The sequence below is a fragment of the Arvicanthis niloticus genome, chromosome 6, assembly GCF_011762505.2.
Source record: "Arvicanthis niloticus isolate mArvNil1 chromosome 6, mArvNil1.pat.X, whole genome shotgun sequence".
NCBI lineage: Eukaryota > Metazoa > Chordata > Mammalia > Rodentia > Muridae > Arvicanthis > Arvicanthis niloticus.
In genome coordinates, this window is record NC_047663.1 from 71312168 (window position 1) to 71421816 (window position 109649).

At 46.9% G+C, this 109649-nt stretch overlaps 3 protein-coding genes and 2 pseudogenes across 4 annotated transcripts; 2 read left to right on the forward strand and 3 right to left on the reverse strand.

Annotated features, from left to right (window-relative positions):
• Positions 1-10710: 10710 nt before the first annotated feature.
• Scgb3a1 (secretoglobin family 3A member 1) lies at positions 10711-12171 on the reverse strand. The gene is made up of 3 exons (XM_034507646.2): positions 12005-12171; positions 11204-11439; positions 10711-10843 (listed from the first exon to the last, which is right to left on the reverse strand). Exons 1-3 carry the CDS (start codon positions 12057-12059, stop codon positions 10820-10822), a joined length of 315 nt encoding a protein of 104 aa, XP_034363537.1. The 5' UTR covers positions 12060-12171; the 3' UTR covers positions 10711-10819.
• Positions 12172-23638: 11467 nt separating this feature from the next.
• On the reverse strand, positions 23639-66073 carry Flt4 (fms related receptor tyrosine kinase 4). Of its 2 annotated transcripts, XM_034506296.2 has the most exons (30): positions 65913-66072; positions 51047-51143; positions 50318-50562; positions 49954-50066; positions 49701-49863; positions 49372-49511; positions 48929-49097; positions 48530-48647; positions 45161-45315; positions 44905-45067; positions 43627-43753; positions 42465-42573; positions 41329-41691; positions 40876-41022; positions 40650-40781; positions 40391-40497; positions 39956-40091; positions 39359-39463; positions 38908-39021; positions 38609-38697; positions 38325-38475; positions 37795-37889; positions 37372-37494; positions 36102-36213; positions 33589-33688; positions 32407-32512; positions 31513-31661; positions 30080-30200; positions 28120-28205; positions 23639-25534 (listed from the first exon to the last, which is right to left on the reverse strand). In XM_034506296.2, exons 1-30 carry the CDS (start codon positions 65968-65970, stop codon positions 25336-25338), a joined length of 4092 nt encoding a protein of 1363 aa, XP_034362187.1. In that variant the 5' UTR covers positions 65971-66072; the 3' UTR covers positions 23639-25335. The 2 variants fall into 2 exon arrangements, with proteins under 2 accessions (XP_034362187.1, XP_076793043.1); XM_076936928.1 differs by lacking the exon at positions 28120-28205 and having other exon boundaries at positions 25397-25534; positions 65913-66073.
• A 13494-nt stretch (positions 66074-79567) lies between these two features.
• Positions 79568-79837, forward strand: LOC117710330 (small ribosomal subunit protein eS28 pseudogene; annotated as a pseudogene).
• Positions 79838-85417: 5580 nt separating this feature from the next.
• Positions 85418-87196, forward strand: LOC117710331 (uncharacterized). The gene has a single exon (XM_034505064.1). It carries the CDS (start codon positions 85418-85420, stop codon positions 87194-87196), a length of 1779 nt encoding a protein of 592 aa, XP_034360955.1.
• Positions 87197-94337: 7141 nt separating this feature from the next.
• Positions 94338-95453, reverse strand: LOC117711435 (peptidyl-prolyl cis-trans isomerase D pseudogene; annotated as a pseudogene).
• Positions 95454-109649: the final 14196 nt, after the last annotated feature.

The following is a 109649-nucleotide window of genomic DNA, read 5'->3' on the forward strand; positions in this document are numbered from 1 at the left end:
AGTAACAATATTAATCTCACTTTTATATCAATAAGAAGCTCATACCAATGAAAACCTTACATTTGAAATCAAAGTAAATTTTGTACCATTTAAAAAATTATAACTTCATCTTAATAATAATTATACATGTTTCTACCAATAGGTGATGGCTATGCAATAAATCCTAGCTATTTCTCCCTGTTCCAACAAAATCACTACTTTTCCCTAGAAAGACAGCCCAATATTAACCACATTAGTCCCCAAGCCCAGGGAATAGGGGCGCCGACTCTTTATTAACTTCTTCAAGCTGATAATGGGCATTGAGATATTAGAAGAGGGGCGGGGGGGGAGAGTAAATTGATAAGCCTCTGACACTGTGTCTTCACTGCATCCAGCTGGAATTCCAGGACATCAGAGGTGTGAGCTGGTCTGCTCAGCTTGCTTGATGAGTAGATACACCAAGGCTGTGTATTCTGCAATATACAGTTCTCAAAACAAATTTTAGTATCAAGATAATTTTTTGTTTGAATTCTGGAATCTAGACTTCTGGCAGCCTGCCTCTGTCATGTCTAATATAATTCTGGGAGTTTCTATGAGAGTGTGCTCCCACCATCCTCCCATTCCCGCCTCCCTGCTCTCGAATTCCCCAACACTAGGGAATCCAAACTTTCAGGCACCAAGGCCATCCACTTTCACTGATGCCTGGCAAGGCCACCCTCAGCTACCTATACAGGTGAAGCCATGAGTCCCTCCCTTTGTGTTCTCGGGCTGGAGATTTTAGAATGGCTACTCCAGCTTGTTTCTTAGGACCATTTGCTTGAAAAATTGTTTTCCAGCCTTTTACTCTAAGGTAAAGTCTGTCTTTGTCACTGAGGTGGGTTTCCTGTATGCAGCAGAATGCTGGGTTCTGTTTACGTATCCAGTCATTTAGCCTATGTCTTTTAATTGGGGAATTGAGTTCATTGATGTTAAGAGATATTAAGGAACAGTGATCATTGCTTCCTGTTATTTTTGTTATTAGAGGTGAAGTTATCTTTGTATGGCTATCTTCTTTTGGATTTGTTGGAAGAGGGTTACTTTCTTGTTCTTTCTAGGGTATAATTTCCCTCCTTGTATTGGAGCTTTCCTGCTATTATCTTTTGTAATGCTGGGTTTGTGGAAAGTATTGTGTAAATTTGGTTTTGTCGGGGAATATCTTGGTTTCTTCATCTATGGTAATTGAGAGTTTTGCTGGGTATAGTCGTCTGGGCTGGCGTTTGTGTTCTCTTAGGGTCTGTATGACATCCGTCCAGCATCTTCTAGCTTTTATAGTATCTGGTGAGAAGTCTGGTGTAATTCTGATAGATCTGCCTTTATATGTTACTTGGCCTTTTTCCTTACTGCATTTAATATTCTTTGTTTTGTGCACTTGGTGTTTTGATTATTATGTGATGGGAGGTATTTCTTTTCTGGTCTAGTTTATGTAGCTTCTTGTATGTTTATGGGCATCTTGTTTTTTAGATTAGGGAAGTTTTCTTCTATAATTTTGTTGAACTTATTTATTGGCCCTTTAAGTTGGGAAATTTCACTCTCATCTATACCTCTTATCCTTAGGTTTGGTCTTCTCATTGTGTCCTGGATTTTCTGGATGTTTTACGTTAAGAACTTTTTGCATTTTGCGTTTTCTTTGGCAGTTGTGTCAATATTTTCTATGGTATCTTCTGCACCTGAGATTCTCTCTTCTATCTTTTGTATTCTGTTGGTGATGTTTGTGTCTATGACTCCTGATTTCTTTCCTAGGTTTTCTATCTCCAGGGTAGTCTCCCTTTGTGATTTCTTTATTGTTTCTACTTCCATTTTTATGTCCTGGATGGTTTTGTTCAATTCCTTCACCTGTTTGGTTGTGTTCTCTTGTAATTCTTTAAGGGGTTTTTGTGTTTTCTCTTTAAGGGCTTCTACCTGTTTACCTGTGTTCTCCTCAAATGCTTTGAGAGTGTTATTTATGTCCTTCTTAAAGTCCTCTATCATCATCATTAGAAGTGATTTTAAATCTGAATCTTGCTTCCCTAGTGATATGGGGAATTCAGGACTTTCTTGTGTGGGAGAACTAGGTTCTAATGATGCCAAGTACCCCGGGTTGCTGATGCTTACGTTCTTGCACTTGCCTTTCACCATCTGGATCTCCTTAGTGCTACCTGCCCTGTCTCTGACTGAAGCCTGTCTTTCCTATTATCTTGGTTTTATCAGAACTGTGTAGGGTGGGTGTTGCTGCTGGGATTAAAGCTGGGGTCCAAGATCTGCTCAGTGCTCAGGCCCAGACTGGAAGGAACCAGTGCTCTTCCTGGGTCCTAGTAGGTCCCAGTTACTCCCTGTTTGGGGCGGGTATTGCTGTCTCCTTACCTAAGATATTGCCTCGGTTAGAGCTCCTGGGAGGCCTGCTTCTTCTGGATTCTGTGAGATTGGGGGCAGAGCTGCCGCCCAGGATCTGCTTCATTCATGGGCTTTGTATGCATGCTGAAAAAAATGTTTAAAATCAGAAGACTAGAATGATGTTAGTTTCTTAGAGTAAACATACATCATATAAACCTGAATCTAATTTTTGCTAAAAGCAAGTAAGTATAAAAGCTAAGTATAGTTTGTGAATTCTAACTAGTTTTTGAGGGAATAGTTATCTAAAATATGAGCTGAAAATATATTTAGTATAACATTTTCAGCTTTTAGGTAGCAGTGTTAATGTATATCAAAAATCCCCATTTTGGGCTGGAGAGATGGCTCACTGACTGCTCTTTCAGAGGCCCTGAGTTCAATTCCCAGCAACCACATGGTGGCTCACAACCATATGTAATAGGATCTGATACTCTCTCCTGGTGTGTCTGAAGACAGCTACAGTGTATTCACATACATAAAATAAATAATAATTAGAAAAAATGAGAGAGTCAGTATTATTTTAAAAATCCCCTTTTTGAGTTCAAATTGATTTTGATAAGCTGTTATGCTATAGAGATTTAAGAGATCCTGTGGTCTGCGTCTGCCTCTCCTCCCAAGTGCTGGGATTAAACGTGTTCTCTACCACTCCTGGCTTTACAGAGACCATTGTAATCTAACATATATTAGAAGAAAGTATGTTGTAAAGGGCAGCTCTTACTAGAATTTCTGGCAGATTTGGGGGCCTGTTTGTAAGTACATTGGTCCCCAATCAGGTTCCAAGTTCTCAGACTGTGTGTAACCTGCAAGTCTATGTCTGGGAAATGGGGAGACTGCTGGGTAATGGCGCTGTCAAGCCCTTTCTCCAGACTCTTGACCACATTTAACAAGATGTTCTTTGGTTGTTTTTTTTTGTTTGTTTTTTGTTTTTTTAATTGCAAACTTCAAGCACTATAATCTACCCCATAATTATTAAATTTATGTTGGATATGTCAGGACAAACTTTTTTCTGTCAACTATGACCTAAGGCAGACTGTAGTAACTATTATTGTCACTATTCTCCAGCCTGCTAGCAAAGTAAGTCCAAGCCTCTGGGCTCAGACTCAGTGGACAGGAGTGGGGAGAACTCTTGGGGTGTTGATACATCTTGGTGAATGGGGGTTAAGCCAATTTTTGGTTGCATTGATAAACAGTCATTTTGAATTGCTGTATTATGCTTAGGAGATAGATTTACAGGATTAATCTCTTAACTAGTATGTCAGCATAATTTAATGCAGTAAATGTCAGACACATACCAAGGACCAGCTGCTTGCATGGGTCAAGAGGTGACCTTGTGGCTGTATTTTAATGGACTGCGAACTCATTTCCCAGTAGAACAAAAATGTTTGTATTAAAAGCCTCTGTGGACTATCTGTGACTGTTGGATGGATTTGGCATATGACTCGTGGAATGTGCTTGAGCCACACGGGAAGGTTGAACTTTGTTTTAGGAGTGGTCTGAATGGGGAATCGTGGACTACCATACACACCTGGACTTAAGCCTTTCTCTGGTTCCCTTTCACCAGAGGGAAGCTTAGTTGGGGCACCACTCCCTTAATTCCATTTAATATCTTTAATCTTGTTATCTCCTTGAACACAGTATTTAGCTGCATTCCACTTCCTGGTGCCCCTTTAATCCTTGAACCATACTTTAAAAAAAAAAAATCTGGAAACATAACTGAAAGCAACATTATGGGTGAGAGATGAAAATAATGAGACTAATTAAGCAACTGCGAGCTTCAGTATGGTTCACTTGAAAGACGATGAGCAATAAATGCCCTTAGCGCATGTGTACACAGAGAAAGGGAGGTGGGGAGAGAAACCTTTAAACATACAGAGGAACCCTTTGACGATGAAAGCAATCCAAGAATTTTAAATGATTTCCTTCTGAGAGGAATCAGCTCTGTGCCTCAGCCACCCACAGCTTTTAATGACTTGAAGCCTGACTGTAACAGAGAACCTTGAAATAGCTTTTGTTATTTATGAAGCTTGACTTTAAAAAAAGGTGTTTTTTTCATTTAAAGGTTTTGTTTTGTGTATATGAGTACACAGTACGCTTGACTTTTAAAAAAATAATTCTTTTCTGTTAAAGGTTTTATTTTATATATATGAGTACACTGTAGCTGTCTTCACACACACCAGAAGATCCCAATACAGATGGTTGTAAGCCACCGTGTGGTTGCTGGGAATTGAACTCAGGACCTCTGGAAGAGCAGTCAGTGCTCTAAACTGCTGAGCCATCTCTTCAGCCCCTCTAAAAGATTTCTCAATTTAAAAAGTTGTGCATGTTTACGTGAGAGCTTCCTGACAGGGGTGCTGGGATTCAAACAATCTCAATTCTGAAGGAGGAGCAAGTGCTCCGAACTGCTGAGCCATTTGTCTCTCTGGCCCCTTGGCTCATCTTTACAGCACTCAGCATTGTGCAAGGAAGGGAACTGCCATGTTGCTTTTCTGTATTATATGCAAACATCTCATTAGTCAGTGTCAAAGATTTGAATTCTAGTCATGTATTGATACTAGCCAAAGCAGTATAAAGTTGATTTGAGTATTTGGTGCAGATGGCAAGGGAACTGTCTAGTACAAAGAAAGTATATAGTACAGTAGTTCCTGTGTATGTTTGTGTTGTCCCCTTTAAATTTACAAGTGTGGGGAAATTAGAATCAGTTCTAATACAGAATTTGGATGTGCAGAGCTATTATCACATCAAGAATAGTGAAAAGTGGGTGTGTCACAAAAGTGCATGAATGACAGTTTGCTATAGCAAAGGGGGAAAAACGCCTTTGTTGTATAAAAGGGTAGAACTAAAGACAGTAACATGAATAGTATCAATATTTCCCAAAATGCATATTATACCATTTCAATGGTCAAGAAATAGTGCCAGGCAGTGGTGGGACATGCCTTTAATCCCAGCACTTCCTGGGAATTCAAGGCCAGCCTGGTCTACAGAGTGAGTTCTAGGACAGCCAGGACTATACAGAGAACCACTGTCATGGAAAAACAAAAGAAGTAGACCATTATATGAGTTCAGGATGTTGAACAAAAAGCTTTAAAAAAAATACATCCACAAGATGAGGTCTCCTGGGTCAGCCAGCTTTTATAAAGGGCTCATATTGCACTAGGGGGAAATGGCATGTTGGGTGGAAAGTGATTTGGTAGGGAAATCTTAGTGACAAAGTTATGAAAAGACTGGGTGAACGTCTTATGAAAGTGCAAGCTTTGCAGTTAGCCCAACAGTTACTTAGCACAGGACTTTCCTGGTGCCACAGAAGGTCAATTGATTGAAGCACTGGAGAGAGAGCTCAACAATTAAGGATCCTTGCAGAGGACCTGGGTTTCATTCCCAGCATCCACATGGCAGTTTTCAACTGTAATTCCAGTTACAGGGAGACCTAAGCTCTCCAAGGACATTTATGCCCACGATAACCATATTGCCTAATTTACACTTTGTCTTTAGATAATTTCCAGATTTAAAAAAAAATTTTTTTAATTTGCCTGGGCCAATAGCTGAGGGAGTAAAGCACTTGCTACTAAAGGTTGAGGACCCGAGTTATCCACAGCACCCACATAAATATATGCCGTCTGCAGGACCTGTTTTAGGAATAAAGATACAGTAGGTTGACAATAAGCAGATGAAAAGTGTCACAAACAACTAGTTGTAAGTGGTTATGCCAGTCAGACAACAAAGGCTTAAATCCTTACTAGAAACGAAGGGGTTGCTGGTGATGATGATCACATCAGACCACAGAGCTCCAAACAAGTGGACTAAAGTCAACAGTGAGGAATTGGGTAACAGCAATCATAGTGGAACACCCAAGTGCTTGGCTGCCAATGGCCAGCACCACCAGTTAATTGCATGGCATAGGAAGACTTGTCAAAACCAAAACTTAGCAGGGTATAAGGAAGTAGAAAACCAAACAGTGCTGTCACTCAGCTAGATCTAATGAATGAATGAGATGGGCTGCTTGTCTTCTCAGCTACACATGGGATAGTTTAAATTCATACAAAATTGAGTCTAGCTAGTGACATGAAGTTGGAGAATTCAAGAATAAGTGGAAGTTAACATCGGGAAAGCCAGTGGGTCAAAGAAAAGGCAAAGCAAAATCCTCTGAAATGAAGGAAAAAAAATAACATCAAAGTAGGGAACACAGAACAATGCACAGAGGGAAGTTACAGTGCAAAGACATTAAAGAGGAAAATGATCTAATATCAGGGCAGGCCAAAGCAAGTAGGAAGAAATGAGTAAAACACAAGTGTGGAAGGAAGAATAGAAATCAGGAAGTTAAAAATTATCTGTGCTGGGTCTTTAGAAAGATGAGCAAAATTCATGAATGTTCACATTGGCAGAAGAGAAAAAAATGCCAAGTGATTAAATTTAGATACTAAAAGGGCATTACTGCCAACCTCAGAAAAACAGGAATATTGAAGAATGGTGCATGCCATCTCAAAAAAGGGACAGAGAAACTTAAAATCTGAGTAGATACATAACAAGGAATGACTGAACTAGTAGTGGGAAATGAAAAAAACAAAAACCTCTATAAAGAGCTCAGGCCTGGATGGTTTCATGGTAAATTCCAACAATTTTAAGTATTTTCATTCTTTAATTCTTGTATTTTGAAAATCTCGATTCTTCAAGTATTTTTTAAAGGGGGTGTGTGTGAAAACATCTTGCCTTACGAATTCAGTATTATCACTCTAACATCAAGTGAGCCACCTGTAACTCTAGGGGCGTTCAACACTTCTGGCATTGGAGAACACCTGCACTCATCTGGGTGTGTACACTAACAGTGCAGTTAAAAATACAGACAGCTCAATGGTTAAGAGCACTGGCTGCTGTTGCAGAAGACCTGGACTCTGTCCCCAACTTGGTAGCTCACAGCTGGCTGTAACTCCAGTTCTACCAGGAGATCCAACACTTGTCCCCTCAAGGCACCAGGCACCACACGTGTGGTCCAGTCAACGCTTACATAAAATAGAAACCAAAAGAAAAACATACTGATACACTTCAAAAACAAAAGTTATAGAGTTTCAGCTTCTGCTAAATGTATTGTCTTTTTGTGATATTAATAGCCATTGATCACAATCCTACAATTAGCTAGGCAATGGTACAACAGCCTTTAATCCCAGCATTTGGGAAGCAAGGCAGGTGGGTCTCTGAGTTCACAGCCAGCATGGTCTAAATAAAGAGATCTAGGCCAGCCAAGGCTACATAGTGAGGTCTAGTCTCAAATCCTACATCTAGCTTTTGTTTAAAACAAACAGATAAAACCCTAATCTGTAGTATTCCTTTGCTTAGTGTTTTGTGAAAACATATCCCTCATCAAACAGTTGCCCTGTGTTGGATCAGAAAGGCAAGGCACAATCTTGATTATTTCTTTCATGCATTTTCAGAATAATAAGTTGGTTTCCCTGCCTTCTTTGATGAAAGGTATCTAATAAGCCATTTATTGCTCAAGATCAAGAATATGGATTTATATACACACTGGATAAGGTTTGTTTCAGCTATTACTGTTAACATTCAAAAATAACCTGATCTATGGCCCGTGTATCTTTGAAGCGGTCCTGGTAGTCATTGATAATTTCCTATCAGGTATGAAAAATTGTTAACTTTTATGTTTCCTACATAAGGGCTGTACTTACTATTCATTCAGAGATTTCTGCTTCTTAAAATAGGAAGTTGCATATGGAGACCCAAACTGTATACTACAGGAAGGGATGCTTTTAGCCACTTTCCTTTCCAAGTTCTGGGTCATTTCAGAGGACAGAAGTGAGAATTTCGCCCCAAGATAAAATATGTCCATGGTGTTTTGAAAGGAAAATGTTTCCTGTGGTCTTGGGCATTTGAGTGCTTGGCCCCCAGTTTGTGGAGCTGTTTGGGAAGGCTTAGAAGGGATGGCCTTGTTGGAGGAGGTGTGTCATTGGGAACCAGCTTTGATATTTCAAAGACCCACGCTATTCCCACTTCACAGTCTCTGCTTGTGCTGCCCTTTAAGATGTGAGCTCATAGCTTCTTCAGTGGTCATGTTGGCTGCTTGCTACCTCACTGCTCCGTCACTTAAGCCCCCGGAACTGTAAGCCAAATGAGTAAACCCTTCTCTAGGTCTTGGCGTTTTATCACAGCGATGGAAAAAGTACTAATATGTTAAGTGTTGCTAGTTCTGCTTTATTTGAACCATAAGGTTTGTAGTTACAATTAATAGTCTTAAGTCAGTACCTCCCTTAATTCTGGCCAAAAAATTTGGGTTTTAATGACACTAAACTGACATTTTAAAAATTAATTAATTAATTAAGATCTCTTCATCCCTAGTACTGGGACTGGGATCCGAAGTCTTATGCATGCTGGGTCAGTCCTCTACCAGTGAACTATATTCCCAGCTCATAGTTACTCATCTATCTTAGAATGTGCCATGGACGGCCTCAGGACAGCAATGCCATCACTAAGAAAAATGTCTTGTTATTTAGGCAGTTCTTGTCCTTAGGGTGCACCCTCTTCTACAGCCATCTTTTTCTGTAATATGGATTGCTTCTGTTGTGGCTATCCCCAGAAACAAAATTAAGATTTACTTCTTACTGTCAAGTTTTAGAAGATTGTCTTTTTAAAAAAAGTATTTATTTGGCTTTGGTAGTAGTCTCAGTGGTGACAATGGAAAATTAACAAAGTAAGATTTATTAAAGGAAATAAAGCTTTTTATTAGTTCTTTCTCCCTGCCATTGATTTAAAAAAACAAAAAAAAAACCAAAAAACTGAGACAGCCTTCTTAACAAATAGAACCTGTCTCATGGTGCATTCTCTGAGACACAGGTTTATGTGCAGGGATTCTGTTGGAAAAGATGGAGAGATGGTGTGGCCTTTGAAAGATGAAAATTGGAAGTGGGAAGAGAGATGGTTCAGAGTGCTTGCTGTTCTTACAGAGGACCAGAGTTCAGTCCCAGCACCCAAGTCAGGCAGCTTGTAAACACCAGTAACTCCCGCTCTAAGAGATCAGACGCCTTCAGTAGACACTCTAACACGTGTGCGGATACATACACACATATAAACAAAAGAAAAAAATTTAAGGAAAAGGAAAGGCGAAATTCAGGTATCAGATTGGAGATGACACCGGTGTGAATGAGGGAGGGGCCATCCTCTAGAACTCTGCACACACCCTGGAGTTAACAATTCTGTGGTAGTGTGGGGAAAATTAAGGAATTAGTATTGGGCAGAGGGGAAGCCGAGTGGTAATGGAATCACCAAGTCCTTATAAAGGAGTGTGAAGACCCTGGTGCTGTGAAGACCCTTTAGATTTGTTCCCTCTTGAAGCTAAGAGTCCAGGTCATACATGACCTACCCCAGAAAGCTGCTAACATAGAAGTAAACCCACATCAACCAGAACGCAGACTTCCTCTGGCTCAGAGTTGTGACCTTGTAGTTCTCTGAGGGTGGTTCCTAGAAGGCAACTCAGCTAGGTGCTATCAGTTGCCAAAATGCTCAAGAACTATGGAAAGGACCCCTATGTACATCCAGTACGGTCACCCCTTTGCACTCTCCTCACTTCTCAAACAACAGGTTTGGGCATCAGCCTCCTAATCAGACCAGGATTAGGTCTCATTTCCTCTGGAATCTACAAGAGCTGGTCTTGGGCTTCAGCTGAATCCTAAGGTCTCTTCTAAGCATTTCTTTCTCACTGTCCTGAGGGAGAGTTGCCAGTTTAAGGATAGCAGAGCTGGTTCAGACTGGGCTCTTTTATTCAGTACAAGCCCACTGCCAGGTCTAGTGAGCTGCTGTAGTGTACAGTGTTTCTGTGGCAACTTGGGGTATGTTACCAGGCAATCTACAGAGTCTAGGCATGTTGTTATTAACAAGAAGTTACCCAGGGACATTTCAGGGTGCCCCCACCCGTTTCACCAGAGTTGGAAAACAAGTCATCTGTATGTGTTTGTGACTATTCAGACGAGAGTCTTCCACAAAGAGCCATACCTCTTGGTGATCGTAGGGGCCGTGTATTGAAAATGAAACTCAAACCTCACCTGAATCCAGGTGGCTTTTTCCTCTACTCTAGTTTTTTATTTCATCACCTCCCAAAACAGTCAAGTTCAAATCTCTAGTTATTTTAATAATAGGAGTAGAAAAATCCCAGCCCTGTGTTTAAGTGGAAAATATTTAAGTAATCCAGTTTCTCCATCTCCCTCTTCTCTCCCCCCCCTCTCTCTACACACACACACACACACACACACACACACACACACACACACACACACACAGGTATGATGCTTTATGGCTTCCTATAGGGATTTGAGGCAGGAAGACATCAACTGCAGAGCTGCTCTGTTTATTAAGGTAGAGAGGACAGGCATGAGAAGCAGAGCTTCCAGCTTTTGTTGAAGAATAACATCTTGTCAGGCAGAATTTTTCCAGGGTCACCTCAACCGAACATTGTCAGGGCCCCCTGGAAAAAAGAAGCCAAGCTTGAGAGAGCCCTTCACTGCTACCAAGGATTGCTGAGGAGAGGACCTGGGCACCTTAGGTTACTCAAGACAGGAAGGCTGGTTCTGGGGAGAGTCCCTGTAAAGTCTATGGGGAGGGGACCCTAGGACAAGTGTCCTGGCCTGCTGGCAGCCACTTGTGCAAGGTAAACCCTGAAGAACTCCCTGGACTCTTCCCAGTTTAGTTAGGATATAGCTTGCTGGAGCATATCAGGAAGCAAGGGCTCTCTCTTTACAATGTTGAAGATGTCTGGGGAGGGCTACCCATCCAGGAAGGAATAGCTATGCAAGGAAGGAATAGCCAGGAAGGATGCCCATGTTACCAGCAGTGACTTCACAGCTCCTACAGCCTCGGGGCCCAGCTCGGTGACACACTTTTGGGAACCCTCTATGAGAGGATCCAGTGGGATGCCCAGGCTGTTCAGGATGAACTTCAGGATGGCCAAGTGGCTTAATGGTAGGCTAGGCATAGCCCCTGCCACAGCCTCTGCAGCTGGAGCAAGGGCAGGCACGGGTTCCACCACAGGCTTGGCCAATGAATTCACAAAGAAAGCAATACCTGCCAACAGAAACAGAGAACCTAGCGCCTTCTCGATTCTGAAGATCCAGCTCCTCCAGGGAGGGCACCCAAGGGAGATGTCACAGCTACCCACCTACTTCTTGATTGATGGCTGCCCTGTGTCAAGGGTGATGCCAACGGAAGTTAGGAAAGGTGGCCACATAGAGGGCCCAGGGAGGAGATGGGTAAGGTTTTTAGAGTTGAGGACATCCATACTTGTGCCTTGATGATTGAGGGGACATTAACCAGGTTGAGAACAAATGGGATGGGTGGTGTCAATCCAGGGCTGGCCCTTGAATAAGCCCTCAGGCTGGTAGGTGAAGAGAAGAAGCTAGAGGTAGGTAGGTATATGAGAGGCAGCTCGAAGGCTCAGGTGGACCTGATGGCAGGAAGCTTTAAAGACTATAGGAAATACAGAGGAAAGCGTCTAAAGTATAAGCAAGAGGATCGTCTGGGTTCTCCTGTAGACAGCTCTGTTAGAAAAGCCAGAAGAGCAACGGCCAGGAAAGAGCAGGTACCAATGGCAGGTCCTCCATAGGAGATGCTAAGCCCCAAAAGAACTCACCAGAGTCACTGAGCAGAGCCACACAGAACACTAGGAAGGTGATGGTAAGCTTCATGGTGGGACGAGACTCAGAAGATGCTCCTGGGTCCTAAGACACTTTTCCTGAAGTCTGGCCCCGATGGTTTCATATATCCAGGAGTGGAACCTCACCCTCCTGGGGAATGTGTTGTTTGTTCAGCTAATAGGCAGAACTGCAGCCAACTTCCTCCTCTGGTCAGTGGACCCTGGGAGGATTGCACATCCCACCTCAGTCCTGGGGATTTCCTCTTGGCAGGGTCTCCTAAACTCAAGTGCTAGGTCTTTCTTCCAGGAACCACGGATTTCTTTTGTCCCCATGGGCCCACCCAGGACTACACCTTGATACTGTGGTCTGACCCCACCTCAACATCACCATGGTATAGGCCAGGGGCCCATGGGTCAGTGGGAACAGGCTCCTCATGGGTGATTATGCAGGTTCTGGGGCTGGAAGCCTGAAGAGTACAGTGTGAATCAACAGGTCCCAGGGACCTCAAATCTCTCAATGAGCTATTGGTCCCATGACTGTCTTCCTAGCTCCTGCTGGTCTGGGAGCACCAATGTGTTTGAGCCAGAAAAGAATGCCTGATAGCCTGGCTGGGCAACCAGGCCTTATTCTTGACTGTACCATTAGTTGGGCCACAGGTAACTGCTGATGAGAGAGAGAGAGAGAGAGAGAGAGAGAGAGAGAGAGAGAGAGAGAGAGAGAGAGAGAGAGAGAGAGAGAGAGAGAGAGCTGTCTTTGAAATCACTCTCAAAGGCAGCAGATGAGCTTGGTCTATTTCAGTTTCTCTAAAAACCTTTTCTTGTCTACCACCTGCAGAAATGTAGCAGAGAACGAAGCATGGATACCCTAACGTTGGGCTCATTAGTGGGGAGCTCTGACTTCCAGCATTTTCCCCCAGCAGATGAGCATGCCTTGATTTTTGTAGCTGGGCGGAAAGGGTCTCCAGCGCCCCTCTGGGATGCGGTGAAGGCTTACAGTAAGCAGATCCCGCCTGTTTCCAGCCTGTGGCTTATGAGCGTATTGACGTTGCCTCTGCCCGTTCCTCACATCTTTTCCTTGTTGCTTTATCTGGGAAGCATTTGTTAGTCACCATGGAATTAATTTCAGCGGGAATTGGGTTTTCAGCTTGTGAGGTTGCACACCTCCTTTCAATGGTTTTCTGGAAGGAACGCTGCTTGTAAGGCAGCATTGAGACCATTTGTGTGGGTGTAGAGGGTGCCGTCGTCACACCCAGAATACCCCGAGCCTCTTCCTCAGAAGGGCACATCATTGAAGTGGTCATTACTTTGACCAACCACCTTCCTGAAAAACCAAGCCCAGCTGGCCTAACAGCGGTGTCCCCAAAAGCATCGTTTCACTTTTTGTGGCAACTTTAGTCGGAGAACATTAAACAGAAAAATCCCACAACTAACAATTCTCAACTCTTCCAAAATTTTCTTCCTCTTCTCCTCCTTCTCCTCTTCTTCCTCCTCTTTCTCTCCTCCCCTCCTCCTCCTGTCTTTAAATTTATAATTATGAATACGGATGGTTATATGTGGGTTTCACTGTGACATTTCCATACAGCACGAACGATGCGTTGACCATAACTCACTCTCCCCATGCTTTCTTGCCTTCCGTCTTCCTCCTCTTCCTAGTCCCTGGCACCACCATGTTATTGCCTCTTCTGCTTTCAAAATGTGTGCGTGTGCGTGCACGTGTGCAGGTACGCATGCATTTGTGTGTGTGTGTGTGAGTTATAATTCTGGCTTCCATATCTGAGAGAAAACACGGAAATATTCATGAAAAGCATATTATGTGTATGTATTTGTATATTTTATGATATTTCTTTCTGTTGATTTTTTATTTTATTAAGATCTGATCAGATGCAAGAGAGTAATTAAATTGTTGTGTATTTGTTAACACTTGCTTTAGATTGTAAAATATGAACTATTTTGGAAAAGGTTTAAGGAGCTGAAAAAAAGCAAAGTGCATGCTTCTACTTCTATAATGTCTGTTAAATCCAGGTAATCTAAGGCAGAGTCTCTCAACCTGTGGATCACAACCCCACTGAGAGTCAAACAACCCTTTTACACAGGTCATATATCAAATATCCCACATACCAGATATATATTGTAATTCATAACAATAGCAAAATTACAGTTATGAAGTAGCAACAAAAATAATTTTATGGTTGGGGGTCACCACAACATGGGGAACTGTATTTAGGGGTGTGGTGGCATACACCTTTAGTCCCAGCACTCGGGAGCTAAACAAATAAGTAAACAAACAAACAAACAAATAAATAAATTCTGAACTCATTCTTTGCCCAGCATTTCATCCATTTTTGGTATCTTTGGAGTCTCAGTTACTGAAAAGCTATGACTTTTTGGAGGAGTCATGTTATGCCCCACCCCCCACACCATGTTTCTTATGTTTCTGTGTTGAGACTTGCTCAGATGTCTCAATGGATAATGTCCATTTTTTGTGAGGGTCTGTTGGGGCCTAGGCTGTCCCACTTTGGGCGGCCTAAAATGTTGAGGCCCTCTCCACTCCGAGCATGGCGGCCACTGTATCCTGGCCCAAGCTGCCGCTCCGGTCCACGGATCGAGGTCCAGAAAGAGAGAGAGAGTGAGGATGGACTTAGGTCTTGTCTCTAAATCTGATCTCTAAGTCACACTCTTAAGTCACACACCTTTAATCTCACACACCTTTAATCTCACACACCCTGGGTATCCAAAGCAAGATGTTATCAGAGTGTGCTCAGCTGTTGTAGGCTATTGTAATACAAGTCTCATGTCAGGGTATATGGCTCAAGATGGCTGCAAAGCTGATAGCCGCTTTCTGCTAAAAGTCGGCTCCCAACAAGGGTCTCAATGATTAGCTTCTCTGGAGAACTCCATGCTCAGTACTGTCCAAAGAGGAAGCACTAGTAACAGTAACCATAGCAAGAACAGACCAGACACAGTAATGCATGTCACAAAATTACAAATGTTACCATTGGCAGTATCAAAGAAAGGGACCAAAATGTAGACTAAATGAAAGTTAATGAAAAGTTGTTACTAATAAAGAAAATGTTAGTGGAGGAAAGAAAATAAGGAAGAAGTAAAATTGTAAAAATAGGAAGAAAAATGAGAAAAAGAGTTAAAGAAAAAGAAAAGTAAAAGATCTTTTTAATTTTATGTAGCCATAGCGGTGAAAGCACATTTTCAGGGAATGGATGCAGCTGGAAATTCCTGTGTTAAGGGAAATAAGCATACAAATAATAGCCATGCTTTCTCTCATATGCAAATCCTAGATGTAGACCGATGTTCTGGTGCGTAAACGTGAGCGTGCATATGTGAGTGTGTATGGGTGTGTGTGTTAGTTTTCAAAAAACTACAAAAGCAATCATGGCGGGGGAGGTATCTTTAGAGAGGTGGGGCGTGGAGTAACAGAGCACAATACAGCAGAGGGGAACATGACTGGGCAAAAGGGAAGCAGCTGCAGCGGCAGAAGGTGGGGGCTCAGCACGGGAGGGAGGCGCCATGCATACTGACTCGTATGTATAGAGATACCGAGAAGAAAGTAACTACCCAGGATGCTAATCTAAAAACTAACTTTAAAAACTACCATAGTTCTAAAATTCTGTATCGCACGGCTATCTAAAATGCCCTTCCATGCCTTTTGAAGGTGTGCGTCCACATTGCCCCTACCTGTCTCTAGAACTCTTCATCTTATAAAGCCCGAAACCTGTGCCCATTAAATACAACCTCCTTTTCCTTTCTTCCTTATGGCCCTTGAACATCACCTTATCCTAGCCTCTTAGATGACTCTAGAGTCTGCCGTAATATCATGGATCAAGACTTCGGGTGAACACTGGCTGCTGAAACTACAGGTGGGGTTGTTGGGCCATGCCGTTTGTCAATGTAATTCCCATTGTCTTCCACAACCCCTTCCCGTTTGCAGGGCCACAAACACTGCGCATGCGTCCTCCTCAGCACTCCGTATTCTCTTCAGGCAGGATTCCAGTGACCCAACTGATCGCATTGGGCATCTAGGAGCTGAACTTTTCACCATGCTGTCTGAGAAACAGAGACAGCCAAGTTTAGGCAAAATCAGAAACGACAAAGGTGGAGACTTGCGGTTCGCGGGGTCCCAGTGGCTTGTGAACTCTCCTGGTGTCTGTCCAGTGGCCTCCCTGCACACCCTTCCTGGGATTCTTTGTCTTTTAAAACACCCTTCCAGCAGGATGTGGTGTTGCATGCCTGGGCTTCATTACAGTACCCTGTGTAAAAAATAAAATAAAGTAAAAATAAAATAATAATAATAATAATAATAGTAATGACAATAATAATAGTAATGACAATAATAATAATAATAATAATAATAATAATAATAATAATAATAAAACAGAACAAAGAAAAAACAAAACCAGCCTTCCTCGGCTGAACAGTAGAGCTCACCGGTAGAGTACTTGTCTCAAAAAAGGAAGGCCCTGGATGTGATCGCCAAGGATGAAAAATGGCAAAAACAAAACAAAAATTCCCAGCAACAACTGCCCCCGTCCCCTACACTTCCTGATTGAATAGTTTGTGTGACCGTTTCCTGGCTTCCCATGAGCCCGTGGTGTGACCACAGGCCTTCACAGGATTGCCAGAATACATCCTCACAGAAATGCAAGTCATCACCACACTTTTTCCTGTGTGAGAGTCACTCAAATCTCGACTTATGCCCATCAGGCCCAATCCTTTACCACACACTGGCCTTTAGAACTGGCCTTGTGGTCATCCTCAGTGACAGTCATGGGGATAGCTGGAATCTGCTTACACTGAGGAGCCAGACGGTGCCTCTGAGCTAGCTTCTGGAGGCTGCTCTCAGCACCTGCCTGGTGGCTGAAGACAGTACACAGTTACTTGTTTTCTCTTCTGGAGGCCACAAGTCCAGTATCACTGGGTTGAAAGCCAAGTGTTGGCTCACTCCCTCAGGAGCCCGTGAGAAGGTTCAATCCTGGCTTCTTCTAGCTTCTGACATTCCTTGGCTCTGGATACATCCTTCTCTGCCATCAGATTGTGTGTGTGTGTGTGTGTGTGTGTGTGTGTGTGTTTATTCTCTTTGCCTATTATATGACCATATGTGATTGCATGTAGAATAACCTTGTCTCAAAAATAATGAACTTAATTATATTGTCAACTTTGCATAAAAAGTGACATTCAAAAGACATGACAATTAGTTTTACCACGTATCTTATCCTTCAATATCTGTGTTGCTTTGTCACTAACAGTGGAGTGTCTTCGGTGGGTGTCAAGGCCTACCTGGCATGTGGGAAGGAGGGGGATGGACCAGGGGTAGTCGGCATCCACTCTGGACTTTCCCACCCAGTTCCTGTATGCCTGTCCCCTGGGGACCCAGGACTGGCTTTGATACTGAGAAAGTGCTTGGCACTTCTTCAGATAAGAGGGTCAGCTTGTCCCAGGACATGTTTGCAGGACATCCTATGGGGGCCAAAACAAACACCCACGCCTTGCCTGTCCTCTGGGAATGCAGGAAGTACTGGATGTAAACAGTGGCTTTGAAGGCTCTGAGCATGGGACAGATATCAACTTTGGAACCTTGGAAGGATCATGAGGACCTCAAAGCTGGGTGCTCCACCGATGGGATCCTTCAGCAGATGGAGCCATGAAGGGAACTTCTTGGGTCTTCATCATGGTTCCTGGTTTCAAGAAGCATGAGGGGGAGGTTGTGCTGGCATGATGCTCAGTGCTGTGCCCCACAGCAGGTTGTTGCCAACATCAGAGGCTGACACCATCAACAGGCCCTCTGTTGAAAGACCAGGAGGCCTGATCATGCTTTCCCCATTCTGAGACTTCTGTCCCAGGGCCCAACTCAACTCTCAGCTTGGCTCCAGAGTCTCCTTGGTCCATGCTTGGTGCCCTTCAGTCATGTGTACATACCTGGGCCAAAGTGTGGCTGTCATGAACATGTAGAGATGGAACTTAGGCATGTAGGCTCAGCCAGCCAGTGAGGCAGCTCCCTGGGTTAGGGAGGGACCCAGAAGGTCTCTTCTTATTTTTTCTCCTTTCGTATCTATCACGAAGACTGCCATGCTGGATATCTCTCTCTCTCTCTTTCTCTCTCTCTCTCTCTCTCTCTCTCTCTCTCTCTCTCTCTCTCTCTCTGATACCCAGGCTAAGTTCATTATTAATCAAACTAGGGAGCCCCCAATTCCATCTCTCAGTGAGAATATGCTTGCCCTGCCGGAGCAGGTAGACCAGCTTCTCTGCCCTTCAGACCAGGCATCTTGATTGTCACTCATTGTGGGGGTTGTGTGGGGTTGGGGGGGTGAGACTTCCATGATGTCTCCACGAGTTTTACCGTGACTCATTGCCGTGTCGCCTTGCTGTGGACTAGTAAGGTTAGACCCTCCTTTGTGATTATTTTGTGCTGTAGGATGGGTCTTGTATACATGACTCCCATCTCTGTGTAAAGCACATGAAGGCTGAAGCTTACAAGTGAACTGTGTTGAGTTTCTTTCCATTCCTTCTCCATTCGTTTCCCACCAGGAGGTGGGGAAGATAGACAGCCTCTGGGGGAAGTCAGTACCCAGCTTCTTCCCAAGATCCCGGCTTCTTGTTCCTTTAAAAACGCTTTTTTTTTTTTTTTTTTTTTTTTTTTTTACTGATTTTTTTTGTGTGAATTTCACATCCTGCATCCCAATCCCACCCATCTCCCCTTTCTTCCATATCTGCCCTCCAACCTTGCAAGCTTCCTCCACAAAAGAAAACAAAAATTAAAAATAAGAAAAATAAGAAAAAACAACCCACCTTGCTGTGGAAGCCATAGTGTGTCATGGTGTGTCACATAGTTTATCCTTTCCCCCAAACAGCTTTATGTGCAAATGTCCATTGCACTGAGTCATTGGTCTGGCTTGAGGCCTCTGGCTTCTGCTACACTATCAATATTAGATTGTCACCAGGACTCTTCTTGGATAGCCTCTTGTTGCCCTGTGTCATGGAGATCCTGCAGCTATGGATCTGCAGGACCGGCCCCTTCACATGCTCCATCAGTTCATAGATGAGGTAGATGTTGGGGTGGGCCAACTCAAGGCCCTGGATCTGAGCCTGGATGGTAGCTGACTTAGACAACACACCTGCTCTGCTCGGCCTGTGCCCCAGGGCCAACTCTACTGGCCTGCCCAGGCAAAGGGCAGAGCCAGCTCTCCTGCAGCCACTTCACTGGGACCAGCTCCCCTGTGAACCAGCTCTACCGAGCTGTCTGGGCCCTTCTTAAGGGTCCCATGGAGACTTCTGGTCTCAGATCCTCTTTCTTCCCACCAATATGGCTTCCTTCCTAGGGATGCCATAATCCCATGCCATGACAATTGCATGGGCAAAGGATGTATCCTTCAATCTCTTTCTTGCTTAAATAGTCACCTCAAGGTCAGGTAGGCAGATCCAGGCTCTACTGGCAGCTAAGATGAGAGGCCATGGCAACAGGGCCCTGGACTTTGTTTAACACCAGGTGTAAGTGGCTTGGGGAAGAAGCCAGAATCTATCTGTAAGTCTGGGGCCACTAATGGGGGAGGGCGGAGCAGAGAGGACCGATGAGCTCTCCCGGAATCCCTGGCTCAGCCACCAAGTACACAGATTTGCTGCGCCCTCCTCAGCAGCCTCCTTCCTCCTTCCTCATAGCTCAGCCATCTGGGCCCTGGGGTTCTCGGCAGAGTCTCCAATGTGTCTTGTTAGCACTTGTGTGAAGGCCTTCACTTTGGTCAATATTGATCTGGTTCTCTCAAGCACTTCATGTTCCCTCTCTCCCAAGGCTTTCTACAAAGGGCCCTACAGTGGAGAAGGTGACACAATACGGTCAGCATGATTCTTGCTGGGGAGCACGGGGCATTGCTGAAGGAGGCAGAATGCTGACCCCATGGTAAAAGCAGTGACTGAAGTCCGTGGAAGGTCCTTCCTTTAGTCAAAACTCGATCCAAGCTCCACTGGTGTCAACAGGACCTCGCCTTTTCCAGCTCTCTTGCTGGTCCTGTTTTTCACACTTGTCTTTTGTCTCATGCTCATTACCCTCATAAGGCAGCAAGGTCCCCCATCAACTAGTACCCTCTGCTGCCTCCACACACTAGGACGCAGGGTCAGATAACCTGATGGGTTAGATAACTGGGGAGATCCCACCCTAAACTCCAGCCCAGTGTCTTGGTCACATCAAAGATAGAGTCATTGCTGTCCCAAAGTGAGACTCATGCAATGGTTAAAGTGTAATAGCTTAGTAGCAGCCTTTTGGTTACCCTTATCTCCTATGGGACCCAGAAGGAGTGGAATGCGTGAATGAGTTTCAGCTCCCTGGAAGATGCTATATCATTTTAGGGGCAGGAAGTGCCCAGGTGTCCTACTGCACATGAGAGGCTCTCAGAAGATTCCCAACACTGCCTCAGCAGCCAGACAGGATCGCAAAAACCACATGTACCTAGCCACCTGACCCCTTGTTTGCAAAGGATTGGTCAAGGTTTTCAAGGATGCTATCCCCAGACACATTCTAAAATCTCCATTTTCTCCCTCTGCAGTCTCTCTGAGTTTTCCTCTGCCCTACTTTAGCCATCCATTCCTATATCCTCCTGACTCCTGCCTGGCAGTGGCAAACTTGTCCAGCTCTAACTGAAAAGCAGAGGGTCCTGTATCCCCCTGCATCTGTGCCTCTGATGGCAAGGTGGTGTAGATCATTCAGTCCAGGATAGGGAAGCAAGTCACCTCCCCTGCTTTGGTGGCAGCAATCACTTAACTCTAGGTATCTCTGGGTCAGAGACACTGACAGCCCCCTTAGCTACAGGGGCCTCCTGGTTTTATGTAACAGGAGGACCACAGGTCCTGCTGACGTCTATTTCAGCCCCAAGCTTCAAAGTCAGGCTTCCCACCACTCTCTGCAAGGCCCTCTGTTCCTCTCAATGGCTGCAGCCCCCAGAGGTCTCTCTGTGATTGCTTGAAGGGTTGTTGTAGGGAGATGAGAACCTCACTTACTCTGGTGCAGATGGATGGATAAGAGGGTGGTTGTAGCAGCATGTTTTCCCCTCAAGTTGGGAGGAGCTAAGGTGGGAGGAGTAAGGAGAGGAAGAGGAGAAGGAAGAGGAGGAGCAAGAGAGGGAGAGATGACCAGAGAGAGGGGAAAATGGCAGTGGATGTGCGTGTGTCTCTAGCAGTCAAAGGTAGTTGATATATCTAGGTTGGGTATTGGGTTACACCTCTAATTGTGTGGGCATCTTGTTATTGAACATTACCAAACATATAAAACCTTTGGATAATCTAAGCTTTAGAGTCTCATTTCTATTGGGTACCATGTGGATGGTGGGATGGTCTGGGCTCAGCTTAGCCTTGTGGAGACAGCATGGAAGATTGGCAGAGCCATCTATGACTCTGGTGTCTCATGGGTGGCAGGGCTGGTGTCTCTGGCTGCATGAGCTGGCGGCCTGAGCCGAGCGGTTGCATATTCTCAGGCCTAGGCTAGTCAGGAAGATGGCAGCTGATTAAGAAAAAGCAAGATCGGGAGCCTCCATTTTAAATATCTCCCTCAACAGGTGGTGACTCAGTGGGATTTTCTGTAACAAATGGCCATGGGCTTGGCTTAAACGCTACATTCATTCACTACTTGCAGTTCTGCAAGTTGAAAAGTTCAAGGTCAGGAAGCAGGGACGATTTTGTGTCTGATGAGGGCTCACTGTCTGATTTGTGGACATGTTGTCACATGGTGGGAAGGTAAAGGAACTCCCTCTTGGTGTGTGTGATCTAACTTTTTATACCTTGGTGTGGCTGGCTCTTATATTTGGATGTTTGGTCTACAGTCAGTGGAACTGTTTGGGAAGGATTAGGGGGTGTGGCTTTGTTGGAGGAGGTGTGTCACTGGGGCAGGCTTTGAGGTTTCAAAGGCTCATACAATTTCTGGTCATTCCCCACCCCTCAGCCTCTCTATTTGTGCATCAGATGTAAGCTCTAAGCTGCTGCTCCACTGCCATGCCTGCCTGTCCCTTCTTCCCATGATGGGCATGGACTCTAATGCTCTAAAACCATGAGCTTCAAAGTAAATGCTTCTTTTATAAGTGGCCTTAGTCATCGTGCCTTTCCACGGTGAAAGGAACTAAGACGCTTGGTTCTTCTAATAAGGGAAAAACCACGTTTTCAAGGGCACCACTCCCTTTGGCCCTATTTCTTCCCAAAGGCCCTGCCCCTTATACTATTCCCTTGTGGTAAGGATCTTGAGGGGCCACATGGTTCGGCCTGTAGCAGGTATCTCAGAGATAAATGTGTATGTGGTGGATAATTTTATCAACTTGAATGGACTGAAAAATGCCTACGTCATGACTTTAGTAAAACACACTTCTGTAGGCTCTACAAAGGTTTTCCCCAACAGATCTAATATTGAATGTGGGTGGCATTCTCCAGCAGACTGGGATCAAGATATAACAAAAGAGAAAAGTCAGGGGGTGACCTGCCAGTACCACTATAGACAGGATTTTGCGAGGACAGGAGCATCTTCCGTGGTCATTTCCAGCACCACGGTTCTCTCCAGTGCTCTCAAGGCAGCAAGTCATGGGGAGATGCTGAGGGTCTGGTGGACATTGATCCATTCAGGCTCACCCAGCTTCAGGGAACGTCATCTGGTCACCTGCCTTCTGCTGTCAGCCTTGCACAACTCACAGTCCAGCCTGGTCTTGGCTCTTTTGTTAGTGAGAGGGAAGATCCAGGGCCCAGGGCCAGGTTTCTGCCACTGATTCTGTGGTCAAATGCAACTGATTCTAACACAATGTTAAGTGTCAAGATATTTGTATTCCCTGTGAATTTTTTCTATTCACATTTAGATTTATAGAAGTCAAGACAAAATGAAACCCTCAACCACTGGCAGCTGTCTCCGCGGGAAATGGCTCTTCCCACCAGAATGTCAAAAACTTAAGGGGACAACAGGTATCACGGGGCAGGCCCAAAATGTACAGCTGGCCCAACAAGGTGGTGACCTCTCAGGCCTTTGTTGGGGTCTTTTCTGTTCTCTTAGGGAGAATGGTCCATCGACTATGCTGGCTGACTGTTCGTGGGCGCTTAAGTCCACTTGTAGCCTGTCCAGGTGACAGGGCTGCTGTTTTCTAGTGGCTATCGCGGCTTTCCCTCATGGCCCCCTGGGACAGTCTGACCTGGAGACAACCTCAGGGGTATACCAGCCCTACTTCTTCGATGTTATTGGAAGAGGACTTGCCTGGTACAGAGGACTTGCCTGGAGCTGAGCTCCTATGTCTACCACCGCTGGTGATCGGGGCAACGTGTGGCTTTTGTGGGCGCCGAGAAAGCGCCACTTTACTTTATAGATGCAGTAAGTAATAGGAGAACACGTTTGGAATAAGCTGGGAGAACACGTGGAGAACACGTTTGGAATAAGGAGAACACGTCTGGAATAACAGACTGGGTGGAAGATTAACAAGCATCCCGATGTCTCTTCTCCGCCCTCTGCTGGCAGTTTTGGGGATTGTGCGCTGAGTTAGGGACTATGGGGATCTGGGCTCTGCAATACGGCCTAGGGGACCACACCATGTTTCCTTTGAGCCTAGAGACCTTTGTGAGCTGTAAGGTTAAGGTCAGAATTTGGCAGACAGCTTACTTAGAATCCATTCATTATAACTCAAAGACTGGCATCGGATTTATTATTATCTTTCGTTAAATATCTTAGCTCATTTCAGAGAACACTGCCAAAAAGGGCAGAGCCGTTTTCTTCCCCAGTACATTTCGTATGTGTGTAGTTACAAGTCAGGAGAGGTGACACAGACAGGTGATACATAAGGGAGGGTTGAGGAGGGGTCTGCAGCCCCATTTGCAGCCTTTGGTCCTCTGAGAGAACAGTGTCTGCTTCCACTCGGTGAGCTTGAGACTCAATTCCACAGACAGGTTAGATGTGGAGGAATGGGGTGGGGGGGGGGGCTCCACAGGGACAAAGGAGACTACAGTCATACATGCATTCAACATATCATAGGAGAACAATACACTCAGTGGGGAGGGTCTCTTGAGCAAGCCCCTGCTTGCTGTACGGTCGCCTGTCCTGCAAGCGTTCTTGTTGGGGTGGGGCTAAGGATCAACAGGACTCATCTTCATGAAGCTTTCTTCTGGTAGTGATGGGTAGGCAATGTGACCTGGGCTGAAGGGGTTCTTGGCAGGGAGGCCCCTACTTCCATGAAGGGGTCTCTCAGGACAGAGGTTTGATTTGTTTAGGTGTCAATGTCAGATAAAAGGGTAAGCGGAAGGCAGGGGCCTCCTAGGGGCCTGGGGACACAGGGTAATGGCTGAGTGGATCGCAGCCACGTGGTCCTCTGTGCTAGCCCCTGAAGCTTTCCTTGACAGGATCCACAGATAATCAGATCCAGGCTCTAGAGGAAAGACCCCAAGCAAGAGAGGTTCAGAACTGTAGCTGGTTTCTTAGGTTCTAGGCCAGGCAGGTAGAGCCTGGGAGCCTTCAAGAGCCAGGGGGAGAGAGCTGTGGTAACTGGCATGCTATGCCCGCCCTACAGTTGTTGGGAGATAAGATTCAGAAGGGCAGTCCTTGGGTTTCTTTTCCAGGTGACTTTTTGACGAGTAGATTCTTTACAGCAGCTCCCAATCTCCTGATAAAAAAAACCCAACCCCCCCAAAAAGCCCCCCCCCCCAAAAAAAACAATGGTTCTTCTCAACATTCAGGGGCAGAGGTGTTGCCTCATTGTGATTAGTCACTGTGTACGAACAGCTCCTGTGAGCTAGACAGATGCTCAGAGGATTCCTCCTCTACTCCTCCTTTGTGGCTTTGAGACAGAAATATCTTTCTTCAGCACTCCAGGGCCAGGAGAAGAGAGCAAGAAGACAGTTGGAAATGTGGGATTGTGTGTGGAGGGGATCGTGCTGGGCCAGGACATGGTTGCTGTGGTCTAACTCTTCCTTGATTCCTTGTGTGACTCTCAGACATATGCATTCCTTATGAGAACCCCACCACCCACCAGGGTGATGGAAATAGGTGCTGGAGAAGGAGTCTATGCCAGAGTGCTTATTCCAGGGCCAGCATCTGTGAAGGCTGAGCTACAACGCAATTGAATGTGAGGGTGAGGGTGACTGCCCAGTGAAGGGCATGGGAGTGGTACAGAGTTCAAGGGAGCCCTTGTGTCTGAGTTTGACTCTTCCTGGATAGGGAGGCTGTAGAGGGGGCGGGACACAAAACACCTCCAGGGCTGGAGCCAGAGGAGTTGAATTCCCAACCAGGGCCTCCAGCCTTGTCCTGCTAGGGATGTCCCTCCAGCCCAGCTGTCAGAGCCGTGGTGCAGCAAGGGGCAGGAGGACTAGCCACACGTTCCTTAGTAGCTGCTGTCTGCGAAGAAGGTGGAGCCAGCAGATGGGCAGCAGTCTCCTTCTGTACATGGCTGGGACACCTCCCCATACTCGTTGTTGTAAAACACCTTGCCTCCTTGTGCCCCTTGGGTGGGCCGTCGCCGCCTCCCCTGGGGGTCAGGGTGTCCTCTGGGAATATCCATGTGCTGGCCAGGACCTTTACAGCTGCCAAGACAGGGAGCATGGTGTTAATGAGTAAAGTTAATGACCCTGGATCAGGGTCTGATTGGAATCACCAAACGCAAGCAGAGCATGATGCAAGTACAGAGGCTTTGAGACTAACAGATTTGATGTCAGGCACACAGCAGACCAATCTGATGTCACAGGGGCAATTTTCCTCCTTAAAGCCTGGACCCAGGGCTATGAAAATGGCCAACTTTATCCCTTCAATTCTGCTTCTTTAGGCCAAGAGAACCTGCTTGCCCCTGGGGGCAGATGAATCTGATGCATCTCCTGATGGGTTTTAGGAAAACCAGTGCAGAGAATAGCGCCCTCTGCTGCCACTTACTTGGAGGTGCAGGGTCCTTAATGAAAAGTTCTGTTTGTCTTTGAAATTTGGATACTTGCTTCCTTAGGATTCTTACTTTCCCGCCCCTTTCTTCTTACACAAAAGCACCTAAGGTGTAGCACAGCCTTTCTGCTCACTGCCCATCCGGAAGTAGCTGGCTCCCAAGACAGCTACCTGTGTCTTGCCCATCTCAACAAATGGCATCTGTGTTCTCTCTGTAGCTTAAACCAAAGATGTGTCTGTGGTCCCTGATTGTTCTCAGCCTTAATATCCAGCCCATGCAGAGGTCCTCCATTCTAACTGAAAAATGTCCCCACTGACGCCTGTCTACCCCCAGGGCCCTCCTCCAGGGTAAGGCTGGCATGTCTGTCTCTACATCTACTCTCATTTTTCTCTCTGGATGGTGTTCCGAGAGCTCCTTTAGTTAGACGTGACATCAAGGTCTCCTCTTCCCTCCCTCCAAGGGTCTTCCATCACTCTTGTGATGAAAATCTATAGATAAAATGCTTACTGTGCAAGTATGAGGACCAGCGTTTGGATCCCCAGCACAAACATAAAAGCAAAAGCCAGGTAGCTTCGGTGGCCAGCCTGCAATTTCAGTGCTCATAAAGGCGGAGGCGGGGTGCCTGGGGCCAGCTAGGTAGCTGGACTGACTGAACTGGCAAACTCTGGAGTCAGCAAGAAACACTGCTTCAGTAAATAAAGTGGAGAGAGAGATCAAGTATGAAACCTCATGTCAACTCTGGCTCTCATATGCATGCACACATGTGTGCACCTGCACATACACACACGACACATATGCATGTACACCTTATATATTAAAAAAAAAAACCTAGCTTCTTACTAGAGACTATAAGGGCTTGCAGGCTCCAGCCCTTGCCTGCCCCTGGTCATCTACCCTTATCTCTAATTTTCTTGGAGGTTTTTATAAAATGGTGATTTATTGCTTTTCATAGCATGGCACTATCAAGAAAATCCTGATACTGTTTTTCTCATCACTAGTAACTTTGTCTTTCTTTTTCACACTTATATATTTGTTTGTTTGTTTAGCGTGTGTGTATGAGACAGAAGGGGGTGGAGGGTTTCAGAGGACAGCCTGTGGTTCTCTCCTCTCATGTGTGTCTTGAGGACAGAACTCAGGTCCTCAGGCCTGGCAGCAAGTGCTTTTATCTACTAAGCCATCTCCTGTCCCCAGAATATTTATTTTTAAAACCAAATTGTTCTAATGAAAAATATCCCAAAGTTTAATTCTTCTAGGTCAATCTACTTAGGCACACTTAATTTTTTTAATTAAAAACTTTGTGTGTGTGTGTGTTTAACGTATGCTATGTGTGTCTCTGCCTTCAGAGGTCAGAAGAGGTCAGAGCCCCTGGAGCTGGAGTTACCAGAAGTTATGAGCTGCCAGATGTGGGTGTGGGAAGAGAGCTCAGGTCTTCTGGAAAAACAGTACATACTATGAACGGCTGAGCCATCTGCCCAGCCTCTAGGCATACTTCTAATATGTATATTCATGTCTCCTTTTATTTATTTTTGAAGAATAAAAGCTCATTTTAGGCTTATATGCTTAAGACAAATATGACTTGACTCACACTGCCCACATTTTCTTTAGGGGGCTCCAATATTCTGCACACACCAGACTTCTCCTCTTTTGCACCTATTCCCCACCCCACCCCGATCCTGGATCCTTTTATGTCTTTATTCGGATCAATTTCATTTTCTTGGTTCTTTTCATTTCTTCAGTAGATTGTTCCTGGACTGCCCTGGCCTTCATTTTAGTAGAAGAGGATTTATCTTCTACTTTCTCTCAATTCTTATCATTTTATATCTTCACACTGCCCGCTTGTATTCTGAGCTGGTGAATTTCTGATTCTTGGTGCAGTGCTTGTTTCTTTACATATTTAATTCTCATTGGCATACTGTGCTTAATGTCACCTCTTAAGATGTATTTACTTTTTCTGAACGCATATGAGTGTGTTGCTTGTGTGTATGTATGTATCATGTGTGTGAAGTGGTGTCCATAGAGGTCAGAAGAGGGCATCTGATTCTCTGGACCTAGAGTTACACATGGGTGGAGCACTGATCTGAGTCCCAGAGACACTCCTCACTTTGACCACACAGAGAAAATAGGAAGGCACAAAATCTTTTGAGTAGAGTGCCAGAGCACCGCGAGGCCCCAGCTGTTTCAGTGGCTCCCGCTCAGGATCCTCCTTAGGATGCCATGCCCACTGTTGGAGGCCCTTACCTGAAGCTGCCTTCTTGTCTATGCCTGCTTTCTATCTCCTCAAACTCTTCTGAGGCCAGCACCATCCCGCTGTCTGTCTGGTTATCCTGTGGGGAGAGAACCAGCCAAGCCTGTGGACCACATACGAGGCTTTCCTGCAGGGGAGCTGCGTCCCAGCCTGGTCAGGTGTCAGGGAACCTGAGCCTTGCTGGCCTTATACCTGTGCCCATGGGGACTGAGTTAGAGGAGTGGTTTCTAGTCCATCAGAATGTGCAGAGAGGGCCACATGTCTGACACGAAGGGAAAACCTATGGCCTGAGTGGTGGGGGCCGGAGGGGACAGGAGTGCAATGGACATGTACTCATTCCGAGTCCCCTAGGAGGCAGAGCTGGAATCTCAGTGCTGTTCCGAAAAGTCTTCAGTGGGTCCTGGAGACATAAGCTTAGGTATCTGTGGTTGCTCAAGGGTCCCTTCCCGATGACCTCATCAGCCATTCTCCTTGGGCTCACTGACTGGGTCCAGGATCCATGACCCCTTCTGGATGGACTTAGGTCTGAAGCTATAGCCATTGGTCATCAAAGCTCAGGCCTAGGGGCTCAGTCTCTTCACTTACAAACGGACACACTTGCTGAGCCTCCCTGAGCTTCACGCCACCCTCAGATGAGTGGATCCCTGCAAGCTTCCTGTTCTCCATACCCCAACCGCTTTCAGTAACACTTGTATGCTATGGGTTGATGGTGCCAATCACCACCCCTGGGGGCATCTATGGGTCAGGCTGACTGATGCAGTGTGAGTGCTCTCTCTCTGCCTCTCTCTCTCTCCCCCCTTAACGCTCATATATATGTATATTTTCAAATATACACGCATGTCACAGTGTGTGTCGGGAGGTCAGAGAACAACTTGAGGGAGTCAGTTATCTCCTTCCACCATGTGGGTTCTGAGGAATGAACTAAGGTTGCAAGCTTATCTACGGAGTGCTCTCCCTGGCTCCAAGTACCCCGCCTCCTTTAAAAAGCATGGTATCAGCCAGGTGTTAGTGGCAGCAGTGGGCTCATGCCTTCAATCCCAGTGCTTGGGAGGCAGAAGACAGGTGGATCTCTGTGAGTTCTAAGACAGCCAGGGCTACACAGAGAAACCCTGTCTCAAACAACAACAACAACAACAACAACAACAACAACAACAACAACAACAGCAACAGCAACAGCAGCAGCAGCAGCAGCAGCAGCAGCAGCAGCAGCAGCAGCAGCAGCAGCAGCAACAACAATAACCCAACAAAACAAAAGAACAAGAACAACAACAAAAACTAAAAAATCACCACCACCACCACCATCAAAACCATGGTCTCTATACAACTGGGCTAAAATGCTCAGGGAAGCCAGCAGCTGAGAGAGGATAGTTTTGAGTGACCACCAAGATGCAAAAGTACTTGAGATGCTCCCTGGATTCAATATTGTCAAGGATTTCCCCCAGGAGAGGCCTTTGTGCCCATGTATCATGGTGTGGCTCACAATAGGCAAGCGACTGCCAGCCTAGGTGCCATCAGCAGAGGACAGACCAGGAGAATGTGGCGTGGGGTTTTATTCCGCCCCAGAGAAGAACGAAACACTGTTAGCAGGGGATGGAAGGAATTGGAGAATTGCTACATTAGCTGAAACGATGAGCAGAAAGATGAGTATGACATGTTCTCTCACGAGGGAGCTAAAAAGTGGCTGACCTGGCAGGAGAACAGCCATTGATCGAGGTTGGCTGGGAAGAGGGAGAGGAGGCGACAGATGAAGTGAGGCTGGATTAGTGTACCCTAGATGAATGCCTTGAAATATTGCATCCATCAATATGCGTGATCTGCACAGTAATAAAAATTAAATAGAGTGCTTCAGAAGTCTTGTTTGCTTCTCTGTTACTTGCATTGGGAATACCTGATACTGTCCCCCACCTTGGCCCCATCTCAGCTACACCTCCCTCCTCTCTCTCCTTCCCTTACCACAGAGGCTTTGTAGGTTGTAGGGGTCATGGGCAATTCTTCAAACGTCTTCATCCTGGAGGAACCTGGAGTCTTGGTGCCTCTGGCCAGTCGCCCAGGAAAGGACACACAGTTATAATATCTGTGGGGAGAACACAGAAGGTTCCAATGAATTCAGAATCTTTCCTACCTCCCAGACTGTTTCTCTCCTCGCTGAGAAAGGCCTTCTGGTGAGAGGCAGAGTGTGGGTGGGACTTGGGTCCGAGGTCTGGACTGGTCCTCAGATCCCACCTTGGTGTCCATCACACAGCTCAGCTGACCTCAGCATGCCCCTCCCTGCCCTTCCCTGTCTCTCCTGTATAAGAGAACTCTGAGGTGGAAGGACAGTGGGGCAGTCACCCCCAGGCTGAGTGCGGCATGGAGCTGAGGCAGGTATGGCTTTCTTTTCAGGGTGACCATCTTCCTGCTATTAACCACTGACTGGCCTGCCCACGTATGCATGTGTGTGCGCAAGTGTTAGTGTGCATGCTTTGTGCACAGGTTGTTGGGTGCGTGGTAGAAGCAGCCGGGAAAGCACCAGCTCGCTGTTCTGACCCAGGCATGTCCCTGCCCTGAGCACATAGGACAGGAGCCCCAGAGCCCCAGCCTCTCTGTCATGCTTGTGAGAACACAGACGGCACAACATAGTAAAGGTATAAGCTACCAAGGGTAAGAGAGCTTGGGTTCAAAGTGCTACAAACAGGCCATTTCACTCCTGAATATGGTGACTGTGTATGTGGTGTGCACTGCTCTTAGACCTTTGCATGGTCCTGGGGACATGCTGTGGAGTTGAAACAACAATTGCATTCTGGGAGCGTTCTTGGCCTAAATAGTCTACTTTGTATCTCCAAAGAGAGAGAGTCCAAGGTGGGTGCTCTCTTGATAGTGGGAAGCACAGAGAGTTGGAGGAGTCTGGTTGTTGTGGTTTAGATTTGGCTAGAGTGTGTCTCCAAGGTCCATGTGCTGGAAGCTTTAACCCCCATGTGGGGCACTGAGGTGGGGCCTAGTGCGTGGGAACATCACTTCAGAAAGGACTAATGGCGGTCTCTTGGGACCCTGAGATGTTATAAGAAGAGTGGTAAGGGCCTCTGGCTTCCTCTGCCTCTGTTCTCACCACATGCTTTATTCTTCATGTACTTCTGTTATCATGATGCCATCTGCCAGGAAACTCTTGCCAGAGATAAGCAAATGATGGTACCATGCTTTTGAATCTCCACTGATGTGAACTTAATGGACCTTTTTTCTTGGTAAAGTACTCAGTCCTGGGCCTTTTGTTACAGCAATGGACTAAAATGTTCACGGGAAGAGATCTCTCAAGTCACTGTAAGTTGCTTTCCCTTAAGGGCTCATAATTCCATCTCCAAGCTGCTGTCACCATCAGACCCATTCCCAGACCTGGGGAGAGGGAGACTGACCTGGCTGCCAGGCTATGGCAGTGTGTGCTGGGTGGACTACCCTCAGCATCAGCTTCGGTGATATGGAGAGCTGTGGTGGATGCCTGCATGAAGCCATCTTCCTCTGAGCTCTGAGAGCTGTGCAAGGCCATGCATTCCTCTTCCTCCTCCTGGCAGGAATGGGAGACGTTTCCAGGGTCAGAGGCCACCACAAGCCAAGTCAGGAGTCTTAATGCTGTACCCAAGAGTATTGTGGTCCTGACCTCTGCTATAGGGTCAGGGTGGGTTGTGTGTGTGATTGTGTGCTCTGAGGAATAAGTGGGACCATGCTGGGCCCTAGCACTTCAATGCTCACAGCAGGCCAAGGATGGAGTTTGCTAAATGCCTGATGGGCTGGCCTTGTTCAGTTTCCCCAACAGCCCTTCCAGGTCCAGGCAAGTGGGACAGGATGGACCTCAGTTGGGCATCCTCAATTCAGGTTCTAGAGCATGAGATGCCAGCCCCAAGCTGCTACCCTTAGGATAATAATAAGACACAGAGGATATACAAGTTTGTGTTTGGGTGCTCAGCGGGTGCTAGGAGGTAAAGGGATGTACTATCATCATGTTTGGGAAAGCATTGCCTTGCAGGCTCAGTGTGAACCAGCCTAGGGCTCCTTGTGGACAAAGATGACCTCTGACTATCAGTATTGCAGCTTGAACAGATGCTGGTACTATTTGCCCAGCCTCATGCTGACTGAGTTGGAGCTGTGGGCAGTGGGAGGATAGACCCATGGGCCTGAGGCTCAGAGATGTGTGACCTTTCCTTGGTAGCTGACAGGTGACCAGGGCTCAGGGGAGTTTAGAAAGACAGACAAGGCAGGGACCCAGGATAAGGCCATGGGTTGTATCAGGATAGGACAGAGATGAGACTCACCTGCCAGCCTCCACCCTGAAGCAGGTCCCCCAAGATCTCCACAAGGTCAGAGAAAGCAGGCCTTGCTTTAGGGTCTCCAGACCAGCAACTCTGCATGATGTGGCGTCTGTGGGATGCAGATGGCTATTGATCTGTGATCCTTCCACCAGCTGACCCCATTACTCCTGTATCCCCTGGATCACTATGGCAGTTGGGATAGTCAGTGTGTCCCCCCTAAGGTTCATGTGATGGGAGCTTGGTCAACCCAGAGTGGTTGACCGCTATTGAGCTGATAGACCTTTCAGAGATGGTACCCACTGCAGGGTCAAAGGGGCTTATGAATGGATTAATGCTGGTCTCTAGGAATGGGGTCTCCAGAGAGCAGGCTGTTGTGTATAATTCCCTTGTTTCCTGTTTTCTATGTGATCTGTTCCTCTCATGGGCTCCCAGCATGATGCCATCTGCCATACTACAGTGGAGATAGGAGGCCTTCACCAGAGCTGAGTGACGGAGAGGGATGTCTGCTCTCGAACTCTCAGAACTGAGCTAAACAAAATTCCTTTTCCTTATAAAGTGTTCTGTGTCCAGTATGTTATAGGAATGCAAAACTACTCAGACTTCTGTCCTTCACACATGTTCTGCCGTCTCCACTTCAGATTTAACACTGGCTGTCCCCCTGCCTGTCCTCCATCATCCTTGAGCTGTCTTCAGTCCCTCAATTGTCACCTCAATGTCCTCTCTTCCCATGATCACCTGACTTTCTAGTGCTTATCAGGTGTCCCCAGGGTGCCTATATCCCATCTCATTATGTGACTACCATCTGTGTGTCCCCTCCAGAGCAGAGGCTTGGCCTGCTTTATGGGCTCTGGACTTCCAGCAGATGGTACAGTAGTAAGGTCCAGGGTTGGGGGCATATTAGTGGATGAATGAATGGATCAGTGTTGGAATGAGACAGTGTCTACTATATATGTTATACCCATGTGCTATCCCCTGGGCTTGAATTCTACCCCCTGCCCCACAACTTCATGACCCTCTTCCACTGAGTGTCCCCATGCCTGCCCTGAGGCCCTCCTCCCTGCATGTAGGCTTCTCTTTCTGCCTTCTGTCTCATGATCTGCACCAACCCTCCCCATTACCCATTACTGCACAGTTCTTTCTCGGTGTCTGGCTGCCAACAACTGAGTGGCCAGCCATGAGACTCACATGGCAGGAGTGGCCAGCTCCGGGGCCCTCATTCGTGTGCCATCCTTCAGCCGCTGGCAGAACTCCTCATTGATCTGTACCCCAGGGTATGGAGAGGCCCCTGATGGAAGAAAGGTGGTGGGGTTGGTGGGAAGCAGTCTGTCCTTTGTTCAGCCCAGCCTGTCTTGTCCCTTCCTTTCTTGTACATTGCTACTGGAGTTAGTATGATGTCTAACCCAGGGGACATTCCAATTCTTCATCTAATTAAAAGAGGCTGGATGAGGCTGGAGAGATAGCTCAGCAGTTAAGAACACTTGCTGTGCAATCATGAGGACCAGACTTCTGATGCCCACACCTATGTAGCATTTGTCTGTAACCCCAGATTCAAGCAGAGCAGAGATAGGAGAATCACTGGGGATTGTTGGCTTCTAGAACAGCCAAGAAGGAGAGGAAGAGATGGCTCAGTGGTTAAGAGCACTCACTGCTCTTCTGAAGGTCCTGAGTTCAATTCCCAGCACCCACATGGCAGCTCACACCTGTCTGATGCCATCGTCTGGTGCGCAGATGTACATGCAAAGAACCCATACAGATAGAATATTTAAATAAACTGATCTTAGAATAGCCAAGAAAATGCCAGGCCCAGGTTCTGGTAGGGTACCACACACATCCATAGAATCAGAGTGCATTTGTGAGACTAGTTTCTGAGATGGGCGTGCAGCCTCACAGAACCTGTTCAACAAAGTCCTTCTGCATCTCCTGATCATCTTGTTTACAATTGTCCACTTCCAACTTCTTGTTCTTCCTGGGCCACCTGCTCTACCCACCTCTCTATTATTTATTTGTGGATTGTTGCCAGGGATTGAATGCCCTGATGCATGCTAAGCCCACTGAGCTGCACTCTAACCCCTCTTCCTATGGCCCAGCTCCTTCCCGGTCCCTGTGGCTCTGCCAGCAGACCAGGGCCCCCTGTACTATCCAGAATGTTTCTGCTCCTGTTTTTAGTAACTGTTTATCAGGGCTGCTGTTTGGTGACATTTATGTTTTGTTCATTGTCTTCTATCCTTCATGGGGTCAGTTTACATGTGGGGTTTGTGTAAGTAGGTGTGACTGAATGAGAATGCCCCTCCCCAAAGGCTCAAATGTTGTGAATTGCTGTTTGTATTTTCTACTCCCTCAAGAGGGGCGCACATACTCAGGGGAGGTCAGGTGAAATCTTAATTGGTTGGATAAGGCTAGAGCCTGTGATTAGGCAGTGGAAGGGAAAGTAGGTAGAAAAGGGAGAGAGAGAGAGAGAGAGAGAGAGAGAGAGAGAGAGAGAGAGAGAGAGAGGAGGCGTCTAGGTGTGCAGCTTGGATTAGATCAATTGAGTGTTGTGTTCTTTGCATGGGCATTTTGGGGTTGGAGATTTACCATTATAATCTGGCTGGTATATTACAAGTCTCTAGTGTTATCATTTTATGGGGCTAAGGGGATCTGAGTGAGCAGGCTTTCTGCAGGCTAGCCACAGGGGGTGGGTGGTCTGGGGAAACAGATACGGTGGCACTATGTAAATGGCAACTGTAATGATCAAAGCAATAGAGAAAGTAGCTTGGATAACTGTAGCATGTAGTTTTTTAAAAAAAACAAACCACGCTAAACCGGCTATGTACCACCAATGGTGGTCTCGCCAACCCCCATGGCCAGCTCCAAGTGGTGGTCTTACCCTGGTTCCTTTACTAGCTGCTGCCAAGCGGCTCCAGTCTTCCCAGACCATCCACTCCATGTGGCTAGCCTGGGGTCTCACAAGCTTGGCAGCTGGCCAAGGGAACCAGGGCAAGACTGCTGCTTGGGGCTAACCATGGTGTGTGTGTGTGTGTGTGTGTGTGTGTGTGTGTGTGTGTGGTAAGACTGCCAATGCTGGAGCTAGCTGGATTCAGTGTGGATTGTTTTTTTTAAACTACATGCTACACTCATGTATTGGACTGCTTGGTGACCAGGGAGGTCCTTTCTATTTGAGAAAGTGTGCTACTGAGGGTAGCCTTTGATGTTTCAAAAACCTACACCAGGTTCCAGTCTCTTTCTCTGTCTGGGGCCTGTGGATCAGTATGTAGCTCTTGGCTACTTCTCCAGGGCCATGCCTACCTTTGTATGCCATGACAATAACAGACTGACTAAAACTGTAAGAGCCCTGAATCACGTGCTTTTCTTTAGAAGTGTTGCCTTGGCTCGGTGTCTCTTCATGGCAATAGAACAGTGACTAAGACACTGAATGAGCACTGGACTTCCTTTGGGACCCATGGTGAGTGACGAGGCTGCCCTGCTCAGAATCAAAGTGTTGCCAAGAGAGCAGGGGGCTTTGGGAGGCAGGGTTCTCTGGCTAGCTGGGCCAGGCTGGGCAGAGACAGGGGAGTGGGTGGGCTCTGTGACCCATCACTTGCCTCAGAAGGCCCTGGGCTAATAGATCCATGTACAGATACAGTTGTGTGATCAACCTCTGGAGACAAATGACCCCCCACCCCCTTCTCTCATGGATGAACACCTCGCTCTTTACTCACCCAGCGAGAAAATCTCCCACAGCAGCACGCCGAAGGACCACACGTCACTCTGCGTGGTGTAAACCTTATCAAAGATGCTCTCAGGGGCCATCCATTTCAGAGGCAGTCGGGCCTGGGTGGGCAGAAAGAGATATGTCCCATGGTGGAGGAGAGAGGGCTAAGGTCAGGCACCAGGATACCCACAACCCTAGGTTCCTTCTGTGAAGATTGAACATGTCTTCTCTGTAGTTGTCCTGGGTGTCCAGATCTCTCTTCCTACCCTGCTCTCTCTCTCTTCCTCTCGCCCCTCATTCCTTTTCTTTACCTTTCTCCCTCCCTCCCTCCCTCCCACCTCTCTCTCTCTCTCTCTCTCTCTCTCTCTCTCTCCTCTCCAACAGGTATCCTTTGTTCCCAGTTAATCTTCATTTCCTCTCCCCTCTCCCTCCTTTCTCCCTAACCTCTTTTCTTTTTTCTCTGTCCCCTCTTTTCTGTCTCTCTCCCCATTCTTCCTCCCTTCTCTTCTCCCTTCTCTCTCTTCTTCCCTTCTCTTCCTCCCTCAAGCTCTTAATAATGCCTCCCTACCCGCATTTGCCTTCTGCGCTATGAGTCAACACGAAGGACAAAAGCCTTCCATGGGGTGGGTACTCTGGGCCAGGCGGTCACCACACTGCCCTGGACTCACTCTGATCATCTTCTCTCTCCAGCCGTCTTCCTTCCTCCCCCTGGCACAAGCTCTTACTCAGCTCTGATCAGTCATGCACACTCCCTTCTACGAGCCCCATCAAAACAGCCCTGACACTGTCTGCGGACCTGTCTGTGAAGGATTGTCTAGAATAGGCTAATTGATGCGGGAAGACCCAGCCGAAATGTGGGCTATCCTATTTCATGTATCCCAAGCTGAACTGAAGGAGATAAAGAAGAGAGAGAAGCCAGGCAGACATTGAGAAATGGAAGCCAAGCTTCCTCAGCTGAGCTGAGGAGAAGCATTCATTCATCACTGTCTCCTTCCTGACTGGTGCCATAGGAGCCGTCCCTTCTTCCAGACACTATGCTATCTATGCTATGGTGTACTGTATGTTGATTTGGTTAGGTGTTTCATCACAGTGATAAGACATGTAACCAGCACATCTGCTGAGCTCTTAAGAACAGTGGGCCCCCAGCAGCTGGTCATGTATCCTGCCAGACCAAAGGTTCCTGTCACCTCGAGCCAGTGCTGCCCAGAGGACAGTTGGCCTGTCGTCTCACTGTCCCGTCCACCCTGAGTCCCCTGCATCACATAGCCTGCACTCACACTGCCCTTCCGGACATAGTCAGGGTCTTTGTAGATGTCCCGAGCAAGACCAAAGTCGCAGATCTTCACTATGTCACTTTCGGACAGTAAGATGTTCCGAGCAGCCAGGTCTCTGTGAATGCACTAAGGGCGGAGAGAGGGTGGTAGCAATGAGTTTACTTCAACCTCCAGGGTGACATCTTAGCCTAGAGCTCTGAGGTCCCCTAGGTATACCCCTCCCTGCCTGCATCTTGCTCATTTGGAGAGAGATGAGTGGAGAAGGACATAGGAAATTGAGGACAGTGCAGTGAGTTAGGGACTCAGCCAGACTGATTCGATGGTCACTGCTTTGGAGATGTGGAGAAATTACAACTGGGCATATCTATGGCAAGGGAGGTGTACCCTTTTCCTCTGAAAAGAACCTGGTAGTGTCAAGGGACCTACCTTTCGGGAAGCCAGGAACTCCATTCCCCGGGCCACCTGGAAGCTGTAGCAGACAAGGTCTTCCATGGTCAGAGGGCTCAACCATAGGTCCTCAGCTGCACAGAGGGAGGGGAGCTCTGGAGGCGTCTCTGCCAGAGTTCATCTTCCAGCTCAGCTCCAAATTTTAACTTTTGTGAACCCAACCCTGATCACAGCTTTCCTGCCCAGGATCCTGAAACTCCAGACACTATGTGCCCTTGTTATACCTGTTGCCTCCATGCTCTCTGGGACACCTGCTTTTGCACCCGCTCTCTGGCTCTGTATTCCTCCCTGGCCCTATCTGCAATACATCACTGTTTATCCTGTGATACCCAAGATAAATTTCATTTCCTGACCCTGCAGTGTCTTCCTCTCCTGAAGCAGAGTGCATTACGATTCTCCCATAAAAGCCCTGGCACCGACTACCTCAGACTAGGTTATCCCTGGGTAAAGCTAATGGAGAGACTTTACTGGGCCAGACATCCACTAGCAAGCGAAAGCCAGGTTTTTACCTTCTTGGACAAGTGGGGTTCGCCGTGCACTTCCTTTGCCCATCAGGAGCCTTGTGAACAGGGCCCTGTCGCTGCTTCCAGATCTCCTCCTATCAGCCTTGGCGCCTTCCACCATCGCGCGGAAGCGCCTGCGTTGCTCGGGAGACTTCTCCTGCCAAAGCGAAGTGAAGAGCTGTCCCAAGGTGACCACCCTAGCGGCAACCTTGGATCTCCATCTCAGCCAACCTGGTGCCCAACCATTCTCTCTAACTGGGCTCCTGCAACAGGCTGGGGTACCCACTTACCGCGTAGGGGTTGAACGCCTCCCGCTTGACGCGCAAGAAGTTGGAGAGGTTGCCGTATTTGCAAAACTCCACGATCACCATGAGAGGGCCTAGGGCACCACAAAGCAGAAGTCAAGCACTCATTCGGTGATACTGGCTGCGCATAGGCAAGGCGCCTCTACCTCTGTAGTCTATCCTTCCTGCTCTCCACTAGGCTCCAATGTTAGCACACCCCAGGATCCGCATGGCTCCTCCCATTCGTAGTGAGAGTGCCAACGCCCATTGCCCAGTCCTTTCCCCAGGACATCTCATTTCCATACCATTGGGCTTGGTGCACGCTCCTAGGAGGTTGACCACATTGAGGTGGTTGCCGATGTGAATTAGAATCTTGAGCTCGGACATCAGGGCACGGTGCTCGCTGGCAGTAGCGCCCTCTGGAGGAGAGACAGAGGCATATCACAATGCCAAAACGGCCCTGGTGTTTTCCCCAATCTGCTCAATCCTCCTGAGACACTCAACTGATTTAGCAAAGGCATGCTCAGCGCTGGCGCTGGGGGTGCAGGCTACACTGAGTCCCTAGTACGTGCTGCTAACCCTAAGGCAGAGGGTTTGGGTAGAGGTTTGAGTCTGATTCCTAATGCCTTTCCGTTCAACTGTGGCGGGGATTGTAGCGCTGAGGGTTTCCCTTCTTGCTCTTGCATTAGTCTTCCCCAGAGCTCATGACCCTCCCCTAGCTGCACAGACAGAGCTTTCTACATGTGAGCCCCATACCTTTCAGCATCTTCACGGCCACGGTGTCGCAGCTGCTGCCTTTATTGATGCCAAAAGCCGAGGCTTCCACCACCTTCCCAAAAGCCCCATGGCCTAGGACTCTCCCTGTGGAAGCAGGGGGCCAGTTCCAGGTGAGCTGTACGGGGCTGGGGGCTGGGGAGTGAGGATGGAGAAGGGTGGACAGCAGGGGTGACCTGTCCCCAGAGCTTGGGGCAGGAGGAAAATGGAAGCCTCTTCTGCCAAACAGGAAGGGGATAGGGAGTGGAGTCTTAGAGAAGGAAAGCTGGAGAACTGGAGAGGAGAGACAGACAGGAAGGCCCCAGCATCCTCTCCAGGCAGGTGGGACAGGTCCACCCTGCTCAGAGCAGCAGGAAATGACCTCGGGGGGCCTGGGAACTGGGAGCCCTGGCTGTGGTTCTGGGGATTCTGGCCCAGCTAGAACTGGTCAGTCCAGGTGGGGACCAGGAGGGCCATCCTGGCACAAGTTCTGAGAAGGGAAGGGTCTCTGTTACTTCAGCCTGCCTGACCCCGTGGCAGCTGAAGCCGTCTCTGCCAGGCAGTGAGGACTGGGTGGGGCAAGCTGGGAGCTGGCCTCACCGAGGTGCAACCTTTCCCTGGGGAACTCCCACTGGCTGGCGTCATAGGACAGGTATTCACACTGCTCCTCCAAAGGCACCTCCCCGGGGTCCATGATGATGGACAGGTAGCCCGTCTTGATGTCTGCATGGGCAGGCTGGGGGTGGGGGTGGAGACAACTCATTGATTTGGACATTTCACTGTGGCTTGGATTTATTTTGCCTAGGACAAATGGCTCTTGCTTCTGGGTTCTCAGTCAAGAAGGGGGACAGGCCAACAGACAACTTCTGCTCCAAACATGGGAGAGAGTGTGTGTGTGTGTGGATTCCTAGGGCAGGAAATTGATAGGCGAACCAGGATGGGAATCTTAAGGGTTTGCTGGATTGCGAATGGAATAGGGACACAGGAAGCCCGATTTGGCACTGGAGAGAATGTCTGCAGGGGGAGCACCCTCACCCTTTTCATGTTACAGAAGATGAGCAGGAGGAGGACCCAGAAGAAGACTGCGATGACTCCAGTGCCAACGAGTATCACAATCTCCATGCTGCCTTTATCTTCAGAGCCTGGGCAGGTAGATAGTGGGTACATGAGAGGGAAAAAAATGTCTGCAATAGGAAGTGCCCCTCGTGCTCCGGAACTACTTTACAAAATGGCCACAGGAAAGCACCAATGGGGTGTTCTGTGGTGGGTTAAATAGAGCCATGCAGGGACGCACCTTCCACTGCCACGCTGGCAGAGGAGTTTACGCAGCCCTTGGCATTGCACACACTGCACAGGTAACGACCGGCGTCCTCCTCGCGCACGCGCTGGATACTCAGCCTCTGATTGGAGTCTGCCAAGTCGATTCCTGCAAGAGGTAGGATGAAAGCTCCAGCACAGGTTGGTATAGGGACATTGGCCTTGCAGACCTCCGCTCTATCACCTGAGGCAATCTTCCTTACCTGACTCTTTCTCCAGGAGCCTTTCATCTTTGTACCACACAATACTGGGCACGTGTGCTCCGGCCACCGGGCAGCGCATCTCCAGTGAGTCGCTCACGTTCACCAGGAGGTCGGTCAAGTTCTGCGTGAGTCGAGGAGCTTCCAGGGCTGGGGCAGGGGTAGAGAAGGAACTAAATGAAGGCGCAGAAACCAAGAGGGTGCCTAGGGATGGGGCTTGAAGTAGGGATAGGTGTAGTGATGGATGCAAGGGTGAGATGGGTGGCATGGCGCTGAAGGATCAGGGACTGAGCATGCGAAGGACTTCTACGGCTAGGCTGGGCCTCAGGGGTGCTTCTGAAGACCCAGGCTTGGGATCTGACCACCCAGGGCTGTGCTGGACTGGGTGCAAAGGTAGAAGTTACAAAGGCTGAGAAACGTGGCCCCACCTTCTCCGGCTTGCCACGCCCACCTCACCCTGCACGGACAGGTACTTCTTGTGGCAGTGCTTGTCTTGGCTGCGCCTATCCTGTACTTCACACACGTAGTCACCCTCGTCCTCAGGCGCCACTCGGGGGATATTCAGGCTGAGAGTGGCGTGGCGGGCCCCAGGCTCCGCCTCCTCTAGGTTGGCCTCTAGGGGCGTGGCAAACAGGTGCACATTCTTGCAGTCGAGCAGTAAGGGGTTCCCTTGAGCATCGTGCAGCGTGGAGAGGTTAAGCCGGTACCAGCGCAGATGCTCGTACGTGTAGTTGTCTGCCTGGCAGCTGAGGCGCACGGACTGGCCTTCTAAGGGATCCTCAGAAGGCTCTGATTCGATACTGAAGCCGTCCGGGATGGCTGAGAAGGGGAGAGGAACCCGAGTGACACTGTCTCCATGTTTACTGCCACAGTGTGGCACTTCACCACTCAGTTCTCAATCAAGGGTGTACATAGCGTGTTGCCAGGTTTTCACGTTGTCTATAACCCACCCCCTCTCCTGTTTCTTCTTCTCCCTGATACAAGGAGCCACCACATCGTGGAAGCTAGTCTCATCCCTGGGCTTTAGGCTCCTCCTGTACTGCTACCTTTCCCACACTCCTAGCCACGCCACAAGCAGGGAGCAGTCCACACACTTCCTGCAGCCCAGGTCCTGGAGCTCTATCACCAGACCCGGGTGGTTGGGGCGGGGGTGTCCTCGTTCTCTTTTGCTACCGCCCACACCCTGACCCTGGCTTTTCCTTGGAATGATTTAATTAGCGTTTGCCAGTGCCATTCTCTCGGTTTCCACCAGCCCTTTCAGGTGACTTCATCCATAGTCCTGGACCCAGTAAGTGTCCCCTCCTGTGACCCCTGGCTTTCTAGAGGTCACTAACCCATTTTAAAATCGGAGTAAATGATGGGAATTTCTCTCTACTGCAACACGCACACACGAACCCTGGGACTCTAAATTGAGAACAGGTGCCAGGATATAGGCTGAAAATCCCTAAATTTATCTTCCATTCTATGCCGAGGTGGTGTGGTGGTGGTTGTTCCATGGGCTGGGTCCTCCCACGGTCACCAGAAAGTTCATTCCTGGCACCCAGGCCTGCCTAGGTGAAGTGGTACTCCCTGGGGACAGTCTGGTTACTCACTGGTCACATAGAAGTAGATGAACCGCTCATCCTGGCCCACTTTGTTGAAGACCACACACTTGTACATGGCTGACACATTGGCATCCTGGATCACCAGCTTGCTCACCGTCTACCCAGAACAGAGGCATAAGACTCCATTGTATACCTGGACCCTCCTCCTCTTCAAAGAGGCTATTGTGCTCCCTAGTAATGGGGGAAACTGAGGTTTGTGCTGGCAATGACCAAAGTCTAAAGACTGTCCGGAACAATGAGGCAAGGTCTTTGGCAGTAGAGAGGCAGTGCCCCGGAAAAGCCAAGAAACAACGTATAGACAGCTGGCTTAGGTTGTAGCTGAGGCTGGAAAGTGCCAAAGGCAAGACCAGGGGTACTTATCTGTGCCATGTTTCAGACTGTAGCCATGTTGAAGGGTCAGAAACCAGTTTGGCAACTGGGCCTGTCTCAGCAAGGGTTAAAAGTCAGACTGCGATGAGTCACATCAGGGATAGCTACTTCTGAATTGCTGCTTAAGGTCAGTAGCTGGTCACTGTTCAACGTCTTTGTGATGTGCCCACGTTAATCTGAAGGCATACACCACTTCTCCAGGGTCCAGGATAGTGGAGAAGGTGTGTATATGTATGTGTATGGGGGTATCCCAAGATTCTAGAAAATTCTGCTCTCAGGGACTAAGAAATTTGAAAAATAGGGGAGGAGAGAGGTACACAAGCCCTGCCTATCATCCAAAGACCCCCCCACCCCCATCCCAAGCCGGGCACTTCCTGGCCGGGCCTGGAACAGGAAGAGGCTCTGGAGGTGTGTAGGAAAACAGGAAGTGACTGTAGGAAGTGGGTGCCTTTGTTCAATCCCCCTCCCCCTCCTGGTCAGCAGCTCACCAGCCTTCTATGGAGACCTTGTCAGCCCCCATCCCCATCCCCTCCCAGCCTTGGGACTTATGGGCAGCTGGATTCTCCTGGATCTCAGCTTCCTTGTCTGGGAAGGCCTGGCTCACACGCAGGCAGGGGAGCTGAGGTCCAGAGTTGGCAGGGAAGTCACCTGCCTGTCAGCTGCAGTTCCCAGAGCTCTGCAGGCCAGGTGGAAACCCAACACAAGCAAGAGGCAGCTCTTTTTCTCCTCTCATTGACACAACTTGTCTGGATCTGTGTCTTTCTCTCCATATGGCCTGTACCTTATTCTTCCCCTCCACAAACTCAGTCCAGCTGTCCAGGCTCTCGATGGGGTTCACAGCATCCTGAATGGTCACCTCCTTCCAGTCCCGGCACTGTGGCATGCCGTCCCGCTGCTGCCGCCTCCGGCTGCCAGGGGTGAGGAGGGACATGGGCAGGTCAGGAATAAGGAAGGGAAGACCTAAGCGGGGCTAGGGGTCACACCTTTGTTATCCTCAGACATTGTCTCACACTACAGTGGGTAAGAGACACCCCTCAGGCCTGGGAACAAGGACAATGAGGGGCTAGAATATTGTTGCAGCTTCACACAGACACTGTTCTGTCCTATGTCAGCCATGTCTACTTCCTGCAGAGTCCACCTTGGATATGCTCACCTAGCTTCCAGGAGGACCATAAGTTACCACTCTGCCCCATGAACCCCGTCTCAGATGCTTCTCCCTCTCTTTTCTCCTAGGCATGCTCAGTGCTTCAGTCTTCTACTAGCATGGGGCTAGACAAGATCTTGTCTGCCCTTATCTGAAGAGTGGAGAGGGGTCATCCCAGGACTCAGTCATTTGGCCCAGAGCATAATGGTAGACCACTGGAAGAGGCAAACTTGGAGATACCAGTGTGAGCTGCAGTTTCACAAGAGTCCCCTAAGAGCCTTGAATGTGTCAGGCTGTCTCAGGCTCACAGGCTGCTTCTCCTGAGCCTTCCCACTGATTGCTCTGGAGCCACAGCCCCTGGGCCAGCAGGTGGGGCTAGACACCTTTCTTTCCTGTGTTCCTGGCTTCTGTTCATCCCCTAGCATGCAACCACAGAATCTTTCACTATCTGTCATTGTGCTGCTTGAATGCCCTTCCCCAGGTTCCCTAAGGCCTTCAAAGTTTCTGCTCACGTGACCCCCTCCTCCTTCTCTGTTCCTTGTGTGTCTAATTTATCTCTATCTAGAATATCCTTCTAGGCTCTTCTGTCCTTTTTCTTATTTTTTATTTTTTATTCTGGCTTTGAGTTCATTATGTAGCCAAGGACGACCTTCAGTTCCTGATGCCTTTGCCTCTACCTCCCAAGTGTTAGCGCATGCCACCACACCTACCCAGCTCTAGCCACCTACTAGCCCTTTTGAAATTGAACTGGGTGCAGGGAACATGTCTCATCTGGGCAGGTTTTGTTGCTTATAGCTTTGAGCTTGGGAAATTTGTCTCCCTTCCCTGGTCCTGTTTCCTCAACTACAAAGGGATGCTGTGATCGAGCTAAGATCTTGTGTGTAGAGAATGGGGTGTGGTGGGGGACATACTCACAGGCTGCGCTGGGCATATGTCTTGCAGGGTGTCCAGGGCCTCCAGTGCCACTGAACATTGAGAGGTTGGGGTACCCCATAGGCGGTGCAGGTGAGGGTCTGGCGACTGTGGCGGGAGTAGATGCTGGGTGAGGAGGCTTCCTTCTCATAGATGTGGGGAGGCACTGTGGCATAAGGCAAACAGCCAGTCAGCTGGCTCTTATCGCCACCCACCAGCCCCCGAGACTCATGCCTTTTCCCATTCTTCCAGGTTGTACCATTCACCACCAGCTCCAGACTGATGTTTTGCCTCAGACCAGCTGCAGAGTTCCACAGAGCAAGAGTGTAGATGCCTGCACTGGCTTCAGTCACCTCTTTGAGCACCAGAGCATGAGGATTGTGACGCCCGGTCACTGCCTTTCTGTCCTTGTACCTGGCAGAGCAAGGGAATTCAGATGCTGTGGGGACCAAATGCTAGCTCTGTGCTTGCATTTACAGGACCTCCAATGAGAGGGAAGAGCTGAGCACATGGAGTGTTTAATTGCCTGGTTCTTGGTTTCCTGTTGGTCACCAGAATCTTTAATGATCAATCTACAATACCTGATGGCATCAACAAGAACAAATTTTGTTTGAGAATGCCATAATAAATCCTATTCTTTGTATGCTAATTAAAGATAAAGAAAGCAAGACAAGCTAAAACCCCAAATACCCAATGCTCAAGTCCCTTCTACAAAGTGGCACAGACTTTTCACATAAGCTATAGACACTTCTCTATACACTGTAAATCATCTTGAGATGACATCTGCATACATTAGGTTTCATAAAAGGTTGAGATCTTCACGTGCTCAGGTACTATGATAAAAACAAAAGGTTCAGATACATTTTAGAGAATATTTTCCATCCAAGGTTCATTGACCCTATGGCTGCAGAATACACTAATATGAAGGGCCACACATACTGCTGGAGGTGGGACGAGAAGGCCATGTGGACACTCTTGATACATCAGGCTAGAGCAAGAAGGGCAGCAGGAGTGTGGGATGGACAGAGTCCCTGGTCTGAGGAAAGGCAGACAAAAGCTCTAGACTGGGCTGCCTTGTGTGGCCAGCTCAGCAACGTCACTGACCTTCAGGTCCATCATGAGATCCGCGGTGGCACTTCTGGACTCACCTCTAAATCCTTTGAAACCCCCCCCCCCCCCCCAGTTTCTGCTTAGGGAAGCCACCCTCTCTTCAGTGAACTTGGTCTAGGGACTAGGAAGGCAGTTTCCCAGTTCCTCCATGGAATTCTTCCGCACCTGATGGTGGGCTTCAGCATAAGAAACTGACTCCTTTCTCACAGTGCATACTGATGAGGGAAGGAACAGAACAGCTGAGCACATGAGTGTTAATTGCCTGGTTCTCTGACACCTGCCTCTGGAAGCTTCTGTGAGTTCACCAGACCTGGAGCCTTCACAGGGCTTCTGTATTACTGCAACCCTAGTTTGGATGCTCTTTCTGTAGATGACAATTTGCATAGCCCTCTCCTTCCTGCACTGGGGCTGCAGTATTGGCTCTTCAAAGAAGGTTGTCATCTGGTCCTGCCTGCCATGTTCCCCTGCCTACCCAATACCCACCCTCCTTCCCTCCCTCCCTCCCTCTCTCCCTCTCTTCCTTCCTCTCTCCCTCCCTTCCTTCCTCCCTTCCTTCCTTCCTTCCTTCCTTCCTTCCTTCCTTCCTTCCTTCCTTCTGATCTGATCAAACCCCAGGACCTACACTCTTATCTGGCACACTGGGTTTTATACAAGTATCTGTTGGTTGACTATTCTCTCACTGAGCTGTGAGCTTCAGTAAGGACAGGGACAACTCACTGCTGTATCCTGTTTACATAATGCCCCACTGGGCATGTGTGGTCACTCTAGTTCTCTTCTGCAAGTGTAAGCAAATGCCTTATACCCTAGACTTTCTGCATCCCGAGTCCTGATTTCGAGGCCCTTCCCCTCGGATAGGCTAAGCTATGACTCCATGACCCCGAAAAGGCACATATCTTAGGTAGATTTGGGAATCCCACTCTCAACTGTGGCTTAGAGAGGGCTTAGAGAGGAATGTGTCTTGCCTGGGATCACAGAGCAGGGCAAGGAGGACAGGGGTAGACCCAAGGCTGTGCTAGCTGCCTGGCTGTGGTGCAGAAGGCTTGTCAAACCCCAGCTTGTTACTTTGCCAGGTATGTGACCCTGGAAAGATACCTAAACTCTCCCAAGCCTCAGTGTCTTTATTTGACAACTGGAACAGTGTACTTGCAGGAAATGCAAAGGCTCACTGAAATAGTGCCTGCACCTTGCTGGACACACTGGTCAAAGACACAGCCTGGCTGTATGTCCGCTAGACCATCCATTCGATGACTTAGAGTAATCCCAACCTGGTGCCTCTTAAACAGTGGTCACCTGTGAGACTGTGATGAACACATGTGCTCTGGGACAGCTGCACACTTCTGAGAGGAAGATGTTAGCTAAGTGGGAAGAGAAGAGTCAGAGAAGGTAGATATGTTCCTGTGGAAAACTGCTGAGAGCAGGCTTAGTCCTGGTGGCCTCAGAGGTCAGAGGACTCATTTATGCTTCACCAGTGTCTCTAGGACTTCCCCTTTAGGACTCTGATACTATGCCATGTGGTGCTATATGGCTCAAAGCTATGGCCTTAGATGGAGGATTTGAAGAGCCACAGGCTTATAACCGGGACAGCCTGAGCCTTCCCAGAAGCTAGCTTCCAGCCTATGGCCTAAGGTCCTGGCTGAGAACCTTTGGTGCCTCTGTTTGTCCTGGCACCAGAACTTTTTACCAAGTGTGAGGTGCCTCAAGCTTGGAAGGGCAGGGCTACTCTGGCTTGACAGGAAGAGACAAAACAGGAGTTCCTGCCAGGAGACCTGGGGCTCAGGTGGGAATACTTGTCCCTCTTCTGGCCCATTTCCTTACCTGTTCAATATAGGGGGGGTGGGGCTACAGTAAGATCTATCATGATTGAATCTCTGAGTGTAAGGGAGGCTTGAGGCTCTGTACTCTCTTGGGAGGACATAGAAGATACATCACTGAGGGTCCCCTCTGTGTGTCCTGGGCATACCCTATAGGGAAAGCCCAACTCTCAGTTCTCCTACAGGCCTCTCGCTACCATATAGCGCAGAGCCAGGCTCCATAACAATTTATTGATCTTATGATAGCTTAGATTTGTGAGTCAGAAGGTCCTCAGAGAAGAACGCTTATAAGAAGGGAGCCCAGAGAGGTAGCCACTGCAGAGCAGGCCCTGAGTTTGCTCCCTGTGTGAAGATCCAGCTGGCAGAGCCTTGAGGAGTCTGAGGGGATGTAAGAAGCAGGTATATAAAATCCCACACTGCTCATCACACCCCACATATCAGACCTGGGGTTTAAAACATTTTGAGGTTTGGCTGCTCCTGGGCTAAGCTTCTTGTAGCTGAATATGTATACTCATTCCCCCTAGGGGCTGTTTAGTGAGGGTCCCACCTGCGTTTCAGGATATATAGGCCCTGATGGTCAGAGACAGATCCTCTTTCGAGAGTCAGGGCTACTGATCTGATGGGGAAGGACATCGTCCTTTTCATTCTTTGGCCATTCCTTGTGTTAAGCCTGGCAGGGCAGCAAGGGGAGGGGCCCAGACTGTTACCATTGGAACTCTGGTGGGGGATAAGCTGCCAGCTTCACAGGCAGCTTCACCAGCTCGTCACCGGCAGTGGCCTCCAGGACAGGTCCTTTGAGCCACTCGACACTGATGAAGGGCTTTTCTGCCAAACAAGAGGCATGAGTGTTAACTTGGGGCTGACCGTCCACCAGGCTTTCCCAGCCTCTCCCCCTGCAGACTGGGGCTTGCCTTGCTGTCCAGCTGGTAGGAGCTGGGCAGGGCTTCCCCTCAGAGCCCTTCCTTCCTTTTGGCTGGCCCCTGCTGCTCAGGTGCATCATGACCTCTGACCCACAATGCATAAAGACCCTTGTTCTCCAGGTTCCATGATACTGGACCCATCCCATCCCATGCCGGGCACAATAACCTCAGCCTCCCAGGTCATACCGTGCACAATGACCTCCGTGCTTTCCCGGAACCGCTGAATCCCATTGTTGGCCTCACACACATAGGGGCCCAGGTCGTTCTGGCTGACATTGTGGATGGTCAGGATGCTGGAGAGTTCTGTGTGGGTCTGCTGGGAACGCCGCTCAGGTACCCACTTAGCCCGCTCTGCCTGCCGCACCCAGAGGAAGCTCAGGATCAGCAGGCAGGCAAGGGTAGACTTAACCCAGCAAAGGCACACCCCCCTGCCCAAACACAAGTAGCCCTGGATGCCCAGCTTCAGAGTTTTACTTTGGGATAGAAAACTTTCCCATCAATCACTTGGGTTCCTGAGTCTGTGTCTCCTCCACACAGAGGCACAGGTAGCATGGACATGATGAGTCCTAGGGGTGACACTGAGGACAGGGCTATGGAAATAAGGAACCTGGCAGAGCTGCCAACCTTACCTGCTTCCCTGGATAGTCCCAGTCGAAGGTGACACCCGAGTTGAACTCAGCCCATACTGTACAGTTCAAAACCAGCTTCTCTCCAACCAACAGCTCCAGTGACTTCTTGGGGTACAGCTGGATGTCATAGAGCTCATTGCCTGGTGACACACACAGTGTCACCTCCCACATTCCTCATAGGATAGTACATGCAGAGCAGTGGGTGATAAGACCGTCCATGACACTAGCAGCCCCATGACTGGGAACTAGTAAGACGGGGTTCTATGTCTGCCCTCTTCTTGGGGGTACAGAGAGTAGTGACTAGGTGAGATAGAACTAGCGCCCCCTACCTGTGACGTGCACGAGGAAGGGATTGGAAAGGAAGTCCTGGTCGCCCCAGGTGGTCTCGCACTGCAGGTACCAGGCATCATGCAACACTGAAGTGGGCACCTGCATGCCCCGGCGGTCATCCCACAATACCTCCTGCCCATCGGGGCGCAGCACTGAACCTTGCTGGAAGAACATAGGGATGGTCAGCTGCCGTTCCCAAGGATGGCACAGGAGGGTGGGGTCTTGGAGTCAGGCTGGGGAAGGGAATAGTACCAAGCGCAGCGTGATGTTGAGGCCGGGAATGGACACCAAGCAGGGCACCCACATCGAGTCCTTCCTGTTGACCAGGAGCGTGTCAGGTTTGTTGATGAAAGGCTGTTCAAAGTCTGAGGAGATGGAATAGAAGCTGGGTAAGGCAACAATAAAGCTCAGGGAGTCTCTGGCTAGGGCAGGGGGCGGGGCGTGGCGGAAGTACAAAGGAGCCCTGTGGGTCAGAGTGGTAAAGTTCTAGCCTGCTGCTTCTGTGTGGAACAGAGAAAGCCCCGTATGCACTCCTGCTAGCCTGGTGTCAGCGGGCTGGAAGTGGAGTGAAGGTCCCAAGTACTCCCTCCAGGACTCTGCCCAAGACAGGTCTCACCTCTTACAAACACATAGGTGCTGGCGGCTGTGGTGCCCTCAATCCGGGCCTTGATGTACTTGTAGTAGCAGTGGTAGCTGCCCGTGTTGTTGGCATGAGTCTGGGCCAGCAGCAGCACCTTGCAGTAGGGCCTAGCTTCTGTGCCTTCACAGTCTTGCACAACCCGTGTGTCTTCACTGTCCTTCCCACCTGAGGTCAGTACCTCCTGGGCCCCTGGCCAGGCCCACTCTAGAGGGTGCTGCCCCCTAGCAGAGAATAGGAGAAGTAAAGATCTCTCCTACCCAGATTTTACATAAGCCACCAAGGAGCCTCCCTCAGGGGCTAAGAGCTTCACCATCCTTATCTCTTTCCAAGGAAGAGTAATCCAGGATTGGGGAATATTCCCCAGATCCACCCGCTGAGCCTTTGACTCTCTGCCTGGTTCTTGGGGCTATGAATGGGCAGGCTGATCATATTGGCCTTGGCTAATAGCTGGTACTGTGAGGAGGCCTGGGGCTAGTGACAGGTGACTGGGAATGGACGGAGGTGACTAGTGGAAGAGAAGGGAAGGCTAGGTGAGTGCAGGGTGTCTATCTGCAACTCTTCTGGGGGACCATGCCCTAGGACTCCCACTCAACCTCTGGGACTCTCTGTCCTGGGAAGGAGTGGCCTTCTGGTTCTTTAGCCAGCCACCTCTTGTCCTAGCCTTGGGCAGCCATCATGAACTACCATGTGGGGAGGAGCCAGTACCTGCAGGATATGGATAGGCTGTCCCCGGTATCAATCACATATGAATCCTCGGTGATGTTCAGGGTTGGAGGGGTCATGGAGTAGCCATTTGCCAGGCCTGGGTTGAAAGACATGGTTATTAAGGAGCTACATCATAGGGCCATGTGAAAGCTCCTTCACTGTCTAGGCACAGGTGGGCCTTCTGGGAGGCTGACGCAAGGCAGGGCCAGCCTAGTATCTTTCAGTCTGCATAGCCTTGTCTCCCCAAGTGCATTTTGACGACAGCATCAATCTGAAGGACCCATAACAAATACTAATCTCCACCACAAATTGTACCTTGCTCTGGCCAAGGCCACCAGTCCCCTACCACCACACTAATGCCGCCAATCCCAGCTAACCGTGGCTGCTTCCCTGACCTCTGACCCTAAGTGATCTGAGCTGCCAGCAGGAAGCAGGAAGAGGAGGAGCCCCTAGGTTTATTCCTATGGGATGGGGGTTGTGGGGGGCTGGGGGAAAGATTCGGGGTGTGGAGTCTCCAGAGCTCTGCCTGAGATCCCGTCTACCCCTTGAATCTCACATTTATACCCACCGCTTATGACAGGTTCATATATCCTACCTATACCTACACTCTACCTTGCCCTCTCCTAGGTCCCTGACAGTTCCTTTCTTCATAGTTTCTAGGCTCTGCAAGCTTCTCTCTGCCCGACTGCCTGAGCCTCCTTTGGGTTCTGCCTGCTTAGGTCTCTTCCACACCCTCAGGCCTTCTCATGGTGCTTCTCCCCAGATGCACGAATGAACCTGCTTTAGCTGGTGAACTCACCTTCAGCCTCCCGTGACTAGGCTGATTAGGCGAGGCCTCTCTGCTCTACAGAGCTCTGTGGGTCACATAGTTCTGTACCCACCATTCATCTCCCCAGTAGGGTGTGAATGTACACATGCATATACGTGTGTCTGCATGTGTGTGCAAGTGTAAACGCATCTATTTGTATCTGTGTGCAGATATGCATGTCTTTGTTGAGTCATGTGTGCCGCTTTAGCTGCGTGTGCAAATATGCCTGATTGCGTATCTCTGACATGTTCTCAGTTGCATATATATGCACTTGACAGGGTGGAATCCTGATGGGGGGTAACGGGGAGCATGGCCTGGGGGAGGTCTGGGCCTGGAACTTCGGCAGATGCATCCTGCCAGGATCATCCTGAGACAACAGGAAGGGAGGACTGTGTGGCTGGAGGCCCAGGGCTGTGTCCTGTCCCTCCCCCCTAGTCCCTGTCCTCCTGGGGTGGTTGTCACAGACCACTCTCCTGCTCCCAGCCTCGTTCAGTCCTTTAGGCCCTTGGAGTTTGGAGCAGTAACTCAGACTGTTTGTTCATCAGCCAGTTCTGTGGTACTAGGTCCTCGCCTTATAATTAATTAGTGGGGGTAGAAGTGCAGAGCCAAGAGTACCCCACTATGCGTGGTTCTATGTACCCTGATCACAAGCCACCTGACCAAGTGGTATGGTGATAGAAAAACACGCTCCACACACCATGGTCTCATTTTAGCATCACGCAGACAACAGTCAATACCCACTGATCTCTCTCTTCTGGTTACAATTTGTAATTATTTCCCCTCTTCTGCCCCTATCATCTCCCAGACAAAATTTCCTGGGACCTTATTAAGTATCTAGTCCCATGGTTCAGTCTGCGAAACTGAGGCCTCAGCTGGACTGAGGTACTGGCCTTCATAGGTAGTTGCTTGTCTGGATAGCCACTGTGACTGCTGCCAAGGTCTCCCTTTTGTGCTTAGGCCTTGATACCCATGTCAGCTGCCCTAGCCATGGGACACGGCTTGCTCTGAGGTTTTGAGGTGAGACGTGTCTGGACTCTGCAGACTGCTTTCTAAACCAGTGGGTACCTGACCTCCTGGGCATGTCTGAGGAGACTTCGACTCTTGGTGCAGAGAGCTTGCAGAAGGCTCAGCTTCAGGGAAATTAGGAAAAAAGGACTCCCAAGAGGGTCTCTGTGAAGCCAGGCTTTGGTTTTTCTAAGGCAGAGTTTCTCTGTGTAGCCCTGGCTGTCCTGGAACTTGCTCTGTAGTCCAGGCTGCCCTCAAACTCAGAGATCCGTCTGATTCTGATTCCTGAGTGCTGGGACTAAAGGAGTGTGCCACCACTGCCAAGCAGCTACTTTGAAGTAAAAGTAGGGTCCTCCCCTGGCTAAACACTGAAGAAATGAATGAGGCTATCCTAGGTAGACAGCTGGGCAAACACATAGGTGACTGAGTGGACGGTGGACTATAATCTGAGCTACAGAAGGAGGGGGTATGATGGGCATGGGTCATGACCTGTGGGAGATGAGGTCAGGGTGAAGGCGGCATGTGGCATATGAGGAGAGCTACAATGGTCAGTGCCCTTCTACCTTGGTCCCATCTAGAAGAGAGGGCAGTCTCCCAGAGATGTTAGGAATGCACATCTGTGTGTACTCCTGGCAACTGTCAGCTGCAGAGCTGTGGCAATTGCAAGCCCAGCTTTCTTTGGGGACTCCTTTGCTTCTACATTACAGCAGAGGGGCAGCCCACTTTCTGGCTGCTCCTTGTCTCTCTGGCTTTAGCCTAAGAGGCACAGGGCATCACAGCTAGTCTGTCCTGTAGTCTGGGACATTCCCATTTCCTTCCCTTCTGGGGATATCCCTCTTTAGTTCAATATTTCCCTTCCCTAGGGAGCAGTCACCATCATGCAGGCTTCCGCCTTGTCCCTCTCAGGGTTCCTGCTCTTAGAACACTAATTAGCTTTAATTGTGGCTTTCATTTTTTTTTCTAAACTCAGAATAGGAGATGCACAACAAAGATCCAGAAGATGGTTGCCTGAGTGGCTGGTGGAGAATAGATGGAAAGAGGATGAGACAGGTGATGGACCATCCGATGAAAAAATGGGATGGATGGAAGATTGAGCTGATAGACAGGTGGAGTATGTGGATTGATGAATGGGTGGGTAAATGGGAGAGAGTGGGAAGACAGATGGATGGAAGCAAATGATCCCGTAGGAGCCTCTTCCCCATCCATATTGTATCCCCCAGAGTAGGAATTTATCCTAATTAAGAAGACTATTCATCCTGTTTCCTCTTGCTTATATGAAACCTGACTGAGGACATGGCTTCCTCTGCTGGGTTCTCCTTCCCATTCCATATCCCAGATGGAGAATGCCTTCTGGTCACTTCCCTTCCCTATAATAACCCCTGGAGGCTCATGCTGTTGATGGCACCACATTCTCCCCACTGAAGCTGTCATCAGCTTCTCGCATGCTCACTTCCTTTCATTCTCTGCTGACTTTAGCTCCTGGCTCACCATCCTCCCTCCCCACCCCAACTCATGCCATTCTCCATGACTTCAACACCCACAGGATGACTCCCCCTCCCTCAGCTCTGAATCCTCTCCTCCTCTCCCCCTCAGCCACTGGCTTCCAAGGGCACACCCTGGATGTGGTCACCACTCGAAATCGCACCATCCCCGGATGCCTGTTACTCTGTTTCCTTCCTTTTCCTTCTTCCTTTCCTTCTTGCTCAGGTGTCCTTATCCACCACTGATAAATTTGTCACCTTCATTAAAAATATCCTTCACTCTGGGTTTTCTCCTGGCTCTGCCCTTGTCCAGGTACAGAGGAGACCCACAGCCTATCGCCTGGATTGTCCTTTTGCCAATAATTCTCAGTTTCAGGATACCACATTCCAGAGAAGCTCAGTCTTGCTACATGAAGCCCTTTATACTGGCCATGTCCCATTGGATATACTCCTTTCAGACTGAGCGGTCCTTATTAATGTGGTCCAGAATGTTCTTTCCTTCTTCCTCAACTCTCAGCATTCACAAGTAAGACATGAGTGGGATGCTTTACTCTCCTTCATCTGAAGCCCATGCCAGCCCCTCTCTCACCACACCCGCTCTCATACCAAGCTCACGGCTGTGCCCCAAACACTGATGCCCTAAACACAAATCTTACACAATTCAATCTTTTCTGATTGCCATCTACATACAAGAAACCCAGGAAAGCAATTCTCCACTTACTTCTGGCTTCTGTTTCTTTTTATATTCCCTCTGTGGCCCAAGTACCACCTCAGACCCTTTTGTGCACCTCTAGAGTGTAGCCCACCATTAGTGACTCCCACACCACTGATACAATGGCACCCAGGGTGCTTGCCGGCTCCTGTGACCTCACTCTTTCCTTGTCTTCTTTATTCTCTTCTGCCTACTGCTGCCCGTTCCTTTTACTCTCCCTTCCCTATGCTCTTTCTGCTAAAGGTCCAGATAATTAAAAAAAAAAAAATCTGTATCTGCAGTTCAGACCACTTCTCTCAACTCAGCGAAATGAGTCCAGATGCACAGAGGATTTAGCCCTGCAAATACTCCAACTTTCATGTCCCTCATCTAAAGCCAGACTTAGATTCCTTTATCCCCATCAAAGGCTTCTTCATCTAGAGTCTCAGTGTCTCCAAATGGGGACACCATGGGACACCATGAATGGCTGCTTCTCTTTATGACGTATACCATAATGCCTGGTAGGTTCCATGCATTGTTTGGTCGGTGCTCACCTCTGGGGTCCTACTAGTCATATTTGCCCCCCAAATGGCAATGGCATCCTGGGTAGACTCTTGTATTCAAGATTTCCTCCTTGCATTTGTTAGTAATATTAACACACACACACACACACACACACACACACACACACACACACACGAGTGAGAAGATGGAGAAATGGCTCAGTGACTAAGAGAACACTGGCTACTCTTCCAGAGGACTAGGTTTGATTCCTAGCGTCCACACGGAGGCTCACAACCATCCACAACTCCGATTCCAGGAGATCTGATACGTTTTGGCTTCTGTGGGCATCAGACATGCAAGTGGTGCACAGGCGAAACACGCAAAGACATAAAAGCCATACATATAAATACAATATAAAATATACTTTAGAATATATACTTACATTGCATATCTGTGATATATACATGTGTGTCTCACAACGAAGTCATATCACACGTATACTTGAATCTTTTTCTGTGACTCTGTACTGTCTTTCCGGGAAAGCTCCTGCCAGAGACCTGGTGTCTGCTCACCTTTGCAGCCACTCATGGCCCATTCCCACCTCACATCCATGTCCTCCTGCCACCGCACTGTCCAGCAGCATGCCACACTCATCCCCACTTTACAGCCATATCTGTCATCTACGCAAGTTTTCTCTTCATGATCCATGTCTCTCCAGGCCATAACTTAGATGTGACCCCCTCACTCTTACTAAACCCAAGTTCTTTCTTCAGGCTCCATTTCACACCCATGCTTGCCATGAGTCATTGCAAACATTTGTTTGTCCCTGCCTTCCATTGTCCTGATCCATTATCCATAGGTTTCAGTGGGTAAGGACCAAGTGAATTCTGTTTTCTATTCTACCCGATGCCTAGTTCAGTACCTGGTAAAATAGATACACTGCTGAATGACTAAATAGACGGGTGAGTGGAAGGATGTATGAATAACTGAACAGATGGATGAACAGATAGGCTGAGGTGAGGAGAGATAAATGATTGGATGGTGGTAGATAGGTGAAAGGACACAGTTTGTTGTGGAAATAGATGTGTGGGTAAACTGGCGAATGGAAGGATAGACCGATGGATTGAAAGGCATAGTTGGAAGGATGAATGGATGGGTGTGTGGGTGGATGGATGGGTGGATGCATGAAAAGATGGCTAAACAGATCACATTGTATTCATTTAGCCTAGAACTAAGTAAGACCTTGGTCCATTGCAAAAGGTGCTTCTCGGTTGGAAGGGTTAGAAGAACCTTGAGATTATTCAGTATCTGGACCCATTTGGGCCTGACGGCTGCTGTGTTTAGAGGCTCCACTGACTGCCCAACCCCCACGTGCAACCCTGCAAAGGGTGCATCCTTCCTGCCTGGCTGTTGTCTGTCTCTGCTGTCCTTCCTTTCCCGAAGCAGGAAGCACTGTCATCCTGGCCTCTGCTGCGCTCCCCCTGCCTTCCTGTTCCTGACTCTGGAATTGACTTCTTCCTCCCCGGGGCCAGCAGAGCCCTGGCCTCCAAGGTTGCAGCAGAACAGTAGAGGCAGGCGCCAGGCCGGGGTCAGCAAGGCCAGAGCCCACACCTCCTCTTCTCTGTACTGTCAGCAGTCCTGGGGGCACCTCTCAGCCCTGAGTCACGGAGACCCCGGTGTCAGGCTCAAGAGACTGGGGTACAGCCACTCCCAGGGCAAAGCAGTCATCTAGCTGCCGGCCAAGCAGGTGGCGTGGAAGACTTCTGGCAGATTAAGGGCTGGGCACTGGCCAGGTCAGCAGCATCTCGAGAGCCTCAGAGGGAGGGGAGGATGAGTCCAGTCAGTAATGGGAAAATTGAGGCAGCAGGTAGCAGTTTTAGGGCAGTCCAAGTCTATCTGAGTCTAGATCCATCCCTGCTTGGGAGCCTAAGACACTGGGCAAAGATAATCAGGCCAGAAACTGCATTTCCCCCTCCTCTGAATCCCCCATCCTGCCCCTGCGCCTCAGATAGAAAAGCCTATGCAGGAAGCCATGTGGTCCTGAGCTGCAAGTTTCATCCCTCATCCGTCTTCTGCTTCCTGTTCATCATCTATTTAGTTCGATGGCCCAGTTTACAGCCAACAAATCCCTTTAAAGCTCCAACCATCCCCCTCCTTTCCTTTTCAGACAGGGTTTCATGTAGCCAAGCCTAGCCTTAAATTCTCTATCCTCCTGCCTCAGCCTCCCAGGTGCTGGGATCACAGGCGTGTACCACTATACCCAGCTAAGACACACTTTCAAAAACATCTTCCCGGAGAAACATGGAAAACGCAACCTAACATAAGAACATCTGAGAGACAGTGAGGATTCTTTCTCTACGGTGGATATCCCTGGTCTGGGTGTGCTCCTCAGTCCTACCTAGGTGGTCCCAGAGAGAGGATGGAAAGAAAAGAGGAAGGAAGTCTATAGGAAGAGATTAAGACAAAGAAGTCTGGAACCAAGGGAAGGGATGGCCATCTCCTTGATAAATGTGCTGAGGAGGGTAAAAACGTCTCGGTCTTCTTTTCAGGGTAGGCTGGAGGTGTTTTGGGGAGCTGCTACACAGGTTCTGGGGTGGGCCAAAGCATGACGAAGTGAGGTGCCAACCAACAGGCACACCTTTGATGCTCTTCCTCACTCCCATCCTAATGTCTCTCTGTCCCTTTCTGTCACTATGGGTACTTGTCTTACTCCTCAATGCCCAGCAGCCTCTGTGGCCTTTAGCCCACTTCTAAGCACAGAGGAACATTGCTGCTTCAGGGCCCCGTCCCTGGCTCCCATAGGCCATCTGGAGCTGTGAATGTCCCTCAGTCTGGCTCTATTTCCTGAAACGTTGCATTTCTTTACAGTCTGGCTGAGCACATCAGGGTGGCTCATTCCTTGCTTGGCCTTAGGCACTGTCCTCTGTCTGCCTTGTCTACACCTGGAGAATTACTGCCGCTCCAACGCCTGTGCAGAGTCCCTGAAAGTGAGGCTTAAGGGAACACCTGCAGCCCAGACCTGACCTCCAGCATAAGGATGGCGTGTGTCATGTGATGGTGCCTAGACCTGCGATGTTAACAGCTCACATCTAGGTCCCCAGGTCCAGCATGACGGACATGGAATGCTGTCAGTAGGTCTGCCCCTGGGCTGACTTGGAAAACAGGATTGTCTGTATCAGAGGGACATGAACTCTCTAGGCAGCTATGCCCAGGGGGACAATGATGGCCAGGCTGCAGACTACAGACAAGCTGTGGTGGAATGTAAGGGGGACATAGCTGGCTGGGTTGAGCTCTGGTTCTAGGGCATTGCTTTCAGGATGCCCTTGGGCACCCCTGGCCACTGGGCCTATGCAGACACTTGGCAGGGAGATGGCAGGAGTGTTCTATCCTGGAGTCCTGAGTTGGCCGACATTCTGTGCTTCTGAGCTCAAGGGTCAAGTTTCCAACAGTGTTCCATTTCCCACCTGTAGGACAGGAGCTACCAGGGGTAGAAGGTGCTGCCCTTGGGGGTATGCTTGGAGATGGCTAGTTCTTCACCACAATGACCTGGACCAGATTTCAGTTCTCTCTAAACTCCATATTGTCCCCTTGTGAGGTGCAGATTCCTCCCAAGATTACATGAGTGGCAGACCACAAATACCATAATGCATTCCCTGAACCACAGGTTTAGAATACACAGTGACTGACTCATGGCTACCCTAGACCCGCTGAGTACTTGGCTGGGGCCGCTTGGCCTGCCAGTCATTTGTGTTGGGTCAGAGCATGCAGGGAGGGAGTTAGGGACAACCTTGCTCCCTGGGGACCAGGGAGAGTGTTTTTGTGAGCTGATCTGGGGTTTGTAAGACCTATTGGGAAATGATTGACCCACACGTAACTTTGAAAATCAGAAATAGAGAGAGAGAGTGATGTGGGTGGTGAAGTCATAGAAAAGGCCCGGGTCACATCTCCTCTAGACAATGGCATACCTTGGGACTTCAACCCTCTTTTGTGCTCCACAATCCTCCTCAACCGCCCTCCTGCATTTCTGTCCTGGTGGTAACCTCAGCTCTCAGACCCAGACCCACATCTAACATCAACAGGACAAACACAAGCCTGGGAACACATAAACGTCCACTCATCCGATGAACAAGAATTGAAAACACGCACTTCCTCGGATTGGCAAGGATGTGGAGAAGCAGCAGCTCACACAGCAATAATAAAAAATGCTCACACACTTTGACCCCCCAAATTCTGCTTATACTGATACATCCTGTTACAACAATAAAAGCAAATGCGTATTTAGCACTTTCTGAGCACCCGTGAGGCACCATGCTGCTCACACACCCTATTCCCATTCATATGCTCGCCCTGCCAGTTAGGTACTGTTACTACCATTGTAGAGAGGAGAAACTGAGGCACTTGCCTGAAATTTCATAGCTAGTAACAGATCGCCTTTGTGGTCAGGGTTATGTCAACCTTTACAGATATCAGTATTATTTGCACTTCTGCAATTTATGAAAGAAAACCAGCTTTCTCCTATCATTGGCATTACTGCTCATCCTTCCTCAGCTTAAGCTGGTGGCCCAATGACACTCATTTCACCAGATGATGGTAACCACGCTCATCTCCCACAGCTAATGGGTCTCTATTACACCTATTCTCATAGCTGAAATAGGCTTTGTAGACTGGAGCTTGCTCGCCCAGGAAGAAGGCAACAAGGATAGAGTGGCAGGAACTCTGGGTCCAGTCCCTCCTCTCCTTGTCATGTTGACACTGAATTTTGTACCCAGAGTTCAGATATCTTATAGATCTGACCTCTCTCGATTCTCCCTTCTGTCCACTAGGTTGTCTGGACTAGCTCAGGGCACCAGTGCTGGACCAGCATTTTCCCATCTGCCCAGGGACCAGGGGATCTTGCTGGAACACAGCTCCCTCTTTGAATGAAATGACCTTGTGCTCCTTTCTGCTTGGGTGCAAAGTGGCTGATCTTGGCTTCCTGGTCACCCACACTATCCCTCTCTAGCCCTGAAGATGGTGTCTTCCCTGTGTTATCTTTGTGTGACAGTCTTTTCCTCTACTTTGAGGTATTAGCCCAGTGCCTCCTCACTTCTGAGGCTTTCTTCCCAGGATTCCCAGTACTCCCCATGTTTGCAGCTTCTTGGAAAGTTTGGTTTCTCAGTCTTAAAATTCTTAAGTTTAAGATTGGGAACTTTCAATTTTTTTTTCTTCATTGTGGCAGCCTCAGAGTGTTCCTGTGAGACAAACTGGACTTTTCAAATGATTAACCCCTGGCTGGCTTTGGGGAACAATAAATATTATATAGGCCTCTGCAGAGGACAGGGAAGTGACACCTGGCAAAGTTAAGATGCTGTTCACTGAGGTGTGCACTTTATGTCAGAGCTAGACCTGGGGGAAATAAAATGCCCACCACTGTTTGGGACACGCTGGGGACATCAAGGTGACAATGTCCTAACTTAGAGGTCCTAACTACCCCACTTGTCTTTTATCTCTTTGGTCTCCATGTCATCTTGGAACAGACACCTGTTATTTTCTTGTTATAACCAGATCACTCTGACATCTAGCAGCTAGTGAGCCTTAATTTCCAAATCTCCAAAATGGGCACAATGATGCTCTCCATATGTTCTAACGTGAAGCAATTTGATGAATCATTTTATATGGAGGTGTATAGCTCATTCCTAGATACACCAAGTGTGTGTGTGTGTGTGTGTGTGTGTGTGTGTGTGTGTGTGTGTGTATTTGTGTGTGTGTATACTTTTGGGGATGTGACTTCATACATATGAGCCTCACATAGGGAAGCTTTGAACCTGGTACTCTGGGCTCTTCCTAAGCTCTCCTGGAAGCCTGGAATCTGTACTCCTGGGCACACAGAGGATGGGAATGAGACCACCCACCCTGGTGGACCCTTGTAATACTCCAGCGGCCTATCTGAAGCAGGAAAGGGTCAGTACTGGGTTAGGAATACAATGGGTGTAGGCTGGGTGACTGCAGGGTTAGGGGGTGCCTGTGAGACTTAAGTGGATGCAAGCTGGGACTCGTGGGGATAGGTGGGTGCAGGCTGGGTGTCTCAGGCTAGGATGCTCTTGGAATCTAGAAGGAAGGGTCTGCTCCACAAGCTTATGTTGGGGAGTTTCTGGGAGATTCAGATCTGTGCTTCAGAGATGTTCCTTGAGGAAGCATCATGGCAAACGTCTGGAAGGTGCTGGCCATCAAGAGTCAGGGATGAGATCGGGAGTACAGGCTGCCTCTATACTCTGTTGGGGTGCTGGAGAGGATGAAGGGGACTCTAGCATGCACGAAGTTCCCAGCACTGGGATGGCTGTGGTTTCCCCATCTGTGCCATCCAGTGGCCCTGGACACCCCTGGGGCCAGGGCCCTGCTCATTGATTGGCAGGACAAGCCACTTTATCATACAATTCAGCTGGCTCAGAGGTGGCCCCCCAGTGCTGCTAAATCGGGGCCACCAGCTCCTGCCTCAGGAAGAGGGAAATGCAGGCAGGATGTCCTCTTTTGTGGCCGACAAGTCCTTTCCCATGAACCCCTGCTGACCTTGCCGTCCACGTGGCAAGGGGCTCCCCCACTTGCCACCAGGACCTGTGGCTGCCCAGGGACCGGGTGGCAGGCAGAGGAGCAAGGGCAGGGGGCGTGACTGCTGTTGGCACCGCCCAGTGGGGCAGGGCATGAGCTCTGAGCCTCTGAGCCTCCTCCAGAAACGAATGCCCCGCACCTTCCTGCTCCCAGACATGTCTCCTCAGTGTGACCGGAAAACTGAGATCCCAGAGGAAGCCAGTGTCTGAAAAGGACCGAAACTCAGCAATCCCTGGCTCCGGCTGGGACACGCTGGCTGCTTCTCTATCAGAGAAGCAAGGACAGAGTGCAAGAGGATCTTTGGGGACATCTCCTGGAGCTTCCCAAAAGCTGTGGGGGTGAAAGCTAGGCGCTGGCAGAGAGACAACTGAGCGGTAGAGGAAAACACCAAACCTTAAACTAGACACAGAGAACTTTCTTTCTTCCCTCCTCTATGGTTGCCCTCTGCTTCTCCCAACTTCGTTCCTTCCTTATCTGACCTGATTTCATGAAATGGAATCTTCCAGAAAGTCCCCTTGATACGTAACATCTGGAGACCATACTTCTCCACACTAGTTCTTCTTCCTGGGGTCCTCCCAGGAAGATCATCCACCTGTTTGCTTAAGCCAGAGTCCTGGAGCACAACCTCCCATTCCTACTTCCTAATGTCCAATTCACCTGTAGGTCCCTGCTTCACCTGGACAGTCACTCCTGCCAGCTCTTCTGTCACCCCCTAACCAACCACCCCCAAGATCTAGCTAGCCTAGCTGACCATTCACTTGTCTCCATCTGGGCATTCCTGTCTCTGAGCCTCATGTGAGTTGCTCCTCACCCTGCTTGGAATACCCTTCACTGACAGTCTTCAGACCCCTCCTAGAAGCCCCTAGGTCAGTGGTTCTCAACCTATGGGTTGTGACCCCTTTGGGGGGCTCAAATGACTGGCAGAGGTCACCTAAGACAGTCTGTATATCAGATATTTACATTACGATTCACAACAGTAGCAAATTACAGTTATGAAATAGCAACTAAACTAATTTTATGGTTGGAGGCCCACCACAACATGAAACTGCAGTAAAGGATCACACTGTTAGGAAGGTTGAGAACCACTGCCCTAGGTGGAGGTGACAACTGGCTTCCTGTGCAGCCCTCAGGTAGTAGCTGGGTGTCTCTGAGCACATCCACCCCCATGCTACAGAAAGCCAATGCCACATCGGTCTGGCACTTGGAAAACCCCTGCAGGATGGGGTCGTGCCCCTGTCCTTCCTGCCATCCTGAGCAGGTGATGTATGTGTGGCTGTAGCTATGCAGAGCTATAGTCTCTTTCCCTGACACGCTGGGAAGTTTGCCAGACTGTTCACCACACTGTCCCAGGTCTGGCTTTGATGAGGGATCAGGGCCCCTTTTGCTACACTGCTTCTGAGAGACACATTCCAGTCCCTAGAGCTCTGAGCTAGGACCAGAAGGCCACAGAGACCTGTAGACCCTACTGTCCTGGACCTGGATCATACCTAAGAGCAGGAATATCAGAGAGATAGGAGGTCATGTTTGATGTAGACCATCCTTAGGTGAAGCTAGCAGTCCCCTCTGTGTCACCTGCTAGCTTCCCTCCAGACTAAAGTCCTGAGACAGAGTTTCTTGAAGCTGTCATCTGCCCTTCTCTACAGGGACCTTGCTGGGGTCAGATTATAGAACTAGATCAGGACACCAAGTGACATCCAGCTCAACTCCAAGAGGCCCCTCCGTGCCTACCTCCCTGCCCACTGAACACATGCAGGAACACTGGTGCTTAATGGGGAAAGAAGATCTCAGGACATACCTTGAGGACAAGGACGTCGGGGCACAGATAAGACTAAAGTGTGAGTCTGTTGCCTTTGAGGGCTTCATTTTAGGGTTCTCAGGATTCACACAGGTCTCCTACTCCGGTTTGCCTGCTCTTAGGTGGTTTTCTATCTATACCCTTCCACGGATCTATACATCCTGTCCTCTGCACTTAGGGGTTCATGTTCCGGTGGTAGCATCCCCCACCGCGCTGGGAGCTCCTGGATCCTCTTTCACCCGGGAGTGAGTCGGACCGGAGCAGGGTTCAGGGAGGCTTGGTTTCTATTTACATTGGCAGCCCCCGCTCCCTACACCCCCACCCACGCTAGGGCAATCCTATCACACTGTCTCCTCTCCTTCCCTTTACAGCCCATGTAGTCATGGGTGTTTACTTTAGGGAACACTTCCACCTCCCTTCATTTCTACGGACCTCTCTGCTGCTCCTCACATTTCTGCAATGTACCTGTCTTCCTTTCAGACCGCTTACCCCAGGATTCTAGCAATGGGGAGAGGGGGGAAGAATTCGTACAGCTTACATTCCAGCCAATGTAACCTCCTGGAGCCTCAGATACCTTTCTCGGCTGAACGTGGGAGGTCTCCTGGCACAGGGAAGTCTCATTCCTCATCCATCTTGTCCAGCTAAGGCCCTGTTTACTTCTCCCACACATTCAGTCGCTTAACAAACATCCTGAACACTGACGAAAAGTGTCACCCAGGGTTGGGGGCAGTGGAGCAAGAAACTGCCAAAGTTCCAGTCATCCTTCAGTGTCTACAACACAGATTCATTCACATCTCGCTCAGCTTCCCCGTCTGATAGGGTGGGAGCTGAAAGCGAGGCTCCAATACCAAAACTTGCGTTAATTAGTTCCCTTCCTGCCGGCTCCTGAGGACCTTGGGAGGTTACACGTTTCTCCCTTATGTAAAAAAATGTCTCATTATTCTGCGGGAATAAAAGATGAAACATGCAAAGTCAGTTTCTACGGCATGCAAACATGCAGGTTTCTCTCTCTGAGGTCTTTCAGCACGTCTCCGTCAAGCATCAGGGGCTCTGCGATGACCCCATCACCCTGGATTTCCAGGGACAGCGGATCCTGAGCGGATGCCCGTCTCATCCCCTGCCTTATCCCCAGGGCTTCCTTCCTGGCCCCTCCACGCAGCCCCTCTGCTTCTAGAGACTATTGAGCACCGCAGAGCCAAGCTCTCAACATAATCTTGAACCTGCCTTTCCCATGCCCAAGGCTCTCCTTGCAGCTTCTGCTTTAAGATTCAAATCTTCTATCCTTTCTAATCCAGAGATCCCCTCAAATCCCAGGACTCCCTGGCTCTTCACCTCGACGTGGATCCGGCTGAAACTAGGGACTCAAGATTCGGTTTAATTTTCAACTTGAATCTAGGATCACTTGGGATAGCGTTAGTGTCGGGTTCCTGCAGTGGAGTGCAGGGGTGGGGGTGGGGTGGGGTGTCCCAAGTCCTCAGTCCTAGGCCTGGAGAAGGTAGACGCCCGTCCGGAGCGCCCTCTGGGGGACCTCGGGGTACCGATCTTCAGTGTAGACGCAAGGCGTCGGGAAGTGCGCACCCAAGTGCGGGGTCGGGTGTGGATCAATGGGGAAATGATTCACGCTGGAAGATCGGGACCTAGAGGCGGTGAGCCCTGGACTTCCTGGAGACTGAGTAAGGACCTGAAGGATCCAGGCTAAGGATGCATTTCACTCCGGACCGTAGACTTAAGACTGGGACCTGGTCATAGCCCCGCCACCCTGTTCGTGACCCGGCTGCAGTCCCCACCCGTTCTTTCCTGCTCCCCGCGGTCCCGGTTCCTAACCCCTGGCTCCCTCGACTTCCCTGGCTCCAGCGGGAGTCCGCATACCCAGGTTCCCAAATTGCCCCGTCCCTTCGCCCGCCCCGTCGGTGCGGTCTCACCACTGGCCCCTGGTGCGCAGCGGGCCCCGGTTGGTTAAGCGGGGCCGAGGGTTGGGCTGTGGCCCGGGCGCTCACCTTGGAGGAGTCCGAGGCAGAGCCACAGGCGCAGGTTCAGCGTAGCGCCCGGCTGCATCTCCGGCCCCTGGGCACGGGTGGGACCTGCGCGGCCGCAGCTCTGGGCTGGGAGTGAGAGCGCGCGCCGAGGCGCCGGCGGGGCGCGGACCGGTCAGCGGCCCGGGGGCGGGGCCGAGGCGGCACGGGGCGGGGCTCCGGGGGAGGAGGGTCAGCCCGCCCTTAGCCCCTCTCTGTCCCTTCCAGCCTGCCCCAGGAGAATCCAGCCCGTGTAGGGAGAACTCCCACTTTGCGTACGTCCAGGGTGCCCGGTTCCAAAGCAGCCGCCACCAAGCACAAACTCCAGGGCCACTGCGGGTGGGCGGGGAGCGCAGGTGACTGCCCTGTCCCCAGTGTGCCTTGTGGCGCCGGGGAATGGACAAAACCGAGTAGAGGCGTTTCCTGCATTTCCCTCCCATCAATAAGCAAAGTGACAACGAATAGTACGTTGAGACAGCTGTACTGTAAGTCTTAGCAAGCACCCCGCAGAAGCCTCTCTTCACAGTGTGAAGGGAGCTGGCACGTGGGTAACAGTTTCCCACCGTCCTCAGGCCATGAAGGACAGCCTTTCGTTTTAGCTTCCCCACCAAATACTTTTGCTCTGAGCTCATTCACAAGTCTTTTTTATCAGGTGACACTTCACTTTCTGTTTTGGCAACCGCTCTCGCACAGACTTCCTTTCTCTTTGTGGTTTCTTTGCTAGAATTTTCCTATTTCAAAATATATCCCAAATGACAATGACGATTTCACCTTTCTCTGCTTTTAATGTACTCCGTTCACACTGTTCCCACGATCCCCACCTACCAGCCCAGGCTCATCCTTGCCAAAAGTCAAGGCCAGACTGTTGTTGATGATGACCTTTTTAAAAAGTCGCCGACTCTCTCAACCACAGAACAGAAATGAAACTTCTAGGTATGTGTGTCTTTATCATCGGTGGACAGCGCTAACTGGTTTTTCATTTTAGCTTGTACTGAAATCACATTACGGTGTTAATCGGCTTTTTCCTAACTGCCACTGAGACTAAGCATATTTATTTATTTATTTATTTATTTATCCATTCACTTTTCATCCCAATAACAGCCCCCCTCCCTTCTTCCCAGTTCCATCTTCCAAATCACTCCATTGTCCTCTCCCCTTCTCCTCAAAGAAGGGGGAGTTCCCCCCCCCCCACCTTGGGTACCACCCACCCTGGGACATCTAATTCTAGCAGGACTAGGCACATCCTCATCCACTGAGGCCCAACCAGGCAGTCCAGGTAGGGGGAAGGAAATCCAATGGCAGGGAACAGAGACCAAGACAAGACACTGCTCTGCTTGTTAGGGGACCCACATGAAGACCAAGCTGCACATTTGCTACAAGTGTGTAGAGGGAGTTTCTGCATGCTCCCTGGTTGGTGTCCCAGGCTCTGTGAGCTCCCATGGTCCCTTGACTCTATGGATCTTCTTGTGGTGTCCTTGACCCCTCTGACTTGTTCATTTCTATCCCCAAACTCTTCCGTAAGACTCCCTGGGCTACACCTGGTGTTTGGCTGTGGGTCCCTGGACCTGCCTCCAGCCAAAGCTGAATGAAGCCTCTCAGGAGACAGTTATGCTGGGTTCCTGTCTGCAAGCATAACAGAGTACCATTAATAGTGTCAGTGGTTGGCTCTCTCACATGAGATGGGGCTCAAGTTAGAGCAGCCATTGGTTGGCTGTTCCCCCAGTCTCTGCTCTGTTTTTATTTCTGTACATCTTGTAGGCAAGACAAAATTTGGGTTGAAGGTTTTGTGGGTGAATTGATGTCTCCTTTCCTCCTCTAGCTGTCCTGTCTGGCTACAGGAGGTAGTCATTTCAATCTCTATATCCTCCTCTGGTAGGAATTTCAGCAAGGGTCACCTGTATCTCCCATCCCTGGTCTCCAGCTAGTCACCAGAGATGTCCCTTTCTCTGTCACTCCCAGCCTTCTCAGACCAGCCCTCTCCCCACCTTTACCCACACCTGGATAACATTTCCATTCCCTTCTTCACCTCCTCTCCTACCCAGCTCCTGCTCTCCATCCACCTCTGATGACTAGTTTTCCCTTTTGAGTGAGATTTGTTATTACCCAGTAATAACCTCCCTATTCCCCAGTTTCTTTGGGTTTGTAGCATGGTTGTTCTGACTTTATGTCTAATGCCCATTTATAAGTGCTTACACAGCATGCATGTCTGTCTCTGGGCTACCTCACTCAGGATGATATTCTCTAGTTCCATATATTTGCCTGCAAAATTAATGATGTCTTTGATTTTAATAGCTGAATAGTATTCCATTGTGTAGGTGTACTATATTTTATCTATCTTTAGTTGAGTGACATCTAGGTTGTTTCCAGTTTCTAGCTATTATTGAGCAAGTGTCCCTGTGGTACAGTGGGGCATCTTTTGGGTATATGCCCAGGAAGTTCTTGAGGTAGAACTATTCTCAGTTTTCTGAGGAACTGATTTGATTGATTTCCAGAGTGGTTGTACAAGTTTGCACTCCCACCAGCAATGGAGGAGTGTCCCCTTGCTCCACATCCTCTCCAGCATGTGCTGTCATTGGCGTCTGTGATCTTGGCCCTTCTGATGGCTGTATTGAGCACATTTTTATAACTGGCCATTTGGATTTCAAGTCTTTTGCTCTACTGCCTGTTGTTTTTCTTATCCATCTGCAAGGAGGTTCTTTCTGGGAGTTCAGCTGAGGCTGTCAGCTGTCACATCAACCCAGAACCTTTCCCCTGTGACAATCCAGTTCAATGGCTTCTCCTAAGTGAATTACATGGCCCCAAACAAATAAAGCCTGTGCAAGGAAGCTCCCCCTATTTCTTGGTAGGGCAAGGCAAAAAGTATAGGGTGGGAGGTATCATGGGAGTCATCTTTGGGACACACACTTGGCCACTGAGGTAGCAAGTACCCTCTCCCATTCGTTCTCTCTTTTTGAGACAGAATCTTTCTCTGTTGCCTAGGCTCTCCTCAAACTCTTAGGCTCAAACAGTCCTCCTACCCTGTCTTCTGGGTAGAGTAGCTGGGACTACAGGTACGTGCCATGCCCCCACCTGCACTCTCTTAACAGTGTCTTTGTACTGGGGAGGGAAAGATGGTATTGGTTTAAAAGAGTGAGTCACTTTCCTTCTGGACAGCGTCATTTATATTCATTCAAAGAAATATTTTTGGTCTTGATATCACAAAGACATCTGCTAACTTTGCCATTGGCATTTTTTTTTTTTTTTTGTACGTTTGGACCCCAGGCACCTGTATTGGTGAAGGAGAGAAGAGTCCAGGTTACCTTCTTTTTCTCCATAATTATCTGTGAAAAGATAATCTTTCTTCACTGTTTTTATTCCCCTGTGGCTGTCAATGAAGCACCTGTTGTGAACAGACTGCTTTCTGGGTTTTGTCTCATTATTATCCAGTTTTGTGCTGATCTCCCATGTTGAGCGTTGGCTTCCTATCTGGAAGTGTATAATCCTTCTAACTTACTCTTCAAAAGTGACTGCTGGTCTCCACAAGTTACATCTCCATTTACATCTCAGACTCATTTCTATCAATTTCTAGATACTTTTGATATCCTGGGACTCTGATTTGAGTTTATCACTAATTTGGAAAATCTTATTTTCTTTCAACCCACAAACATTGAATATTGCTCTATTTTAGGATTTAAAGTTCTCCCAGTCACTTTTCATAGTTTTCTATGTTAGGCTCTTAAACATAAACAAGCTTGGCCCCAGATCGTTAATATTCCTGTGCAGTTGCAAAGACAACCACATATAGGCATTTCATTTCCTAATTGTTTTCTACTCTTATATAAAAAAGCATTTGCTGTTTTTAAAAGTGGTTTTTCTTGCTAAGGATATTTTAGAGCTCTTTAGATAGTTAGACCAGAAACATAACTTATCATAAATATGATTTGTAAATGTTATCTGCACTTTGTCTTGCCAGTCTCTTAAGAGTTTCTGGGAAGCCGGAGCCATGGCTCAGTGGTTAAGAGTACTTGCTGCTCTTGCAGAGGACCAGGGTTCAATGCTCAGCACCCACATTAGCTCACAAGCACATCTGATTCCAGTCCCAGGAGATCCGACACCATCTTCTGGCCTCCTCAGCCCTGCATACTGTGATGCACACATATGCATACATACCTAACCCAAACCTCATACATATAAAGTGAAAATAAATAAACATTAAACTTTTAAAATCTTTGTTTTTATTTTATGTAAATGAATGTTTTGCCTCCACGTATGTCTGTGAACCATCTGCATGAAGTTCAGGGGAGGCTAGGTGTTAGATGCCCTGGGAATAGAGTTAGACTGTTGTGAGCTGCCATGTGAGTGCTGGGAACTGAATCTGGGTCTTCTAGAAGAGTAACCAGTGCTCTTAACCACTGAGAAATCTCTCTCAAATATAAATAATAATTAAAAAAAGGAATGCAATTTGCATAGAAGAAGGGTGTTTTTTTTGTTTTGTTTTGTTTTGTAGTTTGCATTTTGGCTTTGATGAAGTTCAATTTATTGATTTGTTATGTTCTGGACCATAACTTCACATAGATTTCATTTTCTTGACCCAGATAGTACCCTTATGCAGAAAGCTGAAATACCTCTAGGCCTTAACTGATTTGCTTCCCAACATGTAGAAGGGCTTGCTTTTTAGTTGTTCATGACAGAAAGGAAAGTGTATTCTGGTCAAGGTGAGTATCATCTCACTTTGCTTTAATTTGTATTGACAATATGCTAGTTATTGGGTGTACTCTGCTTTGAGGTGTCTGCTTGATTCTTCTGCCCGATTTCTACTGACTTGTGGCTCTGTTGTGAATCCTCATGCAGTGATGCACCACTCAGTGATGAAGGGCGTTCCCAGCAGCACGCTGTCAGGTGACTTGTTCAGATATCATAGCGTAGACTGACACAAACCTGCACATCTAGGATTTAGGATGTATACAGAACACAGTATTTCTTCTTTGGTCACAATACCCAAACAATAAAAGATTAAATCAATCACAAGAAATCCATGCAAGAAATATGAAATTATGTGGCTGCTGGTTTAACATGGCCCACTCACTGTTTCACAGTAAATGCCTTTAGAGATTTTAGGGTTTCTGTTGCTATGATGAAACACTATAACTAAAGCAACTTGGGGGTGGGGGAAGGATTTATTTGGCTTACACTTCCATATCACAGTTCTTCATCAAAGGAAGTCAGGACAATTCAAGCAAGGTAGAAACTCAGAGGCAGGAGATTATGCAGAAGCCATGGAGGGGTGCTTCTTAGTGGCTTGTTCTCCATAGCTTGTTCAGTCTACTGTCTTATACAACCCAGGACCACCAGCCCAAGGATGGAACAATCCACAATGGACTGGGTCTTTCCCCATAAGTCCCTAATTAAGAAAATGCCTTACAGCCAGATCTTATACAGGCATTTTCTTAATTGAGGGTCCCTTCTTTCAGATAATTGGTTTGCATGTCAAGTTGGTATAAGACTAGTCAGCACACAGGTGTGTAGTGACTTATCTTGCTTGTTAGCTTGTCAGAGCTGGGAAGAAGGACCCTCCATTGAAGAATTGCTTCTATTGAATTGGCCTGGAGGCATGTCTGTGGGAACATTTTCTTTATTTTTAACTTGACATGGGAGGACCCAGAATATTGTGGGTAGTACCATTCCTAGGTATATAGACCTGGGCTGTATAAAAAAGGTAGCTGATCAAGCCAGGGAGAGCAAGCCATAAGCACATTCCTTTGTGTTTTCTGCTTCCAGTTCCTGCCTTGAGTTCCTGCTTTGATTTCCCAGGATGATGGATTGTAATCTGCAAAATAAAATAAACCCTTTTCTCACATAGTTGCTTTTGGTCATGGTGTTTGTCACAGCAACAGAGAAGTGAACTAAGATTAGTAAGGAACACATTACAGTGATGAGAAGCTCACAGTCCTTTATCATCACTATTGAGCATCATTTACTGCTCAGAAGTGTGAATGCTATATCTCTGCACTTGTGGTTGTGAAGTATGTGTGTATGGTGACTTTCTTTTTTTTGTTTTTGTTTTGTTTATTTTTCAAGGCAAGGTTTTTTTTTGGGGGGTATCCCTGGCTATCCTGGAATTCTCTCTGTAGACCAGGCTAGCCTCAAACTCAGAGATCTGCCTGCCTTTGCCTCTTAAGTGCTGGGATTAAAGGTGTTCATCACCACAAAGCCAGCATTGTACGGTGGCTTTCTAATTTTGTCCTTATAATCAATTGCTTTTGGATGTTCTAGTCTTTAACAACTGGCTTAAAAAAGACGAAAATAAGAAAAATATAACTTTAATTTTTTTGAAGCCTATTATTTAAGCATGGTTCTTAAATGATTTAACCTCCCTTTTAGGCCACCACCCACCAGAGGTAGTGAAAAAGAAAGGATACAGAGAAAGTAGATCTGTTCAGAAATTGTTCTTTGGAGTACATCCCATCTGTGTCCTCAGGAAATCAGCGGTTCGGTTTACAGGCCAGCAATGGCAGCCCCATCCACTCACAAACACTTTATGGATACACCAGCAGTCCAGTTTGGTAGTGTAGGGATAGCAGCAGTGGTGACATGACCTAGCAGGAACAACCAGAATCTGCAGGAGTCAGTAGGAGGGACCAGTTGTTCTTAGCTGTGCCTCTCTCAGCAAAATGGAGATCAGGGAAGACTCCAGACCAGCAAGCATTGCACAGCTAGCTCTACCACCAAGCTCAGCCTCCAGCACTGTTCCTTGAGTTCCGTTTATACTCCCTCCCTCCAAATATCATGTGTCCTCCATGGATCTTGCCTCACCATGTGACTTGCCTCAGCACATGCTTCTGTCTCAGCTGACATCACTCTGACAACTGGCCTGAGTCCATGGAAGTAGCAAGAAGCCTCAGCATGCCACCAGAATTTTTTTGGTCTGTTTTCTCTCTATGGAGTTCAGACAAAAGGAGCTCAACTATGCCATATAAGAAGGACCAATACATGCACATTGATAGCGAAGAATCCTTCATCACATGTCCTTTCACATGCTTGCTTTAGCAGAACATCCTTTCACCAATGTCTGCTTCAGCAAAATATTTCTTTACTAGTTTGCACCTTTCACTACTTCAGTGAAATCTCCCTGTACATGTTTGCCTGAGAAAAGCACTTTCTAACACAACTGACTTTCCAAAGAACCCTTAAGTTTTCACTTCAGGAAAATGAAGGAGGGAACATGTCATCTGCCTTTAAACACCCTAGAAGTCGATTCAGCGAGGGCTGGGGTTTGCAACCATGGATGGAGGAGCAAAGACAACTGCCACTGCTCTGTCTGATTTTCTGATCAGATGGTATTCTGAGCAGTCGCTTGGACACTTCATATAGATTTGTGCCCACCTTGGATCTGAGAACTGCTGGTAAGCTGCTGCTTCACGAATGTGTGCATAGCTGCCTACCTCATGGCTGAGCTAGGAACTGAATAGCCTGCAGTTTGCCTTTCAGACCTTCTGTTGGGTGTTGCCATCAGTAGACTCTCAAGTTCCATAATGGTGACATTAGCTGAGCTCTGCCAGTGGAGTCATCTAGGCAGCTGAACAGATTTCTGGTGCTTCTCTATTACCTGTCTCCCTAAAACTATGTCCTGACTCAATTAACTTTTTGACAAGACTTCCAAGGTCCTTAACTGGGGGGAAGAAATAGCCTCTTCAATAAATGGGATTGGTGCCAATGGATTATCAATTGGACCTTCATCTCACACGATCTACAAGTATTAATTGAAAATGGGTCAATCAGCTTTCTCTAAAAGAACAGAGTTGATAAAATGAATATATTAATTAAATATATCAATTAAATTAATTAAATATAATTAATAACTATATTCATATAAATGAATATTTGAATTAAATGAAAATATGTATACTAAAAGGGGATTTACTATGCTTTTTCTCTTCTGTTCATTGGGTAAGTTTCAAAGATGACCTCTATCATCACTCTTTATTTCTCCCATGTTTACTCATTGATATGATGTGATTTTTACAGTGTCTCCTGTCAAATGTGTAAGGTGATTTCCCTTCTCTCAGAATGAGAAGGACTGCTGCCTCATTTTAGCTGAGCCGCCAATTCAGCACAAGTGGCATCAAGAACACTTTCCCCTGTCACCCTTGCAACTCAGCAGCCACCATGAGAGACATACACCTGCAGTGTGTTGGAAGTTTGGCTTGGGGATGCTGATCTCCAAGAAGTCATCATCCAGCCAGGAACTTCAGATCAAGTGTTCTAGAACATAGATGAAAAGAAAGAAAGAAAGAAAGAAAGAAAGAAAGAAAGAAAGAAAGAAAGAAAGGAAGAAAAAGAAAGAAAGAAATATCCTAAGTGCTAGAAGCATTTTGATTAGAGCTTGCTAGGGGGTGCTATATGGTTTTGGTTTGAACTTTGGGAAAAGCCAAGCTTGACAGGACTAGACCACAGGGTTTATAAAACGAAGCCACAAAAGTAGGTAGGGAAGGAAGCAGCTACTACCTAAGAGCTCCTGCCTTCCCTGCCTCCCCTGCTGAAAGCTGTGTGTGTCACAGGCAAGAAGGAGGAAGAGAATGAGGCAAGACCTGGAGGCTTACGTCTCAGAGAGACTGGGAATCCCCAGTGCTCAGACCCTGGCTCATGAAGAGACAGACCAGGAGTGGTTGTGGGAGGATACCCCAAGGTCTGGAGGCAGCACCTTGCTTCTGAGGGAGCTGCCAGAAATGATGTGGACCTTGTAGAAGAGATCACAGGACCAGCTGTGGAATGGGCTCAGAGAGATAATCAGAGTGACAGGCTCAGAACAGCTCTGCAGAGAGGGCTCTGCTCAGTACAAGTTAGGAAGGCTGAGGAGAAGTCCCTGGACCAGTTCCCACAGTATTCCCAGCAGATATGGCTTGGAGGAGCTACAGTCATGATGCGAGGCTTCAGCAGAGCATAGCTCCAATCAGCCAGGCACATACCAGTGGTCAAAAATAGAGGAGAGCCCAGGCTGTGGGGTACTGTTGAGGTTGGAAGGGGAACTTTGTGTAGTCTTTACAATACCCACATGGGATGGATGTGGGGGGTGGTATTTGGAAGACCCAGCACTTACCAAAGGGAGCCAGGGTCAGCCAGGGAGGTCCAGATTTAACCTATAAAGGGCTGAAACATCAGTCTTCACAGATGGGAGAATGGTTCTTGGCTGTAATTTCATTCAGTTATAAATAAAACAATGCAATTCTGTGCCTGTGAGTTGTAGTGTGTGGATATTAAAATCTCCACATTTGCACGTGAGAGAAGGACTTATTTGTATAACAAATATCATAAAGCTCCTGCAATGGCTAGTCCTCATTGTCAACTTGACAAATGAGGACTGTCTGCAGTAGGTTGGCCAGTGAGCATGTCTGTGAGGAATTGCTTTGATCACCTTAAGTGGGGTGGAAAGACCCAGCCTGAGAGTGAGAAGCACCATATTATGGTTTGGGGCCCTTGGACTGTGTAAGAGTAGAGAAATCTAGCTGAATAACAAGCATGCACACATTCACCTTTCTCTGCTTTTAGACTGTGGATATGATTAGCTGTTTTAGGTTCCAGTTGCCTTGACTTCCTGTTATGATGAACTTTAACCTAGAATGGTAAGCTGAATAAGGAGTTTCTTTCCTTTGTTGATTTCTATTGGGGGGACTTTTATTACAGCAACAGAAAGGGAGTTAAAACAGCCATCCAGAGTGGAATATCAGAGAGTCAGGTAATAGGATTAGACTTTTATGTACTAATGACATGAGACGTTTGTGAAAACAGGCAAATGGAAGTGTTCAGTGTAATTTATTTTAGGTGAAGAGAAAACAGGCATCTTTTAGTCTATTTTCTATTACTAACCCCCACTCCTAAGACTGGGTAATTTATAAAGAAGAGATGTTTATTGGCCTAGCAAGTCCAGGGACTTGGTAAGGGTTTTTTTTTGTTTGTTTGTTTGTTTTGTTTTTGTTTTTTTTTGTTTTTTGTTTTTTTGTTTTTTTGGTTTTTTTTGCTGTTTTATATCATGGTACAGGGCACTATCCTGTGATACAGAGGAGTAAGTGTGCTGGTTTGTGCATTTTGTCTTCTAGAGACAACAGACCTGGGCGGAGGCTCCACCTTGAAGATGTTGTCTGATCCTCCCACACTTTAAATTATCACATTAATTTGGGGATTACATTGTATATACAGTATATACACACATATGTATATATACATACACATACACACATATATGTATAAGTACATGCACATATACATATATACACACATATGAGGCAGGGTCTGTCATGTAGTTCAGGATGGACTTGAACTCACTATTTAGCCAAGGATGACCTTAGGAGCGAAAGATCATACCTGGTTTAGGTAGTGCTGGGGATGATATCTAGGGCTTCATGCATGCTCTACCAACTGATATGCATCTCCAGCCCCTCAATATGTGAACATTTGAAAGATAAACTCAAACTACAACTAGAGGAAAGAAGAAAGGGAGATAGGTAGGCAGGTAGGAGCTTTTCTCCACAAAGAAGGGAGAAGCCTTTCTCCCGGGGCATCCAGCCTCCCGATCCCCTGACCAGGCCACTTCCCTGTTCATGATCATTCACTATGCACAGTGTGGAGGCAGATTTGTCATAGGGAACCTCAGACTTGGCTCAGGACCCCTAAGACCAAGTTCTCAGCACAATGAGATTTATTTGCTCCAGAGGGACAGAAATCAGGGAATAAGAGACAAAGACAGGAGGTAGAGGATGCGGGAGAAGGGGCAAAGGAGAGGGAGTGGGCATTTATTTGTCCCTGTGGGGACAAAGGACTGCTTCTGGATTGAGAGGAGACCAATGTGGCCTATAGGAAAACGGTGGTTTGTGGAGGTAAAGGGAGAAACCCTGTGTTAGGAGGAGGCGCTTAATTTTAATTGGGCATGTTAATTAGGTGAGCCAAAGGGGGCTTTTCATGGCTAGACTTCAGTTCTTTGAGAGCTGAACCTTGTAGTCAGCCTCAGGAGAAAGTGGCCAAATAAGGGACTAGACCTTGATGGTTAGCTTTAGCAATGTAATCTAACAGTTTTTAGCAAGGCAGAGGGAATGGGGGAGAAGAGAAAGGCCTGCCAGAGCCATGTTTACTATGTTTGGCCTGGCTAGAGTCCCTTCACCTGTGATTGGGCTGGCATTGACGTTGTCCCACAGGAAGGCAGCACTCCATCTCTAAATATTTAAAAGGAGGTTGGGAAATGGGACTTGATTCCTTCCACTGGGCTCGGAGAGATAGGTCTAAATTTTTGAGAGTGATGCCTCAAAAATTTAGAGGCTATATTTTAGTTGAAGTAATATATTTCTAAAGAGTACGTATATGTCAGAACAGACTAGTCTCTATTCTCTTCTATCTCCTGTCTGTCTGTCTGTCTGTCTGTCTGTCTGTCTGTCTGTCTCTGTCTCTCTCTGTGTACCTGTATGCAGATAAAGTAGGAAGAAAGTCTTATTATGTGTGTGTATGTACTCTATTTTTTTTCTTTTTTTTGAGACAGGGTCTTGCTCTGTAACCTAGGCTGGCATAAAACCTACTATGAAGTCTAATTTGGCCCCCAAACTCACAGAAATCCTTTGCCTCAGCCTTCCAAGTGTTGGGATCACAAACACATGCTGTCATGCCTGGCTATGTGTCTGTGTTGGTGCCCATATATTTATGGCTGTTGGTCTTGTGTATCTACGACTTGTGTCTTCTACCTCATAGACTCTCACATATCAACTTTCCTGTATCTCTCAGCTCTGGACCCTAGTGAAGAACTGTCTCCGTGATGAGAACTTTAAAACAGGGCATTCACAGGCTGAGAATATTCACATTCAAGGCTGAGATGCTGTTATGTAACCGTCTGGCTTATAAGACACTAAAGCAATGATGGCAACAATCTGTTGCCAGCTTACATGGTGCCACCATGTGGCCACATTCTGTCATGGGGTACCATGTGCCTTAGATGGATCATCTTTAAAATTACTCCTCCAATTTATTTTTTTCCAAGAAATTGGAATGATTCATGTTATATTTCCACACTGCACTTAGTGAGGCTTTAGTACTAGTATTTAGCATTCATCATTTGTCCTGTTGAGACCACGGTGCACGGGTACAGTGGAGCTGACGAATCGGCAAGACAAGCTATTCAGACACCTGTGAGATTTGAAGACCAATCTCTTCCTTCCTTCCATCTGGGCTGGGATGCCAGTAGGCCCACTGAGGTATTCATACTTGTCAGACGGTTACATAACAGCATCTCAGCCTTGAATGTGTATCTATAGCATAGGCACTTGTTTCTCCACTCAGCTGTCAACCACGTTCATTATGGTATGTGGCAGGCACCCAGGATATAGATATGAGCAAGCAGGAGGTTCTCAACTGGTCATATGTGATATGTCACTCACAGGCTCGTGTATCTGAACACTTGGGTCCCAGTTGTGGACACTGCTTGGAAGACATTTTAGGAGGTAGATCCTTTTTGGAGGAAGTAAGTCCCTGGAGGCAGGTTTCGAGAGCGCATAGGGTCAACCTATTTCTAATTCACTCTGTTTCTTGTTTGCGATGAAGATGAGATCTCTCAACTTCCTGCTCCTGCTGCTTTCTGCCATGCTGACCCCATGACTATGGAGCTGTGAGCCAAAATAAAGTCTTTCTTCCCTAATTGTATTTGGTCATGGCTTTTTATCACCGCGACAAAATAATACACAAAACCGCCACCATGTACTCAGAATGTCTATCTTAATCTGTGTGTCTTAGTTAGGGTTTCACTGCTGTGAACAGACACCATGACCAAGGCAACTCTTATAAGAACAATATTTAATTGGGGCTGGCTTACAGGTTCAGAGGTTCAGTCCATTATCAACAAGGTGGGAACATGGCAGCATCCAGGTAGGCAGGGTGTAGGAGGAGCTGAGAGTTCTACATCTTCATCTGAAGACTGCTAATGGAAGACTGACTTCCAGGCAGTTAGGATGAGGGTCTTAGTCCACACCCACAGTGACACACCTACTCCAACAGAGCCATATCTTCAAATAGTGCCACTCCCTGGGCCAAGCATATACAAACCATGACACTGTGAATTAAGAAATTTAAGTACATAGAGACCAGCACAGTTGTCCTTAGCGCAGGACTCCAGGAAGATTCCAGGGTTTATGGTTTGGAGGTGTTTATGCCACCAGTGGTTCCCAGCTGAGAGCATCTCTGGGGGTGATGGACCATATACCCAGAAGGATCATATATGAATAACATTGCAAAAATGTGTTTTAGATTTGTCTATGAGCTAAACCTGTGTCTGGGTTCTCTGGTCTAGTCCAAGGTTTAGCCACCTGTCTTCGTGTCAATGCCGAGCCACCTTAAGAGCATACGGCTGTGGAACAAATCCTTCATTTGCTCCAGCAAACCATGTATCTTTATTCTCTCTTGAGGTGTTCTGATGATTCTAAATAAATTGTGTGCCAGTTTAAATATGGGTTTTATTATTCACGGTGGCTGTCACTGGAAGTCAAAGACTGTCACTTGCAGATCCAAGGAGGGGAACATGTAACTTGGTGGGGGGGGGGGAGGTGCAGAGAGGATGCAAGGAAAATCTCCAGGGCTAGTCAGAAGGATACTGTGTGTAAGAACTGTTAGCTCTCCGCCAGGTTGCTGCCATCATGGACACGAGTCACTTGCAGCCCATCAAGTTGGCTAGGGAAACCAAAGTGCTGAGCAGGACAGGTCCACAGGGTCAGTGCACACAGGTGAGGGTGGAATTTATGGATGACACCAGCTGCTCTGTCATCTGAAACATCAAAGGCCCCGTCCGAGAAGGTGATGTGCTCACCCTAGTGGAGTCAGAAGGAGAAGCTAAGAGGTTGCGCTCACCTTGCTGCTGGGTCCTGGATAGTCACCACTTAGCTCATGGGATGTCCTGCACCTGTTAAATAAAGCATTTGTATTAAAAAGCTGTCAGTTATTATGGTCTTTGTCTCCATATAGACGTATGAATGAGACACAGTAAACAGTCTTGGGATTGGCCAGTTTGAATGATTTTAGGTGAGCTCTTGGGTACTAGTCTATCCCCACTTGTCTGATAGCTGGTGTTAGAGTGCTTAAATAAGGGCAATAGTGGTCTAGGGGAGGAGAGTCTGATAGATGAAGGAGGTGACTGCAGGATCCGCTGGTTTATATTTACTCTTCTATTTTCTCCCCTGGTGCTAAAGATAGAGTTCAATGGGCATCTTTCTCTTGAATGAATTGCTTATTCTCTAGGCTTTGGCTAGCTCTGGGAGAGCCAGTCTATCTAGGGTTAGCTAGACCTTAGATAATGAATTAGTTACTGTTCTCTTGCTGTGAGGAGACATCATGACCAAAGAAAGTTAGAAAAAACGCCTTTGGTTTACAGTTTCAGTGGGTCGGTTTCATTATCATCACGTGTGGCAGCTGGGGGAGTGTTGGAGAAGTAGCCGAGAGCTTAAAAGTTGTGGGGGGGGGGTGAAGGGGGGGAGAGACAGAGAGAGACAAAAAGAGACAGAGAAAGAGACAGACACACACACACACACACACACACACAGAGAGAGAGAGAGAGAGAGAGAGAGAGAGAGAGAGAGAGAGAGAGAGAGAGAGAGAGAGAGAGAGAACCTGACCTGGGCTTTTACAAACCTCAAAGCCCACCCCTAGTGACACACCTCTTCCAACAAGACCACACACACTCCACACACACACCTTCCAATTCCGCCCAAACTGGTGACTAAGCATTCAAACATACAAGCCTGTTGGGGAGAATTCTCACTCAAACCATCACATTAAAAGGGAATGGTTCTCCTTTGTCTGTCATGGTGTACCACCTGAAGGGTATGCTAGGGCAGTGGTGGACAGAGCCTGTAGGAGTAACCAACCAATACCTGATCAGACTTAAGGTCCACTTCTCAAGATGGAACCCATTACTAACACTACTTGGGTAAGACTAGATAACCTGGGGACCTAGAGCAAATAATACTGATCTTAAAAAAAATGTAGTAATCAAATGACTCCTAATGACATTTTGCTACACTCATAGATCTGTGCCTTGCTAAACCATCATCAGAAAAGCTTCGTCCTGCTGCAAATGAGAGGCAATATAAAGACCTACAGCCTGGCATTACACATAGAGTGAAGGTTCTTGAAACACTCAGCCCTAAATGGGATCTATCAAATGCCTTCCTCAGAGCTCAGGGAACTAACTCCACAGAAAAGGAGGCAGAAAGAACGTAAGAGCCAGAGGGGATGTGGAACACCAAGAAAACAAGGCCCTCTACCAACATGAGCACAGCTTTTATGAATTCACAGAGACTGAAGTGGCATGCGCAGGGCCTTCATGGGTCTGCACCAGGTCCATATATTATGGCTTCTAGTTTAGTGTTTTTATGTGATTCTTGAGCACATGAACAAGTGGGTCCCTGACTCTTGTGCCCTTTCTTGGGCTCTTTTTCTTCTGTTGACCTGTCTTTGATGTGATAGTTTTTGTTTTATCTTATTTTATTAAAATGGAATGAATGAATGGGTGAATGAATGAATGTAAACCTAGGGTAAAGGTTAACAATGGAACTGTCATTTATATCTTCTGGGAGATGGAAAAATCAGTTTTCTCCAGTGGAATGACAATGGGTATATCAACCACTCCAGGACTGACCTCATGTTCAGGAATAGCTGACTAACATGCAACAGACTATGCAATTTGTGTGTGTGTGTGTGTGTGTGTGTGTGTGTGTGTGCACATGTGTTCTAATTTGGTTAGTTTTCTTTCTTTCTTTTGGGGTGATGTATTTTTCTAAGTTTTGGGTATTTTGTTGTTGTACTGGATTTTGGTTTGTTTTTTGAGAAGTACTTAAAATTGGGAGGGTAAGGAGGAGGAGAGGATCTGGGTAAATTTGGGGGAGAGGAAGAATATGATAAAATATATTTAATATATTATATATATATTTAATATATTTAAATTAAAAATTTTAAATAAGATAGTATGTATATATTTATTTATATATATAATATATAATAATATATAATAATATATTATATATATATATGCATGAATGGTTCCACTACAAAAATTTTTGCTTCCTGTTCATGTGACCTTATCTATGTTCTGCTGGCCTAGAGATTTTGGTTCCAGACAGGGAAGCACTCCTTCCTGGAGATTCAGTAAATATTTCTTCTCCCTGGCTCCCAGCTAAGAAGGGAATGACAGTGTTAGAAGGAGTGATTGATCCAAATTGCCCAAGGAAAAGAGGGTTGCCTTTCCATAATGGAGGTAAGGATTATGTCTGGAATACAGGAGGAGATCCTTTAGGGAGGCTCTTGGTGTTATAAAGTCCTGTGATTAAGGTCAATGAGACAGGACATCAACCTAATCCAGGCAAATGGATCATTTGAGGTAGGAAGACCGACCTTTAATCTGGGCCACACCTTATCATGGTGGCCTCTATAAAACGAGCAGAAGAAAAAGGCTTTCACACTGTGCCCACCTCGCCTCATTCCCACACACACATTTACAGATCTTGCTGCTGAGCCTTCCCTCGTGGGCACTAGAGACAACTTCTCTGGGATTCAATGTATACTGAAGACATCCTGCTTCATGGTCCAAACAACTCCATTTCCAGACAGCCATCGTTGGACTTAGCTGGACCACAGGCTGTACTATATCAGTTTTGCTCATTATGATGAAGAAATTATAAAGCTGTTAGTGAGGTTTTAGAGCTAATATTCTGACTCAGGGAGTCCCAAGGGATTAGGCTGGGCAGTCCATTTATTTACTATTTATTTATTTTTTATTGATTGATGGATTGATTTTATGTGAGTACACTGTCGCTCTTCTCAGACACACCAGAAGAGGGCATCTGATCCCTTTACAGATAGTTGTGAGCCACTATGTGGTTGCTGGGAATTGAACTCAGGACCTCTGGAGGAACAGTCAGTGCTCTTAACCACTGAACCATCTCTCCAGCCCAGGGCAGTCCATTCGAATATGTTAGAGAGTCAAGAGACAATGAAAAGCAGAGGAAGATTTAATATATGTGGCACACTAGGAAGAAGAATAGAATCTGGACACTGACAGAAACTTCAGATTTAAACAGAGGAAGAGTTGAAGCAGTGAGTGAGGTATGAGGTCCTGGTCAGAGTGCTGTATGGCTTTTTATGATCTCAGGTCTGGTTCTGCAAGGCGTTCAGAAGAAACCAGAAGAACCATCTTGTTATGAGATGACTGCTTCTGTCTGATGGCATTCTCATGATGGGATGATGGTCTGTCATCTGTTATATCATAATGTGTCTTACTTTTCAGTATCATCTGTATGAGCCATATAGATTAAATAGCATCTTTAAGAATCAAGTGTACAAAACAGGGTAAGGTGTGTGTGTATGTGTGTGTGTGTGTGTGTGTGTGTGTGTGTGTCTGTGCACACATGCACTATTCCTGGAATTCAAGGGGTCTGAAGCTTTAGAACAATGGCTTTTGGGTGTCTGGAGCAGGACATTGTAAAAGCAGGTAGGAAGATAATTTAGTTACCTTTTTTGGGTAGGAAGATAATCTAGTTCTTATCTTTTTTGGGTAGGGAAATAATTTAGTTCTTATCTTTTTTGCCTCCAGCCATGAAGAGAGATGAGATTGGTCAGACATTTTAGACCTTGGCTTTTTAGACAGACATTTCTGGAGTTATGAACATGCTTATGTGCAGAGTTAGCAGGTGAGTGAGCCAAAATAAAGGAGACATGCAAAATAAAGGTAGATTCTAGGCTTTCATTCATCTTGCCTTGGCTACCAAAATGAAGACCAATGCCTTTAAAAAGTATTTATAGCCAGGCAGTGGAGGCACATGCTTGTGATTTTAACACTTGGGAGGCAGAGGCAGGCAGATCTCTGCATTTGGCCAGCCTGTTCTACAGAGTGAGTTCCAGGACAGTCAGGGCTTCACAGAGAAACCCTGTCTTGAGAAACAAACAAACAAAAAAGTATTTTTATTTAGTCATGTATGGTGGTGCACAACTTTAATTTCAGGACTGGGGCGGTAGAGGCAGGTGAATCCCTTGGGAATGGGAGGCCAGACTGGTCTATATATAGTGAGTTTCAGGACAGACAGAGCTACATAAAAGAGAGTGTCTGTCTCATTTTTCAAAAGAAAAATACTGGTTCTAAGTGCTGGTTATCAAGTCATGGTTAATAAAGGTTAAGAAAGTGTTAAATACTTATTTTTAAAGTAATCTATAGTAAAGGTCTGTGTGATGTATCATAAATATTGTCAAATGTGTAGATTGTGGCACCAGCTGCTATCATCATCTCAGCATATGCTGTGATCTCAGCATCTCTGATGACCTCTACCCCCGTTTCCTCCATGCTATATTTTGTATTCAATTCTCCCTCCAGCTCTACCTCCTGGGAACCACTGATTTATTCTCCATCCCCGAGAACTCATCTCTCCAAAAAAAAAAAAATGTCATATATATGGAGTCACATCCACATAACTTTGTGGATGTGGTTCATTGATCTAGCACAATGCTTATTTTTATATTTATCTAAGCTATGGTATCTATCAATAACCAGATTTTTTTTAATTAAAAAATTTTATTTTATTTACTTATTCACTTTACATCCTGCTCACTGCCCCCCTTCCAATCACCCCTCCCACAATTGTTCCCCCAAAACCCCCTTCATCTCTGAGTGGGTGGGGCCTCCCTGGGTATTTCCCTACGCTGGCACATCAAGTTTCTGTGACTTCCTCTAAGGCCAGACAAGGCAGCACAGCTAGAAGCTCATATCCCACGAACAGGCAACACCTTTTGGGATAGTCCCTGCTCTGATTCTTCTGGACCCACATGAAGACCAAGCTGCACATGTGCTACACAGGGGTGGGGCGGCAGGCCTAGGTCTAGACCGCGTTTGTTCTTTGGAACAACCAGATTTTGATGTAGAAGTTGTTTAACCTTGAACTTTAAATGATGGAACTCTCTTTGAACATTTCATGAAGTACAATCTTTTCTGGCTGTTGATTGATGGGAGGCTGTGGCAGCGCCCACCTAGACTCCTGTATCTGCCCACTTCTATTAGCTACCTGGAGCTCGCTCCAGCCTTGCTAACTCTCTCCAGGTCTGGATGGCACAGGTGTGCTTTGCTTCTGAGAAGTTGTTCCACTATTTCAGAGAAAGTATGCTGCGGACTCCAGGCAACGTTGCTGAGCTCGGGGTCCCTTAGCCCCATAGTTCTCTAGTTAGGGGACCTCAGTGTCGCCCAGTTTCAACAGTGGGGGCGGGGTTGTTTACTGGCCTCTAGACAAGAGAGCGGTTCATCCTAGTGTCAGCAGCAGAAGGTCCTGGTGCGTGCCCTCCCCTCTCATGGCTGTTGCTCTGGTGTCCATTCTTCGCTCACGCGTTCTACTGCCGCGTCATAGGCGATACACCCCACAGTGCGTGCCTTGCTGTGGGGTCCCTTGATGCTAGAGAAGCAACTCTGAACCGTTGACTTCATTTGAAGGCGCCAATTGTGCAGAGCTGTCTGGATGGGTGGTTACCTGGGCCGGGCTCGCCCTCTCCTTCACCCTCCGCCCCTGACTGTGTCCACGAGGGACCTGCAACAGAGGCCTTCACCACCGCTCCGTCTTTCCCAGTCTCTCCGGGTTAACTCTATGGACGGGTGTCTGGACATGATTGATAGTCTGCCTTTTGACGATGGTGCAGCTTTAGCTCATCCTCAGCAGCACCCTGAGCGCGTTGTGGTCGTCCACACGCAGCAATACCCAGTAGAGTTTCCCCCTATATTCTTAGGTAGCCAGCACAAGTCAGTGCCGGCACTTTCTAGTTCCAGGATGTCCCGAAGCTCGGTGATCCTGAATGTGTTCTCTACTAAGGGCAGAGACACACTCCGTTTTGTTCTGGGGCAGCCGATCCTGATTATATGGTCTTTTCTTACTAGCCACCTCTTGACTCAATCTAGGAAGGAGACACAGATTAGTGCTCTCCAGGAGAGCACTCAAGTTCAAATCAAGAAACAGAAAGATCTCACTTCCTTGGGAGAAGGTGGAGAAGGATTTGTCCATCAGGAGGAAGGCTCCCCAGTCACTGAGAGGCCTTGTGATCAGGGAAAGGACTCTGGTCGCAGTGTGTGTGCCTCGTCAGCTTTTACACGTCTGTTTGTCAACGGTGTGCTCTCTTCTTTTATACCCAAGCCAGGTCCTCTGGGTAGAGGTATCTGTTCCAAGAACTCAGCAAAGAGCTGTATTACGGAATACCAGATCGCCTTCAAGAGCTCATGCAAACGGAATGCCATTGCCAGCTCCTACAGTTCCTCTCTAGCTCAGTGGCCACCAGAGAGAATTTGTGTGCGTGCTACCCAAAGGGCTGCGCCAGGTGCTCCTTCAGGAGCCCAAGGTGCTTCCAAGGACACCGCTGCACCCGGTACCCGAGGTGCTGTCCCAGGTGCTGCTCCAGGCACTGCTTCTGGGGCTGCCGCACTTGCGTCCACAGATGATGCTTCAGGGGCTGCCACAGGGGGTGCTGCACCTGCCACCACAGATGCTGCCCCAGAAGCTACTTCTGATGATGCTGCAAGTGATGCCTCAGGTGATGCTGCTCGTGATTCCCAAGGAGCGGTTCCTGATGCTAAGGCAGGCATTATTCTAGGTGCTGCTTTTGGTGATGCTGCATGTTCTGCCCCAGGTGCTGCTCCAGGTGCTATTGCAAATGTTACCTCAGGGGCTGCTGTATGGGCTGACCCAGGTGATGGTTCAGGGGCTGCTGCAGGTACCGACGCACATGCTACCCGAGATGCTTCAAGGGGCGCTGCTGCACGGGCCACCCGAGGTGCTTCCAGGGGCGCTGCGGCACGTGCCACCCGAGGTGCTTCCAGGGGCGCTTCGGCACGTGCCACCCGAGATGCTGCCAAAGATGCTCCTGCGCATGCTGTGCCACTCCCAGGTTCGGATTTATCCCAGTTGCAGGTGTCTACCAAGAAATGCAGGGAAAAAAGCCATGAACGTAGCTCTTCAGGTAGTCGGAAGAAAAGGAAAAACAAACACAGGGAAGCAGAGCAGGCAACTGTCACAGATGCTCCTCAAGTTCAGCAAGAAGAACCATGGAATGGCCTCCCCACACCTGATATTCCAAGGCCAGTGAGACGCAAGATCCCTCTGTTGCTGCCTCACCGTCGAGGTGTTCCACTGATTCTGCCCCAATTCTCAGAACTATATTTTGATATCACTGTAGATGACCTTGACCTAGAGAAAAACTCTGGAGTGCAGTGGATCGACAAGACCTTGAAGGGTAAGTGGAAGGCTGTGTAGACAGCAATACCACACAGCTTTCCTGTCTTCTGCTGTGTCTGCTGCAGGAACCGTCTCCAGCATCTTTCCCTTCTGTCCTGTCACTCATTCAGAGGAGAGAGAGCACTAGGAGGATTCAGAGCCCTAAGCCTGGTTCTCATAATATGCTCCAATGGCTGCGTCTGGGTACCATTTTTCTTGGTTCGCCCTAAATCCCACTTTGCTTTGTCCGAATATAAAGAAACAGATTTCTGTCCCCCAAGTACCTGCCTGCTTGGCTTTTTGCTAATAGTCTACTCTAGCTTTGTTCTTCAGTCAGCTGAAGAAACTCATCTGGCCTATGGAAACTGTGGTAGACCCACTAAGCTTACTAACTCTACCCAGAGAGATACTATTCTAATCTCACCCACTTCACACTGCAAGGCAAAACTGAGTGATTGGTGAATGTTGGTCTAACCCTGTGGATCCTGGAAAAGAGGCACTTCAGGTTGATTTCTCTCTAGGTGTCAGTCAGAGCAGCTACTGCTGATGGAGACACAACTTCTGCCCCATCATCCCTTGCTTATTTGCACACACACACACAGAGAGACACACAGACACACAGACACACAGAGACACATACACACAAACACACAGAGACACACACAGAGACACACACAGAGACACATACACAGAGACACACAGACACACACAGAAATACATACACACAAACACACACAGAGACATACACAGAGACACACACACAGACACACACAGAGACCCACAGACACACACAGAGACACATACACACAAACACACACAGACACACACAGAGACACACAGACACACACAGAAATACATACACACAAACACACACAGAGACATACACAGAGACACACACACAGACACGCACACAGAGACATACAGACACACACACAAACACACAGACACACACACAGACACATACACACAAACACACACAGACACACACAGAGACACACACAGACACACACAGAGACACATACACAAACACACACACAGACATACACAGAGACACAGAGACACATACACACAAACACACACACAGACACAGACACAGACACACACACACTGCTTGATGTAAAAAAAATGAGTTGTCTGTCCTCATGAAACACACAAACCAAGATGGTCCAGATCAGTGGTTCTCAACCTTCCCAATGCCATACCTTTTAATATAGTTCTTCACTTGGTGGTGACTCCAGCCATAAAATTATTTTCATTGTTACTTCATAACTGTAGTTTTGCTACTGTCATGAATTGTGATGTAAATATCTGATATTTCCAATGGTCTTAGGTGACCCCTGTGAAAGGGTTGTTTGCTCCCCAGAGGGGTCATGACCCACAGGTTGAGAACTGCTAGTCTAATCTTCACATGGCCTCTATGCTATCAAACACTTTGTAGTTATTAACTCCCCTTTATTTCTCTTCACACACTTACTCTTACTTGTGTCTTTTACAGGTGATGGTGTCAAGGCCGGGCATAATTAAATGACCTGCGGAGAGCCACATGTCACTGAGCGCTTAATGCTAATCTTCAATTCCGAGCATCCAGTTTTTGTATTCTATAAATGTAGTGTAATACCACAGTCTATGTTAGAGCCATTTTGATACTTAAATAAGATTGCTACCCAGTATGCTTGTTGCAGTTTCTGATTTATACTAGTGTGTGTGATACATGTAATATTATGTCCCTTTTGTTGGTCACAGCTGTGACACCCTGCCTCCCTGAAGCCTAGGAAGTCTTCCCATACTGAGGATGGCCATTTGTTGCTGAGGGTTCTGACTCAGGACATTCTTTGTTCCTTCAGTCCTTGGGACACTGCAGTGGTACCCATTTCTATTCAGAGCCTTGGTAAAGGTTACTCAGTCTTCTTGGAACTACCTTGTATTATGTATACTTCTCCTGCTATGATAAAATACTCTGACAAAAAGCAAGCTAAGGAAGACAGGGTTTATTCGGGATACAAGTTTAGGTTATAGTCCACCACTGCAGGAAAGTCAAGGTAGGAACTTGAAGCAGCTGGTCACTTTTCCAGTCAAGAACAGAGATAATAAGTGCATACATGCTTGCTTGTGTTCAACTCCATGTCTCCCCTTAAAAAGCACAAGCCCCAAACCCAGGAAGTGGTGGAACCTGTAGTGGACAAGTCTTCCCGTCTTAAAGCAATCAAGACATGCCTAGAGTCAACCAGGTCCAGACAAACTGAGAGCCCCTTCCCAGATGATACTGGGCTCTGTCAAGTTGACAATTAAAACTAAGCACTGTACGCTCTGTTTCTAGCTACAAAAGCCACCATCTCTGTGTTCAGAGAAAGCTGACTCTCCTTTGAGTGGCATCATGATCTCTCATCTCTGATTCCTAGGTATTCAGGTTGGCAATTCAAGATGAATTACAAATCCATTATTACCTAGTGCATCTTTCCATTTTTTTTTATCTTTTGCCTTTTACATGTCTTTGATTTGTTTGTTTGTTTGTTTGAAACAGGGTTTCTCTGTGTAGCCCGGGCAGTCCTGTAACTCCCTCTGTAGACTATGCTGGCCTCAAACTCAAGAGATTCACCTACCTCTGTCTCCAGAGTGCTAGGCAGGCACCACCACCACCAGGTATTCTGTGATTTTTATATGGTTGATAAGTTGAGATTTTATGTCTCAGTTTAGAATTATTCTCACCCCCGCCCCCAGATATCAACTTAAATAACAGGCTTCCCAAAGATTAATAAATTTACCCAGGAATGGACACTGCAGTAGGAATGTGTGTATCATGTAATCTTTGCATATATTCAAGGAGGTGGAGACAAAGGGGATTGTATAATTTATTTTATTTTTTTGTTTGTTTTTATTTTTTTAAGACAGGGTTTCTCTGTGTGGTCCTGGTTGTCCTGGAACTCACTCTGTAGACCAGGCTGGCCTTGAACTCAAGAGATCAGCCTGACTCTGCCTCCTGAGTGCTGAGATTAAAGGTTTGCACCACCACCCTGGCCTATAATTTATTTTAAAACAATACATTTTGACTACAAGTATCAATAACAACAGTGGCTTCCACTGGCCCAAGGCTAAACTAGACAGACAAGGTTTGATGCAGACCATATATCCTCATAGAATAATTTTCTGTGTAAGGTTACTTGGCTCCACACAAGGTTATGGTCAGGCAGGCTTTTATATTGTCCTGTTTTCTTAGGCTCATATACATGAGATCTCTTCCTTGATAACCTAAATTTATTTCTTTGAGTATAACCCAAACAACTCCATTTTGATCCAGACAACTCTCACATCCCACACAAATAAGATCATGGCTCATATTGGTAATGTTACAAAACTGGGGAGATGGGGAAATAACTGTAATTGTTAATAACACATAGTCCCAGGTTGTTTAGATGGGGCCAATGAGGTGACAAAGATCCCACTTAATGAAAGAGAGAAGCAGCAATGTCAAGGCCAAAGTTAGAGACTCGTAATGATGGAAGTAATATGTAACGGCTGTGAAGTTGCAGAGAGCCAGGAACCAACTAACAAAGTTTCTAGAAGCTGGAGAGAGCACCCTCAGCAGAAGCATAGCTATTCTGAACCTTGATTTGTAGATGTTTGGGCACTGAAGCGCCGCTTGTTGGTAACCTTGCATTCACTCGATGAAATAAACTATGTGCTGACTTGACACACGAACTAGAGTCATGAGAAAGAAGGAAGCTTCAGTTGAGAAAATGCCTTCATAAGAGATCCATCTGTGAGGCATTTTCTTAACTAGTGACTGAAGGAGAGAGGAAGAGGCCATTGTGGCTCTTTTATAGCAGCCCTAGAGAGAAACAACCTCATTCACCCAGAAGCACACTGCTGTGATTTAACTTCTCCTACCACATAAGTGAAGGCCTTACCACCTCAGTATTAGCACACTGTGCAACTAACTTCAGACAAATGTAAACTTGGGGGACACACTCAGCCAAACTGTAGCAATAGTGAACACATGGATGGGAGAGCTTGCCCCACAACTGGAGGAGTCTCACTGTACAGCTCAGGCTAGCCTGGAACTTGCTATGTAGATCAGGCTGGTCTTTTATTATAGTTCTTATTACAAAAAAAATTTTCAAATTTAAATATATTTGATATTTTCCCCTCCCCCAAGTCCTTCTCGATGCTCTTCCTCACCCCTAGCCATCCAAATTTAAGTTCTTTCTCAAAATACCAAAACCACAACACCCTCAAAAACAAGAAAACCATGGCCCAAAAGAAAAAAAAACAAAACAAACTCCAAACACCAAATTGTAACAAATAGAAGCACACACATCATCTGTTGGTTGACTGCTGGTGACCATGAGGCCTGTCCTAAAGTGGTTGATATACACTTGGATTAAAGGTATGCCCCACCAGGGCTGACAAGGCTGGTCTTGATCTCACAGATATCTGCCTGTTTAGCCTCCAGAGTGTTGGGATTGAAGGCCTGTACTACCACTTCCGGTTCCAATTAAAAGGGAAACGCAAAACCAAAACAAACGAAAACAAACAGGTGTTGGTGGCATGTGCCTTTCATCCCAGCTGGTAGAGAGGTACAGGCTGGCAGACCAGTTTCAGGATAACCTGGTCTACTGAGCAGGTCCCAGGACAGCCAGGGCTACACAGAGAAACTCTGTCTGGAAAAACCAACCCAATTCAACCAACCAACCAACCAACCAAAAAACAGTATCTCCCCAGTTCCCCCTCTGCCGTAACAACACGTATCTACCCCTTCCCACATCTACTGTCACAATCATTGTCGAAGCTACTGAACTATGACCACAAAGAGTGTAGCTCTGTGGTCACCATCCTATGGTTGCACCTCTCCAGGCTGCTTGTCCAATTTCTTGAGTCAGACTGCTGCATTCCTCAAAGGTTTTTACAGATTCACTAAGGTATATTCTAGAGGTGGGATCTCAGGGTTAGCAGCCACTTTTCTTGCCTGCATCTTGGTTTTAAATTCTGGGCAGAACCCAGATGGCCACAAGTAGCCTGTTTAGGGGGTTGCTAGGTGCCTTCCTACTGAGGCGGGTGGGATCAGCATATCTAGGTGTTTTAGATGATCCTCTGGGCAGGATCCTTGGCTTCACCTGTGAAGAGTAAAGGGACTCCAGAAGTGCAGCCTGGGCTCCCAAGTGCCTTTAGTGGATATGGTCTGCGACAGGTAGGAAGGGACAGAGGTCAGTCTTTTCCCCTTGGGTTCTCTCTCTCTCTCTTTATTTTTTTCAGAGCTGAGGACTAAACCCAGGGCCTTGTGCTTGCTAGGCATGCACTATACCACTGAGCTAAATCCAAAGGGGGGCAACAGGCAGCTGGTCAGCCATCCCCAGCTCTCTCCTTCACTCAGATGTTCCCTGGTTGCTCCTGTTTCTCTGCTCCAAGCTGGGAAGGAAGTTCCTGGAGTTGGGTACCAACATGGAGAGATCTCTGTTGTGGTGCCCCCTGCACTTTTAGCTCCGGGCTGACTGAGCTCTAGATTTGTCATTTGGGGATGCCTGAAGCATCCCAGCCAGTAGCTATCCAGGCCTGCCTGCATCCTCTTCTGCCATTTTCTTCTACCTTCCCACTGTCCCCAGGCTCCTTCCACCTCTAATTTTCCACCGAGCCTCAGTCTTCTCCTCGAAGGAATAGATGGCTGAGCCTTTTAGGCTCCTTGCACAGGGATTCCCCTGAGCAGGAAAGGTGATAAGGTAAAGAAATATTTTCACACTTTTTTTTTTTTTTTTTACAAAGTATGGGTGCTCACACATTTTTATTTATGAAAAAACAGGGTTAATTGACTTGTTTGGTCACAAAGATTCATTCTGCGTAATCTCCACCCACCCCTCTCCTTTTGAGGCAGGGTCTCTCTACTTATCCCTGGCTGTCCTGGAACTCACTATATAGACCAGGCTGGCCTCCAACTCACAAGGATCCAACAGCCTCTGTTTTCCAAGTGTTACAATTAAAGGTATGGGACACCACACCCAGCTGTGACCACTCTCTGTGATTCACACTGAGTCTTAACCTTGGCCTAGGAACACTTAAAATATGGCTTCTAACTTCTGGAGGCCACATTTCTAAGAAGACCTGGTTCATCTTAATGCCTTCCAGAAAACTCTAGCTGTCCAAAGTATCTACCTTTTGTTGCAGCCAATACTTGAGGATGAGTCTTTGTCTTCCAGTACTGAGCATATAAATATGACTTTGGCTTTTGCCAGCTAGATAGCCTGATGCCATTTGAAGTAACTGTATTTTCACTTCCCTGATTCTAATGGAGGTTCCCCCAAGGTCCTTAGGTTTAATCTTCACTCTCCCCTTGAAACTTGAAGCTTCTACTTTTACTGTGGTGGAAATTAAAGTTTACTTCAGCACCCACCCTCCTTAAGTGGAGCAGGGGCTTTGTTAGGACCACATACCTATTGAGTGACAGAGTCAGGATTCCAGCCTACACCTGTCTGGCCAACTCTATTCATCTCCTTCACCCAACTGGATCCTCTAATATTAAGCCTTTAAGTCTAACCACAGACAGTGACCATTTGTTTAATGTAACAGTGATAAGCTAGCAAGCAAACAATACCACATTGCGGTTACTGCTTTTATACAATATTCTTTTCCTGTCATGCTCTGCCTAGACTTTGTTTGCCCATCTTGTGTTCTACGTTGGGGTACTTCTACAAAATAATACACTTTGTTATATTATTATTATTGTTATTATTATTATTATTTTGTTATTAGTATAGATAATGGGAAAACAGTTCATTTACCCTCCCTCTCTTAAAGTTCCTTCTCTTCCTCCTTCTTTTTCTTCTCATTCCTCTTCTCTTCCTCCTGCTCTTTCTCCTTCTCTTTCTCCTCTTTCTCATCTTTTTCTTTCTCCTCCTTGTCTTTCCTCTTATCATCATAATCATCATTAGTGGTGCTGAGACCTGAACCCAGGGCTTTGCACATGCTAGCTCCCAGCAGTTGACCTAGAACTTTCCCTGTGAGATATAATCCTGTTCAGTTCCTATTATTATTTTCACTGTATTTCGCATCACTTTATTAAGAAGAAGTCTGTGTCAGCACTGCTATGTAAACGATGACCAAGTCAAGGGAAACACATCAGGGATCGTGTAGACAGTTATATACATTGTCTTTTGTAATCAATGTTTAATAGTTAAGGAGAGTTTAATTCTTATTAAGCAAACATTTTTGTATACCCAGCCTTCTCTTTATCTTTGTGTGCCTTTATCATTTGTTTGACTTTAAGCAATTCTGCCTGGATAGCTTTATCTCCTGGGGCTATCTCCTGTGCCTTCTTAAGATCAACCAATGCTTGACCATATTCTTTTAATCCTTGCCATCCTTGAGCTTCTTGGTATAGTGCTTTAGTATTCGAAGGGTTCATTTCAAGAGCCTCCAAGCAACTGTCAATTGCCCCCTGCCAATTTGACATCTTCAGTTTACAAGCACCAATATTCAGCACACAACTTAAGGCTACAGGTTGCAGTCTGGGTGTATCTGCTTTCTCAATAACAGCCTTTGAACTCTCCGAGTACCTTAAAACCTTCCCATATTTTAAAATAGCCATCTCCCAGTTCTGAGACTTGAAAAAAGTATTTCCAATGTTTTTTTTTAAGTCTTCAGATATTAATAAAATTTTATCTACATCTTTTATATCTATATCTGCATCCTCGGGGAAATCTGGATGACTATCACCAGAGCCATCTTTGGGGAATATTCCCCCGTCATCCCCTTCTTTCAATTCTCCACATTCTGCAATGACACAGAGTTTGGCAGGTTTTTCACCATTCACTTCTACATTTTCAAGCATCCTTGCCACACCAAGTCCTTTTATTACTTGACCAAATACCACATGTTTCCCATCCAAATGAGGAGTTGGAACTGTTGTGATAAAGAACTGAGGACTGTTTGTATTGGGGCCGGCATTGGCCATCCTCAGCAAACCCTCCCAATCATGCTTATAATGAAAATTTTCATCTTCAAATTTTTCACCATAAATACTTTCTCCACCTGTCCCATTCTGATTTGAGAAGTCTCCACCCTGAATCATAAATTTCTTAATAATTCGGTGGAAAGGGCATCCTTTAAAATGGAGAGGTTTCCCAGCTGTGGCTCCAGTTCCTTTTTCTCCTGTACACAACACAGGAAAGTTTTCTGCAGTTTTGGGAACAATATCTGCAAACAATTCTAAAACAATTCATCCAGCTCGCTCCCCGCTGATGTCCACGTCAAAGGAGACTTGTGGATTCTTGGGATTGGAGGGCTTGGCTGCTGGGGATGGGTGGGACATCTTCACTGCAGGCACTGAAAGCAGGACAGGAGAACCTTGTGTGCGAGAGGGGCTCAACCTCTACTGCACGTCTCCGTTATAAGCTGGCGACTCGCTGAAGAGCTCAGTTCCTATTATTAATGCCTCAAATTTCCCTGGTATGTACTACAAGTAAGAAGTCAGTATTGATTGATGTGTGTGACTATCAACCAAAGCCATTCATAGCAAATTCATGGCTTGGAGTTTATTGTTAGGGTGTTTTCTATGTTTTATTTAGAAATAGCTGAGTGTAGTTAACAAACAAGAGTCCAGATTATCTTACATGGATAGTTGGTTTTCATTTATATATTAGAATGTATTAGAGAGTTGTATGTGAGAGATGGATGGCATGTATTTATGATTTTAGCAGGCTTTTGACTATTTCACCATTTTCAAAATATTACTTGTTCTATGTCTCTTCATCTCTCTCCCACGCCACTATGGAAACCAGTGATCTTTTTACTGACTTCATAGCTCATACAAAATGAGGTAGATTTAGACTCATAGAGCATGTAGCCTTTCCAGATTGGCATCTTTTCTACTTCTTTAAACATTATTTTCATTTGTCTGTATGAGTATTATGCCATGTGGGCAAGTGCCCATGGAGGCCAGTAGAAACCATTGGATCTCTTGGAGCTAGAGTTACAGGAAGTTGTGAGTCAGCACCAATATGTGTGCTGGAAACCAAACTTGGAACCCCTGGAAGAGCTGTGATTCCACATACCAAGCCTGTAGGTTGCAAGCAAACCCATCCAGTTTGCCTGTTGTTGGATCTAAAGTAGTACTGGATAAGCTTAATACGTATGTTGGAAACACCTAAGGAGTCAAGTGATAAGGCCTTTTCCTACTATTTTCATTTACTATGTCTGCAAACTCCCTCTTCATTTTTTCTTTAAAAATGTGTCACAGTACTGGAAATCCCAGTCAGAGCAGTTAAGAAAAAAAAAAAGTAGCCTCTCAGTATTAAGTGAACATGTAAAACTATCTCTTGTTGCTTTGGCATGCTCTCACAGGCAGAAAATCATAAAGATAGCACACACACACACACACACACACACACACACACACACGTACACCATAGCATCCCAAAATATTGTAGACAAATTTAGCAAAGCTCCAGAATATAAAATCAGCACACAAAACCAAGTTGTTTTGTTATAACATTGAAAAAATTCAAAAGTAAAACACCCACTTATATTTATAAAAATACTGAAAAGAAAAAAATACTTAGGAATAAAATTAGTCAAGGAGGTGAAAGAGTTTCACACTGAAAGGTTGAAAATAATTCTCTCTAAAAGGAATTAAATAATAAGTGGAAAAGGGACCTACATATAAAAATTAGTTCAGTAAGAAAGAAAAAGCCAGAAAACTGAGGAGATTGACCCAGCAATGGAAGAGTCTCCTAAATGTGCAAGCATAGATGTCTGTACTGGTAAGTTCTAAATAATACCAATTATTTAAAGAAGAATCACTAGAAATAAGTATACTAAGTAATTTGGCTGACATTAAAGACAATACATCATAAAAAAATTATAGACCGATGTCTCTTATGAACATATGCAAGAATCCTCAACATAATAGCAAAATAAAGCCAACACCACATTAAAAGGGTCATAAACCACAACCAAATGTCCTCTATTCCAGGAAAGCATGTGCTATTCAATATACAAAAATCAAAGCCACGCAGTAGCACAGTGACAGAAAAAAGGGGGAAAACCTTCTGGTTCATGGAAAAAATACACTTAAAAGAATTTAATACAATTTCACTCCAAAACACTTAGAAAGCTAGGAATAGAAGAAAAATTTTCCCAACATCATGAAGGAAATCTCACAAACCTTAAAAAGAAAGAAGGAATAAAAGAGAAAAAAATGGAAAAGATGTCTACAACCAACCTCAGACCCCCATTGGTAGAGAACAAACATTTTGTTCTCAGGACAAAGAATGGTTACTGTCACCTCTGAATTGCACATTACACTGAAAGTTCTAGCCAGTAAGAACAAATAAAGATATACAGAATAGAAAAGGAAGAGAAAAAAGACCTCCACTGACATGTAGCATGACCCCATAGGATTTAAATAATCCTGAATAATCCACACAGTGGGAGCTAACAAACCCAGGAAAACTTTAAGATACAAGACCAACACATAAAAGGTTGGCTGTGTGCTTATATAACAGTGGTGCCATTTTGTCCTATTGACAGTGTCCTTTGCTTTACAGAAGCCTTGCAATTTTATGAGGTCCCATTTGTCAATTCTTGATCTTAGAGCATAAGCCATTGGTGTTCTGTTCAGGAACTATCCCCCTGAGCCCAAGTATTCAAGACTCTTCCCCACCTTCTCTTCTATTAGTTTCAGTGTATCTGGTTTTATGTGAAGGTCCTTTATCCACTTGGACTTGCGTTTTGTACAAGGGGATAAGAATGGGTTAATTTGCATTCTTCTACATGCTGACCTCCAGTTGAACCAGCACCATTTGTTGAAAATGCTGTCCTTTTTCCACTGGATGGTTTTAGCTCCTTTGTCAAAGATCAAGTGACCATAGGTGTGTGGGTTCATTTCTGGGTCTTTGATTCTATTCTATTGATCTTCCTGCCTGTCTTTGTACCAATACTATGCAGGTTTGTTTTTTTTTTTTTTTTTTTTTTTTTTTTTTTTTTTTTTTTTTTTTTTTTTTTTTTTTTATCACTATTGCTCTGTAGTACAGCTTGAGGTCAGGGATGGTGATTTCCCCCAGAAGTTCTTTTATTGTTGAGAATAGTTTTCCCTATCCTGGGTTTTTTGTTATTCCAAATAAATTTGCAAATTTCTCTTTCCATCTCTATGAAGAATTGATTCGGAATTTTGATGAGAATTTTATTGAATCTGTAGATTGCTTTCAGCAAAATGTCCATTTTTACTGTTAATCCTGCCAATCCATGAGCATGGGAGATCTTTCCATCTTCTGAGATCTTCTTTGATTTCTTCCTTCAGAGACTTGAAGTTCTTGTCATACAGATCTTTTACTTGCTTGGTTAAATTCACATCAAGGTATTTTATATTATTTGTGGCTATTGTGAAGGGTGTCATTTCCCTAATTTCTTTCTCAGCCTGTTTATCCTTGAAGGATACTGGTTTGTTTGAATTAATTTTATATCCAGCCACTTTGCTGAAGTTGTTGATCAGGTTTAGGAGTTCTCTGGTGGACACTTTGGGGTCACTTAAGTATACTATCATATCATCTTTACCAATCCTACATCCAATAGAGGGCTAATATCCAATATATACACAGAACTCAAGAAATTAGACTCCAGACAACCAAATAACCCTATTAAAATGGGGTACACAGATAAACAAAGAATTCTCAACTGAGGAAACTCAAATGGCCGAGAAATGTTCAATATCCCTAGTCATCAGGGAAATGCAAATCAAAAGAACCCTGAGATTCCACCTCACACCAGTCAGAATGGCTAAGGTCAAAAACTCAGGTGATAGCAGATGCTGGTGAGGATGTGGAGAAAGAGGAACATTCCTCCATTGTTGGTGTGAATGTAAGCTGGTACAACCACTCTGGAAATCAGTCTGGTGGTTCCTCAGAAAACTGGACATAGCATTACCTGGGGACCCAACTATACCACTCCTGGGCATATACACAGAAGATGCTTTAACATATAACAAGGACATATGCTCCACTATGTTCATAGCAGCCTTATTTATAATAGCCAGAAGCTGGAAAGAACCCAGATGTCCTTCAACAGAGGAATGGATGCAGAAAATGTGGTACATTTACACAATGGAATATTACTCAGCTATTAAAAATAATGAATTTGAGAAATTCTTAGGTAAATGGATGGAACTAGAAAATATCATCCTGAGTGAGGTAACCCAATCACAAAAGAGCACACATGGTATTTACTCACTGATAAGTAGACATTAGCCCAAAAGCTTGCAATACCCAAGATACAACTCACAGACCACATGAAGTTCATGAAGAAGGAAGACCTAAGTGTGGGTGCTTCGGTTCTTCTTAGGAGGAGTAACAAAACACTCATGGGAGCAAATATGGAGACAAAGTGTGGGACAGAAACTAAAGGAGAGGCTGTCCGGAGACTGCTCCACCTGGATATCCATCCCTTGTGCAGTCACCAAAGGCAGACAGTGATGTGGATGTCAGGAAGTGCATGCTGACAGGAGCCTGATATAGCTGTTTCCTTAGAGGTCTGCCAGAGCCTATCACTTACAGAGGTGGATGCTCACAGCTAACCATTGAACTGATCAGGAGGTCTCCAATGAAGGAGTTAGAGAGAAGACTGAAGGAGCTGAAGCGGTTTGCAGCCCCATGGGGAGAGCAACAATACCAACCAACCAGAGCTCCCAGGGTCTAAACCACCAGCACATAGGGAGGGACCCATGGCTCCAGCTGTATATGTAGGGGAGGATGGCATTGTTGGGCATAGGTGGGAGAGGAAGTCCTTGGTCCCATGAAGGCTGGATGCCCCAGTGTGGGGGAATTCAAGGGTGGGGAGGTGGGAGTGGGGGTTGGGGGCACATCCTCATAGAAGCAGGAGGAAAGAGGATGGGATAGGGGGTTTTTGGGTGGGTGGGGGAAGGGTATAACATCTGAAATGTAAACTAAATATCCAATAAAATTAATTTAAATAAAAAACCAGTGATGAACAACTTATAAAAGAGATTAAGAATACTGTTTCATGCACAAAAGCATTCAAAAGAATAAAGTATCTGGAAATAGATTCAACTAAATAGTGCTGGAAAGAGTGGAGACCCACAGACAACGAGAAGAAAGACTTGTGTACCAAAATAAAGTAGCAGCTCTGAAGCAACCACTTGCAATGTAAACCGGAAGAGAGCTTTTGTTCATGTGGAAGGCTTTGTGTTGTAAGATGGTCATACTGTACACACTGACACCAGGCTTCAAGATGACTGCACTGTCCATGTTAGCACACTGGTTCAACACAATCCCTGTTTGCATCTCGGCTAAAGTTCTGGCCTGTGTATGAAATTCTTTCTATGTCATGATTAAATTTAATATAAACAATACAAACACTAACACAAAACTTCTGTTTTTAAAAGACTTTATATTACTTTTTTTTGCATCTCAGAATGCACCCCAGTCCTTTTCATCTCCCTATCCCCTCATGTCTGCCATTTGCCCTTGCAACATCCCCCTAAAATAAAAAAATAGACAAACAAGCAAAAAAAACTATAGAAAACATCTCACTGTGGAAGCTGTAGTGTGTCACAGTGTGTTCCACAGTCTATCCCTCTGTTCACACATCTTCACTTGCAAATGTTCATTGCAACGAGTCATTGGTCTGCTTTGAGAATTTTGGCTTCTCTGACACCATCAATATTGTATCCTCACTGGGACTCCTCCCAGTTATCCTGTTGTTCTGAGTCATGGAGATCCTGCAGCTTTGGAACAGCAGGACTGGCCTTTGCATGCTTCCCAACCATTTACAAATGATAAAGATGTTGGGGTGGGCCAACTCAGAGCCCTGGATCTGGGCTGGGTTGTAACTGTGCTGGTCAGTGTGCCCAGCCTCCCTTATTTTCACCTCCAGGGAAGTTCTCTAACATTGCTCTGGCTAAGTCACCCAATGCTACCATTAGCAGGAGGCATGGTCAGCTCTCCTGCTCTTATGACCTGGGGCCAGCTTACCTGCACCCACACCTCCAGAGCCAGTTTTATTGTGCTGTCCAGATGAGCCCTGGGTCTGGTTCTTCTGTGTTCATGACCTGGTGGGCAGCTTTCCTGACTGCCAGAGGTGGCAAGGGGTGGGGCATCACCTCAGTACCAGTCTCACCCCACAGCAGAAGAGCATCAGGGCCATCTCACCCACATCCTATAGCTCCATCGTCCTGCCTGTGCTGGGGCCTGCTCTTCTAATGGCTGCTGTTGGTGAAGGGTGGGGCCAGCTCTCCAGAGTGCTGCAGTCAGTGAGAGGTGGGGCCAGTTCTGCACAGTCCCTGGATATCCATGTGATTCTCAGCAGCTGCCCTGACCAGGGACTTGCTGTGTTGTTCTTCAGTGGTAATATGAGTCACTGACCCCTGCTGAGGCATAGCCACAGATCTAGACATGGCCCTCAGTAGCAGCTCTGGCTGGGACTTCACCATGTCCCCAGGCGGCAGGGCTGGCCACTCACAGCAGGCTACTCCTCTCCACCCTCGAGTCTCCAGTTCTGTCTCTCTTCACAATGCTCAAGCTGCTCCGCCTCTTTCTCTCCCATCTGACCACCACATACTTACACATTGTGCTGGCTCCTGCTTCGAGATGGCCATGCATCTGGCTGGCCCTTGGGTGACATCCTCCAGTAAGCAAGTGTTTATGGCCCTGCGCAAAAGGCCACGTTTGTGTGTCGCATGGTGGTCCCCAGGTGTAGGAGGAGCTAAGGTGGGGGGAGTAAGGAGAGGAAGAGGAGGAGTAAAGGAGGAAGAGGAGAAGGAAGAGGAGGAGCTAGGAGAGGAGGGAGAGAGACGAGAGAGAGGAGAACATGGAGGCAGATGTTTACATGTCTCCTGCAGTCAAAGGTAGTTGGTATATCTAGGTTGGGTATTGGATTACACCTTTGATTGAGTGGGCATCTTGTTATTGATCATTACCAAATATATAAGCCTTTGAATAATCGAAGCATTAGAGTCTCATTTGTATGAAGCCCGCGTGGTTGGCTGGATGGTCTGGGCAATGGCCAGCCTTGCAGAGACAGCGTGGGAGATGGGCAGAGCCATCTCCCACGCTGTTGTCTCGTGAGTGTCAGGGCTGGTGTTTCTGGCTGGCCGTTTCTAGTTGTGGTGAGCATGTGGCCTCTGGCCATGGAACATGGTGGCTGAGCTAGGCAGAGCCGCCGCAGCTTAGATAGTCGGCTTGACCGGCAGCCATGTTAAATAATTACTTCAACACCTAGGTCTCTGTCTGTCTTCTTCCCATGCTGCACTGTGTGGGAGTAGGCAGGGCTCTGTGACACATGGGGCAGCGGGCAGGTCTGTGCCGGCACCTCTTGGCAGAATACTGTTCTCTGTCTGTCTTTCTCCTCCCACACTATGCTGCTTGGATTTGATCTGATTTGGTTTGTATGTGTCCTACTCATAAAACTGCTCTGGCCACCAAACCAGGCATCAAGCTAGGATGAACAAAGGACTGCCATCTGCTCTGCTCCTGACCGTTATAAGAATACCACCAACAACCAAAGAGCATGCTGGACCTAGGCCTTCCGGCTCATATGTAGCAGATGTGCACAGCTTGACCTTCATGTGAGCCCTGAACAACTGGAGTGGGGGCTATCCCAAAAACTGTTGCCTGTATGTGGGATATGTTCTACTACCTGGGGTGCCTTGTCTAGCCTCAGTGGGAGAGGAAATGCCTAACCTCGTAGAGACTTGAAATGCCAGGGTTGGGGAGGATGCCCAGGGGAGCCCCCACCCTCTCAGAGGAGAAGGGGAAGGGTGGGAGGGGGGAAAGATTGTGGAGGGGGTGACCGGGAGGGAGGCAGTGAGTGGGATGTAATGAATAGGAAAAAAAAATTAAATTAAAAAGAAAATACCGCCACCACCAAGGTGCCTCTTTGCCCATTGCCAGGGGGGAACAGTAAGGTTTTTAAATGAAATCTATTAGCCCCCTTGGAAACAACAGTTGTGTATCCAACACTGACATCACCAAGCTTCGGTGGATAATTCTATGCCTGGTCACACAGCGTCAGTGGGTCGGTCACAAAACAAAACAAAAAGACATACACGTTGGCTGACTAGTTAGTTCATTTAAATTAAAGCTCTCGTTGCCAAGCTTGACAACTTGAATTGGATCCCTGGGGCCACATGGTGGAAGGAGAGAACAGACCCTTGTAAGTTATCTTCTGACCCTCGCATATGTGCCATTCCGTACATGCATGTCACCCCCCAAATAAATGTAAAAAGTTAAACACCAACAAACAATGTTATAACTATAAAAAAGACATGAATACAGAAAATGGACTAGTAAGGTGAAGGGTGTGTGTGTGTGTGTGTGTGTGTGTGTGTGTGTGTGTGTACCTATACACACACATGTTCATACGCCACGCCCCCTGTAGGTCTGGATGACCACAGCCTAAGAATATTTAGGCAACACTAATAGGATTTAATGAATTAAAAAAAATTGAGGATACAAGTTGGGAGTGGGTTTAGGAGGAGATCAAGGAGAGGGTGAATATCAAAATACAGTGCACGGAATTTTCAAGGAACTAATAAAATATTTAAAAAATTTGGTTGAATTTGTAAACCTTCAGAAGGACAGCAATTATGGATAGAGTATGGACATCACAATGTAGCTTAAATTTGAGGGGAAAACAGTCAAAACCGGATGCCTTCAAGATTGAATTGCACATGGAATATTAGGGGAAAACCACGCAGAGCTGTAGCTTTTATTTTAAAAGTGATTCTTACATTAAAATCTTTTGAGGAGTCTGAGATAAAACTGAATTTTAACACAAGATTTTTTGGTGTTACAGTGTTGCTTACTGGGGAATGGATAAGAGGTGACTGGTAGACAGGCCAAGTGCCTTCATTGTATATTTCCTAATTATAACATGTTGTTTCAGCCAGGAATCATTATCAACTATAAAAACAAGCCTGCAAACCTCTCTGCTAGCTAGTGCCCCCTGGAAGCCTGGTGTCTGTGATTTTGGATTCTGCCCTTCCCGGTTTCCCAACAGTGTGGAGCGTCAAATTCTTTCTTCACTTGAATTAATAACATGTTAGAGAACAGTCAGACACCAGGAAGGCATCATCAAAAGAGCTATTCACCCAGATGTTCTCAAAGTTCAGAGGAAGTTCAGCTACTTCAGTTCCTCTGGTACCCATCTCTTCTCCCCAGACACACCTACTTCGCTACACTAATTGGTCACTTTGGGACATATCTTTCCCAGGGATCTTCAGAGAAACTTGAAGTTACTTGTTATCTCAGCCCTTAATAAGCAGGGTTGCTATGGGCTTCTCACAGTTCCCTGGGACTGAGTATAAAAGTTATTTGCAATGGTGAACTAAATCCCAGGGACAGGCCCCCAGGACTGAGTTCGGTCAGTGTATTCAGGGCACGGGCAGAGCTTTGAGGACCCAATACTGACTTAGCAAATAGAAATCAAAGTAAAAGATCTGCAAAAAAAGTACCTTGTGACCAACAGGCTCAAATAGGACAGACTCTGCTCATTCTCAGTCCGTTTAACCTCTCTAAGAGGTGCTACAGCTCAGAGCACGATACATCTCGCTAGCAACAGTACTCCGACTCTCACCACAAGGGGGCACTAGTTCCAACATTCTTTTTTTTTTTTTTTTTTTTTTAAGTCCAAGAACTTCAAATTATACCCTATTTCATGGAGTCTTCAAACCTTCATATTTAATGATCTGTGAATAAAATAAAAATCAATTCATAAAATTATACATATATCAATATGTATTTCTACAGCAGCCATCTTTTTCACTTTGCAATGGGCCATGAGTATACTGTGTGCACTGACTTAAGTCATATAATTCTTTTTCTTTTTTTAACTCAGCCAGATTAACTTTTTTTTTTCTCACCGTATCTGGTGAGGGGAGTCAAATTTTGGTCTCTTGGATGTCACAGTGACGCTGTCTTTGTTGAATTGTCTTAATCTTCCAGTAGCTTGAATATCAATTGTGGAATATATACCACTGTAATAGGATACTAATGTTAATTCTCCACCAATAGTGTGCGAAGGTTTTTAATTGAAGTTTCGTTTGTTGGACATGTTAAAACATCCTGAGAAAATGCATCTCAGGGGAGAAAAGGTTTTGTTTAGTTCATAGTTCCAAGTTACAGTCTATCCTTGGGTTGTCCTCCACAGTGGGAGGAGCCTGAGGTAGCTGGCCACATCACAGCTGCAGTTAGGAGCAGACAGAGCAGAATGCATGTGTGCTTGCTGCTCAGCTTGCTTTTTCTACTCTTAGCCCCGAACCTAGACCCAGGAAATGGTCCTGGCCACAGCGCTATATCTTCTTACTTCAATGCATCAAAACAAGGAAAAACTTCCCTTACAGGCATGCTCAATGGTCTAGACCATGCCTCAGGGAGGCTCTCTTCCTAAGTGGTCCCAGGATGTGTCAAGTTGACTGTTAAAGCTGCCAGAGGTATCTCTTCTCATCCTATAATCTCAAGTCTTTTACATATCAGGCATTCCTCCTAGAGCGAGATTGTGGTGGATTTGGTGCTTAAGTTCCTGATAGTAATGTTGATCATTTTTCATTTATCTGTGGGTTCTTTGTATTTCTTTTTTTGCCCAGAAAATTCTAACCAGGTCTAATTTTAAATTTATTGTAGCTATCATAACCACTATTACTTTCTTTTATTTCTGTATTACAGCCCTGGCTGTCTTGGAACTCATTGTTGACCAGGCTGGCCTCAAACTCACAGAGAACCACTTGCCTCTTTCTCCAAAGTGCTGGGATTAAAAGCGTGCACCACCACTGCCTGGCCTTCTATGAACATCTGAATGTTAGTAGCCTAACATTCCCTAAAAAAAAGCTAGCCTGAGAGGCACCAGGGACCCAGGACAGGAAGCTAGCCTGAGACAACCACCAGTCTGACACCAGGCAGAACCAGATGGGCTCTTAGGATGAGCAGCAAGCTAGAGACTAGAAGAACCCTGCCTGAGACTGTGGCCTTGGGTAGAAGTAAGCCTGAGACACATGACCCTTGCAAGGGGCTACTCAAATTGGGCTGTGCAAGGAGTGAGCCCCAGACGACTACCAGACAGACTATCACCACCAGGGGGCCCAGACAAGGGAGCTAGCCTGAGTTTACCACCAGTCCAGTGCCTTGCAGGCTTTAGGGTTGGGCAGACCTTGAACAAGATGATCCCTGTCCAATGCCATAATGTATGACAGGGGCATCACACTCCTGAGAACCAAGACACTCAGAGACCCCAGGCACCACTGAGAGCAAGAGCAAGAGATCGGTAGAGAAACGCAAGAGAAAGACACACAGAAGGATGTGAGCACCATGAGGAGAGGCAGAACTGGAGACTCGAGGGTGGTGAGGGACAGCCTGGTGTGAGTAGCTGGTGATGCCACCTGAGTCCATGGTGGGGTCCTGGCCTGTGCTGCTAGTTGGGGGACACATCTGAGTCTGTGGCCCTGCAACAGCAGGGGTCTATTACCACCAAAGGCCAGACATACATTCCTGGCCTGTGTTGCCACCTGGGAACATGTTGATGTCCGAGAGCTCTGCAGAACTGGCCCCACCCCTCACCTGGGCATCCTGGGAGAGCTGGCCCTGGAGACATAAAAGCAGGGAAGCTGACCCCACTCCAATGCAGCTGCAGAGCTTGGGAGAGTGGGCCCTGCTCCTCACCTGGGAAGCACAGTAGAGCTGGCCCTGGTTACAGGGTTGTGGTGAGCAGGCCGAGGACATGAGAGGTGTCCCTGTCCCCCACCTGCTGCAACACCCAGAAGAACAGGGCCCTGCACCCAGGCAGTGCAGTAGAGCCGATCCTCCTGGCAGGGGTGCAGGTGGGCCAGCTGCAAGGGCATGAGAGCAGGAGAGCTAGTGGGCTGACCAGCTCAGATACCTCTTAGGCTCAGATCCAGGGCTTTGAATCGTCCCATCTCAACATCTACCCCATCAATGAACTCCTGGAGTGCATGAAGGGGACAGTCCTGCAGATCCAAAACTGCAGGATCTCCGTGACACAGGGCAACCACAGGGTATCTGAGAGGAGTCCCAGTGAGGATCCAGTGTTGATAGAGTAGCAGAAGCCAGACCAACGAGTCATTTCAATGAACATTTGCAAGCGAAGAAGTGTGGACAGAAGGGTGTACTATGGGACACACTGTGACACACTACAGATGCCTCAATGAGATTTTTAGTTTGTCTTTGTTGCGGACTTGCAAGGGTGGAGAGCAGGTATGAGGGAGGGAGGGATGAGTGGGATTGGGGTGCATAATGTGAAATTCACAGAGAACCAATAAAAAGTTAAAAAAAACTTGATATAATTTTATTTGAAATGTGTTGGAGTTTGTTTCATGGCTTATCATATGATCTCCTCTGGAGAATGGCCCATGCACTACTGATAAATAAATATTGTCTGCTGTTGTATGAAATATTCTGTAGATATCCATTAGGCCTATTTGTGCTAGGGTAAACTCAACTTCTCCATTTCCTTATTGATTTTATACTAGGTGATTTGTCCATTGTTGAAAGTAGAGTATTATAGTCCTCTGGTGTGGTATTGCATAAGAGTCCATTTTTCCATTTAGATATATTGATGCTTGTTTTTAATATATGTTTACTCTGATGTTAATTTTATATAAACTGGTGCATACCTTTAATTCCAGCACTCCAGAAGCAGAGGCAGGCAGATCACTGAGTTCGAGGCCAGCCTGGTCTTCAGAGTTCCAAGACAGACAGGGCTACACAGAGAAACCCTATCTTGAAGCCCCCCCCCCAAATAATAATGATAATAATAAATTATATATGAATATACTACATATACATAAACAAATAGATGTACATTTATAATTGTTATTTCCTCATGCTGAATTGATCCTTTTATCACTGTCTCTTCTCCTCTTTCCCCCTCCTGAGTTTCTTGCTATACATTGTGGGCTAGTCTCAAACTGATGTTTCAGTTTCCTGAGTGCTGGGACCTGAACAGGCACTAGCTATGGCTGGCTTCTTGGGTCTTTGCATGGTCTGCTTTAAAGAAGTCTATGTTCATTGTAGGAGAAGAGTTCATTCTAAGGAACAAATAGCATCAAGCCATTCACCCTGTATATTTTAATTGGAAAATTTAACTCATTTATAGCAAAGGTGTCTGCAGATGTTCTTGTTACACCCATTAGTAAATTAGCCCTCTGTTGTGTTTCTTTCTTCCTTTCTTAGGTCTTTTCTTTTTTCTTCCCCCCCCCTTATATTGGATATTATATTTACATTTCAAATTTTATCCCCTTACCCCATTCCCCCACCACCCAGGAACCCCTTATCCCATCCTCTCTTCCTGCTTCTATGAGGGTGTGCCCCCACTTACCCCCCACTCCCACCTCTCCACCTTCAAATCCCCCCCACTCAGTGTTCAGCCTTCATGAGACCAAAGATCTCCTCTCCCACCTATGCCCTACAAGGCCATCCTCCCCTACATGTAGAGCTGGAGTCATGGGTCCCTCCCTATGTGTTCCTAGGCTGGTGGTTTAGACCCTGGGGAACTCTGGTTGGTTGGTATTGTTGCTTTCCTCAAGGGGCCACCAACCCTTTTAGCTCCTTCAGTCTCTAACTTCTCCATTGGGAACCCTTGATCAGATCAATGGTTAGCTGTGCGCATCTGACTCTGGGTATGTCAGACTCTGGCAGACCTCTAAGGAGACAGCCATATCAGACTCCTGATATGTTGTTGACATCCATATCAGCATCTATCTTTGGTGACTGCCCATGGGATAGATACCCAGGTGAAATGGTCTCCAGACGACCCCTCCTTCAGCTTCTGTCCCACACTTTGTCTCCACATTTGCTCCCTTGGGTATTTTGTTACTCCTTCTAAGTAAGACCTAGGCATCCACACTTGTTCTTCCTTCTTCATGAATTTCATGTGGTCTGTGAGTTGAATATTGGCTATTTCAAGCTTTTGGGTTAATATCCGCTTATCAGTGAGAAATACCATGTGTGCTCTTTTGTGATTGGGTTACCTCACTCAGGATGATATTTTCTAGTTCCATCCATTTACCTAAGAATTTCTCAAATTCATTATTTTTAATAGCTGAGTAATATTCCATTGCGTAAATGTACCACATTTTTTGTATCCATTCCTCTGTTGAAGGACATCTGGGTTCTTTCCAGCTTCTGGCTATTATAAATAAGGCTGCTATGAACATAGTGGAGCATATGTCCTTGTTATATGTTGGAGCATCTTCTGGGTATATGCCCAGGAGTGGTATAGCTGGGTCCTCAGGTAGTGCTATGTCCAATTTTCTGAGGAACCACCAGACTGATTTTCAGAGTGGTTGTACCAGCTTGCTATCCCACCAACAATGGAGGAGTGTTCCTCTTTCTCCACATCCTTGCCAGCATCTGCTATCACCTGAGTTTTTGATCTTAGCCATTCTGACTGGTGTGAGGTGCTATCTCAGGGTTCTTTTGATTTGCATTTCCCTGATGACTAAGGATGTTGAGCATTTCTTAAGGTGCTTCTCAGCCATTTGAGT

Bases quoted from the DNA above. Each gene is read 5' to 3' on its own strand.
- Scgb3a1 (XM_034507646.2), bottom strand. From the start codon at position 12,059: ATGAAGCTTACCATCACCTTCCTAGTGTTCTGTGTGGCTCTGCTCAGT. The intron at 11,440-12,004 runs GTGAGTTCTTTT...TTCTGTTGGCAG, and splicing joins GGCTCTGCTCAGTGACTCTG to GTATTGCTTTCTTTGTGAAT. The intron at 10,844-11,203 runs GTAACATGGGCA...TCTTTTTTCCAG, and splicing joins GAGCTGTGAAGTCACTGCTG to GGGGCCCTGACAATGTTCGG.
- Flt4 (XM_034506296.2), bottom strand. From the start codon at position 65,970: ATGCAGCCGGGCGCTACGCTGAACCTGCGCCTGTGGCTCTGCCTCGGA. The intron at 41,692-42,464 runs GTGAGTAACCAG...TCCCCTTCTCAG, and splicing joins CATCTACTTCTATGTGACCA to CCATCCCGGACGGCTTCAGT. The intron at 33,689-36,101 runs GTGAGTAAAGAG...TTCTTCCATCAG, and splicing joins GTGGGAGATTTTCTCGCTGG to GGGCCTCTCCATACCCTGGG.
- LOC117710331 (XM_034505064.1), top strand. From the start codon at position 85,418: ATGGGTGGTTACCTGGGCCGGGCTCGCCCTCTCCTTCACCCTCCGCCC.